The 125461-nt window shown below is 46.0% G+C and overlaps 1 long non-coding RNA gene across 1 annotated transcript; it reads left to right on the forward strand.

The window, feature by feature from the left end:
• The first annotated feature begins 62631 nt into the window (after positions 1–62631).
• LOC140427987 (uncharacterized) lies at positions 62632–121548 on the forward strand. The gene is made up of 3 exons (XR_011948677.1): positions 62632–62696; positions 118367–118456; positions 121481–121548. It is a non-coding gene; the product is annotated as an uncharacterized lncRNA (long non-coding RNA).
• Positions 121549–125461: the final 3913 nt, after the last annotated feature.

Below are 125461 nucleotides of genomic sequence, written 5' to 3' on the forward strand. Positions count from 1 at the left end.
GGAGCATTATGGGTTTTGTGTGGGCAAGTAAGACCCCGAGGGTAAGGAGGGGGTTCCTAGAGCGTAGTAGAGATAGAGAAGGGCTGGCATTGCCGAATCTGGGTGGCTACTACTGGGCAGCCAATGTGGCGATGATCCGTAAGTGGGTGATGGAGGGTGAGGGGGCGGCATGGAAGAGGTTGGAGATGGCGTCCTGCAAAGGAACGAGCCTGGGGGCGCTGGTGACGGCACCGCTGCCGCTCTCGCCGACAAGGTACACCACGGGTCCGGTGGTGGCGGCAACGCTAAAGATCTGGGGCCAGTGGAGATGACATAGGGGTGTGATGGGAGCCTCGGTGTGGTCCCTGATCAGGGATAACCATCGGTTTGTCCCAGGAAGGATGGACGAGGGGTTTCAGAGCTGGCATGGATTAGAAGAATGGGGGACCTGTTCATCGATGGGACGTTTGCGAGCTTAGGGGCACTGGAGGAGAAGTTTGGACTACCCCCGGGAAACGCCTTCCAGCGTCCCGGATGGCTTCATCTGCAGAAAGTGCACCCAACTGGAGCTCCTCACAGACCGCATGGTTCGGTTGGAGCAGCAATTGGATGCACTTAGGAGCATATACTTCCCCAATATTGACTGGGACTCACTTAGTGCCAGGGGCTTAGACGGGGCGGAGTTTGTAAGGAGCATCCAGGAGGGCTTCTTAAAACAATATGTAGACAGTCCAACTAGGGAAGGGGCGGTACTGAACCTGGTATTGGGGAATGAGCCCGGCCAGGTGGTAGAAGTTTCAGTAGGGGAGCATTTCGGGAACAGTGACCACAATTCAGTAAGTTTTAAAGTGCTGGTGGACAAGGATAAGAGTGGTCCTAGGATGAATGTGCTAAATTGTGGGAAGGCTAATTATAACAATATTAGGTGGGAACTGAAGAACCTAGATTGGGGGCGGATGTTTGAGGGCAAATCAACATCTGACATGTGGGAGGCTTTCAAGTGTCAGTTGAAAGGAATTCAGGACTGGCATATTCCTGTGAGGAAGAAGGATAAATACGGCAATTTTCGGGAACCTTGGATAACGAGAGATATTGTAGGCCTCGTCAAAAAGAAAAAGGAGGCATTTGTCAGGGCTAAAAGGCTGGGAACAGACGAAGCCTGCGTGGAATATAAGGAAAGTAGGAAGGAACTTAAGCAAGGAGTCAGGAGGACTAGAAGGGGTCATGAAAAGTCATTGGCAAATAGGGTTAAGGAAAATCCCAAGGCTTTTTACACGTACATAAAAAGCAAGAGGGTAGCCAGGGAAAGGGTTGGCCCACTGAAGGATAGGCAAGGGAATCTATGTGTGGAGCCAGAGGAAATGGGCGAGGTACTAAATGAATACTTTGCATCAGTATTCACCAAAGAGAAGAAATTGGTAGATGTTGAGTCTGGAGAAGGGTGTGTAGATAGCCTGGGTCACATTGAGATCCAAAAAGACGAGGTGTTGGGTGTCTTAAAAAATATTAAGGTAGATAAGTCCCCAGGGCCTGATGGGATCTACCCCAGAATACTGAAGGAGGCTGGAGAGGAAATTGCTGAGGCCGTGACAGAAATATTTGGATCCTCACTGTCTTCAGGGGATGTCCCGGAGGACTGGAGAATAGCCAATGTTGTTCCTCTGTTTAAGAAGGGTAGCAAGGATAATCCCGGGAACTACAGGCCGGTGAGCCTTACTTCAGTGGTAGGGAAATTACTGGAGAGAATTCTTCGAGACAGGATCTACTCCCATTTGGAAGCAAATGGACGTATTAGTGAGAGGCAGCACGGTTTTGTGAAGGGAAGGTCGTGTCTCACTAACTTGATAGAGTTTTTCGAGGAGGTCACTAAGATGATTGATGCAGGTAGGGCAGTAGATGTTGTCTATATGGACTTCAGTAAGGCCTTTGACAAGGTCCCTCATGGTAGACTAGTACAAAAGGTGAAGTCACACGGGATCAGGGGTGAGCTGGCAAGGTGGATACAGAACTGGCTAGGCCATAGAAGGCAGAGAGTAGCAATGGAAGGATGCTTTTCTAATTGGAGGGCTGTGACCAGTGGTGTTCCACAGGGATCAGTGCTGGGACCTTTGCTCTTTGTAGTATATATAAATGATTTGGAGGAAAATATAATTGGTCTGATTAGTAAGTTTGCAGACAACACAAAGGTTGGTGGAATTGCGGATAGCGATGAGGACTGTCGGAGGATACAGCAGGATTTAGATTGTTTGGAGCCTTGGGCGGAGAGATGGCAGATGGAGTTTAATCCGGACAAATGTGAGGTAATGCATTTTGGAAGGTCTAATGCAGGTAGGGAATATACAGTGAATGGTAGAACCCTCAAGAGTATTGAAAGTCAAAGAGATCTAGGAGTACAGGTCCACAGGTCATTGAAAGGGGTAACACAGGTGGAGAAGGTAGTCAAGAAGGCATACGGCATGCTTGCCTTCATTGGCCGGGGCATTGAGTATAAGAATTGGCAAGTCATGTTGCAGCTGTATAGAACCTTAGTTAGGCCACACTTGGAGTATAGTGTTCAATTCTGGTCGCCACACTACCAGAAGGATGTGGAGACTTTAGAGAGGGTGCAGAAGAGATTTACCAGAATGTTGCCTGGTATGGAGGGCATTAGCTATGAGGAGCGGTTGAATAAACTCGGTTGGTTCTCACTGGAACGAAGGAGGTTGAGGGGAGACGTGATAGAGGTATACAAAATTATGAGGGGCATAGACAGAGTGGATAGTCAGAGGCTTTTCCCCAGGGTAGAGGGGTCAATTACTAGGGGGCATAGGTTTAAGGTGAGAGGGGCAAGGTTTAGAGTAGATGTACGAGGCAAGCTTTTTACGCAGAGGGTAGTGGGTGCCTGGAACTCGCTACCGGAGGAGGTGGTGGAAGCAGGGACGATAGTGACATTTAAGGGGCATCTTGACAAATGCATGAATAGGATGGGAATAGAGGGATACGGACCCAGGAAGTGTAGAAGATTGTAGTTTAGTCGGGCAGCATGGTCGGCACGGGCCTGGAGGGCCGAAGGGCCTGTTCCTGTGCTGTACATTTCTTTGTTCTTTGTTCTTTGTACATGCAAGTGAGGGCGTTTGTGAGGCGGCAGCTGACGGAATTCCCGCTGCTCCCGGCACAAGGGATCCAAGACAGGGTGATCTCGGGCGTATGGGTCGGAGAGGGCAAGGTGTCGGCCATATACCAGGAGATGAAAGAAGAGGGGGAGGCTTTGGGAGAGGAGCTGAAGGGTAAATGTGAAGAAGAGCTGGAGGAGGAGATTGAGGAGGGTCTGTGGGCTGATGCCCTAAGTAGGGTTAATTCCTCGTCCTCGTGTGCCAGGCTTTGCCTGATACAATTCAAGGTGGTTCACAGAGCGCATATGACGGGGGCGAGACTGAGTAGGTTCTTTGGGGTGGAGGACAGATGCGGGAGGTGCTCAGGAAGCCCGGCGAACCATGTCCATATCTTTTGGTCATGCCCGGCACTGGATGGGTTCTGGAGGGGAGTTGCGAGAACAGTATCTAAGGTGGTGTAAGTCCAGGTCAAGCCAAGCTGGGGGCTAACACTGTTTGGAGTAGTGGACGAGCCGGGAGTGCAGGAGGCGAAAGAGGCCGGCATTCTGGCCTTTGCGTCCCTGGTAGCCCAGCGAAGGATCTTGTTAGTGTGGAAAGATGTGAAGCCCCCCAGTGTGGAAGCCTGGATAAATGATATGGCTGGGTTTCTCAAGCTGGAGAGGATAAAGTTCGCATTGAGAGGGTCTGTGCAGGGGTTCTCCAGGCGGTGGCAACCGTTCCTAGACTATCTCGCGGAGCGTTAGATGGAGTTCGGTCGACAGCAGCAGCAACCCGGGGTGGGGGGGGGGGCGCGGAGGGGGGGGACATATCATTCTGTGGGGGGGGGGAAGAGGGAGGGACGGGGAAGGGTTTTTTTTCGGGGGGGGCACTGAGCAAGAAAATACATAAATGATCCGGAAAACTGATATGTACGGGAGGAATCCAATGTACAAAGTTCTGTAGCATCTTGATTTGCCATGTTTATGTCTTGCTACGTGCGTTTTCTTTTCTTTTTGTTACGGGGAGGGAGGGGGGTCTGTTTGTATGGTTGAAAATTTTGTTAAAAAATTCTTAATAAACATTTTTTTTTTTTTAAAAGATCTTGCCGTTCTTGATCTTGCCCCGCTGTGTGTTATTGAACATGAAGGCAACCGACCGTTGGTCAGTGAGGAGAGTGAATCTCCTGCCGGCCAGGTAATGCCTCCAATGTCGCACAGCTTCCACAATGGCTCGAGCTTCCTTCTCGACAGAGGAGTGTCGAATCTTGAAGGCATGGAGGGTACGGGAAAAGAAAGCCACAGGCCTTCCTGCCTGGTTGAGGGTAGTGGCCAGGGCAAGGTCCGACGCATCGCTCTCCATCTGGAATGGAATGGACTCGTCCACAGCGTGCATTGTGGCCTTGGCAATGTCTGTCTTGATGTGGTCGAAGGCCAGACGGGCCTCAGCCATCAGGGAAAAAATGGTGAATTTGATAAGTGGGCGGGCCTTGTCCACATAATTGGGGACCCACTGGGCATAGTAGGAAAAGAACCCCAGGCATCTCTTCAGGGCCTTGGGGCAGTGGGGGAGGGGAAGTTGCAGGAGGGGGGCGATCGGGGTCGGGCCCTAGGACTCCGTTTTCCACGAAATAGTCAAAGATGGCTAGTCGGGTTGTGCGGAAAATGCATTTGTCCTTGTTATAGGTCAAATTAAGGAGTTGGGCGGTGTGGAGGAATTTCTTAAGGTTAACGTCGTGGTCCTGCTGACCATGGCCACAGGTGGTGACATTATCCAAATACGGGAACGTGGCCCGCAGCCCCTACTGGTCAACCATTAGGTCCATCGTTCGTTGGAAGACCGAGACCCCATTGGTGACGCCGAAGGGAACCCTGAAGAAGTGGTAGAGGCGGCCGTCTGCCTCGAAGGCAGTGTAGTGGCAGTCCTCCAGGCGGATAGGGAGCTGGTGGTATGTGGACTTCAAGTCTAACGTGGAGAAGACTCGGTAGTGCGCAATCTGATGGACCATGTCAGATATGCGGGGAAGAGGGTACTCATCGAGTTGCATGTACCGGTTGATCGTCTGACTGTAGTCGACGACCATTTGGTTCTTCTCCCCGGCCCTGACGACCACCACTTGGGCTCTCCAGGGGCTGTTACTGGCCTCAGTGATCCCTTCCCGCAAGAGTCGCTGGACCTCCGACCTGATAAAGGCCTTGTCCTGAGCACTGTATCGTCTGCTCTTGGTGGCGACGGGCTTACACTCGGGGGTGAGGTTCGCAAAGACCGAGGGAGGGGCGACCTTAAGGGTCTCGAGGCTACAGACGGTGAGAGGGGATGGGGTCCACTGAACTTCAAGGTCAGGCTTCGGAGGTTACACTGGAAATCCAGTCCGAATAAGAGGGGAGCGCAGAAATGGGGGAGGACATAAAGTTTAAAGTTGGCGTACTTGACGCCCTGTATCACAAGGTTTGCGACACAGTCCCCCGGATCTGCACGGAATGTGATCCGGAAGCAAGGTGTTTTGTTATGTTTCCTTTGTAACATAAGCGGCTTCCTTGTGTTGCATTTGTCAAAGGAAGGTCCAGACGTGTAGATAACTTCAACACATTTATTTACACTGTGTACACTTTTATAACTTGAGTTCGACATTACTGCTAATCCTATTATAGCTACCTAAACTGACTAACCAGCTGCTGTCTTCCACGTGGTACGTGTAATATTGAATCAACCCTGTGCCTCTCCTCACTGACTGTCTCCACTGGCCAAAGGGCAGATCATGTGTGTGGTGTCCTTTATATATGGGTTGGTGTAATGCCCCCCTGTGGTCGTGTCACCTCCTTGTGTATCGTGAATGTCCATTGGTCGCCTCCTATCTAACTTATCTATTGGTTGAGTGTGTGTATGTGATGTTTTTGGTGCTCCCTCTAGTGTCTGGCTAGCTTACATGTATTTACAGTGATGCACATCACAACACAAGGGAGATTGTGTGGGACACGGGGAAAATCCGGAGGGAGCAGCGTCTTACCGTATCCGGATGGATGAAGCTATCCGTGCTCCCAGAGTCGAAGAGGCAGGACGTCTCATGCCCATTGCCCGGACGGCCATCATAGAGTTCTTGAGATGATGGGGCCGGGCCTGGTCGAGTGTAACAGAGCCGAGCTGCGGATAACTGGTCCGGTCAGCGGTTGCGGGGTGGTCCCAAAATGGTGGTCTCCATGAGTCGCACGTGAAGGGCGATGTTAAAGATGGCGGACAAAATGGCGGCCCCCATGGACTGCACGAGGTGGGTGACGCATCAGAAGGGGGCGGTACCGGCAGGCACAGTGCCACACTGCGGGATCTGTGAGCTTCAGGTCGGGCCTGGCAGCCTTTCGATTTGGGAACTTTAGGTCGGGCCAGGCAGACTTTGCCGAAATGCCCCTTCTTACCGCACTCGATGCAGGTCATGTTCCGAGCTGGACAACGCTGCCTGGGCTGCTGGCCCTGGCCGCAGAAGTAGCAGAACGGACCCCCGGAGTTGGCGGGCAGCCGCGCGGCACAGGCATGGGACATGCCTGGGTCGGGTGATGGATACGCCCGGGTCGGATGATGGCCGCGCCTCCGACGTCCACGAGGATGCCGTGTGGTCAGGCGTGAAGGCATCCAAACTCTGAATGCTACCTTTAACGAGGTAGATTGCTGTACCCTGTCCTTGAGGTCGAGGGCATCCCTTTCGAGCAGTCTTTGCCGGATATAACTGGACCGGATTCCGGCCACATAGGTGTCCCGGATCATGAGTTCCGTGTGTTGCACTGCCGTAACTGCCTGGCAGTTACAATTCCTGGCGAGTACCCTCAGATCACGCAGGAATTCTGCCACCAATTCACCAGGGCGCTGACGCCACATGGTAAGAAGATGTCGAGCGAACACCTCATTCACCGGCCTCACGAACTGTCCTTTCAACAGTGCAACCGCCTCTTCATATGAGGCCGCGTCTCTGATTAATAGGAAAATTTTATGGCTCACCCCAGCGTTGAGGAGACGCAGCTTGTGCGCCCTGGAGACGTCATCAGTCGAGGAGTCGAGGTAGGCCTCGAAACAACTTAGCCAATCCTCAAAGATTGCAGTGGCCTTAGCTGCCTGCGGGTCGAGTTCAAGTCGGTCAGGCTTAAGAGCGGCATCCATTGTGATATCTTAGCTTATTAAATTGATGGACCATCAATTCACACGAGTCGAGTTGTAGAAGAGCACAGTGGTTTTAATAAGCTAAGAAGTATGCCAGCCTGCTGCTGCTCCCGCACTGAGAGCTGGCCACAGGTCTGCCAATTATATACCTCCCCCGAGGGGCGGAGCCAACAGAAGCATCAACACAACAACAGTAAGTAACAGTGAATAAGAACACCAGTGAACAAAAATACAGTGGTGGATAACAGTTGGACGAATAACGAATAACGGTAAATATATATTTAATAGCAATACGTGGTTCACCACAAAAGCAAATTTATAAATCAAGGAATGCCACATTGCATTCAAGAATAAACTATATAATAACCCTTGTCCATCCCTTTTCCTTTCTTGTCCTCGTGTTCCCATACAGTGCTACCCCTGTAGCTGCAGAATTGTCAGCTGATGACTGTAAGTGGAGGAAACTGCAGATAATTTTGAAGGTGACCTTGAGCAGTTCTGGCCTGGAAAGTCTAGCTTCAGGCTGCATGATCTCTGCATGAACAGTCTGGGCTGGCTGGCTGAGGTACAACAGTAAACTCACTGGTGGAATGACAGTGGTGAAAGACAAATACCGTCATTGTGAGAGAGGACAACAGACTCACATTCAATGGACTCACAGCCACTCCCTCAGAGTGCAGCCTCGGCAATCCTGGTAACCTGCTGGCCCATAGATTGTTAGACAGACTGCTGGGAGATCCTGTAAGTTCCTTTGAACACTGGTATTAACAGCTCTGATGGCAGCAGTTTCAGTTTGCACGACATCAGTCTGCTCTTCCACTGCAGCACACAATCTGGCTGGCTACTGCTTGTTCTGCAGTGCAAGCTGAGACTTCAAGTCATCAGAAGCTGCAGTGTGGTTGGGTCCACAAGTGTACTAATAGCGATGGTCTCAATCTAAGTGCCAAAAAGCTCTACGCAAAGCCAGGTCCAAAGTTGGTGTTGGACCTAGCCACCCTTCTTGACATTGCATCCAGGCGTTTTAACAGGCCAGATGATGCACCAAACATGCATGCCCATCAGCCCTTTTCTGTTGTCTGATCCATCAAGATGTTCACCAGCGTCCTCAGCAGCAAAGTTCCTGTGCAACCTCACCCTCACTCCACAGGTTGCAATTCTTGCTTATTGAAATGAGAAAGGCAGAAGGGCAGGATTGTGGTGAGAGTGGGAAGCTTGCACCTGCGCTAAATAATTAGGTGGATTGGCCATGCTAAATTGCCCTTAGTGTCCAAAAAGGTTAGGAGGGGTTATTGGGATAGGGTGGAAGGCTTAAATGGGTCGGTGCAGACTCAATGGGCCAAATGGCCTCTTTCTGCACTGTATGTTCTATGTTCTATGTTCTAAATATGTGAGGGCCCGAAATGTTAGGTATGAGTCAGGATTGATAGAGTTTGTTGGCAGGTGAGTGAAGGGCATGTGGTGCATGGAGCAGGGTGGCTAGTGGTACAGTTAGTGGGGTGTAGCATTTGAAGATACATTCACTGACCATGACCGTTCATGTGAGGCGACTAAATCTTTTGCAGTCCAGGTCCTCGGAGTTTGGCGTTGATCCAACCATGGCTAACTTGCTCTACAAACTTCTCTGATTTTTTTCTGAAATTCCTCCTGGCCCCCTGTGGATATTGCTTGTGTTCTACACCTGTTGAATCAAACCCACCAGTGCAGAATCCAATAAGTGCAGGCTAACTTTAACTCGTACTATCTTCTAATGATTTCAGACCCCCTGCTGAGACATGCCCACTCAACAGCACAATTCATACTTAGCCTAGGCTGCACAATGCAATTGTGTGAATTAGCAGGCAACACTAAATTGATGTGCTGCCTGGATCAGAAGCAATGCACACAGAAAAATTTCACATAGTGTTCACTGCACCTGTGTTTGGCAGGAAGTGAGGATGGTGATATCGAATTTAGCCCCCTTACCAATACCTCCTCCAAGTTCCCCTTTGATTCTGTAGCAATGGTGAGAAGGAGGGGAGGAACTTTTAAAATTTGAACAAGTCAAGTTAAAACATATCATTTAAACGTAGCTCATTTCCAAATGTTGCATGACCTGCTTTGTAATTCTGGCCTTCTACATTTTAATTTCAAATTACTAGCATATGCAGATTCGGCCTTTACCTCTGTAAAATTGTCAGTTTATGTTTTTTTAATGCTTTTGTTCAGCAACTCTACAAATGAATAATAAGGGAACCAGGATTTCTGCCTGTAATCATCAAGAGAATCTCAACATGGTTCAGATATTTTTTAAGTCTGTCAAAACTCATCTCTTGGGAGGGGCGGATCTGAAATAGAACAAAGTATTAGAACACCTTCTGTTCTTGTATTAATTTGGCAGATCCCTTTAAAATCACTTTTTAAATGAATTTGTCACAAATGAATAAAGTAGCATTCCAGACTTTGTTAATAACCTGCAATAACTTAGATTGTTTAAAGAACTGAAATAGTCTATGCAGAGGGTTACTCACTCGCTCCCAAATTACCTGTTATATTTCTACCAGTTGATGTTTTAGCTGCTCTCCTGACGTGATGTTATGCTCTGTCATACTCAACCTGTCACACTGCTGCTGCCCTCCCCAATTACAGCCCCCAGCACAGTCTGTGAGCAGTGCATGGTTGTTGAACCAGAGCAGCGATTGGCTTCTGAGCTGTAATGCTCTACCCATGTTGGTTTGGAAATGTGTAGGGTGTGAGGCAGCAATTGCAGCAAGGAAGCAAGGTAGGAGACTCAGTGGAAAGCACCACGTTAAGGCATGCTAGAAGCAGGAGCAGGTTAGTGGACGGAAAAATGATAACATCCAGGTATTACAGCAATGACTGTGCTGGTCTGAACAAAAGCAATGGGGAATTACATAGTACATCAGCCAGAAAAGCAAATATGATTTGTGGGCATGTGAGTTTCAATGTAGATAGTTAGAAATAAATCAAAACCATTCCCTGACATTGATACAGAAAATAGAGTATATTATGTAGAATAGAGTTTTGAAGTCTTCTTCCTAATAATACATACAAGGTATCATGACTTTTTACATAGGGTGGGGATAATGTTGAAGGAAAGGTATAGCCATGTGGACAAGTCTGAATTATGGATATTGTTTAGTAATACACTGATTCTAATGTCACTTCCAAGGTAAAGTGATAAATCACAAGTTATAAATTGATCATTTAAACACATTTTGTTGCAATCCACCCACTTTAAGTGAAACTGTTAAGAAAACAGGTGACAATATATGTATGACTGCCTGCAAGTCTGTTCAATTTAAATTGTTTGCATTTTTTATACTGTAATTCCATTTTTATAAAAGATTTATTTACATCTTGCAAAACTCGCAGATTCCAGAAATCGTTTTTCTTAAATTTCACAACATTACCATGATACAGAAATGTGTGTGTTATAGAAAGTGCTTCATTACACTGGCATGTTTAACACAGCAGCACAAGAAATATGTGTTAGTTTAGTCATTGAAGAAAGTTTCATCTTCATATGCAAATTAAGAGTAATTTGCTTAATTCATCAATGTTAAAACTACAGGATTGTGAATACACAATTAAACTTTCATAAAACGTTAAACAATGTTAATACCATAGTTTGTACATATAAATGCTAACTAACCCAGTTAATTATTTATTTTATAATACATGTATCCTTCCAGTTTGGAGATTATATTTTTCCGCAAAGAAACAATATTTCGTAATTAGCGTAATTTGCATGCATGATTTAAGATGAATTAGCTTGTGGTACCAATCAATTAACCCTAATACCATCATAAATGTATTCTCCAAATAGCACAAGGTTCAGATCGAGGGCGAGATTCTCTGTTTCATAGACTGTTGATGGTCTGCTAGGGTCCTGGAATGAGAGAACAGCCAGAGGCCTAAAGTCTCTACAGTTCACTGCATCGGAATGTGGGTGGAAGCTGGTGCTCGGATTGAAAAGACCAAGGGCGCGATTTCACAGGTCAAGTTCTAAGTACTTTTGCGAGCGAGGTTTCCCAGGAACTCCTCAATGACCATGTTGGTGAGCTCGTGACTGCTATCGCAGTTTGGTAATTTTTTGGGGCCCGTGCGAGTTCCTCTCCAGGCAAGCCCACATTTAGAATTATCAGACCAGCTCCTCAGAGATCAGGCCACCATTTTGAAATGGCGCACCTATCTCTAAGTGTGCTTGGGTTTTCCCCACAACCCACACCCATGGGCAGTGTTACCTCTCCACACACAGAGCATTACCCCCCCCCCCCCCAAGTGAAGACAACCTGCTATGAGGTGGCTGAGCCCCCCCCCCCCCCCCCCCACCCCGCCCTTGTCTTTTTCATGCCATCCCGCACTCCCTTTTGGGCCCTCCCCTTTCCAGGACACCCACCCTTCACCCTCCCACCTTCCATACCCTCCCATTCCTCCTTTCATGAGCATCGTTCCATGAGGCCCTGACCCATGGCACTGACACCCTGACACCTGGCAGTGCCACCTTGGTATTGCCAGGGTGGCAGTGCCAAAGTGCCAGCCGAGCAGTTCCAAGGTTCTAGGTGCCAGGGAGAGAGATAGAAAGACATCCTGCCCTGTTCCTGACTACACAGGGGCCTCCAAGGGCCTGGGAAACCCCCCCAGATGCTGTTCAGCCTGGTACTCATTTGTGGGGAGTATTAATCATCGCTCACGGGACCTCTCACTGGCGAGCCGGTTTGATCCCAGGAGGTCGTTCGATTGGGCGATCATCTCATTAATGAGATGCCGATTGGCCTTAATTGGTGATTATTGGCTTCTCGCCATGCCTAGGCGCGTTCCAGAATCTGCCAACGGGAGCAAGCTGGTTAGATCTCAGACCGCTTGGCACCTGGCGAGGTTCCCAATTTAGACTCCTCCCATGATCTAACCAGCTCACACGGATTCGTGCCAGGCGCAAAGAGGGCATTAAATCATGACAAATTTGTGAAAAGTTCAAACAAGGCTGAATGATTCACTTTGTTTTCACTAGAGGGAGGATCTCCAGTAATATTCTCACTGTAAAGGTCATTTCTTGATGTAAAATGTACTGGGCTGAGAAAGGAAATGAAAAGAAGTAAACCCTCAGGAGCTAAGGATCACTTTGGACTAATTTTGGGAGAATTAGATGTTTATTTAAAGGACAGTGTAACGAACACCTGTGAAGTAAAAAGAGGGATATTCTGTTCTGTGGTTTAAATTCCCTACAAAAGTAGTGTTCAGTCTTTTTGTTGCAGTAAACATCTTAAAATGTGAAATCGTGCTGTGCCATCCATTTAGCTATTAACTGAAATTTCAATTTAATTTTTTTAATCTATCCATCTTTACAGGGATCATAACAAGTGCTTAAACAGCTGCTTCTTGTTGCTACCCAGTGACTCCTACTGGCAAGTGCATGTATGTACACCGAATGAGCTCAGGGACAACTCGACTGTAGAACGCCCCACAGTGAAATAACATGTTGGCACTCAGTCCAGACCTGCGTATATCAGGAATAGCCATTTTGTCAGGGTTCAGGAGAGTGGTTAGTGCTAAGTAGACAATTATCATTAAGGAACCTACAGGAAAAAGATGAGTGGGGGGAAGAGGTTAATGTCACAAGTACTATTGAAGATTATGGGCCAAATTCTCTTATTTTGAGACTGTGAGGTGGCGGGTAGTTTCCTGGGCCAGATTCTGCACTTGGAATTCCATTAATTATGCACAGGCAAGTTCCCCTCCAACTTTACACGCGGGCCGGCAATTGTTTCGTCCACCTGCTGTCAGCTGGCAGGTTTGAACGTCCCGGCACCATATTTAAATAACGGTCCAACACATTCCTATCACTTTCTCCAGCCCATCTGTCTTCACCGGGCTATGGAGGATATCAGCAACCCAGAGGCAAAAGGCTAGCAGCCTTAAGACAAAATCTGTTCCTCAATTCAACCACCCTCCCCCTGAGCCTGTCACCTATGAGGTTCCCCTGCCCCACCGGATCTGCCACATTCATGCATACCCTTCCAGTGAACGATGTGATCTCCCTTTGACCCTCTTGATGGTGAGCTTTTGAGCTTTTCATGCAGCTTGTCAGGGTCCAGCATCCGTAGAGAACATCTAGTTCTTGACTAGTTGAAATAATTTATTATGAAACAACTACGTGGTAAAGATAACTGGAATAAATATATAACATACAACTAACATTAACTAACTATTCTAGAACTACTGCAAAATATGTCTGTCCATCAACACGACTTACTCCCAACTCCCCGAGGCACAGTCATATGGCAGGTTTACACTGCCACCTGGTGATCGGAGGTCATGTACAATATTATATACATGATTGCGTATGCATACCATCACATCCCTTTTCCTTTGGAAATGTAGCTATTTACATTCATCAGAAACATTTTTACAATTCAATATGATCTGCATAAATATTTCCATCTTTAAACTATTTACAATCTATCATAAATTCAGTCTCTCAGGTTTACGTGTTAGCCTTGTTGATCTTCTGAATGGCTGTTGAACTTTTCAAGCTACTTCATCTTCCTTTGTAGTTGTGGATGCTGCTTGGTGTTCTTCTTGTATTGTGTCTTTATCTTGTTGCTGTGGCAAGTACGCTTTCTGCCATGGAGTTGTGACGATCTCACCCATGTCCATCAGCTCTTTGCTTTATTTGCGTTGAAACTTTTGACAGGTTTCGCAGTTATCCACCATCACTTCAATGCCATGCTATAACCCTGGCCAATAAACTGCATCCCTGACTCTACGCTTGCACTTTTCATGGAAATGCCCTTCCTGGAGGTTCATTAGGATTATTGACCTTAATGATTGTGGAATCACAATTCTTTGTTTTCACAACGAAAATCCATTTGCATCACTAAACTCAGCCCTTACATTCTAGAAACCTGAGCAGGAATCTTTAGGCCATCTCTCGTGGAGATATGTTCTCACCTTTTGCAAGACTGTGTCTTTGGTGGTTTCTTCTTTTATTAATTTTGACTTGTTGTCAGATACCGGCAGAGACTCAGTGACAAGGTTTACATGGACTTGAACATCCTCATCCAACTGGTGGGTCTCTTTTTTTTTAATAAACAATTCTAATGAGGTATTTTTGGCATTACAAACAACAGTATAAAAACAATGTACAAAGAACAAGAAACATAGTGCAATCACCAGCTCCCATCCCACCAAGACCAGCCTAATTGACCCCTTATTCTACACTACCTTAACCCCCGCCCCCCTGCTGTCTGCTGATGATTAATTCTCTGCGAAGAAGTCGATGAATGGTTGCCACCTCCGGGCAAACCCTAACAGTGACCCTCTCAACGCGGACTTAATCTTCTCTCGGCCGAGAAAGCTTGCCATGTCAGTTAGCCAGGTCTCCGACTGAGGGGGCTTTGAGTCCCTCCAAGCTAGCAGTATCCGTCTCTGGGCTACCAGGGAAACAAAGGCCAGAACATCTGCCTCGTTCCCCTCCTGGATTCCCGGGTCTTCTGACACCCCAAAATTCACCACCTCTGGACTTAGAGTTTTCAAAACTCTGGACATGACGTCCGCAAACACCTGCCAATATCCCCTAAGTTTTGGACACGCCCAGAACATATGAACATGGTTCGCTGGTCATCCCGCACATTTTACACGCCTGTCCTCCACCACAAAGAATCTACTCATCCAGGCCACTGTCACTGTCGGTGGACCACCTTGCATTGGATCAAGATGAGCCTGGCGCATGTTGCAGTCGCATTGACTCTGCTCATCTGCTCAATGCGTTTGCCAATTAGCCATCCTCCAACACCACCAAGCTCCTCCTCCCATTTACGCTTCAGCTCCTTGGTCTGCGTCTCCTCCACCCCCATGAGATCTTTGTAGATGTCCGAGATGCTCCCCTCTCCCACCATCCCCTAGACACTACCCTATCCTGGATCCCTCTTAGTGACAGAAGTGGGAAGGATGATACCTGCCTGTGCAGAAAGTCCCGCACCTGTAAATATCTAAATTTGTTCCCCCTTGCCAACTTAAACTTCTCCTCCAGCACCCTCAAGCTAGGGAAGCTCCCCTCTCAAAACAGGTCCCCCATCCTCTCAATTCCCACCCTTCACCATACTCGGAACCCCCCATCCAAGCTCCCCGGGGCAAACCGGTGATTGTCACATATTGGGGACCAGATCGATGCTTCCACTGCTCCAACGTACCTCCTCCACTGACCCCAGATCCTCAAGGCCGCCACCACCACGGGGCTGGTGGAGTACCTCGCTGGCGGGAACGCCAGAGGCACAGTTATCAACGCCCCCAGACTGATGCCCCTACATGAAGCTGCCTCCATCCGCTCCAAAACCGACCCCGCCCCCACCACCCACTTCCTTATCATGGCTCTATTAGCCGCCCAATAATAATTGCTAAACTTCAGTAGCGCAAGCCCACCCTCCCCCCGATTCCGCTCGAGCATCACCTTCTTCACTCATGGGGACTTACCCGCCCACACAAAGCCCAGGATGATTTTATTAACCCTCTTAAAAAAGGACCGCGGGACGAAAATTGGGAGACACTGAAATACGAATACAAATCTCAGTAGGACCGTCATTTTGACCGTCTGCACTCTCCCAGCCAACGGCAGATGTAGCGCATCCCATCTCCGAAACTCGCCCATCAACTGTTCAACCAACCGGGACAAGTTCAACTTCTGTAACCGGCCCCAGTCGCGCGCCACTTGTATCTCTAAGTACCTGAAACTGTCCCCTACTAACCTAAATGGCAGCTCCCTCAGCTGACCCTCCTGACCCCTCACCTGGACCACAAACATCTCACTCTTCGTCATATTCAGTTTATACCCCGAAAACCGGCCAAATTCCCCCAAAATCGCCATAATTTTGCCCATCCCTGCCCCTGGATCTGATACGTATAAGAGCAGGTCGTCCGCGTACAACGAGACCCTATGTTTCACCCCCCCCCAACCCAGCCCCTTACAGCCCCCTGAAGCTCTCAGACCAATTGCCAGCGGCTCTTTGTTAACGCAAACAGCAGTGGGGCGAGGGGGCATCCCTGTCTTGTCCCCCGGTACAGTCTAAAATAATCCGAGGTCGTCCTATTCACCCTCACACTAGCCTCCGGGGCCTAGTACAACAGCCTGACCCAGTCGATAAAGCCCCTACCGAACCCAAATCGTCCCAGCGCCTCCCATAGATAGTCCCACTCCACCCGGTCGAATGCCTTCTCCGCATATATTGCCACAACTACCTCGACCTCCCTACTCTCCAGGGGCATCCCAATCACATTGAGCAGCCTTCTTATATTGGCCACCAGCTGCCTGCCCTTGACAAACCCGGTTTGATCCTCCATAATCACATTCGGCACACAATCTTCAATCCTGGAGGCCAAAATCTTGGCCAGCAACTTGACGTCCATATTAAGCAGTGAGATCAGCCTATATGACCTGCATAGCTCCGAGTTCTTGTCCCGCCTCAATATCAACGAAATAGTGGCCTGCGATATCGTCGGGGGCAGCACCACTCTATCCCTTGCCTCACTGAAAACCTTGACCAGCAAGGGCCCTAAAATCCCTGAGAACTTCTTGTAGAACTCCATCAGATACCCGTCTGGCCCCGGGGCTTTACCCGACTGCATTGCCTTCAAGCCCTCAACTATTTCTTCAGCTCTAATCGAGGCCCACAGCCCATTTACCAGCTCCCTACCCAACCTTGAGAAGGTCAGTCCGTCCAAAAAGTGTCTCAACCCCTCAGGCCCCGTGGGGGGTTCCGAACAATAGAACCTATTGTAAAAGTCACTGAACGCCCTGTTTAGCCCTGCCGAGTCCCCTACCAAATTCCCATCCCCATCAACCACACTCTCTATTTCCCTGGCCGCCTCCCTCTTCCTAAGCTACTGTGCCAGCAATCTGCTGGCCTTCTCCCCGTGTTCGTAAAATGCGCCCCTCGCCTTCCTAAGCTGCTCCACTGCCTTACCTGTGGACAGCACGCTGAACTCTGCCTGCAGCCTCCGACGTTCCCTTAAGAGCTCCAACCCCGGGGTCACCGCATACCTCCTGTCTATCTGTAAGATCTCCTTAACCAGTCGGTTCGCTTCTGCCCTATCCGTCCTGTCCCTATTGATGTGTTGGGTGTTCTGGATCACATACAGGTCACCAACACTTGAAATAGTGCAACACTATTTTATTGAATCATTAACTATTTAAACATATTCAGACTGTGGGTTAATATGATACTAGCTTTAACTAAAGACCTTTGCCTTGTCCTAACCAGTCGATGCACTTAGCACATGGTGAATGTCTGTGTTGCAGGCTGTGAGCTCTGTCCTTCTAGCTAGCTGCTACTCAAATGAGCGGGAACTCTGATGCACCCTGTCTTTATTAGTGCATGTGCTCTCACTGGTGATTGGCTGCGGTGTTGTGTATGTTGATTGGTCCCCCTGTGTGTCCATCAGTGTGTGTCTGCACCATGATATACTGGTGTATATTATGACATCCCCCCTTTTATATTAAAAAATGTACCTGCGTGACAATAAATGGTGTATGGCGAATGTTCCTGACTACGTGTGTGCAAAATATTTACAGGACTAGGTACATAAAAACTAAGCTATTTACATGGGAAGGTGCCTGGTGCAGAAAAACAGTATGTCACAAGAATAACAAGATGAATACTATATACAAACCACTTGAACGATTAAACGGAAGAACAGAACAGAACAGAAAGTCCATTAGTCCACAAAGTTCACAAATTAAGTCTCTGAGGTGGGTGATGAATTCTGGTTGACCGCCTCAAGGGTGTGTCGGGAGCCACCGGCTGAGGAGCGGGCTGGACTACGTCAGAGTGAGGAGGATGCAGAGTGACCGGAATCTCTGTATAGTCCAGGTCAGGGACAACAGGAGGGCGTGGCAATGGTGGAGGATCACGTAGCGAGCGTGGAACGAGACGAAGGGCACGTCGATTACGGCGCAGAATGGAGCCATCCGGTAGACGAACCAGGAACAAGCGGGGAGCCACCTGCTGAAGAACCACAGCAATTGCAGACCAGCCACCACCCGGAAGATGGATGCGGACGTTGTCATCTGGAGCCAGAGCAGGGAAATCAGCTGCACGGGAGTCCTTAGCCGCCTTGTGCTGTGCACAAGACAGTTGCATTCGTTGGGACGTGGTCGAGGTCTGGGACGTGAGTGGACGGCACCGTCGTCCTCAGGGTGCGACCCATGAGCAGCTGGGCTGGCGCCAGGCCAGTGGACAGTGGGGCCGAGCGATAGGCCAGCAGGGCAAGGTAGAAATCGGATCCAGCATTGGCAGCCTTGCAGAGGAGCCGTTTGACTATGTGGACGCCCTTCTCCGCTTTGCCATTGGATTGGGGGTACAGGGGACTGGATGTCACATACACAAAATTGTACCTCCTGGCAAAGTTGGACCATTCCTGGCTTGCGAATAAGGGGCCATTGTCCGACATCACAGTGAGTGGGATGCCGTGTCGAGCAAAAGTGTCCTTACAGGCACGGATGACTGCAGAGGATGTGATGACGGGTAAACGTACCACCTCCGGGTAGTTTGAAAAATAGTCTACAATCAGAACATAGTCCCTGCCCAGCGCGTGGAACAGGTCGATGCCGACCTTGGACCAAGGGGACGTGACCAACTCATGGGGCTGTAGGGTCTCACATGGTTGGGCCAGCTGGAAACGCTGACAAGTGGGGCAGTTGAGCATTGTGTTGGCGATGTCGTCATTGATGCCGGGCCAGTACACGGCCTCTCTGGCCCATCGGTGGCACTTCTCCATGCCAAGATGGCCCTCGTGCAGCTGTTCCAAGACGAGCTGGCGCATGCTGTGCGGGATGACAATGCGGTCCAGTTTCAGGAGAACACCATTGACTACCGCCAGATCGTCTCTGATGTTGTAGAACTGCGGGCATTGGCCCTTGAGCCACCCGTCTGTTAGGTGGCGCATGACACGTTGTAGCAGGGTGTCAACCGCTGTCTCGTGGCGAATTTGGACGAGGCGTTCATCCGTGGCAGGCAGATTGGAGGCCACGAAGGCCACATGGGCGTCAACCTGGCAGACGAATCCCGCTGGGTCACACGGAGTGTTGACTGCCCTGGAGAGAGCGTCGGCAATGATTAGGTCTTTAGCCGGGGTGTATACCAGCTGGAAGTCGTATCGCCAGAGTTTGAGCAGAATGCGCTGGAGGCGAGGCGTCATGTCGTTCAAGTTTTTCTGTATTATATTGACCAGCGGGCGATGGTCGTTCTCGACTGTGAATGGGGGAAGGCCGTACAAATAATCATGAAACTTGACTACACCGGTCAAAAGGCCCAGGCACTCCTTTTCTATCTGCGCGTAGCGCTGTTCCATGTGAATCATGGCGCGTGACGCATACACAATGGGGGCCCATGATGAGGCCTCATCGCGTTGCAGGAGCACTGCTCCAATGCCAGATTGGCTGTCATCAGTCAAAATTTCTGTCTCTTTCGCAGGATCAAAAAAGGCCAATACCAGGGCCGTGGTGAGTTTGGTTTTGAGTTCTCTCCATTCGCACTCATGGGCAGGGAGCCATTGGCAGTCTGTCGTCTTCCTGACCAGGTTCCTGAGAGCCGTGGTATGAGAGGCGAGGTTAGGGATGAACTTCCCTAGGAAGTTGACCATGCCCAGAAATCGGAGGACCGCATTCTTGTCCTCTGGTTTTTTAATGGCTGTGATGGCAGCCACCTTGTCCGGATTGGAAAGGTTCGTCCTTACCCTGCAAACGCTGCTGGAACACGTAGCGTTCAAAACTTTCATTCACCTCTACGCTGCAGTGAGTGTCAAACTTGAGGAGAACCGTCTTGAACTTCGTCTTATCTTCGTCATCTGCAAAGGTGAGAGAGTTGAAAATGTGGATGGCATGGTCCCCGGCCGTGGAGAGGAGAAGAGCAATCTTTCTGGTGTCCGAGGCGCCCTCCCTTTCCGTGGCTTTGAGGAAGAGATAGAAGCGCTGTTTGAAAATCCAGTTGGCCCCGAGGTTGCCGGCGATGCGGAGCGGCGGTGGCGGGCTGATGTTGTCCATGTTGCAGGATGACGGAATGCTGGCGGAAGGCAGATCACTTGCAGATAGGTCTAAGAAGTGCTAGTATCCCACCACTCCTGGTATCATGATGTGTTGGGTGTTCTGGATCACATACAGGTCACCAACACTTGAAATAGTGCAACGGGGCTTCCGGTTGCGGCGATGACCAGCTAAGCCGCACATTTCTGCGGCTCCAGCTCGAACACGACCTTCGGGCTCTTTTAAGAGCCCCAACGGGGAATTTTTTCGGGACGAAACCCGGTGTGGGGTGAGACAACAGGGAGTCCCCCCCAACGAAAAAGAAAAATATCAGCAGCGGCGGCCAGATCGCGAAGAATCCTCGAGGACAGGGGCAGAAGGAAAAAGGAGCAAGATGGCGGCGGAGAGAGCCCAGGCGACATGGGGGCCGGACCAAGACGAATTTCTGGGACGGTGTGTGGAGCTGCTTAGGAAGGAGGTGCTGGTCCCGATGCTACAAGCAATTCAGGGGCTTAAGGAGGCACAAAAGGCCCAGGAGATGGATCTCCGCGTGGTGAAGCAGAAGGTGACGGACAACGAGGACGAGATCCTGGGCCTGGCGGTCAAAACGCAGACGCACGAGGCGCTCCACAAAAAGTGCATTGAAAGGATTGAAGTCCTAGAAAACAGATCACGGAGAAAGAACCTTCGGATCCTGGGTCTCCCCGAGGGAGTGGAAGGAGCGGACGGCGGTGCTTACGTGAGCACGATGCTACGCTCGCTAATGGGAGCTGAGGCCCCCTCGGGCCCCTTGGAAGTGGAAGGGGCCCATCAGGTCCCTGCGAGGAGACCAAAGGCGGGAGAACCACCTAGGGCGACGATCATGCGATTTCATCGCTTCAATGACAGCGAGGTGGTTCTGAGATGGGCCAAAAAGGCACGAAGTAGTAGATGGGAGAATGCGGTGGTACGGGTGTACCAGGATTGGAGTGTGGAGGTGGCGAGAAGGAGGGCGAGTTTTAACCGAGCCAAGGAGGTGCTACACAAGAAGAAGGTGAAGTTCGGGATGTTGCAGCCGGCGCGACTGTGGGTCACGCACCAGGAGAGGCATCACTACTTCGAAACGGCGGAAGAAGCATGGACCTTCATTAAAAACGAGAAACTGGATCAGAACTGAGGGACTGATGTTGGAGGGGAAACGACAATGCTGATGTATATAGAGATGTAAATTGGGGAGGGGGGGAACACTAAGAAATGTGGGCGCCGGTGGGGGGAAGAAGAGACATAGGCGGGGGATGGGGAATGGGAGTGGGGCGGCAGAGGGAGCTGCGCCACGAGGGGCGGGACGGCTCTAGAGAACACGGGGCTTATTGTTCTTGTTCCCACGCCAGTAATCATGCTAGATGGGGATCTAGCGGGGGGGGACGGGTGGGGGAGGATAACTGGGTTGCTGCTGCAGAGATCGAAGAGGAACTGGTAAAAGAAAAGGTGGTCGGGGCGGGAATGCGCCGCCTGGGGAACGGGTGGGTGCGCGGAACCGGGACGTGGGACTGGCCTAGAGAGGGTGATGGCTAGTCGACAGGGGAGGGGGGCAGGCAGCCCCCCAGTTCGGCTGATCACGTGGAACATGAGAGGCCTAAATGGGCCGATTAAAAGGGCCCGAGTGTTCGCGCACTTGAAAGGACTGAGGGCAGACGTGGCCATGCTTCATGAGACGCACTTGAAGGTGGCGGACCAAGTTAGGTTAAGGAAAGGATGGGTGGGACAGGTGTTCCACTCAGGGCTGGATGCAAAGAACAGAGGGGTGGCCATACTGGTGGGGAAACAGGTGTCATTCGAAGCTAGGAACATTGTAGCAGACAGCGGAGGCAGATATGTCATGGTGAGTGGCAGACTGGAGGGAATGGAGGTCGTGTTGGTTAACGTATATGCCCCGAATTGGGATGATGCGGGATTTATGAAGCGGATGCTGGGACGTATCCCGGACCTGGAGGTAGGAAACCTGATAATGGGGGGTGACTTCAACACCGTGTTGGACCCAGGGTTAGATAGATCTAGATCTAGGACCGGAAGAAGGCCAGTAGTGGCCAAGGTGCTTAGGGGGTTTATGGACCAAATGGGGGGGGATGGATCCGTGGCGATTTGTTAGGCCGATTGCCAAAGAGTTCTCCTTTTTCTCCCATGTTCACAAGGTGTACTCCCGGATAGATTTCTTTGTTCTGGGAAGGTCACTGATCTCGAGGGTGGAAGGAACGGAGTACTCAGCCATAGCTGTTTCAGATCATGCCCCACACTGGGTGGACCTGGAACTAGGAGAGGAGAGGGAGCAGCGTTCACTCTGGCGACTGGATGTGGGATTACTGGCGGATGAGGGAGTCTGCGGAAGGGTGCGGGGATGTATCGAAAGGTACCTGGAGGCCAATGACAACGGGGAGGTCCGAGTGGGAGTAGTATGGGAAGCACTAAAGGCGGTGGTCAGAGGAGAGCTGATCTCCATCAGGGTCCACAAGGGGAAAATAGAGGCCAAGGAAAGGGAAAGACTACTGGGGGAGATTTTGAGGGTCGATAAAGAATACGCGGAGGCCCCGGATGAAGGACTATACGGGGAGAGGCGACGACTCCAGACGGAGTTCGACCTGTTGACCACAAGGAGGGCGGAGGCACAGTGGAGGAAGGCACAGGGGATGAGATATGAATATGGGGAAAAGGCGAGTCGCCTGTTGGCCCATCAGCTGCGAAAGAGGACAGCGGCGAGGGAGATAGGGGGAATTAGGGATGAAATGGGAGCTACGGTGTGGAGAGCAGGGAAGATAAACGAGGTGTTTAAGACCTTTTACGAGAGACTATATAGGTCCCAACCCCCCGGAGGGAAAAGAGGCGATGCGGCAGTTTTTGGACCAATTAAGGTTCCCGAGGGTGGAGGAGCAGGAGGTGGAAGGCCTGGGGGCGCCGATTGGGGTGGACGAGGTTACCAAGGGGCTGGGGAACATGCAGGCAGGGAAGGCCCCGGGACCAGATGGGTTCCCGGTGGAATTCTATAGAAAATATGTGGACTTGTTGGCCCTGCTGCTGATAAGGACCTTTAACGAGGCCAGAGAAGGGGGGACCCCGACAATGTCGGAGGCGACGATATCGCTAATCTTGAAGCGGGATAAGGATCCGCTGCAGTGCGGGTCCTATAGGCCTATCTCACTGCTAAATGTGGACGCCAAGTTGCTAGCAAAGGTGCTGGCAACGAGGATAGAGGATTGTGTCCCGGGGGTGGTGCACAAAGACCAGACAGGGTTCGTAAAGGGGAGACAACTAAATGTCAACGTGCGACGGCTATTAGGGGTGATAATGATGCCCCCAGCAGAGGGGGAGGCAGAGGTAGTGGCGGCAATGGATGCAGAGAAGGCATTTGATAGGGTGGAGTGGGAGTATCTATGGGAGGTGCTGAGGAGGTTCGGGTTCGGGGACGGGTTTGTCAGCTGGGTTAAACTCCTCTATGGGGCCCCAACGGCAAGTGTGGTCACAGGTCGGCAAAGGTCGGAGTATTTTCGACTACACAGGGGAACAAGACAGGGATGCCCGTTGTCCCCATTACTGTTCGCGTTGGCAATTGAACCATTGGCCATAGCGCTGAGAGACTCCAGAAAATGGAGAGGGGTGATTAGAGGTGGAGAGGAACACAGAGTGTCACTCTACGCGGATGACCTACTGCTGTATGTGACGGACCCAGTGGGGGGGATGACAGAGGTCATGCAGATATTGAGAGAGTTTAGAGATTTCTCGGGATATAGGCTTAACATGGGAAAGAGTGAGCTTTTTGTGATACACCCTGGGGACCAGAGTAAAGGGATAGATGGCCTACCGCTAAGGAGAGTGGAAAGAAACTTCCGATACCTGGGGATTCAGATAGCCAGGAGCTGGGGAACCTTACACAGACTCAACCTGACACGGCTGGTGGAACAAATGGAAGAGGATTTCAAAAGGTGGGATATGCAGCCGCTGTCACTGGCGGGCAGAGTGCAGGCAATTAAGATGATGGTCCTCCCGAGGTTCCTATTTGTGTCCCAATGTCTCCCTATACTGATCACTAAGGCCTTCTTTAAAAAAATAGATAGGAGCATCACGAGCTTCATGTGGGCAGGGAAGGCCCCGAGGGTAAGGAGGGGGTTCCTACAGCGTAGCAGAGACAGAGGGGGACTGGCGTTACCGAATTTGGGCGACTACTACTGGGCCGCCAACGTGGCGATGATTCGTAAATGGATGATAGAGGGAGAGGGAGCGGCGTGGAAAAGGTTGGAAATGAAGTCCTGCAAAGGGACGAGTTTAAAAGCGCTGGTGACGGTGCCATTACCGCTCTCCCCCAAAAAATTTACCACGAACCCAGTGGTGGCAGCAACATTAAGTATCTGGGGGCAATGGAGGCGACAGAGGGGTGTGCTGGGAGCCTCGGTGTGGTCCCCGATCAGGAACAACCATAGGTTTGCCCCAGGGAGGCTGGACGGAGGATTCCAGAGTTGGCACCGGGTAGGAATCAGGAGAGTGGGAGATTTATTTATAGACAGGATGTTTGCGAGCTTGGGAGCGCTTGAGGAAAAGTATGAGCTGCCCCGGGGAAATTTCTTTAGATATATGCAGGTGAGAGCGTTCAGGAAACAACTGGTGAGGGAATTTCCGCTGCTCCCGACACAAGGGATCCAGGACAGGGTGCTTTCGGGGTGTGGGTCAGGAGGGCAAAGTGTCAGAGATATACCGGGAGATGAGAGAAGAGGGGGAGGAGTTGGTGGGCGAACTGAAGGGAAAATGGGAAGAAGAGCTCTGGGAGGAGATTGAGGAGGGTTTGTGGGCTGATGCCCTAAGCAGGGTAAATTCCTCTTCCTCGTGTGCCAGGCTTAGCCTGATCCAATTTAAGGTGCTGCATAGAGCACACATAACGGGAGCAAGGTTGAGCAGGTTCTTCGGAGTGGAGGACAAGTGTGGGAGGTGCGGTGGAAGCCCAGCGAACCACACACATATGTTTTGGTTGTGTCCGACACTGGAGGGGTATTGGAGGGGAGTGACGGGAGTGATCTCGAAGGTGGTGAAGGTCCGGGTCAAGCCAGGCTGGGGGTTAGCTATATTTGGAGTCGCGGATGAGCCGGGAGTGCAGGAGGCGAAAGAGGCCGATGTCGTGGCCTTTGCGTCCCTAGTAGCCCGGCGTTGGATTTTACTCATGTGGAAGGAAGCGAAACCCCCCAGACTGGAGGCCTGGATAAACGATATGGTGGGGTTCATAACACTAGAGCAGATGAAGTTTGCGCTGAGAGGATCGGCTCAAGGGTTCACCAAAAGGTGGCAACCGTTCCTCGACTACCTAGCGGAACGTTAGAGGGAAGATAGATGGCCAGCAGCAGCAACACAGGGGGAGGGGGGGGGGGGAGGGAGGGGGGATAAATTGTTTGGGTTTTTGGAGGGGGAGAGGGGGCGGGGGGGAGTATGACTTTGTGTTATTTGGTTAGTTTACCATGTTAGTTAAACAATGTTATATTGCAGTTATTATGTTACCTTTTTTTTGATTTGTAAGGGAAAAAATTGTGTTTGAAAACTTTAATAAAAATATTTTTTTTTTAAAAGAAATAGTGCAACACTATTTTATTGAATCATTAACTGTTTAAACATACCCAGACTGTGGGTTAATACGATACTAGCTTTAACTAAAGACCTTTGCCTTGTCCTAACCAGTTGATGCACTCAGCACATGGTGAATGTCTGTGTTGCAGGCTGTGAGCTCTGTCCTCCTAGCTAGCTGCTACTCGAATGAGCGGGAACTCTGATGCCCCCTGTCTTTATAGTACGTGTGCTCTCACTGGTGATTGGCTGCGGTGTTGTGTATGTTGATTGGTCCTACTGTGTGTCCATCAATGTGTGTCTACACCATGATATACTGGTATATATTATGATACCTATGAGCCCGGATCGAAATCAGCTCCCCTCTCACCACTGCCTCAGCGCACCCCAGACCACCGCTGCTGAGACTTCCCCCGTATCATTAACCTGCAGGTACTTCTGCATACACTTCCTCAGCCTCTCGCACACCGCCTCGTTCACCAACAAGCCCACGTCCAACCTCCATTGCGGGCGCTGGAAGCTCTCCTCACTGACCTGCAGTTCCACCCAGTGTGGGGCATGATCCGAAATAGTGATGGCCGAGTACCCCGAGTCCACCACCACCGCCAGTAAATCCCTGCTCAAAATGAAAAAGTCAATCCGGGAATAGACCTTGTGAACATGTGAATAAAAAGAAAACTCCTCCCCATCGGCTGCCTAAACGTCCGTGGGTTGACCCCCCCCATTTGTTCCATGAACCCTATCAGTTCCTTTGCCATTGCTGGCACCATCCTCGTTTTCGAACAGGACCAGTCAAGGCCAGCGTCGATGACTGTATTAAAATCCTCTCCCATTACCAACTTGTGCGAGTCCAGGTCAGGTACCTTCCCCAGCACCCTTTTTATAAATTCCACATCGTCCCAGTTTGGTATGTACACATTAACCAAGACTATCTTCCGATCTGTGGGCGGGCCTGTGCCGTGGGGGCACTCTTTCCCTCCGCACCATCCTTTGTAAGGATCCACCATGGCCGGCACGGAGAAAAAAAACCCTGCGCATGCGCAGGAAACACGTCGGCGGTTCTGCGTATGTGGTAGAACACGCCGGCGGTTCTGCGCACGCGCCAACACGCGCCGGCCCACGGCGGCCCTTTGGCGCCGGTTGACGCTGCACCAACCCAGCCGGCGCCGGCCTAGCCCGCGGAAGTGTGGAGGATTCCACAAATTCCAGGCAGCCCGACGCCAGAGTGGTTCGTGCCTCTCTTGGCTCCGGCATCGGGCCGTCCCGCCAATTGCGGGATAATACCGGCCGTAGTTCTTGACTAGTTGAAATAATTTATTATGAAACAATTCAATGGCAAAGATAACTGGAATAAATATATAACAAATTACTAACACTAACTAATTATTCTAGAATTACTGCAAAATATGTCTATCCACCAACACGATTTACTCCCAACTCCCTGGGGCCCAGAGTCACATGGTAGGTTTACACTGCCACCTCGTGGTCAGAGAGCGTGCACAATACTATATACAGGATTGCTTATGCACTTCATCACAGACTGCTTTGTGCATGTCTCTCTTTATCAATCAGGCTTTAGACCGATGCAATACCATGTTGTCGTGACGCAAGTTTGGAAGGCCCGGTGGGATGTTGGCAAGCGGTTGTTTTAATAAGCATTCATGAGATGCAAATAGTGTTCATGCCATCAGCCAGTGGGAAAACTAATCCGCCATTAACCCAACAAAGAATTGCAAAGTTATTTTATGCTGGTGGGTTTCTGATTTTTTTGTTCCTGCTAGATCTCCGCTCCCGCCTGTTATGTTACTTGGGAGTAATATTTGTTACTCATTCGTTTATGCCGAGGTATACTGAACTTTGATGATAAATACTCAGTCTTGCAGTGGTAACAAATTATTTATTATGTAACTAATTAATTTACTTGTGAGTTCTTTTCTTCAATACTTTTACTGGTAATCTAATTAAACAAGATTGAATTAGATTAACAATGAATGTAATACTCTACACTCTGAGCTTACTATACTTCTGTTTTCTAGCTACAACACACACAAAGAGAGCAGGAAAACAGCTTGTGCTTGTTTATATACTCCTTGTTAGTGTTGCCCTCTAGTGAGCATCTGACTGTATTGACTGTACATTAACCCTTTGTGTATTTACATATACAGAGATCACAACGCCACCCACCACCAAACTTGCCTCAGACGGGATGATGACTTTTGCACTATTTTGTTCAGGCATTGCATTTATCTAATACTAAGCAAACATTTAAATTGACCAGAATTGCAGGAAACACAATCTGTGTTTTACAGTTTAGTATTCACAGCATCACCCATGCAAGTATTATATGCCCAGTTATGTTTGGCGCAGAAATGGCACTTATTGTCTCTTCTATTTAATAATAATAATCTTTATTGTCACAAGTACGCTCACATTAACACTGCAATGAAGTTACTGTGAAAAGCCCCTCGTCGCCACATTCCGGCACCTGTTCGGGCACACAGAGGGAGAATTCAGAATGTCCAAATTACCTAACAGCACGTCTTTCGGGACTTGTGGGAGGAAATCGGAGCACCCGGAGGAAACCCACGCAGACACGGGGAGAACATTATTGCTCTGTTTTGGTCCCAACAGCGTCGCCAATACTGTGGGTATTTCTATTTATCATAGTGAACCACAAACTTTCCCTTATATCGAACAAATGACCACGCAACCAGTTAGTTAGTTCAAAAGATGGTTTATTTACATACACAAGAGTTTTCTCAACATGGAAACACAATATCTACTGCGAGTTAAACTACACCTATCAGCTACAATAACCTACACTTAACTTCAGGGCGACCGGCACTGTGCAAATGGATAAGGCCTTTATCTGTATTTCACTTGGCTGGTTCGAAGAAAATGGCTCTGTCTCTGCTGGGCTCATCCGTCAGGTAGCGATCGTTGGTCTTGAACTTAGCTGGCTGTTCCTGCTGCAATTGGGCTGGCACAGGCCGGATGCAAAAGAGACAGAACACATGGCTGTGTCCTCTTTTATCCCTCTGGGATTTTGCGCTCTTTGGAGCGGTCCTTAACCTTGGACCCAATAGTGCAACAGGGCTCTGATCACTGTCTTCGATTTTGGCCAGTAAAGGGCGGGTGCCTTGGTGGCTGGGTGGGTCCTGCGCGGTCATTGACCTTGACAGTTGTGCTTTCTGAGAAAGGGGAGTGGCGCCAATCAGTCTGTGGCTGTACCGGTTGCTTCATTGGAGTTCTATTGTCCTGGGAAAATGAACCATTGAAATGCAAACGAGCGGGGGTTTCGATCAGGTCTGGTTACCTGTGTTTTAGATACACATAGGCTCTGTATCTGTCTGAGTCCTGGGTTGGCCATAATTCCCATGGTCCTTTGCAGGTGGCTATTTTAGATGGCTACATTCCGTCCTTTTGATCCTGAACGCGAAGCGTGGTGGATCACACTCTTGATCCCTGTTCATCCTTGGTGGACTGGTCACCCGTGGTCAAGGTAAGGTTCTACTCTACTCTAACTTATGGTTTGGGACATTTACCTAATATTCCATTAATACATTCATAAATTAATTCATCTCTAACGGTTACTATAATTTAGGTCATTATAACATTTAATTTATCTGTACAGTTGATCTCTAGCTAACACTATCTAAGCTACTCTCATGCTGCTGGTGGATATCAAAGAACTTATCCGCAGTACAAAATTTAAAACAGCAGCATTAAATTTCTATTTAATCCTAATAAAGTTAAAGAGTAGCAGAAGTCCAGCGATGATCCAAACGCATGTCAGCAGTCCTTGCTTCTTTCATCCTGTGTTTTCTGCTTTCTGTGTAATCCTGAGCATGCAAGCACAGTATCTGTTATTATCTTTGGTTTATATCTCGTTTTATTAGTCTATCTCTCCTTACTCCAATTACCCATTATGATTGTCACCATGTGTGACTCCTCATTTTTTCTTTTGAAATACCATTTTGGAGAGACAAGAAATGCAAATTTTTGAAGTACAGAGATTCTCGCAGCTTGTGGTCGATGCTTGGAGTGGGCGGACAATTTCTTCGACCAGTCTTTTCTTTACTTGCAACCAGTGGTGGTTGAGGCTTATCTTAACCAGCCGAATTTCAGGGCGGCCAGTTTTATAAAGATTTGTCCCAGGGCTCAGAGGTAGCTCGCGTGTAATAGTGTGTATAGCAGCAGTGATCAGCAACCAATTGTGTCATACGTGTAAATAGCATGTGGGGAGCGACCAGGGGGTCGCGGGAGGTAAAGGTAAGAAGGGATGAGTGTACGGAACGTGGCAAAATGCATTCTTTATACCACAACCAAAGGGAGAGTAGAGAAGGTGAAATAAGGCCTGCCAAAGGCAACACAGAGTGTAGAGAACCATTCCAGAGCATATGAAGTGACGGGAACATGAGGTGCGTGTGGGCCGCTGTGGGAGAAGAATGGGTGGAATCCCCGGGTAGGGCAGGGATCAGTGCCGTTGCTCCCTACCTGGGTGACCTGGGTGGGCGGTAAGAGTTTGTCGCGTGTGGAAACTTGTCATAAAGACTGGGAGAACAGTGATCTGTTTCTCAACAAACGTGCACCTTTAACTGACATTGGGTATCGTACCCTCGAATCAGAAGAGTAATTTTGTGTCGGGCGACATGAATTAAAACCATGTAGTAGAAAAAAGATGGAAAAAGGCGGGCGGGGCTCTATCAGAACTTTAGACACCTTAATACTTAGGCGGTGTCTCTTTCTCATCATCTGGACACCTCAGGGCTCTGTACCAAACAGTGTTGTAAAAGCATTACCGAAACGAGAGTCAGTATCTGAATCATCACCATATCCCGGCTGCCAGACTCGTGTCTGCCGTTTTTGTGCCTTGGCCGCGTTGGCTGTTGGATAATCCGAATCGTCGTGCCTTACTATTCTGCAAGAGTTGTCGCGGTGCCAAAGAGGGGCTTGTTTGTTGTGCGTCGTAGGGGCAGTGGCAGTGGAGGGCAAGTTACTGTGGTCGGGCGGTGGATGTGGCGGTGGCTGGGGGAGGGCATACAGGGGGTCAAAGATATCTAAGTCGTGGTTCCGGGGGCTGGGGTGACTGGGGGCAGAGAGATCGCGCCAGGGTTCAGGGATAGTAATCAAATTCGGGAGGCTCTCGCTGTCGTCGGAGTCAAGTTCAAGGTGAAAGTCCATACCTGTGGGCGGAGACAAGTTCGGGTCTGTGGGTGTAGACAAGGGATAAATGCCGGCATGGCTGGGAGAGGGTTGGCGTAGGGGTTCAACTAGGTTGTCGATGGGCGAGGCATAATCGTCTCCTATTGCCAGAGAGATGTGGTGGGAGTGGTTACATTGTGATCCGTAGACTTTGAGTTGGTTGATGTGGAACCAACCAGTTTTACCATTTGGGTACGTTATCTTGTCCACGAAGGGGCTCACTTTGTCGGAAATGGAGTAGGGTCCTGCAAATTTGGGGGAGATGAAAGAACTGGGGTTGTAAAGAGAAATCATTACTTGCTGACCGACTGTGTACTCTACGGCGTGGACAGTTTTGTCAAAGCAGGCTTTACTCTGCTTCCTTCCAGCGCCTAGTCGGACAGCTGCAGCTAGTTGTGCCGCTTTAATGGTATCTAACCTGTTGGACAGCTTTTTCATGGTTGAGAACGATTACTGTAGGGCCTGCCAGGTCGAGGCCTAATAAATATTCAATACCCTTCATGGGCCGTCCGGTCATGAGAGTGTGGGGGGTGAAACCTGTGGAACTGGAAATGGTGTTCCGAATAAACATGACAGCAAATGGGAGAACTGTATCCCATGTGGTATTGTTCTGTTGCACCATCTTCCGAATGGTCGCTTATAAAGTTCGATTCATTCTCTCGACAATGCCGCTGGATTGGGGCTGATATGCTATATGGAATTTCTGCCTGATCCCAAAAATTGTTGAAACATTTTGCATGACTCTGCCGGTGAAGTGGGAACCTTGATCTGACTCAATGCTGCGGGGAGACCCCAGCGTGTGAATATCTGTTGGGTCAAAATCTTAGTGGTGGCCTTTGCTGTGTTTGTCCGTGAGGGAAATGCTTCTAGTCATTTAGTAAAGGTGTCAATTACAACCAGCACATACTTGAAACCGTTTCTGCAAGGGGGGAGGGGGCCAATGTAATCGAGTTGCAAATTTGTCCAAGGGCCATTCACAGGTCGGGTGTGACGTTATTGTCCTTTCTTTGAGTAACATTCTGGATTGTTCTGAGCACAGATGAGGCAATTCTCGACATAATGGGTTACATCGCTTTATAAATCGGGCCACCAACACAAAGGTCTTAATTGGGCAATGGTATTGTCTATCCCCTGACGTCCGTGTCCGTCATGAAATTGGTAAATGAGCTGGTTTCTGTCCTGGGTGGGGACCACATAAATTCAGTTTTTTAAAACTATGCCGTCCTGTACAGTCAGTGAGTCCTTCCATTTATCATAGGGGGCTGGTAAGTTGCCGTCTAAAACCTGTTTGAGGGTGCCGTCTGCTTTTTGGGCTTGAGATAGATCCTGAATATTGGTCTGGGAAACTTGGATTGAGTGTATCGGTTCGCTTTCGGGTGGCTGCCAGAAGTGACCATGGCGTGATCCTGCTTTGGCTAAGGCGTCTGCCTTTATATTACCGGATGGGGAGTAGCGATGATGGCTTCTTACTTTAACGATACCGTATGTGCGATCTGAGGCTGTCTTAAGAATGTGCTTTAACAACGGGGCAGAGGGTAGGGGTTTTCCATTGGCTGAAACAAAACATCGAGATTGCCACAGGGGCAGGAATTCTGTTAAGCTGTTGCACACATACAGGCTGTCGGAGTGTATGTCTGCGGGGATTGGAAAAGAGTCGACGTGTTGAATTCCATAGGCTACGGCTGCGGGTTCTGCTGTTTGTGAACCTAGGTGGCCAGGCAATTTAAAAGAGATCTCTTCTAATAGGTATCCCTTCGCATCTTCCACGTAAATTCCACAACCAGTAATTCTAACTCCATTTTCGATTGTGGACGAACCGTCTACATACATTTTTTAAGTATCCCCTGTGGTTTGGGAATTCTGTGTCTTACTGCCTGCTCGTGGGTGTAGTGACTTTGGGATAAACGGTACTTTGTGGTGTTGGTCTGCTATGATCTGGTACTCATGTGGGGTCCCTGCATATTGGAGATTATCGGTCAGAAATGTGTGGGTCTTAGTGCGTTTTACCGTAATATCCCTGCCTTGTAATAGTAGTGTCCAGTGAGCTGCTCTGATTTGGCTGACTGAACTGTCCTTTAATCTACTGTCTAGTAATAGTTGCGTGGGGGGGGGGGGGCTCGGTCAAGATTGTGACTGGGTTAAGGCCTGTGACGTACGCAAAATACTGTACTGCCCAAAAGACTGCAAGCAAGTGCCATTCACAGGCTGAGAATCCTTGCTCTACGGATCGAATACTCTTGAGGCATAGAACATAGAACATAGAACATAGAAAATACAGCACAGAACAGGCCCTTTGCCCCACGATGTTGTGCCAAACCTTTGTCCTAGATTAATCATAGATTATCATTGAATTTACAGTGCAGAAGGAGGCCATTCGGCCCCCTGAGTCTGCACCGGCTCTTGGAAAGAGCACCCCACCCAAACTCAACACCTCCACCCAACACCAAGGGCAATTTTGGACACTAAGGGCAATTTATCATGGCCAATCCACCTACCCTGCACATCTTTGGACTGTGGGAGGAAACCGGAGCACCCGGAGGAAACCCACGCAGACACGGGGAGGACGTGCAGACTCCGCACAGACAGTGACCCAAGCCGGAATCGAACCTGGGACCCTGGAGCTGTGAAGCAATTGTGCTATCCACAATGCTACCGTGCTGCCCTTAAGAACAAATAAATCTACACTATATCATTTTACCGTAATCCATGTACCTATCCAATAGCTGCTTGAAGGTCCCTAATGTTTCCGACTCAACTACTTCCACAGGCAGTGCATTCCATGCCCCCACTACTCTCTGGGTAAAGAACCTACCTCTGATATCCCTCCGATATCTTCCACCTTTCACCTTAAATTTATGTCCCCTTGTAATGGTTTGTTCCACCCGGGGAAAAAGTCTCTAACTGTCTACTCTATCTATTCCCCTGATCATCTTATAAACCTCTATCAAGTCGCCCCTCATCCTTCTCCGTTCTAATGAGAAAAGGCCTAGCACCCTCAACCTTTCCTCGTAAGGCCTACTCTCCATTCCAGGTAACATCCTGGTAAATCTTCTTTGCACCTTTTCCAAAGCTTCCACATCCTTCCTAAAATGAGGCGACCAGAACTGTACACAGTACTCCAAATGTGGCCTTACCAAAGTTTTGTACAGCTGCATCATCACCTCACGGCTCTTAAATTCAATCCCTCTGTTAATGAACGCAAGCACACCATAGGCCTTCTTCACAGCTCTATCCACTTGAGTGGCAACTTTCAAAGATGTATGAACATAGACCCCAAGATCTCTCTGCTCCTCCACATTGCCAAGAACTCTACCGTTAACCCTGTATTACGCATTCATATTTGTCCTTCCAAAATGGACAACCTCACACTTTTCAGGGTTAAACTCCATCTGCCACTTCTCAGCCCAGCTCTGCATTCTATCTATGTCTCTTTGCAGCCAACAACAAATTTGTCTGCAAATTTACTGACCCACCCTTCAACTCCCTCATCCAAGTCATTAATGAAAATCACAAACAGCAGAGGACCCAGAACTGATCCCTGCGGTACGCCACTGGTAACTGGGATCCAGGCTGAATATTTGCCATCCACCACCACTCTCTGACTTCTATCGGTTAGCCAGTTTGTTATCCAACTGGCCAAATTTCCCACTATCTCATGCCTCCTTACTTTCTGCAGAAACCTACCATGGGGAACCTTATCAAATGCCTTACTAAAATCCATGTACACTACATCCACTGCTTTACCTTCATCCACATGCTTGGTCACCTCCTCAAAGAATTCAATAAGATTTGTAAGGCAAGACCTACCCCTCACAAATCCGTGCTGACTATCCCTAATCAAGCAGTGTCTTTCCAGATGCTCAGAAATCCTATCCTTCAGTACCCTTTCCATTACTTTGCCTACCACCGAAGTAAGACTAACTGGCCTGTAATTCCCAGGGTTATCCCTAGTCCCTTTTTTGAACAGGGGCACGACATTCGCCACTCTCCAATCCCCTGGTACCACCCCTGTTGACAGTGAGTACCTGTACATAGGCTACGGGTCCTAAGTGATCGTGTTGTTCTTGCAGGAGTACTGCTGATAGGGTTCGGTCGGTGATTGCTACTTCGGCATAGGGCATAGGGCAAGTCTGGGTTTGGAACTTGTAAAGCGGGGGCTGTGCCTAGGGTGCGTTTTAAATCATCAATGGCGTCTGTGTGCTGCGGAAGCCATTCCCATGGGGTGTTCCTTTTAAGGAGCTCTGAGAGTGGGGCTGCTTTGGTGGCAAAACCATCTATATAATTTCTGCAATATCCTACCAAACCGAGGAATGACCAGAGTGCAGTGTCATTTTGGGGCAGGGGCAATTTAACAATGGACTTGATCCGTTTTTACTCAATTTTTCTCTTCCCGTGAGTGATGATGGTGCCTAAATAAAGAACCTTTTCCTTTAAAATCTGGGTGTTTTGGGGGGCTACCTTACATCTGATTGATTGCAGTAGGTCTAGTAATTCAGATAAGAGCTCTACGTGTTCCTCTTTTGTGTCCGCTTGCAAGCGCAGATCGTCTAAATATTGTATTCGGCATTCGGGTCGGGAAGATTTAGAAAGTCCGTTGGCCAATTGTCGGTGGAAAATGGAGGGGGAGTTATGGAATCCTTGTGGGAGGCATGTCCACTTGTACTGCTACTCTTGAAATGTAAATTCAAATTTATACTGGCAAGCCCTGTCTAACGGGATGGACCAAAAGCCATTGGTGATGTCCAGCACTGTGAAATATTTTGCCTGTACTCCCTGTTTGAGCATGGTCACGGGACTCGTGGCAACAGTGGGGGCTGCTAAAGGGGTTACCTTATTAAGCTCTCGGTAGTCGATCGTTAGTCGCCATGAACCATCGGGCTTTCTTACGGGCCAAATTGGGGCATTATTTGTGGAAGCTACGGGTTGAATAACTCCTTGGTCTAACAAACTGTTAATAACCTTCGAAATCTCACCCTCGGCTTGCTGTGGGAAACCGTATTGCTTTTGCGGCTTTGGATCGGGACCCAAAATCTTTATTGTACCTGGGTTCTTCCCACAATCGTGTTTGTGTCTTGCGAACAAAGCTTTCTGTTTCCTGAGGACCTCTCTAATCATCTGGTCTGCACTAATTGTTTGCGGATTAAACCAATAGTCCCCTACTGAGCAAATCCTGTTTTCATAATCCCCTACTGTGAGCGTAGCGGGAGCCCTAGCTGTTTTAGCCATTCTGCATACACATTTGTTTACTGGGTTAAACAAAAGGTTATGGGAGCTCATAAAATCAATGCCTAAAATGTGCTCTGCGGTTTGGAGTAAGTCAACTAAAACAACGGGGTGTTTGGTGCTGATGTTCCCTATCTGAATGGGTACAGGAGCTGTGATATATCCTTGTTGTATGTGGCCTGTGAATCCACTCAGGCTGATGGTGGGTGTGGTGGGCCATTTGTCCTGTTGAAACATGGTGGAGGAGTTCAAGGTTGTGCGGGATCCTCCTGTGTCCCAAAGAAACTCGACTGTATGTCCCCGCACTGTGCATGTAACTACTGGTCTGCCTGATTTGTCCCAGCATGTGTCACAGACCCAAGTTGGGGAGTCCGAACGCCGTTAATCTGTGGAGTTAAACGCTAAGTCGTCTGAACGGCCGCTAACATTATGCATGGGCTTAACATTGTTCCTGGGTGGGGGGTTTGGTGGTTGGTATCATTGATGTTTCGGGGGGTTTTGTCGGCAATCGCGGGCATAATGTCCTATGTGGCCACAATTGTAACAACCTCGAGGTGCCTGTGCTCTGGGGTGCTGTTCCTCGTGTCTACCCTTGTTTATCCATGCTGGGTCCTGGCTAGTCCTAACTGGGTGCATGTTTGCTTCTATATCATCCTGATGTGTCTGTCGGTGTAGGGTTTGCTCCAACGCTCTAGAAAGTTGTTTCAATACCCAAACCTCATTATGCGGGATCGTAGTTTACACAAGCCTTTTGACCTGCGTCTGTGGCATGCGAGACTAAGGTGCGGGACCATTTAGTGGTGTCCTCCTCATTTAGGTGTGCGCAGTTCAATTGTCGGTAGACTGCCATGAAATGAATCCGTAGGCGACCAGCAAACGCGGTCGGATGTTCTGCCTTCTTTTGCCTGCAGTGATTTAAACCCTCGACTGGATCTCCTTTGTTATACCCGATGGCATCCAATATGGCTGTTTTCATTTCCTGTAGGGTTCCTCCTGCTACATTTTGGGGTTCTGGCTAAGCTGACCTTACGGACTGGCTAAGGCTCATGACTATTAGCTTTACTTCCTCCCTCTCATCTAGGCCGTACATAACCTTTTGTTGGCGCACCTCCTCAAAGAAGCTGTGCAGGTCTGCGGTGGGCTGGAATAGACTAATTTTCGTGCAAGCTTCTCTTAATTGGGTTATGAATAGTCGGGTTGTGTAAACGATATCAGGCTCCTCCTGATCTGATGACCTGCGTTGTGTGGTAACCGGATTCTTGGGGGTTGAATTGTGAGTGGGGGTGTGTGCTGCCTGTGCAGTCGGTGCTGCGGGTGCTTTTCTTTTTGGGGCGTGGGGGGTTCGATTTTGATTTCCCATGTCCTCTACGTATCTTTGGGCGCTTTCATTTAACTCTTGCCAATCGAGAGCATCTTCCCCATCTAAATCCTGCCCGAAAGTGTACCTGAAGCCATTCTGTACTGAGAGTAGTGACTGTAACTTTTCTATCTTCTGTCAGTATTTAGCATGGTCAACGGTCCTCTGCCTCTGTTCCTTGGTGGAGTTGTGGAGCGCTCTCAAAGCTGCTTTTAAATCTTCAGATTTGCTAGTTAGCTGGCCAACCTGTTGTTCTGTTTCCTCTCTTACCAGGACTGCGCGCTGTCTATCTTGGTAAGCTTTATCGTACTGGGTCTGGAAGCTACGAAGGTGAACTAGACAAGATTGATGTGCGCGTTTTACATCGGCCGTTTCCTTGTGCTTAGCTGCTAACTGTTCCCGGAGTTGCTCAATTATGTGCTCGCTTTTGTTACTGTTTCCCTCGTTCTTTTCTTCCTTCTCAATTAACTGCCTATGGAGCGTCTTCACGACCTCCCCTGGGACTCGCTACTGTGCCAAACAGGACACTATTGCCAACTGCTTTCTGACTTTCCCTACATTTTTCTTGTGAACCTTGCTTAGGTTCTCCCACCAAGTCAGTCCTATCTTTCCTGGACCTGACTCATCATTAGCGCGAAAATTCAACCAAAGGGCCATCCTTTCCCCTTTAAGTATTTCCTTAACTCTTCCTCCTAGAGCATTGCTCTGCTCTGTTGGTCGCTGCAACCTCGGGATCCTGTGGATTCATTAATCTTTCCATTGCTTTAGTGGCCATTACTTCTCTTATCTCTTTCTCTACTTTTAATTTGGGACAGGGGAATAAGGCGGCGATTTGAACAGCGGGTATGGCTTAAACTATTTTCCGGCTCACAATCCCTCGATAGTTGTACACAATTTTAACAAATTAATCTTACTCTTCCTGTTAGGTACGCATGCGGGTTAGTACATACTTCCGAAATTCGGTTATTTGGTCAATATGGGACTTGCACTTGTGGTTCTTTCTCTTTCTCGCAATTGGATTCAAAGTTTGTGGGTTCTCTCGGAGTGAAAAAGTCACTTCTAATCGAGTCCTGTCAGAGTTCACCAATAATGTTGGTGTTTTTCCCACCCAGTGACGCCAATAATGTTGCTCTGCTTCGGTCCCAACAGCGTCGCCAATACGGTGGGTATTTCTATTTATCTTAGTGAACCACAAGCCTTCCCTAATATCGATCAAATGACCACACAACCAGTTAGTCAGTTCAAAAAATGGTTTATTTACATATTCAAGGGTTATCTATACATGCAAAGACAATATCTACTACAAGTTAAACTACACCTATCAGCTACAATAACATATACTTAACTTCAGGGCGACCAGCACTGTGCAAATGGATGAGGCCTTTATCTGTATTTCACTTGGCTGGTTCGAAGAAAGTGGCTCTGTCTCTGCTGGGCTCATCCGTCAGGTAGCGATCATTGGTCTTGAACTTAGCTGGCTGTTCCTGCTGCAATTGGGCTGGCACAGGTCGGATGCAAAAGAGACAGAACACATGGCTGTGTCCTCTTTTATCCCTCTGGGAATTTGCGCTCTTTGGGGCGGCCCTTAACCTTGGACCCAATAGTTCGACAGGGCTCTGATCACTGACTTCGATTTTGGCCAATAAAGGGGCGGGTGCCTTGGTGGCTGGGCGGGTCCTTAGCGGTCATTGACCTTGGCAGTTGTGCTTTCTGAGAAAGGGGAGTGGTGCCGATCAGTCTGTGGCTGTACCGGTTGCTTGATTGGAGTTCTACTGCCCTGGGAAAATGGGCCATTGAAATGCAAACGAGCGGGGTTTCGATCAGGTCTGGTTACCTGTGTTTTAGATACACATAGGCTGTGTATCTGTCTGAGTCCTGGGTTGGCCATAATTCACATGCTCCTTTGCAGGTGGCGATCTTAGATGGCTACAATGTGCAGACTCCGCACAGACAGTGACCCAAGCCAGAATCGAACCTGGGACCCTGGCGCTCTGAAGTATTAGTGCTAACCACTGTGCCGCTATTTCTAAATACTGATGAGCCTAATGTGTATTTCAAGCCCTTTGATTTTACTTCTGCTTAGAAATTGTCTAGTTCGAAGCTGGATACTTTACCAGATGGTTAATTAATCCAGGTCTGTTGCAAGTTAGTGCCCATTAAAGGCAGACATCCACTTAATCTAGATTTCACTCTGTATTGGTCTATAAAAGCATTGCAATAATAATATCAATAAATATGTATTGATGCAGCATCTCCATTGTAAATTAAACAACAAACCTTGCCAAAGTAATGGCATTGATCATGATTTTAAACAGAACTGTGCATATTGGGCTCTAAGCAAAACACAGACTGCATGTAATTATCCGCAATGTGAATATGATGGTAGTATGTTACAGATCATTCAGGGAATCCGAGTTGCTGTTTTCACATACATGTTTCTTTGCATGTTGTAGTCTGGAATAATGGTGGAGCATCCGCCTTCCTTTCCATCACATGGCTGGCCAGGAATCTCTCCACTCTTACCACATGTGATAGGAGGTCTTGTGGTGCAGTTCCTTACCTTTGGACCAGAACTCCAGGTTCAAGACTAATGTCAGGACTTGTTGGCCATGAAAGGACCATTCAGGATGTGGTTCAACGAGCTGATAATCAGCCTGAAAATCTTTCCACCTCCTGCATTATTCCCCAAATGAAGAAAAAAATGTTGCGTGAAGAGACACTGAAACAAGTAATTGACGTGTTTTGGAAGGATTGCGAGGTTCATAGCCATGCTATGAATGCACTTGGCTATCAAATCCTGGAGTGGGACACAAATCTGGAGTTTCTGTTTCAGCGGTGGGGATATTACCCACTGCATCACAAGACGTCCTCATGTATACTGTACCCAAAGATTATTACTCAGCTGAATAAACGCAGCTGATCTGGAAATAAAATCAATTTCTATGTGTCAGGGTTTCATTCACTAAACACAAATACACATTTTCATGGCTCAACCTCTTATTAAATGGCAGCTTGATATATCTTGGATTTATGGCTTCTGTTTTGACTTCCAGCTGAAACCACTTGCAGGCACTTGAGATAATTTGCGGATCCACTATGTTGCAGAGTACAGTTTGGACACAGACCCCTATGATGAGCGATTACTATAATGAATGAATGCACTCAGCAATCTCAATTAAAGGTAATTAAACTGTTCTGAAATGTTCTTTGTACAGCTACTTCATTTGGAACAGATGTGGATCCGGAGATGCCACATAAGCCAAGAACCACAATCATCTGTAATAGGAAATGATCTGACAGCCTCTACGATCCATCTGGATCCATCATAGTGCAACAGAAAACTACTTCATTACTTCTGATTAAGACAAATGAGTGAGTACATAAAAATCTGCATTGATTGCATCTAGTCAATGAATATTTATTACATCGTCAAGCCTTTTCATTTTTGGGGGGAGTTACAAGCTTGTTTAGTTGAATTCAACATTTTAGAACAAATGTTGGATTCAACATTATTTGGTTTACTTGTATTGAATTTTATTGCAAGCTTCAAAACTGATCACATATTCAACTGCTTATATTTAAGTCTACAATGTACTTTGAATTGTTTATCAAGATAACAGATGCCAATGTTGGATTGAAGGCCACATGATCACAGCACTGAGAAAAACATCTCGCACTACACAATTATATTTCCAATTTCCACAATGTCATTCCTGAACTTTATGCACTCAGGTTGCTGAATCATAACACCAGTGACAATTATTTGCTTTGAACTCGTGTCCACTGGGAGCCAAACTAAGGTAAACAAATCTTTACTCACCTGTGGACATGAAGTCATTAGTTGGAGAAGAACCCGGTCTCCTGGATGCATTTTAACTTCACTCCCCCGAGATGAAAATGAGAAAATAAATGGAACATTGCCTGTCCTCAAACATAACGCCAATTAACATATCTTTGTACAATATCAAGCATGCACACACCTTGTATAACTAGGAGATGAGAATTAGTTTCCAGCGTTGATTAAAAGAAGCACAATTAATAACAGCTTTAATCTATGATGTTGTTTAGATTGGAAATATGGACCTCAACATGCGATTGCCATTTAATATATCAACATGATTCAGCATTGATTTTTACGTAGGCCCAATAAGCACCATTTCAGAATTATTTGAACATTACTTAACAAAATTAATCAATTAATTTAAGTGACTGGACCTCTCACACTGGCAGGCAGACATACTCATTTCACTCTGCTGTGCATTCATTTCTGTGCCCCATTAGCATCACACTGCACAGTGCAATTTTCGGATTACTACATATGATCCGTTATATAAATGAGTTCATCATTCAAAATTGCGCCCTGTGCTGTTTAACTAGTCCCCTCTGTATTTATTCCAAAATTTTAACAAAACTTTCCCAACAAATTGCCTGCATGCATTTATCAATTGAAAGCAACAACAATAATAACTTGCAGTTATGGGCTAATAAATATCATTTTTAAAAAGTGAGTGTTGGTTGTACAGAGTTGCCAGGTCTGTATTTGGAAAAGAGAACAGGTATACATTTCAGGCATTGACCCTACTTCTGGAATTAAAATATTCAGCTTTTTTCTCTTTCAGTTGTTGATGGGCCTCTTGTGTATTTCCAACATCTTCTTGTTTTTTTATCCACCCTAACTTTTAAAAGAAAATTGCTTCAGAGTTCAGTTCATTTTAATAATGAACTTAAACCAATGTTTTGAATTTAAGAAAGTTATTGCTCATTGATACAAGAAGTTCAGTTAGCTGCATTTGGTGACACCACAACTGCAGAGATCTAACTTTACATCCATGCACAGTTGCAATGCCTGTATTAATGATACACTATTTCCTGCTGCCAACTTGAAGTCAAATGTGCACATGCACACCTGCTTCATATTGCATTAACCAATCTTTGCACAGTAATATCACAGTATCACAGTAATATGATATTACTGGGGCCCTCTTGCCACCTCCCAAAGGCCTGGCTACTGCCACTGGATTTCTCGATGTCAATGGCTGTGGTTCTCCTCCAAGCAGGACATGGCCAGCGCTGAGATTGGGCTATTGGTTCCAGTGGAGATTGTCATCGCCAGGGAGTTAAAGGATGGGGGCCTGAGGTGAGGGGAACTGGATTCAGTGTGGGTGGCCCCAGGGTCAGGAAGGCTGAGTTCCCATTCATTGTCTCCCATGCCGGGAATCCCTGTGGTCAGGATATGAACTGTTGCTTTTCAATCTATCTGCAGAAGTTCCAAACATTCCCATAGATCACAACATATAAGTTGACATGACTTTTAAGTTAACCACTTTTTTTCAGCTCTAAACATCATGGGCTGGATCTTCCGATTTGGAGACTACGTTCTGATGCCTGCATGGGAACGGTGGCGTTTTATGACCGAACAAATGGCGCAAAGTGCCCACCGCTCCTCTGTCTGGTGGGGGCTAGCAGGCACTCAGCATAGAGCACCGGGGTCTAGCTGCCGATACGGATGGAGAATTGCCGGGTCCGTGGCCACGCATGCGTACGGTGGTGCCCTGCAGCGGCTGCGCCGTACAACATGGCGCCAGCCGCGCGCGAACCCGGCCTGCCAAATAGTGCACCCCTTTGGCCAGGCTCGCCATCCCGGATCACACCCCACCTGTGCCCCCAGCCTCTGCCAAATGTAGCGGGATCCCCTTTTACCTCCACCCCCGTGGGCTTCTACCAGGCTTGGCACCCCGTCGTCCAAGCCCCACCACTGCCCGGGTGATCCTCTCTCTCACCGGTGGATTCGCTACCACCTGCGCCTGCTTCACCTTAGCAGCGCCCCCAAGAGAGCGAGGAAAGGAAAACCTCTGCCCACCTGTACCTGGCAGCCTTTCCTGAGTGAGCGGGTTTGAATCACCCAGGGATTTCCCTCAGTTCTCGACACCGGATTTATGGTAAGGAGTATTTTAATAGAGTGACTTGGCTAGAGTTCATTGGTGAGGGATTGAAGGAATTGAGACAGACTCCAATTCCAAAATCCAAACACATATATTTATTAATTGCCAAGATCAACCACCACCAAATACAGAAAACACACAATTATCTTATACTTTAATGACTAATACTATGGAAGGAATACTATCGCAGCACAACGTAAAACATACATACACAATTTTAGCAATCTTTTAAAAAGACAAAATAGGAGCATGCACCCCCTTTCCCCAAAGCCTCAACCACTATGCTAGTCCCGGGAGCTTCGCAAGCTGCTGCGGGATACTTACAATCCAAGGCTGATGTTGTAGGAGCAGAGAGTTCAGCACGAGCAGAAGATCCTAAGAGATCGAATGGCCGTTTGACCACCCTTTTTATAGTCCAAAATCCAAGTTTTTTTTCTCCAGTCCAGCTTCTTTTGTGTGAGCATGTCAGTTAGCATTTCAAAGTTCCCACAGGTCCCGCCCCTTCTCCTGATAGGTCCAGGTAGCCAGCTCCAGTCTCCGGGCAGTTTCCCTCCAGGGTAAACTGCTTCCTGCCCGCTCCATTGTCCTGGGAGATCACAGTCTTCCACACCTCGTTAAGAAGATGGGATTTTCGAGTCTGCCATTCGCTCGAGATTGCTGCCATTATGACCTGATTATGCTGATGGGTTTTTCGGCTCCAATGGAGACAAGGTCATTATCATATGTAAGGAGTTCTTACCAACACATTGTTCCTTGGCTGGGGGAGTTTCGGGGCTATTAGCATTCCCATTGTGCTCTTTGCTGATCCAATTAGTGATGTCTGTCTACTGATGGGTTCTAAGTCCAGGGGGGGTTGCTGCAAACTTTCCTTTCACACTCGCAGACAGCCCTGCAAGCCAAGCTTGCTGGGAAAAACTTGGCCAAGAAAGGTGTCCATTTTACAGTTTCTGAGGTTAAAGTCCAGTTTCGCAGTTCAAGAGGACCAGGGGTTGCCCGAGATTCTTACACAAAGCACCCCTGCCCGCGGATCGGCTCTCCCCGACTGTGGTGGCGCTGGACTCAGTCCACAGCCGCTATGCCGAGTTCCCGAAGTAAAATAGCATGAGTGACCCATGCCATCGGGAACACGCCCCGTCAGGGGCGGAGGATCGGGATGAAGAGCATCACGTAACGTCCTGAGGCCGTCCATATGCCATTTTGGAGGCGGCGGAGCATCGCAAAAGCAGCGTCGCCCCCAATTTCGGCACCAAGGTGGCTTCTCTGGCCGATCACTAAGCGCGATTTCACCGTCGGAGACTGGAGAATCCCGCCCCATATTATAGCACATGCTTTGTATATAAGTTGACTTCATTCCTCTTTTTTCAGCCATGACCTGCTTTACTCTTATTAGTAGTCAGCCTCAATTTTTCATTCACATATGCATGTTTTGCTTACCTTTTCACTAGGTGCAAAAGAGCAAGCAGGCAATACAGCTGAGAATGGAAGAAGGCATCTGTCCTTAAGAGGATGCCCTAGGCCGATGGGCCATGAGAACTGGGACCAGCCATCGACCTGGTCTTGGAAAGCATGAACCAGAACAGGTCCTCAAATCTTCAGAATGAACATGGTTTCACCAGAAATGCAAGGCATATATATGCACTGAAGTGGGAAAAATCAAACCCTGAGTCCAGCAAAGGTTTCAGAGCAACAGTTAGTTGGGTGTAGCTGCTTTACAGAATGAAAATGTGTAGTGTTGCAGCAGAAGAACCAGATCGCTCAGAGACTACCAAAAGACATCAATTCCAAAATGCATCATCATCTGACAGCAGCAAACACATGAGTGCCCACTATGTCACCAAACAGTGGGGTGGTAAGGTTTGGAAACAGTTCTATTGAAAATCATAGGACATGGGGGGAGATAGAGGCAGATCTTTGGGCGGATTCATTAAGCAGAGTCAACATGTCCTCATTATGTGCCAGGCTTAGCCTGATTCAGTTTAAGGTCATTCACCGGGTACACATGACGGTGGCCCAGATGAGCACATTTTGGGGGATAGAGGATAGGTATATGAAATGTGCGGGAGGGCCAGCAAACCATGTCCATATGTTTTGGGCATGTCCGAAGCTTAGGGGACTTTGGCAGGTTTTTACAGTTATCATGTCCACGGTGTTAAAAACAAGGGTGGTGCCGAGTCCAGAGGTGGCGATTTTTGGAGTGTCAGAAGCTCCATGATTCCAGGGGATGAGAGAGGCTGACGTCTTGGCCTTTGCCTCCTTGGTAGCCCGGAGACGGATATTGTTAGCGTGAAAGGACTCAAAGCCCCCGAATTCAGAGATCTGGCTTAGTGATATGGCCTGGTTTCTCAGACTTGAGAAAATAAAGTTCGCCCTAAGAGGGTCAATGCTAGGGTTCGTGCGGAGACAGCCGTTTGTCGACTTCTTTGGAGAAAACTGTCAGCAGAGGTGGGGTGAAGGGGGGCGGGGGGGGGGGAAAAGTTAGATTATTGTTAAGAGGAGGTGGAACTTGTGATGGAGGGAGGCGGTCTTTGCACTAAGTTTATATTTGTATTTGTACTGTTTATTGTTACTATTATAAAATTGTAAATGCCTTAATAAAATGTTTTTTTTTTTAAAGAATATCATAGGACATGAGAAGACAAGATTCACTGTGGTACTAACGTGCATGGCCAATGGAACAACATTTAAGCCTATAATAATTTTCAAATGTAAAACCATACTGAAAATCAAGTTCCCTGCGGGGGTTTTTGTGCATCTCCATTACAATGATTGAATGGATGAGGATTGAGTGAAGCTGTAGGTTGATAATATGCCGAAAAGCTGGCCTAAATAAAGTGTGCAGCTTATTAGTGGGCGACATGTTCAGATCCTTTATGACATCGAATACAGATTTGAAGAAATGAAGAAATAACACCCAAATTGCAGTGATATCAGGGGTTCTAATGTCCTTAGTTCAAACTTTGGGTATGTGCTTCAACAAACCATTCAAGGATCATGTTCCCGTCAATGGAATAAGTGGCTGGTTGACAGAGAAAAGACCTCCACAAAGAGTTGAGATGTATGTGCTGCCCTACTTGATGTTTTGTGTGGTTTCATCAACAAATTGTACACAAATTATAAGTGCACAAACTGTCATCAAATCAAAAAGCTTGCAGAATATTCAATTGAATGGATGGGGAGGAAGATGCTTTGTTGTTGAGGGGTAATTCTGAAACCAAAAATATCATATCATGTCCAGAGTGAGATTCTTACATTGGTGCCGTAGCCCAAGTGGCTCAGAATGAATTTGATTAACTCTTTGCATTGGATGCCAAAAACAATGAATTTGACTTTAATACTTTAATTGTGTTTAAAGGTATCTTTAAAGGTATCTAACTAATGTACTGAATAAATCATGGCAAATTAGTTTAATATGAATTACCACTTATGTTTTTTTCTCACCTATACTGGTGGTTAATATTTTATACTCAGTGATTTTTGGAGGCTTCAAAGTATGACTTATACAGTATTTAAAAACTGTATTTGGTAAATATAACGGGGATGGAGAAAGAATATTATTGGAGATTCAGCATATTATAGAGTGTATGTTATATTAAATAAAATCATTAACATAAGCACTGCAACGTACACTTTCTGCAGTTGCGATGTCACCCAAGTAATTTTAAAATGTTGATATGTTTATTAAGTCAATAGATGCCAGTACTGATATAATGGAATATTTTCCTACTTTACTTCATATTTCTAATTTCCACAGCACCTTCTGCCCATCTTTAAAAACTGTTGAAATAGGTCACTTGTCTCACCTATTTGCTTTGAGCTCATGTCCATTGGGAAATGGATTGAGACAAATAAAGCTTAACTCCCATGTAATCATTATTGGTCATCAACGAGATGAGTCTCACCTCTCTGATGGATTTAAATTTATGTCCTCAGAGATGAAAATAAGAAAACAAACAGGCATGTCTGGTTTTATACTAACTAATGACAAAACCCTATTGTACCTCAGCATTCATTATAATAAAAGTTCGAGCTTATTGCAACTTGCAAGTCTTTAACTCTTGTTTCAATCACCTATATCACTATGCTTTATTCTTTACCTTTGATTAAAGTGTATATCTCTATATTTCTCCCTCTGCTTGGTTACTTATTTGTTTCTAAACATATTACATCAAACTCTTTTTCTGAATTACAAAATTCTTTCCAGCCACAATGTGGAGATACAGTTGCAAATATAATTTTTCAATCACTGCATTATGAAGCCTCATATAATAAAATTCAACAGATAATGAATTATTTTAAAAATCCACAAAAATATCAGAAATGTGCCATTAAATGTGTGTCCCGCTTCCCCCTCTTCCCTTCTCCCAGCCATCCTGGTAGCTGCTTAGTTCTGGAGCACAAGTCTTCAGTACAATTGCTGTGATATTGTCAGGGCCCATAACCTTTGTTGTGCCTTCAGCTGTTTCTTGCTATCATGTAGAGTGAATCAAATTAACTGAAGACTGACATCTGCTATGCTGGGGACCACCAAAGGAGACAGAGATAGATCATGCACTCAGCACTTCTGGCTGAAGATGATTGCAAATGCTTCAGCTTTGGCTTTTGCACTGGTGTGCTGGGCTCCACTATCTTTGAGGATGCGGATGATTATGGAGCCTCCTTCTCTGGTGGCATAGGGGCATTGTTACTGGACTAGTAATCCAGAGACCCAGATGATGCTCTGGGGACCAGTTTCGAATCCCACTATGGTGATGGTGAAATTTGAATCCAATAAAAATCTGGAATTAAGTCTAAAGATGACCGTGAAACCATTGTCGATCGTTGTTAAAAACCCATCTGGTTCACTCATGTCCTTCAGGGAAGGAATTCTGTTGGTCGTCCTTACCTGATCTGGTCATAGGTGCTGCTGATAGTCATCACCTCATGGATGCCCAGTTTGAGCTGCTGTATCTGTTCTTCACCTATCCATTTAAAATGGTGGTAGTGCCATCGAACACAATGGAGGGTATCCTCAGGTTGAAGACAGGACTTCACCTGCACAAGGACTGCATGATGATTACTTTACTACTGTCAATACTGTTGTGGACAGATGCTTCTGTAAAATGGGGGTTGATGAGGATCAGATGAAGTGGGCTTTTATCTCTTGTTAGTTCTCTGATCAATTGCCCAGTTTAGCAATCATGTATTTCAGTCAAGAGTAATGATACCAAGTCACTCTTGGTGATGGACATTCAAATCTCCCCCCCCCCACCCAGAGTGTATTTGTGTCTTTCCTACTCCCAGCATTTCTTCGAAATGGTGCTCAACATGGAAGAATATTAGTTCACCAGTTGAGGAAGGCCAGTCGGTGGTAATCATCAGGAAATTTCCTTGCTCATGCTTGACCAGTGTAATGACCAATGTACTGGGAAAAACCTGTATTTTCTTTTGTGTAATGCCCCTTTAATAATGACGTGTGCTGGGGAGTATTTAGAAAGAGAGTTAATTGGTTTCCTAATAATGACATTATTAGGTTTCAAGAAATGCCCATGTGACCTGGGATTGCCATGAGGATGAACAGCTAAGATGCAAAGGGTAAGAAGAAAGCAAACTGCATTGGGGTGGTGTCAGCCTGTTTTATCGGTTTGACATTTCAGACGCTGGGATTTTGTCCAATAAGAAAACAAGCTCAGCTCTCTTAAAATGTAACAGTTTTCTGTTTGGCAGCTTTCAAACAGATCTGTGAGAATCGAGTAGAAACTGATTCACTGGCTGGAATTTTCTGTCCCTTCCCACCGGTGGGATCTCCTGATCCCGCTGACAGAGAGATCCTGCTATGGGTTTCCTGGTGCTGTGGGGGGTACATAAATGTGAAACCCCATTGACGGTGGAAGGACCAGAAGATCCTACTGCAGGCAAATGGTGGGCTGTCTTCGCCACCACAAAACATGTCGAAATATTGCTTTAGCAAGCCTATTTTTGTAATGAATCCGTCCAATTCTTTCAATATAATCCTAAATATAGGAAACTAATCCCTCTTTGTGACAACATTGTCTATCCTGTAGTCCACACAAATTCTTTGTGTTCCATCTGACTTTGGCACCATTATAATAAGTGAACTCCAATCACGAGAACTCCGTTCAATAATGTCACTTTGGAGCATATATTCAATTTCCTTCTGGACTTGTGCCAACTTTGCTGGATTTAACTTATATGGATGTTGCTTTATTGGAACTGTTGCCGCCGCATAGCTACCTCTATTCTACCCAATTTATTCCCACAAATACATTGTTAAGCCTGCAGTAACTCTTCCAATTTGCCTTGGCTCTTATCGTAGAATCATAGAATTTGCAGTGCACAAGGAGGCCATTCGGCCCATCGAGTCTACACTGGCCCCTGAAAGAGCACCCCATCTAAGCCCACGCCTCCACCCTATCCCTGTAACTCAATAATCCCAAATATCCTTTGAACACTACAGGGCAATTTAGCGTGGCCAAGCCACCTAATCTGCACATCTTTGGACTGTGGGAGGAAACCGGAGCACCCGGAGGAAACGCACGGAGAGGACGTGCAGACTCCACACAGGCAGTGACCTAAGCCGGGAATCGAACCTGGGTCCCTGGCACTGCAAAGTAACAGTGCTAACCACTGTGCTACCGTGCCGCCCAAAAGATTACGTAAACAGTTGTTTAAATTTCCCAGAACCGCTCATTGCCCAAATGAATTGGAGGAAAGTTACTCGCAGAATTTCACTCTTCCTTTTATCTTAGCTTCAGAACTACCGAGACCTCATGTTTGTCCTCATGGTAATATGACATACTTTGTGAGATTTATGTCAATCTGGTGTGCGTACCAGGTAAATTACTTCACTCTGTTTTCTTTCAAAATCTAGCTTTCAATGGTTTACCCGACATACATAATAACACTAACGCTTTTTTCCTTGCTACAAAACTATGAGTCTATGGTCTCTTATCAGCGATTCTTTCCCTGTGATTTTTCTTTAAATGCTTCCTTGCCGGCTCACAAGCCCCATTCAGTCTTTCTTTGAAATTCAACATGTAGTTGTTGTACATGTACTACATTTACATGTGGTAAATATATGAATAGGGTGGGAATGGAAGGATACGGACTCCGTAAGTGCAAGTGGTCGGCGCAGGCCTCCAACTTCATGTCTATAAACCAATTCAAAAGGATTAAATCTTGTAGAATCATTTGGTGCATCCCCAATGACAAATAAGAAAAAATGAATCCCTTGTCCCAATCATGAGTGTAATTTTGACTATACACTCTCATCATTGTTTTCAAAGTTTGATGCAATCTCTCTAATGCTCCCTGTGACTCTGGATGATACACTGATGATTTATACTGTTTTACTTATGACATCTCTAAATAATTCTGACATGAAATTTGACCCTTGATCTGATTGTATCTCTTTCGGTAAGCCACATCTAGTAAAGAACTTGGTTAATTCCTCCAACACTCTCTTGGCTGTAATGTTTCTTTAAAAAATAGCTTCAGGAAATCTAATCGATATATCCATAATAGTTAACAATTATTGATTCCAATTCACATTTTCTAATGTGGTCCAACACAATCAACTTGAATTCTTGTAAAAAGTTCACCAATTCCATTAATTTAGCTTTAGGCACACTTTTCAGACTTTCCAAGGTTATATTGTCTATTCTCAAACAAGTCTGAGCCATGGCAAGATCACATACCTTATTTTGGATCACACACCTCCTCACTTAGTTCCACATTTTCCTCACTCTCGTTATGTTTAAAAGTCACAAATCCCCCGACACTCAAGGAATTGTGCTTTTCAAAATTCCGTCAATGAGCCCCCAGTTTTGTTAAGAACCCCGTTGGTGTTAAATACGAAGGAATCCCACAACCCAGAAGGGTAACTTGGAACATCGGTTCTCAATGGAGTACATTTTCAATTTGGTGTACTGTGAGAAAAGATATGCAAACTAGGCAGGAATAGTCCTGTCATTTAGTGATCAATTAATAAAGAATATTCATTAACTTAAAAGAAAAACAGACAAGAGGGACTATAATTACAGTACACTTAACTACACTGATGGCTCTCCATACACAATATTACATAAAGTTACCCCTTTGTTCCCATCTCAGGGAAGACTGGACCCAGGGGCATGTCATCAGATTGGGGCTGTGTAGAGTCCTGGGCTCTAGCATCCCTCCGAGTGCCGGATCCCTGGGATTCCCCTGCCTCCTCTGTTAGACCTTTTAGTTGCTGTGATATGAAGAGTCTAAAGTGCTGTTCCTTTTTCACAAACACACATTTATTTCATTCCAACAGCCTTTGAACAAAACTCTAACTATACATCGCCTGACAGAGGCTACCTGAAGCCCCTTTACACATCAGTGTCAATTAATGGATACTTAACATAAATGAGACAACTAATTGCAATGTCTCTTAACCCATTACTTAACAGTCTCCGCTTCCTATGAGAAAAAAAATAATTAGGCGAAAACAAAATTTCAAGAAACTCAGAAAGAACACACATGATTTCCCTCCCTTTTGTTTTGTGGACGAGAAAGAAAAAAAACAGTCACAGAAACAAGCGCCCTTCATTAACAATATCCAAAAGTTTCTGTGAACTCGCCCCTCTTTTCGTAAAACAGTCTGACAGTTGATAGCTCCTGTCGACCCATTTAATTTTTGTTATTTCCCCTCTGTCCAACATCTGCTTCAAACTTGCGATGTCTATCCGTAACCTCTTTTCATTGACACTTTTTGTAGAGTGTACATTTTCCCACAGGGATTTATTGTCAATGTGACAGTCAATAGGTATATTACCCAAATCCCCTAATCCCCAAATTTCTGTCATTATCATACTTATATAAAAGGCCATATCCACCGCCTCTACAAGGTTTAAAGTCTCAGCAGCCAAAGTGCTTTTTACCACTCTACTTATTTTCTTTGTTTCCCACACAAGCGGGCAACATTTACCATTGTTCCCCAAAAGGAAAATTATAAAACCTCCTGCGCTTGAAACCCCATCACATAAATTTGCATAGGACGCATCACTATAAACTGAGTTTCAAGTGCCTAAGGTCACCTAAAATCGGGAACTTCAAAACACACTCCTGCATTTTTAGTTTGGCCAACACTTTATTTGCTCTTATTATGTCTTCTACTTTGAGATAATTCATTTTTGTACTCAACTCTAAGGCATCAAAACTCACGTCAGGTCTAGTCTGTCTACCTAACCAGTTCAGTTGCCCAATTAAACTTCGCAGTTGCTCTTTTTCTATCTTTGAAACCATTGTGTCTTTTTGTGAAACTCGGCCACGACTAATTGCTATTGGGCTGATGCTTTCCAAATACGATTACTGACATAAAGTTGCCCCTAACTTAGTCTGTCCAATTTCCATTCCAATATATTTAAATGCACCGGAAGCCTGACTTCCAACCCTGAATTCTTTCCTCAAACCAGAGATTACAATAGCTTCAAAATCACTAGTCCCACCCCACAAAAAATCATCGACATGCATCATAAAAATGCCAGAAAGATTTCCTTTATAGTGCCAGTAAAACATTGCAGGATCTGCTTTCAACTGGCAACAGCCTAACTTTAACAAAACTGACCTTACTGAAAAATACCAGATGCATCATTTAATCCATATACACATTTGTTCAACTTCCAGAATACCCCTTCTGTGTTAGCTGCTTCTTTAGGGGGACGGAGAAAAATGTCTCTCTGGAGCTGATGCCCCTGCAAAACGGCAGCTTTTCTATCTATAGATTTGCATTCCCATGCCTTTGAGGCTAATAGAGCCAAGAAGATCTTTAAAATAACCTTTCCTGCTGTAGGTGAATCTACCCTTAAATCCTGATCTTCTAAGTTTTCTTCAAATCCCCTTGCCACAAACCTGGCCTTTGCCTTATAAGTTCCATACGGAAGAACCTTTTCCGTGCAAATCCATCTGTGGGATAGAGCTCTTTGTCCCCTATCCGGTACTTCCGTGTATACCCCAAATTCACTCCAACTATGCAATTCTTGCTGTTTAGCTTCTTTGATAACTTTTTCATCTAATTTATTTGAAGCCACCAAAATCTCACGTGCATGTGGGCTTCTACTCCTATTAGTATTCGTAGTCTTACTCATGTTCCGAGATCTTGATAAACTACGTCCCCTCTCCCGCCTGGTATCTCAGTCTGTACTGCTACTGCTTGATCTTTCCCTTCTGCTGTGGGATGTCCTTTCAATAGTTCGCGACCTTTTCCTGCGAACCTGTTCACTAACCGATGTACTATCTGAACTGCCACTGTGTTTCTGTGCCCTCCATTTTTGAACTTCGTTTTCCCAATCCATTGTCTTGACTCCTTCCCCTGAATGCTGTACATTCAACCAATGTTTATACTTTCCAGTGGCCGTCCCTGCTCTACTAATAACAGTTGCATCCTTCCATTGACTAGACTCTTCAGGCAAGTATGTCACTTTTGTACCAAATTTTGGCAGTTGCCCTTTCGGAAAAATGGCCTGTTCTAATTCATCAGAAGTGTTGTGTTCCTCCACAGAAACCCTGTCTATATCAGTTAATTGGTCCTCATAGTTCTGTAACACATGTGTTCCTCGTCATGTCTGTCTGCTCTGTCTAAATTTGAAAATTTGTAATCTGTAGCCATTATCCTTGATGAATGTACCCTAACAGTTTGATTACCATGTTGCAAAATAATTGTTTTGCCATCTATGCCTATGATCTTCCCTGGGCCTTTCCATTCATTAGAATTGTCTCTCTTATGGTATACCATGCCTCCTTGCTGAAAAACGGCATCTGATGGCCATACGTTATGCCTTAAAGCTCTGCAAATTCTTTCAAAGACTTCTGCTTCCAAAAAAGCTTTTCTACTGCAATGTAATGCATTTAAATGTTCAGCAAAACCAGAGCTAATTGTAGTCCCCTCCCAAGCTGGAGGCTGGTCATCCAAAATGGACGGAATTTTAGGATTTCTACCAAACACTAATTTATTTATTTTTTAAATATATTTTATTCAAAATTTTTGGCCAACCATAACAGTATATTGTGTATCTTTTACACAGTAATATAACAATATAAATAACAATGGCCAGTTTTTTAAACAAGAAATAAATAATATATAAACAACATCAAAATTAAAAAACAAAACTAAATGGCAACTGCCTTGTCCCAAATAAATACTCTCCAAAAATACAATTCAGCAGTCCAGTATACAATTACCTATAACAACAACCTATACATATTATACTAATACACTAACATCCCTGAGAGTCCTTCTGGTTCCTCCCCCCCCCCCCCCCCCCGGGTTGCTGCTGCTGTCTTCTTCTTTTCCATTCCCTCTATCTTTCTGTGAGGTATTCGACGAACGGTTGCCACCGCCTGGTGAACCCTTGAGCCGATCCCCTTAGGACGAACTTAATCCGTTCCAGCTTTATAAACCCTGCCATGTAATTTATCCAGGTCTCCACACCCGGGGGCTTGGCTTCCTTCCACATCAACAGTATCCTGCGCCGGGCTACTAGGGACGCAAAGGCCAAAACATCAGCCTCTTTCACCTCCTGCACTCCCGGCTCTTCTGCAACCCCGAATATAGCCAACCCCCAGCTTGGTTCGACCTGGACCCCCACCACCTTCGAAAGCACCTTTGTCACCCCCACCCAAAACCCCTGTAGTGCCGGACATGACCAGAACATGTGGGTGTGATTCGCTGGGCTTCTCGAGCATTGCGCACACCTATCCTCTACTCCAAAAAATTTACTGAGCCGTGCTCCAGTCATATGCGCCCTGTGTAACACCTTAAATTGTATCAGGCTTAGCCTGGCACACGAGGACGATGACTTTACCCTACTTAGGGCATCAGCCCACAGCCCCTCCTCAATCTCCTCCCCCAGCTCTTCTTCCCATTTCCCTTTCAGCTCATCTACCATAATCTCCCCCTCGTCCCTCATTTCCCTATATATGTCTGATACCTTACCGTCCCCCACCCATGTCTTTGAGATCACTCTGTCCTGCACCTCCTGCGTCGGGAGCTGCGGGAATTCCCTCACCTGTTGCCTCGCAAAAGCCCTCAGTTGCATATACAGGAATGCATTCCCTTGGGGCAACCCATATTTTTCGGTCAGCGCTCCCAGACTTGCAAACGTCCCATCTACAAACAGATCTCTCAATTGTGTTACTCCTGCTCTTTGCCATGTTCCAAATCCCCCATCCATTCTCCCCGGAGCAAACCTATGGTTATTTCTTATCGGGGACCACACCGAGGCTCCCGTCTTTCCCCTATGCCGTCTCCACTGCCCCCAAATTTTCAGAGTAGCCACCACCACCGGGCTTGTGGTGTATTTCTTCGGTGAGAACGGCAACGGCGCCGTCACCATAGCTTGTAGGCTAGTCCCCCTGCAGGACGCCCTCTCCAATCTCTTCCACGCCGCTCCCTCCTCTTCTCCCATCCACTTACATACCATTGAGATATTGGCGGCCCAGTAGTACTCACTTTGGCTCGGTAGTGCCAGCCCCCACCTATTCCTACTACGCTGCAAAAATCCCTTCCTCACTCTCGGGGTCTTCCCGGCCCACACAAAACTCATGATACTCTTCTCAATCCTTTTGAAAAAAGCCTTCGTGATCACCACCGGGAGGCACTGAAACACAAAGAGGAATCTCGGGAGGACCACCATTTTAACCGCCTGCACCCTCCCTGCCAGTGACAGGATGCCATGTCCCATCTCTTGAAGTCCTCCTCCATCTGTTCCACCAACCGCGTTAAATTTAACCTATGCAATGTACCCCAATTCTTGGCTATCTGGATCCCCAAGTAGCGAAAGTCCCTTGTTACCTTCCTCAGCGGTAAGTCCTCTATTTCTCTGCTCTGCTCCCCTGGATGCACCACAAACAACTCACTTTTCCCCATGTTCAGTTTATATCCTGAAAATTCTCCAAACTCCCCAAGTATCCGCATTATCTCTGGCATCCCCTCCGCCGGGTCCGCCACATACAACAACAAATCGTCCGCATACAGAGATACCCGGTGTTCTTCTCCTCCCCTGAGTACTCCCCTCCACTTCCTGGAACCCCTCAATGCTATTGCCAGGGGCTCAATCGCCAGTGCAAACAATAATGGGGACAGAGGACATCCCTGCCTCGTCCCTCTATGGAGCCGAAAATATGCAGACCCCCGTCCATTCGTGACCACGCTCGCCATCGGGGCCCTATACAGCAGCTGTACCCATCTAATATACTCATCTCCAAAGCCAAATCTCCTCAACACCTCCCACAAATAATCCCACTCCACTCTATCAAATGCTTTCTCGGCATCCATCGCCACCACTATCTCCGCTTCCCCCTCTGGTGGGGGCATCATCATTACCCCTAGCAGCCTCCGTATATTTGTATTCAGCTGTCTCCCCTTCACAAACCCAGTTTTGTCCTCATGGACCACCCCCGGGACACAATCCTCTATCCTCATTGCCATTACCTTGGCCAGAATCTTAGCGTCTACGTTCAGGAGGGAAATAGGCCTATAGGACCCGCATTGCAGCGGGTCTTTTTCCTTCTTTAGGAGAAGCGATATCGTTGCCTCTGACATAGTCGGGGACAGCTGTCCCCTTTCCCTCACCTCATTAAAGGTTATCATCAGTAGCGGGGCGAGCAAGTCCACATATTTCCTGTAAAATTCAACTGGGAATCCATCCGGTCCCGGGGCCTTCCCCGCCTGCATGCTCCTAATTCCTTTCACTACTTCCTCCATTTCGATCTGTGCTCCCAGTCCCACCCTCTCCTGCTCCTCCACCTTAGGAAATTCCAGGTGGTCCAGAAAACACATCATTCTCTCCTTCCCATCCGGGGGCTGAGCTTCATATAATCTTTCAGTGGTAGGGAAATTACTAGAGAGAATTCTTCGAGACAGGATCTACTCCCATTTGGAAGCAAATGGACGTATTAGTGAGAAGCAGCACGGTTTTGTGAAGGGGAGGTCGTGTCTCACTAACTTGATAGAGCTTTTCGAGGAGGTCACTAAGATGATTGATGCAGGTAGGGCAGTAGATGTTGTCTATATGGACTTCAGTAAGGCCTTTGACAAGGTCCCTCATGGTAGACTAGTACAAAAGGTGAAGTCACACGGGATCAGGGGTGAGCTGGCAAGGTGGATACAGAACTGGCTAGGCCATAGAAGGCAGAGAATAGCAATGGAGGGATGCTTTTCTAATTGGAGGGCTGTGACCAGTGGTGTTCCACAGGGATCAGTGCTGGGACCTTTGCTCTTTGTAGTATATATAAATGATTTGGAGGAAAATGTAACTGGTCTGATTAGTAAGTTTGCAGACGACACAAAGGTTGGTGGAATTGCGGATAGCGATGAGGACTGTCGGAGGATACAGCAGGATTTAGATTGTCTGGAGACTTGGGCGGAGAGATGGCAGATGGAGTTTAATCCGGACAAATGTGAGGTAATGCATTTTGGAAGGTCTAATGCAGGTAGGGAATATACAGTGAATGGTAGAACCCTCAAGAGTATTGAAAGTCAAAGAGATCTAGGAGTACAGGTCCACAGGTCATTGAAAGGGGCAACACAGGTGGAGAAGGTAGTCAAGAAGGCATACGGCATGCTTGCCTTCATTGGCCGGGGCATTGAGTATAAGAATTGGCAAGTCATGTTGCAGCTGTATAGAACCTTAGTTAGGCCACACTTGGAGTATAGTGTTCAATTCTGGTCGCCACACTACCAGAAGGATGTGGAGGCTTTAGAGAGGGTGCAGAAGAGATTTACCAGAATGTTGCCTGGTATGGAGGGCATTAGCTATGAGGAGCGATTGAATAAACTCGGTTTGTTCTCACTGGAACAAAGGAGGTTGAGGGGAGACCTGATAGAGGTATACAAAATTATGAGGGGCATGGACAGAGTGGATAGTCAGAGGCTTTTCCCCAGGGTAGAGGGGTCAATTACTAGGGGGTATAGGTTTAAGGTGAGAGGGGCAAGGTTTAGAGTAGATGTACGAGGCAAGTTTTTTACGCAGAGGGTAGTGGGTGCCTGGAACTCGCTATCGGAGGAGGTAGTGGAAGCAGGGACGATCGGGACATTTAAGGGGCATCTTGACAAATATATGAATAGGATGGGAATAGAAGGATACGGACCCAGGAAGTGTAGAAGATTGTAGTTTAGTCGGGCAGCATGGTCGGCACGGGCTTGGAGGGCCGAAGGGCCTGTTCCTGTGCTGTACAGTTCTTTGTTCTTTGTTCTTTGTTCATAGAATGCCTTGAACACTCCATTCACTCTCTCCGCTCCCCGCTCCACCTCTCCCTCCTCATCCCTTCTCCCCAACCAAACACTAATTGATAAGGACTATAGCCCCCAACCATCTGCAATGAATTCTTTGCATGTACTGCCCATGATAAAGCTGAATTTAGCCTGCAGTTTGGTCGATCTGCCAAAATATTTCAAAGCATGTCATCGATGACAGCACGATTTCTTTCCCAGATACCATTACTAAATAGGCTTTCTGCAGCCGTATTCATAACTCTGATATTCATGTTTTCACACATATCCCTAAACTCATCATTAGCAAATTCTTCTCCATTGTCCGTAAGGAATTTTGCCGGTGGACCCATTCCTGTCCCTATCCATTTTTCCACGATTTGATCCAGAATTACTCTCTTTTCTTTACTTCGTACAATCGTTGATTGACTAAATCTGGTTTCTAAATCTACAAAATGCAAAATAAATAATTATTTGCTTTATCCCAGATCTTAAAGTCCATGGCCACAATGTCGTTAAAATCCCTGGCCAAATGTAGGGTTACTATCGGTCGTGCTGGTGACCTTCTGTACTTCCTACAAACTTCACAGTGGTCACTACCCTGTTCTATCAGTTTAGTATAGTCGTCATCCCTTACCCCTGCATCCTTTAATACATTTTTCAGCCTCCAAGGAGATGGATGTGCAAATTGCCTATGCAGCTTTAATACCACAAGCTTTTTATCAACTAAAGTCCCATTTTCAACTGCCATTAACACATCCTTAACCACTCTACTTGAAATATTATTTGTCAGTAATGGAATACAATAGTATCCCGACTGTGTAAATTGTAAGTCCACCGTCTTTCCAAAAACTGTTGCCTTATCCTGTTCCATATCCAGTTTCATGTGTGCTTTCTTCATCGACGGTCTGCTCAGAAGCAAAGGTATCTCACTTGATACAACATCCGTGCTAATGAAATGATTCACACCGGCAATATTGCAAGGGATCACCACTCTTTTCAGCGGCTTCAACGAATTATCATCCCCAAACCTGAAACTTGTGGAACTTTCAAATTCCTTAACCTTGTTACGATTTTCAGCATTCAAAGAGTCCAGGTAACATTTTAACCAGTCAATTCCACACACAGTAGATGTGCAGCCACTGTCCAATACAGCACAGTTGAAGGATTCTGCAACCAACACCCTCATTACCGGTGTAAAACTGCTTGTTAATAGGACAATGCCTTCTTTCTGGTCACTATCTTTTTCCTCTTCTGACCCTTCCGTGTCATGTATCGCTTCAAACACGCTATCATAACGAGTTGGACAGTTGAAAGCATAATGGTATTGAGAGTCACATCGAAAACATCGATTTATCATGCCCCGTGCATTTCTGGGGTTCATCTTCCTATTGTAGGTTCTATCTGGGTTTCTGTCTTCATAATTTCCTTGTCTCGGTCTCCTTCTATAGTCTTGAGCCCTGTTCGTAGCCATATGATTTTGCCATCCTGTTAGTAGTGTATCTTCCATATTCTGCCTTATTGCAGGCTGACCTATGTCATCAGAGCCATCGGAATCGAATGTTTCCCAGAAACTTTTGTAAAGCTTTTGCTATCTGTTCGAATAAGGTATCTTTATCAGTAAAATGAACTCCTGTCAAAATCAGGAGCCTATCCATGTTGCTCACTCTAGCACAGTCAAGTAATTTAAAGGCCAACACAGACTGTGGAAATTCCAGATTGTGTTTCTGCAGCCTTTTATATAGTCTGCCAAATTCCATTAGTCTTCCATGGAGATATCCTCCATTTTCCGGAACTTATCAAAATCCGACCATGCTTCATACGCACTTAACATGTCATCTTTCTTATAAATCTTGTCCATATAATGTAATAAAGTCTCCAGACCTTCTTCTGAGTCTAACTCTTCCAATTCCAGCTCAGAAAGCACTTTGTTTCGGATTTTACTGTCATAAGGTAGAGAAAGAGCCAATGCCATACCTTGTTTTCTCTTTCCCAAAGCAGTTACCATTGGTCGTACGATTCCTTTTCAGAAAATAAGGGAGGATAGTCATATCCAGCCATCTTTATCCTCGGTTCAGCCATATATCCTTTTTTTTTTCTTACTCACTCCTTGGTTTGATCTAGAAAAGTTGTATCTTTCAACCCTTCACATTCACACAGCAACCATTCTCTGCTACCAATTGTTAGACATTTTAGTTGCTGTGATATGAAGAGTCTAAAGTTCTGTTCCTTTTTCACAAACACACATTTATTTCATTCCAACAGCCTTTGCACAAAACTCTAACTATACATCACCTGACAGAGGCCACCTGAAGCCCCTTTACACATCAGTGTCAATTAATGGATACTTAACATAAATGAGACAACTAATTGCAATGTCTCTTAACCCATTACTTAACATCCTCCTGCTGTGGATCATCAATTGTGAGGTGGTCATCAGTGAGTGACCCAGCAGCCTGCCTACTGGTGTTATGACACCCTGAGCTAAGGTACGGTCAATTTCAGCCCCCTTGACCTGGACTCGAAACACAATTGAATTAACAAATAATTCTTAGCCCTTGGCTGCCCAATAATTACAGTCACTAGGTTTGTAAATTTAAACACAACTACAAGGAGGGCCCCACTGAGGTGCGAGTATCTGCGCAGTTGGAGGGTGTGGCTGACAGCTGCGATGCCTCTTCTTTGCTCGTCTCTGAAATGTCTCCCTCGGAGCTGCAATGGAAGGGAGATGGAATTAATGCAGGACAGGGGAACACTGATAGGAGAAAGGTAATTCGCGTGAGGCTTGTGCGTGGCTGAATGTGTTGAGGGTTCCCACTTGTGTCTTTGCCCCCCCCCCTTGCCCTCTGCACATGTGTGGGCTTGCTCCTCACCAGCAAGCTCAAGGGCTTGCTCCTCAAAGGGAGTAAGGGTCTTGAGCCCTGGCATCAATTTAGCAGGCAGTGCCCGCTTACGTCGGTTGTGCTCGAGTTGGCCCTACAAGGAGACAGATGGGGAGCGTGTCGGCAGGAGTCCTGCCAAGTCAGATGGTAATATAGTCTGGCATGTGGGTGGAGTGAATAGGAGCACTGGTGTGAGGAACTGAGAAGATACTGGGGGAATTATGGGGAGTAAGGGAGGCATGGCAAGTGTTGGGGCCCTGTGAGGTGGGTGGGAGTAATATCACCATGGAGGTGTGGTGGGTGTGTTGAGGGGTGCAACGGTAGACATGAGAAGGCAGACTTACCCTGGCTGCATGAAGAAAGCCATTCATCTTATGGCACAGCAGCCCTGTCCTCTTATGGAGTGAGCTGGCACTCACAATCACGGGCAAGGCTTCCCAGGCATGGTTGGTCACTTTTCTGGCAGGATGTTTGCCCAATTGAGAGTAGAGGGTCTCCCGCCTCTGCTGGACCCCATCTAGAAGCTTGCTGAGGGCTCCCTCGGTGAGGCATGGGGCAGTCTTTCTGGCAGCCATCCTCCCTATTGAACTTGGAATAAGTACTGGGTGTGGTGAGATGCCTGTGCATAGTTCTGTATATAGTTAGCAATGCTACCTCCAACCAGTTGGTGGTGTCAGGCATCGATCATGTGACTTGAGAAACCCGCCAGTTGGTAGTAAGATGTACGAGAGGATAGTCACACTTAGAGTAGCTCCAGGAGAATTCCATGAATTCATTTAGTAGCCATTGTCTGTATCAATAGTCTGTTAGTTATCTTTCCACGTGTTTTTTAATAAATCATATTTATAGTTAAATAACTAGATGTTCTGTGTACATCATTACAACGGTTACATCACAGAACACAGCACTGGGGAGGGGTTTAATTGTTGAACCCCACTAATTGCAACCATTATGTTGTGGCAGGGCTGGCGCATCAGAGGCAGGTTGCCACGGGAACAGTGTGAAACTTGTGGATAAAGCTTTTATGCTTAAAGAGGCTGAATATGTGGTGATCTTTCTCGCCAACAGTGCCGGTAGGAATCTCTCTAAATTTCTTGCTGGGCCACCATTTTGGGCAAACATTTCTGATATTCTTTCGTACAGTTGGAAAGAGCAGAACATTGAAGTTAGGAAGAGCACGAGATTATTGATTGCTGCCGTTGATGTGGCCCCAGAGCCCACTACACCATTTAAAGGGATGGTGATGGGAGTCTCTGTGGATTCTGTGCATCAGGAGTTTCATGACCCAAGTGTCAGTTTACAGGCATGTGCCTTGTCTGTGGTAACCATGGTTGGAATTTTCTGGACCTTCCCGCTGGTGGGATCTTACACTCCCTCCAATGGCGATCTGTGGGTTCCCTGGCGGCGGAGGGTGTGAACCTTGGGAAAATCCGTTGACAGCAGCAGGGCAACAAGATCCCGCTGCCGGCCAATGGTGGGTTGCCTCCGCAAAACATGCCCTGGGGGGTGGAATTTTGGTGGGGGCTGGCGGAAAATTCCACCCCATGTCTGGGGACCTTGGGTGGGATACCACTGTAGATCAATGTGACTCAAGGTCCAAAACAATTAAATAGGAAGTGAATGATCCTTTCAATATGAAGGTTGAGTTGGAAAGACTGAGATTTCACATGATGCCACATTTATGAGGGAAGTAATGTTAGTGCTTTTTTTTTTTAATTGGTTTTATTCAAGTTTTTCTGAAACCAAATTTAACATAACCAATAACAAAAAGGAGAAAATTTAACAAACAGGTGGTTATAGTCCATTTACAAAAGAAGAGTATACATTCCATACACAGTTCCCCACCTATTCACCCCCCCCCCCCCCCCCTCGGATTGCTGCTGCTGACATTTCAATGTTCTGCCAGAAAGTCAAGGAACAGCTGCCACCGCCTGGAGAACCCCAGCAAGGACCCTCTCAAGGCAAACATAATCCTCTCAAGACTGAGAAACCCAGCCATGTCACTTACCCAGGTCTCTACACTCGGGGGCTTCGAGTCCCTCCACATTAACAAGATCCGTCTCCGGGCTACCAGGAAGGCAAAGGCCAGGACGTCGGCATGTAGCCATCTGGGATGGCCACATCCCGATTACAAAATGGACACTTGCAAAGAATGCAGGGAAAATGGGACAAATCCGAAAAAGCAAGCAGGTGCAAGGTCTGTCTGTTGATTAGAGCTGTAGCTCTCAGACAGGATCGGTACTGCAGAACCATCTACATACTAATAAGCCATCCCCGGGAACAAAAGGGAACAATGCTAAGACAGACATCCCGGCGCCAGAGGAGACTAAAACAAAGCAAACCAACGGCCACCTGGGACACACCCATCAACCAGGGAACCCACCCCTCTATTGGAGGAAAATCGATAAGGACGATTGGGAAACGGCATAATTAATTGGGGCCAAGTTCAAGGCCCGCCCAAAAGCGCGCGAAGCCCCTTTTGGGGTGTAAAAAGGATTCCCCAAGAGAGAATCGCTCTCTCGGCCTTGGCTCTCAGTGAGGAGAGACCTGCCAAAGCTACGCCAGACCAAGTAAGTTCCAAGTCAACGCACGCTACGAGATAGACGCACCTAGTTGCTATCTTGTAAACAGCTCAACCCAGCAGCCTCAGAACCGAGCAATGGCCATTGTTCCTCTGACTGAGTGGGCACCCGAAGCTAAGTATAGGCTTTTAGTAATAGTGATAGTTTAGGTTGTAGAGTTTTATGCATGAGTAGATTTGACTGTGTGTAAATAAATGAGCATTGCTTTTGAACTTACTAACTGGTGTATCGAGTCTTTGATCAGTATTCGGTTTTGAACCTTGTGGCGGTGGCGAAAGATACCTGCCGACTCTTGAGCAAACTGAATTAAACAGAGTCAAATTAAGAGACAACAGCAAGTTAGCAACAGCCTCCTTCGCTTCCTGCACTCCCGGATCTTCCGAAACCCCAAACATTGCTATCTCCGGACTCGGCTTTACCCGTGCGTCCAAGACCTTGGACATGGCCTTTGCAAAGCCCTGCTAGAATTGTTTAAGTGCCGGGCATGCCCAGAACATATGGACATGGTTTGCTGGGCTCCCTGAGCATCTCACACACCTGTCCTCCACCCCAAAGAACTCATTCTCGCTATCGTCATGTGTGCCCGGTGGATCACCTTAAACTGAATTAGGCTAAGCCTGGCACAAGATGAGGAGGAATCAACCCTGCCTAGGGCATCAGCCCACAGGCCCTCATCCAGCTCTGCGCCCAGCTCCTCCTCCCACTTGCCCTTCAGCTCCTCCACCGAGACTTCCTCTGCCTCCTGCAGTTCTTGGTATATGTCCGACACCTTCCCCTCCCCTACCCAGATGCCAGAGACCACCCTGTCCTGTATCCTGCCGGGGGGTGGGGGGTGTGTGGGGGGGGGGGCGCGGTAGTAGTGGGAATGCCACCACCTGTTTCTTCAGAAAAGCGCGGACTTAGAGGTATCTAAAGGCATTCCCCGGGGGCAGACTAAATTTCTCCTCTAGCGCCTTCAGGCTAGTAAAAATCCCATCTATAAACAGGTCCCCCATCCTTTTGATACCCGCCCTATGTCAACTTTGAAACCCTCCGTCTATCTTACCCAGCACAAATCTATGATTATGTCGTATCGGGGTCCAGACTGAGGCCCCTTCTTCCCTCCTGTGCCTTCTCCACTGACCCCAGATCCTCAGTACCACCGTTACCACCGGGCATGTGGTGTACCATGCCGGCGAGAACGGCAGCGTTGCTGTTATCAGTGCCCCTAAGCTGGTGTCCTCGCATGACGCCGCCTCCACGCCATCCCCTCATCCATTACCCATTTCCTAATCCTTGCAATATTAGCCGCCCAGTAATAACTGCAGAGGTTCGGCAGTGCCAGCCACCACTGCCCCCCCCCCACCCCCAACCCCACCCCCCCCCCCCCTCCAGCTGCGCTCTAAGAACAACCTTTTAACTCGCGGGGTCTTGTTTGCCCACACAAATCCCGTGATAATCCTGTTCACCCGCTTGAAGAAGGATTTGGGGATGAAGATGGGAAGGCACTGGAAGATGAATAGAAACCTGGGAAGGACCGTCATTTTCACGGATTGCACCCTACCCGCCAGGGAAAGCGGGAGCATGTCCCACATTTTGAAGTCTCCCTCCATCTGCTCTACCAGCCGAGATAGATTGAACTTGTGTAGGGCATCCCAATTCCTGGCCACCTGTATACCCAGGTACCGAAAGCTCCTCTCCACCCTCTTGAGCGGGAGCTCCCCCAGTCTCTCCTCCTGGCCCTTCGCATAGATCACAAATAGCTCACTTTTCCCCATGTTCCACTTGTATGCCGAGAAACTCCCGAAGTCCTTTAGGATCCGCATGACCTCCCCCATCCCCGCTAGCTGGTCCGAAATATACAGGAGCATGTTGTCTGCGTAGAGTGAAACACGATGCTCCTCCCTCCCCCGACCCAGCCCCCTCCAGTTTCTTGACGTCCTCAACGCCATGGCCAACGGCTCAATTGCCAGGGCAAATAACAGCGGGGACAGGGGGCACCCCTGCCTCGTCCCTCGGTGCAGCCGGAAATACTCCGACCTCAGTCGGTTCGTGGACACACTTGCTACGGGGGCCTGGTACAGTAGTTTGACCCACCCTATGTATTCCTCACCAAATCCAAATCTACTTAGCGCTTCCCACAGGTACTCCCACTCCACCCGATCAAAGGCTTTCTCCGCATCCATTTCAGCCACTACTTCTGCGTCCCCTCCTTCTGAGGGCATCATAATAATTTTCAGGAGCCTCAGCACGTTCGTGTTCAATTGCCTGCCCTTGACGAACCCTGTCTGATCCTCGTCAATCACCATCGGGACACAGTCCTCTATTCTGGTGGTCAAGATCTTAGCCAGCAGTTTGGCATCTACATTTAGGAGCGATATCGGCCTGTAGGACCCACACTGCAACGGATCCTTGTCCCGCTTAAGGATGAGCGAGATTGAAGCCCTCGACATTGACGGGGGGAGGGTTCCCCTCTTCTTGGCCTCGTTAAAGGTTCTTAGCAGGAGTGGGCTCAGCTGCTCCGAGAATTTCTTGTAGAATTCTACAGGGTAACCGTCCGGTCCCGGGGCCTTGTCTTTACTCTCCAAGCCCTTAACTATCTCCTCCAACTCAATCGGGGCCCCCAATCCCTCCACCAGCTCCTCGTCAAACGGTCCATAAATTGCTTCATCCCTTTCCTCCCCTCCGGGGGCTCTGACTCATACAGCTTAGCAGTAGAACTCCTTGAAGACTTTGTTGATCTCTTTCGGGCTCAGGACCATGTTACCCCCCTTATCCCTAACTCTCCCAATTTCCCTGGCCACCTCCCTCCTTCGAAGTTGGTGCACCAATATCCTACTCGCTTTCTCCCCGTACTCATATACTGCCCCTTTCACCTTCCTCAGCTGTGCCTCTGCTTTCCCTGTGGTCAGCAGGTCAAACTCCGCCTGCAAACTCCGGCGCTCCTTTAGCAGCTCCTCCTCGGGGGTATCCGCGTACCTCCTGTCTACCTTGAGTATCTCTTCCACTAACTTCCCCCTCTCCGCCCTAACCTTCTTCTCTCTGTGGGACTGTGGTGATACACCACTGTACTTCCCTACCATTGTACATAGTATATAATAGTTGTGTGTAACGTGGCCCTGTAATACTGTGTATTGTACTGGAGCTCTGTAGAGGTTCGGTCACTGGTAGGTAACCCGACCTGGCCACGGAGAGCTCCGCCTTAGCCACTCCCCCGGGAGTTACGTATAAGAACCGTCTTCTGGGACCGGCCCCATTTTGTCTGGGGTTGTCTGTGTCGGGTAAGCCTCCCATGTAGTATATTAAAGCCTTAGTTAAAGTCTCACATGTCTTTGTGGTTCTTGACGCTTAGTGCATCAGGGACCGGATAGAGATTAACTCCCCTCTAATAACTGCCTTCAAGGCCTCCCAGACCGTAGTCACTGTTACCTCTCCCGTATCGTTTGTTGTCACATAGTTTTGAATGCTCCTCCTAATCCGCCCACAGACCTCCTCATCCGCCAACAGTCCCACGTCCAATCTCCCGAGAGGGCGCTGCCCTCTCTCCGCCCCCAGTCTCAGGTCCGCCCAGCGCGGAGCATGGTCCGAGACCGCAATGGCTGAATACTCTACCCCCTCCACCCCTGGGATTAGCGCCCTGCTCAACACAAAATAATCAATCCGCGAGTACACTTTATACACGTGGGAGAAGAAAGAGAACTCCTTCGCACTTGGCCGAGCGAATCTCCATGGATCCACTCCCCTCATCTGGTCCATGAAACCCCTCAGGTCCTTGGCCGCTGCCGGCCTCCCCCCTGACCTGGACTTAGACCGGTCCAGAGCCGGGTCCAGGACTGTGGTGAAGTCTCCCCCCCCCCCCCTCCCATTATCAAATTGTTTGACTCCACGTCCGGTATGTTACTCAGCGCTTCATGAATTCTGCGTCTTCCCAATTCGGGGCATAAACGTTCACTAGCACCACCCGGGCCCCCTGTAGCTTACCACTCACCATAATGTACCTGCCCCCTTTGTCCGCCACAATACTTCCTGCCTCAAATGCCACCCGTTTGATTACCAGGATTGCGACCCCCCTGGTCTTTGCGTCCAATCCCGAGTGGAACAGCTGGCCCACCCATCCCTTCCTCAGTCTAGTTTGGTGTACGAGTTTTAAGTGCGTCTCCTGTAGTATGGCTACGTCTGCCTTTAATCCATTTAAGTGTGAGAACACGCGGGCCCTTTCGACCAGCCGGTTTAGGCCCCTTACATGCCACGTGATCAGCTGGTCGGGGGTTGATCACCAACCCCCCCACCTCGCCGCCGACTAGCCATCTCCTTTTTTCGCCCAGCCACGTGCCCGCGCCCCCCGCTCACTCAAGCCCTCCCGCTGGAGGATCTCCGTCCGGACCCCTCGTCTGTTCCCGAAAGTTGGCTCCCCTTCAGCCAGCAAAGCAGCATCCCGTCCCACCCCACCCCAACAACTCAATCCCAATCCCCCACGTCAAGCCCCTGCTTAACACTAACTCTCCCCCCATTGCACTTCCATAAGTCAGCTGACCCATGCTGACCCCGGCCGCTCCCACCTCTACTTCCAATCCTACTGTTGTCTCCTTCTTCGGGCCCCCAAACTCCCCTCCCCCACAGGGTAAGAGAGAGAAAGCCAGCCCATTCTTCCCGTGTAACAAGAAAAAAAAACGAAAGGAAAAAAAAACAATGAACAAACTCCGGCCATTGCCCCGAACAACATACGAACCCTCCCACCTGGCGAGCTGCCCTGACTGACAGGCCTATCGCCCCATTCTGCGCGTGGCTCCGCAAAAGCAGAGAGCTGGCAAAGGACCCTGAGGGCAAAAACAAAGGGAGGACGGGGCACACCAACATAACATAGCCCCCTCCAACCGCCTCCTCAGCCCCCATAAAACTTACACTCTGCTTCCAATCTTACATTAGGACAGCACCCGGTTACACCTCTTCACCCGGGTGTTCCAACAACGTGCAGCTGCCCATTAGTTCAAGTCCAACTTCTCATTCTTAATGTATGTCCACGCCTCTCCCGGCGTATCAAAGTAGTGGTGCCGGCCTTGATACGTGACCCACAGCCTCGCCGGATGTAGCAGCCCGAACTTCACCCCTTTGTTGTGGAGGGCCGTCTTGGCCCGGTTGAATCCCACATGCCTCTTAGTCAGATGTGCTCCCCAGTCCTGGTAAATTTGAATCTCACAGTTCTCCCATTTACTGCTTTGCTCCTTCTTTGCCCACCGCAGGACACGTTCCTTGTCTGTGAAGCGGTGGAATCTTATCACCATAGCCCTCGGCGGTTCGTTCGCCCGAGGCTTCCTTGCCAGGACTCTGTGCGCCCCGTCCAGTTCCAGGGGCCGCGGGAATGCTCCCGCGCCCATCAGTGACTCCGGCATCGTGATCACAAATGCGCTCGCATCCGACCCTTCCGCACCTTCGGGGAGGCCCAGGATTCACAGGTTCTGCCTCCTCGACTTATTTTCAAGGTCTTCCAGTTTCTCCTGCCATGTTTTGTGCAGGGCCTCGTGCGCCTCCACCCTGACCGACAGGCCCAAGATCTCACCCTCATTTTCAGAGACCTTTTTTTATCACCTCTTTGATCGCCTTCTCCTGCACCTTCTGAGTCTCTACCATCCTTTCCATGGAAGCCTTCATAAGGGCCAGCATCTCCGTCTTGAGCTCTGTGAAGCAGCTTCTCAGGAACTCCTGCTGCTCCCGCGACCGCTGTGCCCACGCCCCCTGGTCCACGCCGGCCGCCATTTTGTCATTTCGCGCCCGTTCCCCTCGTTTCACCGATCCAGCCTTCTTTACTGCCCCACTCCTGGTCCACTCCATACAGCGCTGGCGGGAGCGTTTACTGCCCCACCGGGGATGGGCGCCAATGTGCCACTAAAGGTCCATTAATGGGCCCAAATGTCCGATCTCGGCGGGCGCTGCCGAACGTGCGACCTACCCGGGCATGGCCGCAACCGGAAGTCGTAATGTTAGTGCTTGTCACCAAGTGAGGTGTAACTTTGCTATTTAAAGTGAAATTTACCTTTTTATTTGAAATATCCTTCACGTGTTACTTAAAAGTTCTATTGATTTGAGTTGGCTTGTTACAGTAAAGGTTTTAAAAGTGAAATATTGTCTAGCAGTTTTCTCTCCATTGGTGTGGCGGTGATTCCTTCTTAAACGGTTCTCGATCTCCACGGGGATAATAACACCTGCCATGAGACTTCAAGGGGTCTGAAGGCAATGTTGAGGACTCCCAGGGCCACTCTCTTCAGCCTGTATACCACTGTGCTGCCACCCCTTATGGGTCTATCCTGACTGTGGAACAGGACAATGCAATGTGAGTTCCAATTTAAACCAAAGCCAAGATTATAATGGAAACTCAGAGATAGGCCTTTACGGGGACTGAAAATCCAGAATGATTTTAAACTCGGTTTATAAAGTGCTCAGGGAATCCAGTGGATTCCAGGCACCTTTAAAACTGCCTGAGTGAAATGTAACTGTTTAAAGCACAAGGATTCTGTCCAATCTACTCCCTCTAAACATTTGCATTTATAACTTTGGGGAGGAAACTCTACGCCTGTGCCTATCCCGGCATGTGCACGGCTTTCTCCGGGCTGAACAATTACAGGGGTCAAAATTGGTATGTTGTCCTTCTCGTCTCCTCTTACTTATCTAAGTGCAGGCAGCCCAAAGCTGAATTCTTTTGTCAGGTGAATGCTTAGGGAGATATGACAGGTTGGCTGAATATCCCTAATATATGATGAGGTTGAGGATCAAGTTCTCACAACATCTTAGGCCTCCAGCCTCCTATTCGGGGATTATACTCTTTGATCAATCACCAAATTGAAAATAGTCTAAAGGGATTTCTGGGCCGGAGTTCCAAGCTAGCAGCAACTATAATGAGTGATCTGCAGGGCTGTAAAGGCATGTACGTTCACTGCAGGAAAGCCTGAATTCGTAAAACTTGCTGTGTGAACAGCTGGAAAGAATGATTTTCCTTTAAAAGAAAAATAAAAGAAAATTGGTTATGATTTCTCCAGCTGCGACTCTCCACAGGTCAGAGTTCTGTGGGCTTTGATAACTCAAAACTACATTCAGCTTGGTACTGAAAACTTTCTTTCTTCTTTCATGAAGGTCATAGCATTTGGGGCACTTAATATCAAAAAATCTATAAGCTTCTATCTCCTTTGAAATGAATTTATAGACTGTCTTCCATTAAAGTGTCTGCTCTTCTTCCTGCTATCATGCTTTTGTGGAAAATAAATTAACCTGAGACAAATTCACAAGCAATGCAGAAAATGTTGCCCTTGGAGCTTGTGTTATTTTGGTCTTGGACCTTGCTACTGAAGTATTGCACCCTCTCTTTAGGGTGGCCTGATAAGCATGGGAAGCTCACCATTGAGAGGAGAATGAACTTTAATCCAGCAGCTGGTTTATTTTATATGAAATACGTTCTTCTTCTGCTCCCTGCCTGAAGGCAGCCTGACCCACAGCGGCATGACCTCCACCATGAGCAGGGCAAGGAGGCAGGTCTTGCATTCACCCCAGCCGGAACATAAATTGAAACTCATGCTGTTGGCACCAATCAGCTCCACACTGGCCATTCAGCCAACTGACCCAATTGGGCCTCAGGAATCCAGAGTTGCTGTGGGAGCATACACTTTTACATGCACTTACAGGCTAACATTTCCTTCCATCATTTGGCTGACAAGGAACTCTTACCACCTGTCATTGGCACAGATTGGAAGGATTAGCAGGTTTATGCTCAACCTGTTTGACCACGTTATGAATTCCTTGGCCATCAAGTCCTGGAGGGGGATGTGAACCCAAAGCTTCTGGCTCAGAGGCAGGGATGCTACCCATGAGCCACAAGACGTCCTCCATGAAATACATTAATGAAGAGTATACAATTTTCACAGTGAGAGAAGTCAATTTCCTACACCAATCCATTAGACAAAATAACACAACTGCATCCTTCTAACTCCATAAATATAGACTTCTTTTATAGCTAAGCTATTAAAGATAACTGATTCAAATCTTTCTTTAAACTTAAAGCACTTTTCTGCCGCTGCCTGCTGCATCACAGTTCATTGTATATCTGGCAGAACAAGCCCCATCACCTGCATCGTGGTTGAAGTGAGCAGTTCAGCCCACAAAGCTGAAAAACTCAGTTACAACCATAACCATGATGTGCGAGTAAGAAGATTTCAATTGTCTATCTTAGCTAAATCCTCAGTTGTGTGAATGAAATGAAATGAGGTTCAGCTCCATCAAATGTTGCAAAGAATGTTCCATAGAACATAGAACGATACAGCGCAGTACAGGCCCTTCGGCCCACGATGTTGCACCGATGTTCCATTAACAATGGCATTAAATGCTGGAGATTGCACATAATCATCTGACCTTCGTTATCTAATTGATACTCCAAATCATTCTGGTAACCATGGCTGCTGGTGTCTGCTGAGCAAAATAAAAATTCTAAATCAAACCTTACAGGGTCAAAAAAGACACACAGTTCGAGTAAAGCAGGCAGAATTAAATTAGTTACAATCTCATTTCAGTCTTTAACGAAGTTCTTGCATTCAACGCCAATGCTTCAGGCTAGCTAAAATAGTTAACTAATATATTACACATTGCACATATCGGGCAGCTTTCAACAGAGAATCTCCGCCTGATTTTTATGGCTCTTTTATGCACATTGTACCGTTGGGACGGATTTCACCAATCTCTCCCGCTGAAGGACCAAAATAAGGAGACACATTTGTTTGTACAAAATCAGCTGTTAGCATTGTCACATGCAATTAAACATGAAAACACTTGAAACGTTTCCTTGTACCAATACTTTGAACATTTTCTGTTTTCTCATTTATTTCAGTAGCCAGACTACACACAACAAAACTGATCATCTGACAGCACATCCTTCCACCTGGCATTGCTGTTATTGACAGCACTTGAATTTATCCATTTCAATCGTATTAACAAAATGGAAACTCTCCTCAACGCTGGCATTCACACAATCCATATTTTCCTTGATCTTGATTGACAGTGGGAAATGAGTACTCTGTCAATCACAATAAGGTCCTCTAGCCATAACAAATTGGAGTGGCTACTGATTCATAGAGCAATATTGTAGTTTATTACACAGAAGCACAGGTATCAATGTCTGTTAGACTTGTAAACTGCACAAAGGCACTGTTGTATTGTTAATGGAGTTGTAGATGTGGATCTGACACTGATGATTGTTTCAAGGTAACAGTTTCTTAGGACACCTGAGATAGCATTTTTTACTCAAACAACGTGTGACACTCAGAACACATCAGCACCAAACTGTACACTTCGGCACCATATCCTACAGGTGCTACACAAATAGATTTCAGAGTAAAACCAGTGTTCATGATAGGACAATAGGATTTAGAAAAACATATCATGCATCATGTGGTGATTTATATCCAGTGGTTGAATGAGTCAAAAGTTTTTCTTGTTACATGATACAATGTGGGTTTTACTGGTGTTTTGAGGAACATATTCTATAATCTTTCCTGTGGAAATGGTGAATCAGTGACTTTGATTGCTGTATGTTATAGTGCATCAGCTAAGCTGGAGAGGAGTTAATCAGACTTTTCTCCCATTGTTTCCTATTTTATTTTTCTGTGTCACCTTCTGTTTTCCAATCTTCCTTTTTCACAGTGGTTCTCTGGCACATTTCTCATTGTGGTGTCTGTTTACCTGTTTTTTCCCCTTACTATTTCTGTCACCATTGTCCATTGCACTTCAGGTATTACACCCTTATGTCAAACTTCCATGTTGCACTTAAAATTACACTTCCTGTTGTACATTTATTATGTACAAACCGCTGGGACATAACTGTCTGAAAATTTTATTCATGAAACAAAAATGAATCAGAATAAAGGTAGTGAAAATAAAATTATTTTGAATTTCTAAAGCAACTGACTGTTATATTACTTTTTGGTAATATATCTTTACTCTGTGCTTCGTAATCCAGAATGGTCTGATAGTGTGATTATAAAGAAACCAACAATCTCTAACTTAAAGCAAAACTGATTTATTGAATAACGATTGATTAATATTGAGTTTGCACACTCCACAGAACTATAACTAGTAATCAAATAATCTATATTTCAGTAATAACTAATTTAAACTACACGTGCTGCTTCTATCTGTTCGTAGCTATGCCATGATCTATCACTCTCTCTTACACTTTACTGTCTAGAAGAATACCCAGGATCCCCTGAGTTCTTATATTTATAGTGGGAACTAGTGGTTCTGGTGGTTGTGATATACTGAGATGTAATAATTAACCATTTACTTGACTACATATGTACATATCATTACAGAGACTATGGGCTAGATTCTCTGTTCCTGAGACTAAGTTTTGCTGCCGTCGCAGGATTCGTGGACTTCCACATCAGCAGAACTGGCCCCGAACCTGGAACGATTCATAAGAACATAAGAACTAGGAGCAGGAGTAGGACATCTGGCCCCTCGAGCCTACTCCACCATTCAATGAGATCATGGCTGATCTTTTGTGGACTCAGCTCCACTTTCCGGCCTGAACACCATAACTTAATCCCTTTATTCTTCAAAAAACTATCTATCTTTATCTTAAAAACATTAAATGAAGGAGCCTCTACTGCTTCACTGGGCAAGGAATTCCATAGACTCACAACCCTTTGGGTGAAGAAGTTCCTCCTAAACTCAGTCCTAAATCTACTTCCCGTTATTTTGAGGCTATGCCCCTAGTTCTGCTTTCACCCGCCAGTGGAAACAACCTGCCCGCATCTATCCTATCTATTCCCTTCATAATGTTATATGTTTCTATAAGATCCCCCCTCATCCTTCTAAATTCCAATGAGTACAGTCCCAGTCTACTCAACCTCTCCTCGTAATCCAACCCCTTCAACTCTGGGATTAACCTAGTGAATCTCCTCTGCACACCCTCCAGCGCCAGTATGTCCTTTCTCAAGTAAGGAGACCAAAACTGAACACAATACTCCAGGTGTGGCCTCACTAACACCTTATACAATTGCAGCATAACCTCCCTAGTCTTAAACTCCATCCCTCTAGCAATGAAGGACAAAATTCCATTTGCCTTCTTAGTCACCTGTTGCACCTGTAAACCAACTTTTTGCGACTGATGCACTAGCACACCCAGGTCTCTCTGCACAGCAGCATGTTTTAATATTTTATCATTTAAATAATAATCCCTTTTGCTGTTATTCCTACCAAAATGGATAACCTCACATTTGATTCAATGACTGTGGAGGGGCTAGCACGGGCGCCACGTGGAACACAATCGATTTCAATGAAAAACGTGTGGGATTTGCCGGGTCCATGATTGACGCTCGGGAGGCTGACAAGCTGCAGCCGCATATACACATTACAATCCCACACACACTCATCCCAGCCAACAATATGACGCTGGATGTGCTGGAGTGCGCCCATACAGCTGGTGGGTCGGTTGGGGCCAGAGGGCACCACGGCGGGGTGGCCTACGCGACACCTATATAACCCGAATGCCCATAGTTCACAGTGGACCGTCAGCAGTGTGCACAGCTGCATGGCTGCCTTTCCAGCTGCGGTAATGGCGTTCCGTGCACGTCCACCCTGGCTCTGGCAGAAGCCCCTGAGCCAGCGGCACGATTGTCAGCAAACTATGTAAAAGATGTGGTCAAAGGCACAAATTAAGGCAGTGTCTAGCGTTTGGCATGTTTTGTTCCAGATGTAAAGTAAAAAATCACTTTGTTCAGAATTGTTACTCGAGCTCAACCCCAGATCAGTCAGCACAGTGGAAGAATAATTTTTTGGAGATATCAAAAAATTCTCCAGCACTTAAAAAAATGCAAACTGATACTCCATTTAAAATAAATGCGGTTGATGGGGACAAAGTGGTCCAATTGATGTTGGACACTGGTGCCAAAGCCAATTTAATCAGCATGGCTGATTTAAAAAGTCTGAAATTTAAGCCGATTCGAAGAAATCACAAAATATCTCTGAGAGATTATAATGGTTAAAGCATTAAATGTTACGGTGCTTGTGATCTGAGTACGGTGGTGAAGGATGCAGTTTATTCTGTCCCGTTCTGTATTGTATCCGAGGACTTGGATTCATTATTATGTGATCTGTCCTGTGAGGAATTAGGTCTAGTGCAGTTGGTATATAGCATTCATGAAGGATTGCATCTGAGAACATTATCAGAAAATTCAGCGATGTGTTCATTGATTTTAGTGCACTACAATTTAAAGAAGATGCATTATCTAAAGCACCAATACAAACTATTAGTAACAACATTTCTGAGGATGTAGATCTGCATGTCAATCTCAGTTTTACCCTACCATCTATATCAGATACCAAACCACAAGTTATCAAGTAGATAGAAGAACCTACCAATGGGGTGAATTCCATGGCATGTCTGATCTGAAACGAAAAATGGTGATGCTCGTAAAGGCATGGATCCCAAAGATCTTAATGAAAAAAGTGTATGCATTGTAAAACAATCATTACAGAAAGCAATGGACAGCCAATCTGATCCATATTTCACAAAATCACGTTACAAAGGGATACCATTGTCACATGGTAGATCGCAAGCAGAGTTACTCATGAATACCACACTTCCATCCTTGGCAAAGAAGGAGGAGAATGTAGTGGTACTACAGGAACGAAACAAAAGCAGTGTCTAGAACTTTACCACCTCTCGGTAGTAATTTTGAGAATAGAAGATTCAGGCAATTGGCCAAGAAAAGCCATTGTACTTGAATAAGTAGCACCTTGTTCCTACACTGTACAGACAGAGGATGGGTTGGTTTTAAGAAGAAAGCATTGCGTACTCTTGAAAACCAGAGAAGACTTTCACAACAACGTGATGGATGATGATTCTACGTCAGAATCAATGTCAGCTGCAATGTCGGATAGTTGAGCATGAGAATGTCATGGGGAACACTGAATCTACAAGTTCTGAGTAGCAAGGTCAAACTTTGAGAAGATCAATCAGAGTCAGAAGAAAACCTGATTGATTCAATTTGTAGATTTGAACTATTTGTATATGCTTGCTGTTCTTATATATATATATATATATGTATATATATATATATATATGTTAAACCAGTACTAAAAATTTTAAAGAAAAAAATTAATACTGTTAGACTCACAGGCTAATGATATCACGTGTAAATATACTGATGACAATGAATTAATTTATTCCTTCAACGGAAAGTGGATGTAGTGATGCCATGGTTGTGTTGTAATTCACTGACTGACCACAGGAGTCGCATTCGTATATAAGTGAATGTTAGAGTCAGGTGAACTCAGACTGACTAGGGAGCTGAGAGAGAGAGAGGTTGCTTGTGCATGTTCATACTATTATTCATCTGTTGTTTTGTATATATTTGACCCACAGTTAATGTTAACAAATCATTTATAGCTTTAGCTACAAGTGTTGTTGTAATACAAATCAGGCCATCTGACAAGAACATCATAGGCAGTGTGGACCTTCAAAAGAACATGGACAAGTTGGTGGAGTGGCAAATAGGTGGCAGATGAAGCCAGGGAAGAGAAACTTCAGTTATGAGGATAGATTGGAGAAGTTGGGACTGTTCTCCTTGGAGAGGAGAAGGCAAAGAGGAGATTTGATAATGAGGTGTTCACAATCATGAGGGGGCTGAACAGAGCATATTGGGAGAAACTGTTTCCATTCATAAAATGAGCAAGAACAAGATGGCACAGATTTAAACTGATTTCCATAAGAAGCAAATGTGATGGCGATTTTCACATGGCGAGTGGTTCGGGTCTGGAACGCATGACTGGAAGTGTGGTAGAGGCGGATTCAATTGAGGCATTTAAGAGGACATCAGATGATTGTTTGAATAGAAACAATGTGCAGGGGTATGGGGAAAAGATCATAAGATATAGGAGCAGAATTTGGCCATTCGGTCCATCGAGTCTGCTCCGCCATTCCATCTTGGCTGATATGGTTCTCATCCTCATTCCCTTGCCTTCTCCCCGTAACCCCTGATCCCCTTGTTAATTAAGAACCTATTTATCTCTGGCTTAAAGACACTCAGTGATTTAGCCTCTACAGCCTCCTGTGGCAATGAGTTCCACAGATTCACCACCCTCTGGCTGAAGTAATTCCTCCTCATCTCAGTTTTAAAGGATCGTCCCTTCAGTCTAAGGCTGTGCCCTTGGGTCCTAGTTTCTCCTACTAGTGGAACGGCACATATTCATATTGCTCATTTGGAGAGGTGATGCAGACATGATGAGCCGAATGGCCTCCTTCTGAGATTTGCACTGCCTGGCTCACAATCAAATTCTCAACATCCAAAGGGAGCTCAGTGCATTAATGCATTTACAGGTGAACACACAGCTTCAGTCCTTTTCAAAAGTTCAATTGAAGTTTAAACATATTTAAAATATCTGTGTAAATTGATAAAGCAATTATTGCACTGGCAATGTCACACTTAAGGTCACCCATTACAAATAGACCTGAGAAAGTTGTGGGTTCTCATTGAGGTAATGGAACTGATGCACGATCAATGACCACTAAAGCGAGGTTGTAGTCCAACTGAAGGCTTTAATAAGCGAGATGTTTCCCCCAGCAGCTCAGGTACAGAATGACGGTTGCTGGGATGGCACGGGTTCTTATACCCTGCCTATCAGGGCGGAGCTATTATACACTCTAGCCAATAGCAAGCATATAGGTTCTACCAATGGTACTTCAGCCTCTCAGGTACTGTAATACCTCTAATACCACATTCACCCCCTGTTAAAAAAAAGTCCGGCGGGGGTGGTGGCCAGCAACTACAAAACATAACAACATGGTATAATTAGTTATGGAGGTACCGTAATACCTCCGTACAGTGTTCAGTAACTATTTACAAGCCTGGTAGCTATGTACATTCGGTGTTTTATATTTACAGATTACGGTTAAAATTAAGCACTCAGTCGATCGGGGGCCCTGGTCATCCTCTGTGATCGTCAGAGCCTCGGTGTTGACTCCAGTGGAGTCTGTGACTCCGGGAGTGTGGCTTCGATCTCCATGGCAGTTTCGACACCCCTAGATGGCGCTGGTGGGGAAAACGGCTGACCTGGGGAGGGAGCGCCTGCGGGGGCCGTCAGTGGGTGGGGGAGCCTAGGCAGAGGCGGCGGAAGGACCGATCCTCCTGTAAGGCGCTGCGGTGGAGGGGAGGGTGGGACTGGTGGTTGGAATGTGCGTGGAGTACCGGCGGGCGCAGGTCCCGTAGGGAGACCGTATCTTGTCGGCCGTCGGGGTACGCCACGTAGGCGTACTGGGGGTTAGCATGGAGTAGATGGACCCTCTCGACCAACGGGTCCGACTTGTGCACCCGCACATGTTTTCGGAGCAGGATGGGTCCAGGTGCTGCCAGCCAGGTCGGGAGCGAGGTCCCGGAGTAGGACTTCCTAGGGAAGACAAGGAGACGTTCGCGAGGCGTCTGATTGGTGGTTGTACAAAATAGTGACCGGATGGAGTGAAAGGCATCCATGAGGACTTCTTGCCAGCGGGAGACTCCTGGACCGTAGGGTGTGCTCTCTCTGGCCGGTAGAAGTGCGGTTTGCACTCCGCACAGATTTGGCAGTCCCTGGTGGCTGTCCTGACCTCCTCGATGGAATAGGGCAGGTTGCGGGTCTTGACGAAATGGAAACAGCGAGTGACCCCCGGGTGGCAGAGTTTCCTCGTGGAGGGCTCGGAGGCGGTCCACTTGTGCGGTGGCAGAGTTTCCTTGTGGAGGGCTCGGAGGCGGTCCACTTGTGCGGTGGCACATGTGCCACGGGACAGGGCGTCAGGAGGCTCATTTAGCTTCCTGGGACAATACAAGATCTCATAGTTGTAGGTGGAGAGTTCGACCCTCCACCGCAAGATCTTGTCGTTTTTTATCTTGCCCCACTGTGCATTATCGAACATGAAAGCCACCGACTGTTGATCCGTGAGGAGAGTGAATCTCCTACCGGCCAGGTAATGCCTCCAATGTCGCACAGCTTCTACTATGGCCTGGGCTTCCTTTCCGACTGAGGAGTGGCGGATTTCGGAAGCATGGAGGGTATGGGAGAAGAAGGCCATGGGTCTGCCCGCTTTGTTGAGGGTTGTCGCCAGAGCTACGTCGGACGCATTGCTCTCAACCTGGAAGGGGAGGGACTCGTCGATGGCATGCATCATGGCCTTTGCACTGTCTGCTTTGATGCAGCTGAAGGCCTGGCGGGCCTTTGTCGACAGGGGAAAAACTGTGGATTGGATCAGGGGACTGGCCTTGTCCCCGTAGTTGTGGACCCACTGGGCGTAGTAGCTAAAAAACCCTAGGCAGCGTTTTAGAGCCTTAGAGCAGTGAGGGAGGGGGAACTCCATAAGGGGGCGCATGCATTCAGGGTCGGGGCCTATAACTCCATTTCGCACTACGTAGCCGAGAATGGCTAGACGGTCGCTGCTAAACACGCATTTATCCTTATTGTATGTTAGGTTAAGGATTTTCACGGTCTGGAGAAAGTTTTGGAGGTTGGTGTTGTGGTCCTGCTGGTCGTAGCCGCAGATGGTGACATTATCGAGATACGGGAATGTTGCTCGTAAACCGTACTGGTCAACCATTCAGTCCATCTTGCGCTGGAAAACCGAGACCCCGTTAGTGACACCTAAGGGAACCCTTAAGAAGTGATAGAGCCGCCCGTCTGCCTCGAAGGTAGTGTATTTGCGGTCACTAGTGCAGATGGGGTGCTGGTGGTAGGCGGACCTGAGATCCACCGTGGAGAAGACCTTATGATGCGTGATCCTGTTTACCAGGTCGGATATGCGGGGGAGAGGGTACGCGTCCAGCTGCGTAAACCTGTTGATGGTCTGACTGTAGTCGATGACCATCCTATGTTTCTCCCCGGTCTTTACCACCACTAGGTGAGCTCTCCAGGGGCTGTTACTGGCTTCAATGACCCCTTCCCTCAGTAGCCTTTGGACCTCTGACCTAATAAAAATCCGGTCCTGGGCATTGTAGCGTCTGCTCCTGTGGCGACGGGTTTGCAATCCGGGGTGAGGTTCGCAAACAGGGAAGGCAGGTCGACCTTAAGGGTCATGAGGCTGCAGACAGTAAGGGGGGGTATAGGGCCGCCGAATTGGAAGGTCAGACTTTGAAGGTTACACTGGAAGTCTAAACCCAGGAGTGTAGCCGCGCAGAGGTGGGGAAGGACGTAGAGACGGAAATTTTTGAACTCCCTTCCCTGGACTGTGATGTTTGCTGAACAAAACCCCTTTATCTCCAGTGAGTAAGAACCGGAGGCCAGTGAGATTTTTTGATTAACAGGGTGGATGAGGAGGGAACAGCGCCTTACAGTGTTGGGGTGTATGAAGCTCTCCATGCTCCCAGAGTCAATTAAGCAGGACGTCTCGTGCCCGTTAATGAAAACGGTCGTCGTAGCGGTTGAGAGTGTTTGAGGTTGAGATTGATCCAGAGTCACCGAGGCCAATCGCAGTAGTTGGGAATTCTGTTCAGGCAGTGTGTGGTCGGCCGAGCTGGGGTCCTGGGGGTTCATCCAAGATGGCGTCTCCCATTGGTCGCACATGGCCGGGGGTGCACAAAATGGTGGCGCCCATCCCTCAAGCGTGGCGTCCGTGGAACAAGATGGCGGCGCCCGGGGTCCGCACGTGGCTCTGGGATATGGGGGTGGTGGCGACCGCTGGCCACATGGGGCCCGTGGAGAAGTTTGTGGTGGCAGTCCGGATTCGCCGCTGGAGAGCACGGCCACCGCTCAGGCCTGACACCCCCACAAAATGGCCCTTTTTGCCACATCCCCTGTAGGTGGATGCGCGGGCCAGGCAGCGCTGGCGGGGGTGCTTGGCCTACCCGCAAAAGTAGCAGCGGGGCCCCTCGGGGTTGGCAGGCCGCCTTGCAGCGCAGGCCTGCGGGGGAACGGGGGAAGTTTCTGAGTCGGCCACTGCAGGGTTCCACGCTGCCCAAGGGGCTGCCACCCGGTCGGGAACGTCGGCGCGGGGTGTTCCTGGAGGCCATGTCCAGGGAGCCTGCAGGGGCCCGTGCCTCCCTAAGACCCAGGGTGTCATTCTTGAACAGGCGCTGGCGGATTTGTGATGAAAGCACACCTGTCGCAAAAGCGTCCCGGACTAAGAGTTCCGTGTGTTCGCTCGCCGAAACTTGCGGGCAGCCGCAGCTTCTGCCGAGCACCAGGAGTGCACGGTAGAATTCCTCCAACGATTCCCCAGCGGTTTGCCGTCTTGTTGCAAGCAGATGCTGGGCATAGGCCTGGTTTACCGGGCGAATATAGTGTCCTTTTAGCAGCTCTATTGCTGCATCGAAGTCTTCCGCTTCCTCGATGAGGGTGTAGATCTCCGGGCTCACCCTTGAGTGCAGGACATGCAGTTTCTGCTCTCCCGTGGGTGTGTTTCCTGCCGTCTCAAGATACCCTTTAAAACACGCCAGCCAGTGCTTTAAGATCGCCGCTGAGTTCGCCGCGTGGGGACTAAGTTGCCGACACTTCGGCTTGATTCGGAGCTCCATCCCTTCTTCTTAAAATCTAGCTTATTAAATTGATGCCCGATCAATGACCACTAAAACGAGGTTGTAGTCCAACTGAAGGCTTTAATAAGCTAGATGTTTCCCCAGCAGATCAGGCACAGAATGAGGGCTGCTGGGATGGCACGGGTTCTTATACCCCGCCTATCAGGGCGGAGCTATTATACACTCTAGCCAATAGCAAGCATATAGGTTCTACCAATGGTACTTCAGCCTCTCAGGTACCGTAATACCTATAATACCACAGGAACTTCAAAGCAGCATTTGTTCTGGGGATCCAGAATATTGACCCAGCCACAAAGAAGGAACAGGTCGCGCAGGACTTGAGGAAACTTGAAGATGATTTTGGTTCCATGACATTGCTACTCCTGTACTTATATGTAGTGTAGATGGCAGGGAAAGGAGATGCTGTTGTATCTTGCTGAAATACTACGATGAACCATATAAATTGTATGCACTGCATCTACAATGTTCCAAGGCTAGAGCAAGTGGATATTTGTGAGGCAATGGTCAAGTGAATGTTACTGATTTGTTGTTTTTCTGAGTGCTATTGAAGCTGAATCCATGCAGGTGAGTGATGAGTATTTCCTCACACTCTTGGCTTTGAGGAGTCAGAAAGTGAGCCATTTCATTTTAGGAAATTCAAGTTGGTAGCATAAATGTTGATATGAGTGGTTCAGTTTAGCTTCTAATTGATGGAGGCCCTCAGATGTTTATAGGAGGAAAGTCAGTTATGTTGGTGCCATTGAAGATCATGGCTGAGCTTTTGCTTCTTTGTTACCTGGCAGTTAAGTGGAATGACTATTGACACTCCAAGCCTGGATGCTTTCCATATCCTCTGGAGTTGTCTTAGCACAATAACATAATTGCAGCACAGAAGGAGGCCATTTGGTCCATCAGGTCCATGGCAGCTCTCTGTAGAGCAATCCCATCAGTCCAAGTGCCGCTCTATCTTCGTAGTCGCGCAAGTTTATTTCCCTCAAGTGCCCAAACAATTTCCAAAATATCAGAATTACAGATCTTTAATGCACCTAATTATCATAAAAGGCAAAGAATTTATGAGCAGATAGGAACACTGAAGTTTTCTCTTAGCATCCCCAAGCTGCCCATTATTTGTCAAGTTTAGCAAATGGTTCTAATCTAATCACAGAAAAGTGGTAATAATCAGTAATTAGTATCTTGACAAGCAGGAAGTGAGCCTCATGACACTGATAAGAAATTTGCTTTCTTGCCAGTTTGAAAGGGCTGAGAGGAAATTTTGGAGGCAGAATGGGAAAATTGACCAAAAGGTATATTGTACCAATAGCAGTGAGTTTGGTTGTACTAAACAGGGTTCGGCTCTGGTACTCATATTGCTTCTGCTCATTGATATGTGTCTGATGTGAGCTCTACTATCCAAAAAGGACTGAAATTAGAGGTAAACTATTGTGAATTAAGCATGAAGTAAGGAAGGACTCTTTTGCTCAGATGAAATAAAGTTTATCTTTCATCAAAGGCCACAAATGTCTAAGAAGCCTATCACTGCTACCTTAGTCATATTCTTTCTGCCGCCCAACTGGAAAGCAGGATGCCGTTTAAATATGGCTGACGAAAGGGCATCCACATTAAATGTTAATTTTCTTTCTCTCTCCACAGATACTGTCAGCCCTCCTGAGTATTTCCAGCATTTTTCTGTTTTTATCCTTATTGTGGCTACATCTCACAGTGGGGGACGCAATTGTATTGCGGTATTGCCACTCAACTAGTAATCCAGAGACCCAGTGTAATGTTCTGGGATGCTGGGTTTGAATCCCACAGCAGTTAGTGGAATTTGAATTCAATAAAAACCTGGAATTAAAAATCTAGTAATGACCATGAAACCCTTGTCGATATCTGGTCATGTCCTTGAGTGAAAGAAACCTGCCATCCTTACCTGGTCCGGCCTACATGTGACTCCAGACACACAGCAATGTGGCTGACTCTTAAATGCGCTCAGAAAATTAGGCTCCTGACCTCATTGCAGCCTTAGTACAAATGGGCGAAAGAGCTGAACTAGAGGCATCAAATGGGAATCGGGGCTAACAATTTTCCATTGGTTGGCATACTCAGCACAATACTCCACATACTTGAAGTTCAATCATTTCAGTCCCACAGCATCACAGCAGGGGTTCCTTAGGAAAATACCCTAGATCCAACCATCTTCAGTTGCTTCCTCAATAACCTTCCCTCCATCATAAGGTAAAAAATGGGGATGTTTGTTGATGATTGCAAAATATTCCGCACCATTTCTGACTCCTCAAGTTCTGAAGCAATCTGTGCCCATATGCAACAAGACCTGGATAACATTCAGGCTTGGGCAGATAGGCAGTGAGTAACATTTGTGCCACACAAGTGCCAGGCTTTTCCAATAAGAGTAAATCCAGCCATCTTCCTTTGGTATTCAATGGCATTGCCATTGCTGGATTCCCCACTATCAACATCCTGGGGGTTACCATTGAACCGAAACTGAACTTGATCAACGATATAAATACTATCGCTCCAAGAAAAAATCAGAGGCTGGGATTTCTACAGAGAGTAATTCATCTCCCGACTCCAAAATCTGTCAATTACCTGAAAGGCACAAATCAGGAGTGTGAATGATCAGCATTATCTGAAAACAAAGCATAAGAACATGATACAGGCAAGCACTTGGGGGTGGGGGAGGGGAGGAGGTTGGGGGAAGAAAATCAAAATGGAAGATAGAGATCATAGTCTGAAGTTGTTGAATTCAATGTTAAGTCCAGAAGGCTGTAAATGGAGAATATTCCATCTGCAAGTTCCCCTCTATGTCACATACTGTCCTCACTTGAAAATATATTGCCGCTCCTTCACTGTCCCTGGGTCAAAATCCTGGAACTCCCTCCCTGACAGCACAATGGGTGTACCTATGACGAATGTGATATAAAATAGTTACTTTAGAGATATTAGTTAATGTAATGTAGAAATAAGCCACTTTGATTCTGGCAGTTAGGGACAAAGGGGTTTGAGACCGCATGGAAAAAGCAGGAAGAGGTGTGTCTATGAGAGTGATGCTGCATTGATAGGGGCCAGAGAAAGGGATTGGAAGTGAGCCAATCAGAATAGATCGAACAGGTCAGGAGGGACATAGGCTGACCTATGTCCGTCGAGTATGTGAAACTTGATACCATTTGAATGTATGAGTACTGATCTCTTTGTCTGGGACCTTCACTTAGTTCCCGGGGCTGCAGACAGCAACATGTTATCTGTATCACTGTGGACTAGGTAGCTTGCAAGCTGAATAAAATAACTTCTTTTTACTTGCAAATCCATCTCGACTTTTATTGAGGCCAGACTGACAGAGGAAATAAATTTGGGATTCAACACCTACACCTCATGGACTACAGTGGTTCAAGACGTCAGCTCACCACCACCTTCTCAAGGGAAATTAGGGATGTGCAATAAAAATGTTGGCCTAGCTAGCGGTGCCTACATACTGTGAAAAACAAAAAAAAGACAGAGCGGGATTTTCCATGCAACCGCCGCATATTTCATGGCACGTAGCTGGCCCATCGTCTCCTGACAGTGGGATCTTTTGGTCCCGCTTTTGTCAATGATTTTCCCCATTAAATTAAGCCCTCACTGCTGGGAAACCCATGGTGGGGGTGCGCCATCGGTGGGATAACAGCCGGGAAGTTCCGGCCATTGACGTGGGCCTGGAGGCACATGAAGGCCAGACCATTAAGGACAGAAGATTTCCTTCCCTAAAGGACATTGTGAACTAGATGGATTTTTACAACAATTGATGAGACTAGTCATAGTCACCATTACACAGCCTAGATTTACACTCCAGGCTTTTTATTAACTGAAGTTAATTTCCACCAGCTATCATGGTGGGATTTGAACCAATGTACCCAGAACCTGAGCCTCTAGATTACTAGTCCAGTGACATGACCACAATGCCATCATCTCCATTTCCTCATGTGTTTTTTTATGATAACAGTATATTTAGATTTCTCTGAACCTCCCATCACTCAACAAGGTGAAGACACCTTGATAAGACGATAGCAGTCACAGAATCACAGATTGTTGTAGCGCAGGAGACAACTATTTGGCCCATCATGTCTGCAACGGCTCTCCAAACGAGCATCATGAGTTAGTGCCACCCCCTGGCTTTCCCCATACCCCTGTACATTGTTTATATTCAAGAAATCATCCAATACTCTCTTGAATGCCTCGATTTAGCCAACATTACCACACTTCCAGGCAGTGCATTCCAGACCTGAACCACTTCATTGTGTGGAAAAGATTTTTCTCACGTCACATTTCCTTCTTTTGCAAATCACTTTAAATATGTGCCTCTCGTTCTTCATCCTTTTACAAGCAGGAACAGTTCCGCTTATCTCCTCTGACAAGCCCCCACATGATTTGGAACATCTGTACCAAATCTCCTCTTAGCCTTCTTCTCTCCAAGGAGAACAGTCCTAACCTCTCCAATCTATCCTCATAACTGAAATTCCTAATTTCTTGTAATCCTCTTCTGCACTCTTTCCAATGCATTCATATCCTTCCTATAGTGTGTGCCCAGAACTATACACATGATTCCAGCTGAGATCTAACTAGTGTCTTGTATATTTTTAGCATAACCTCCTTGCTCTTGTACTCCATGCCCCTATTAATAATACCTAGAATACTATATGCTTCTTAACTGCTCTCTCCAACTGTTCTGCCACCTTCAATGATCTATGCACCTATACACCCAGTCCCTCTACTGCACCTCTTTAAGAAATTTATCCCTTGCTTTATATTGTTTCGCTATGTTCTTCCGAACAAAATGCATCACCTCACACTTATTGACATTGAAATTCATCTGCCACCTCTGGCCCATACATTCACCATAGGTTAGACTTTAATGTTGTTGAGTGTGATGAATGCCTCATCCATTCATTATCAAGTCTTAGATGGGCTTTTGAATTGTTGGACCGCAGGCTCTACAAGTACACAAAACTGGTTAGTTGGATCAAACCCCACTGAGGTAATTAACATTTCTGATAGTTCCAGCAACCAATTTCCAGCTTTATAAAACAAACCACTGTAACATTTCAATCTCAATGTCCAGCAAAGCTTGGCTACTGCCGCACAGCAGTTTATGGGCCTTGTAATGCCAAAGACTGTGCCAATACAAAATTTCATCTCTTTTTTAAAAATTCCCCAACAGTATAATGTTTGGTAGGACCTAAAAATGGAGCTCTGTGCACTTGAGTTACAAACTCACATTTGAATGCATTGTACAAGTGTCAACAGTACTTTTTGAAAGTAGAGAACACTGAGCAAAACCGCTAGCTTTTACTCTGAGAGACTGCTCATAATCACAATTATTAGCAAGATATTTTCTCCACGCATTGGTTGCACAATTATGCATATGAACCATGTGTACCTAGTCTTAATGCTGATCATAATCCTGTTATGGGTCAGAGTTTAGAGAACCCCAAAGTGTATCATGGAGTGCACCTGGCCCACAACTTTTAATAGATTGTGTTATGGGGAGCACATGGCCCACTCTCCAGGTGTGGTACAGCAGAAATGGAAAAGTATTTTTAAAAGCAAAACAATGTTTATTCTATGAACTCAAGTTAACCTTTTTAAAACATACAGTGCACACCTTAGCAATCATTAATTCAAATACAACCCCCAAAGTCTACAACACTAAGTAATCCTTTAAGCTTTCCTTTTAACATCCATAAGACTTAAAAACAAAACCTTTATCAGAAGTACCTCAGGTTTAACTTCACGACTGAGAACAGTTACCATGTTGAAATCAGCAAATGGACATTCATAAGCTTGCAGAGATTCACTCACATCCTGCTGTGATTGCAGCTTTTCCAAAACTAAAATGAAACCAAATCCACCCTGCAGAAAAAAGCCTAAAGTGAAAGTAAAAAGCTGACAGACACCCCAGCTCCACCCACTCTCTGACATCACTGCAGTAATAAACACCCATTTCTTAAAGATTCTCTCACTACAGATATTTATATACACACCCATTTATAAACACCCATTTCTTAAGGGTACTCTCACATGACACCTCCCCCAAGGAAAAAAAGCCATCAACTTCAAGATAGTTTCATTTTTCACCTTTCCACTATCCTTTAAGAAATGCACACAATAAATATACTTTTTCGTTTCAAAAAACAACACATGCAAACAGGTATAATAATATAGTCCATTTTTGTTCTTCTTCCTCCAACCGGAATCCTTCTCGATTGACAGTCTCTTTGAACAAGAAGGTGTTTGCACGATCCATCCATTTCTCTATGCCCCGGCATTTCTCTTTAAAGTCAGATACTTTAGTTCAATCTGATCACAGAGTCCCTAGTAATTCTCCAACACAGGAGCACTGGTTATCACAGCTTTCAGGCAGTCAATTGCCTGTTGAAAGTCCGCTGTCCACAGAGGTTTTCAACGCTTCTTCAGAAAGTCCACCAGTGGAGCAACCACACTGCTAAACTTCGGTACAAATTTCCGGTAAAATCCACTCATACCAGAAAATCACATTATTTCCCGTCGTGTCGAGGGTTTCGGAAACTCCCCAATAACTTTTGTTTTCACATCCCGTGGGACCATTCAACCCTGTCCAATTGTATGACCAAGGAAAGTGACTTGGGCTTTTCCAAATTCACTTTTGGCTAGGTTTATCACCAAACCCGCCTCTAGAAGTCGATCGAATAACTCCATAAGATGTTTTAAATGTTCTCTCCGTGTCTGGCTGAAAATTACCAGATCGTCGATGTATACCGCACAATTGGGTAATCCTGAAATGACTTTGTTAGTTAACCGTTGAAATGTGGCTGGGGCGTTTTTCATGCCAAATGACGTAACTTTGAATTGGTATATACCATCTGGAGTCACAAAAGCTGAAATCTCCTCCGCCCTTTCGGATAAAGGTACCTGCCAGTAACCTTTAAGTAAATTCAGTTTAGAAATAAATACTGATTGTCCCACTTTCTCAATGCAATCCTCCAAATGTGGGATAGGATAAGAGTCCGTTCTTGTAACTGCATTAACCTTTCTATAGTCCACACACAACCGTTAGGTACCATCTGGTTTAGGTACCATCACTATGGATGAGCTCCATTTGCTGCAACCCACTTCAACTATGCCATTTTTAAGCATACTCTCAATCTCTTTGTTAACCTGTGCCAATTTTAAAGGGTTACGTCTATATGGATGTTGTTTGATTGGAACAGCATTTCCCACATCTACATCATGTAAAGCCATTTTAGTACTTCCCAATTTATCTCCACAAACTTGGTAGTAGGAGTAATAGAGAACCTATCTTGTCCAGGAATACAGTTTATCTTGGGTAATGATATAGCTGAATGGCATGTGGGAGTGATGCCTACTGTGGTAGATAAACCAGTGGAAAATCAGACAACTGAAGTGTTGAAGGATGAATATCCTGGGATTTTTCCGGATTGTGTAATAACAAGGTCACAAAGTCACAGCTTAAGACAAGAGGAGGAATGAAAGAGTGAAGATGAAGTTGAAGCGCAATTATCAGAAACGATTTTTGATCAGATGGTTGAAAAAGAACAAGAACAGGTGGAGGATGAGGCGGAATATTTTTAGTTCAAGAAAATTGGCGGAGTTACATCAGAAAGATGTAGAAATAAAGCAGATATATCAGAAAGCATATACGGAAGAGGATTCTGAGAGTATATCAGAGTGTTATTCCCGTAAAAGTGATGTCTTGATGAAAAAATGGAAACCTGTACATATGCAGGCGGATGGAAAGTGTGCAGAAGTTCATCAAGTAGTATTGCCGGTAGGGTATAGAAAGGAGGCGTTGCGAGTGGCACATGAGGTACCAGTGGGAGGTCATTTGGGGACAAGGAAAACTCAAGCTAAAATCCAGAAACATTTTTATTGGCCTGGACAACATAAAGATGCAGTTAAATTTTGTCAATCATGTCACACATGTCAAGTGATAGGGAAACCTCAAGCAGTGATAAAACCAGCACCCTTAATACCCATTCCAGCATTTGAGAAACATTTTACAAGGGTCCTAATTGATTGTGTAGGACCGCTTCCTAAAACAAAAAGTGGGAATCAATAAATTTTGACTATAATGGATGTGTCTACTAGGTTTCCAGAGGCCATTCCAGTACGTAATATTACAGCTAAAAAGATTGTGGAGGAGTTACTTAAATTCTTTACTAGATATGGACTAGCCACAGAAATACAATTGGATCAAGGATCAAATTTTACCTCAAAATTATTCAAAGAAGTTATGGATAGTTTACGAATAAAACAATTTAAATCAACTGCGTACCATCCAGAATCGCAGGGAGCGTTAGAAAGGTGGCGTCAGACATTAAAGACAATGTTGAGGGCTTATTATCAAGATTGTCAAGATTATCCAGAGGATTGGGATAAAGGAATTCCATTCGTACTGTTTGCAATTAGAGATGCACCTAATGAGTCAACCAAATTTAGTCCTTTTGAACTAAATTTTGGTCATGAGGTAAGAGGACCACTTAAATTGATTAAGGAAAAATTGGTGGGTGAGAAATCGGAACTTACACTATTGGATTACGTGTCGAATTTTAGGGAATGATTAAATAGAGCAGGTGAATTGGCTAGACAATATTTGAAAGTTGCACAAAACGGGTAGCGGACAAGAACTCCAAAGTTCGTCGTTTTGCCAGTGGAGATAAATTTTTAGTGTTGTTACCAGTGGTAGGTGAACCTTTAAAAGCTAGGTTTTGTGGACCTTATCAGATTGAAAGGAAATTAAGTGAGGTGAATTGTGTGGTAAAAACACCAGATAGAAGGAAGGCTCACCGAGTGTGTCATGTGAATATGCTTAAAAGGTACTTTGAACAGGAAGGAGAGAAAAAGGAGGAGATTTTAATGATTCTAACTCAAAGTGATGAACCAAATCCAGATGACTGTGAACTTGACATACCTCAAATTAAATTGGAAAATGAGGATGTTCTTAAAAATTGGGATAAATTGTTGAGTTATCTTCCAGGGGAAAAACAAACTGACCTGAAAGAGTTATTGATATCACATGGGCAAGTTCGTGGAGATAAATTGGGAAGTACTAAAATGGCTATACATGATGTAGATGTGGGAAATGCTGTTCCAATGAAACAACATCCATACAGACTTAACCTTTAAAATTGGCACAGGTTAACAAAGAGATTGAGAGTATGCTTAAAAATGGCATAATTGAAGTGGGTTGCAGCCAATGGAGCTCACCCATAGTGATGGTGCCTAAACCAGACGGTACCCAACGGTTGTGTGTGGACTATAGAAAAGTTATTGCATTTACAAGAACGGACTGTTATCCTATCCCACGTTTGGAGGATTGCAGTGAGAAAATGGGATAATCCGCTTTTATTTTAAAACTGGATTTACTTAAAGGTTACTGGCAGGTACCTTTATCCGAAAGGGCGAAGGAGATTTCAGCTTTTGTGACTCCAGGTGGTATATATCAATTCAAAGTTACGCCATTTGGCATGAAAAACGCCCCAGCCACATTTCAATGGTTAACTAATACAGTTGTTTCAGGATTACCCAATTGTGCGGTATACATCGACGATCTGGTAATTTTCAGCCAGACATGGAAAGAACATTTAAAACATCTTATGGAGTTAATCAATCGACTTCAGGAAGCGGGTTTGGTGATAAACCTAAGTGAATTTGGAAAAGCCCAAGTCACTTTCCTTGGCCATACAATCGGACAGGGTCGATTGGTCCCACGGGATGTGAAAACGAAAGTTATTGGGGAGTTTCCGATACCCTCGACACGACGGGAAATAATTCGATTTCGTGGCATGGGTGGATTTGATCAAACATTTGTGCAAGAGTTTTGTAGCATGATTGCTCCACTGACGGACTTGCTAAAGAAACGTATTAAAAAATTTCAATGAAGAGCGGAGTTTCAACAGGCATTTGACTGCCTGAAAGCTGTGGTAACCGATACTCCTGTATTGGAGAATTGCAAGGGACTCTGTCATCAGATTAAACTGAAGTATCCAACTTTAAAGAGAAATGCCGAGGCGTAGAGGAATGGATGGATCGTGCAGAGACTTTCTTGTTCAAAGAGACTGTCAATCGGGAAGGATTTCGGTTGGAGGAGCGAAGAAAAAAACAATGGACTATATTATTATACCTGTTTGCGTGTGTTGTTTTTTTTGAACCAGTAAAGTGTTTTTACTGTGTGCATTTCTTAATTGATGGTGCATAGGTGAAAAATGAAACCACCTTGAATTTGATGGTTGTTGAGGGAAAAAAAACAGCACTTTGGGTTTTCGCAAAGGTCCTTTATTTAACACGAAGTTCGTGGAGGGAGTTTAATTAAAGCTTGCTAAACCAGGTACAAGTGAAGCCGCGGTCACGTTAATCTTCACAGCGGGCCTGCCTGCAATCCCACTCCTTCTTGCCCTTCGCTTCCTCCAACCCCTGGGCACAGTAGTCCAAGATCAAATGCCCCCATGCAGACCCTTTTCAGAGGATGCAGTCAGCAGAAAGATAAGAGTTAGACTTTGGCATAAACTGAGATGCACTAGAGTTTAACTCACAGCGAGTCATCATCACTCTCTTGGCTTGCATATTGACCTGCTGAAAGTGCCAACACAAGGCCATCACCCTGAGGTGATGTTATACAGACCCTTGGAGGGTGGAACATGGTAGTCAGTGGGGGCGGTGGGGGTATGGGAGGGTCAGGGAATGGAGGGGAAGGAGGGAAATCGGTGGGAAGGGGGAGAATGGAGCGAGAGGTGATTGGTGGTTAAGCAGGGATTTTAGGGGAGGGGTGGTTTGTGAGAAGGAGGGATTGGGCTGAGAGACTGGAGGGTTTGTTGGGGGGAGAGGGGATGGGGGGGAGGGGGGATAGAGGGTGAGCTGACAGACATGCCTTGTCCTATGATAATCGGGCGAGGATGAGGGCCTCCCTGGTCCTCCAGGCATGCCGGAGCTGTGCTGCTGCCTGTCCTCCATCCTGCAGCTCCTCCCCAGGCTCGTCCTCCAGTTACTCCTGGTCCGGCTCCTCCTCCTCAGAAGAGGCCACACGTCCCTCCTCTTCCTCCTCCAGAATGAAGCCCCGCAGCTGTGCCAGATTGTGGAGGGCTCAACAGACCACCACAAAGCCTCTGGGGGGTGTACTGAAGTGCACCCGAGAGCAGTCCAGGCTTTGGAACTGCATTTTGACCTGTCCAATTCACCACTCAATGACAGTACGGGTGGCAATATGGTCCACGTTATATTGGGTCTCCGCCTCAGCCTCCGCACTGGCGTCATCAGCCAGAACCTCAGTGAGTACCCCTTATCCCCCGAGAGCCAACACGTCATCCTGGGGTTGTCCTCAAAGATGCCGGTGATCTCCAAGTGTCCCAAGATGAAGCAGTCGTGCAGACACCCTGGGTAGCGGACACACGCGTGCACAGGTTGAACATTCAGCAAGTGGAACCGTTTCCTGTTAATGAAGGGCACTCCCTGATGCCTTGGTGTGCGCAAGGCTACATGCATGTCATCTATTGTCCCCTGGACCTGGAGCATCCAGCGATGGCGGAGAATTCTGCAGCCCGGGCATCTTGGTTGGCCTGGTCCAGATCAAAGTGCATATAGTCTGATGCCCAAACATACAGGACATCCATTACCTTTCGGTGGACTTGCGGGCTGTAGCTTGGGAAATGCTGCAAAATCTCTACTCAAGCTCTGAAACGAACCGGTCGCATAGAATTTCAGGGCTGCGGTGGCCTTCGCGGCCACCAAGAGCAGTTATCCTCTTCCTCCATGGGGTTCCAAGTCTGAGGACATGGCACAGGTGCCGCACTGTATTTTGTTGAGACACAGTCCCCTGCAGCACAAGCTATCCGTCATCTCCTCAAAAGGCCAACAACGCCTGTACACCTTGCACCCTTGTTGGCGTTCCCCTCTGGGTTCCTCCTCGGCCTGATGGGCTGCTGGGTCTTCAGGGTGGGGAGGTGGCCCCCTGCACATGAGATGCCACCTCCAGCCTGCATCGACGCTGCTGCCACCTGCACCGCAAGAGCAACCTCTGTGGGACCGAGATAACCATCCATATTTTGTATATTTGTGAGGAACTGGAGAAGGAGAGAAACCGACAATCAGTTAGGGCATCCATCCTGGGACCCTCAAATCCTCCAAGCCTCCCCCACCCTTACGTGTCCCGCCTTCTCTCAGAGTGCCACACACCGAGCCAGTTATGCTGGAAAACCTTGCTCTGCACAATCACCCCTGGCCACAGCAGGAGCTCCTGGACACCAGACCCTTGGCCGGAACATTGGGGAGACCATGATCAGGTGCCCTCCCCTGATCCACATACTTACACTGTGGCTGTGAGGATATCCCCAGTACTGAAGCCCAGCTCTTGAGTGTTTGATTGTTGGCTGCTGTCTCTATGGTGCTGACACTTCTAGAATACAAGTTAACTGTTCAGGCTTCAAGGTTTGATTGAAATGCGATAATCATTGTCTGAGATGCATGTGCACCCACAAGAATCCACTTGAGAATGTTTTGTTTATTAAACGGTCAACAGTAACAAAGATTTGAAAATCAACTACGTAGCATTCCACATATCACACTAACGATTAAATAATAAGAAAACGTCACTGTTCCATAGTGGTACAAATACAAAGCTATATCAGCTTACTTTCACACAAAGTACAAAGGCACGGTATCGCCCCTCGCAGGTTTCTCAGCAGAAATGGAGGATAAGCCTGAGAAGGTGTTATCATGTCCAGAACCTTATCGTAGAAATGATCTGTCCATCAATGCATTACTTGTTCCACATGTCAGTGCCATTCTCTGTCCAGGGGTTGACGAATGTGATATAAAATAGTTACTTTAGAGTTACTAGTTAATGTATGTAGAAATAAGCCACTTTGATTCTGGCAGTTAGGGCCAAAGGGGTTTGAGACCGCATGGAAAAAGCAGGAAGAGGTGTGTCTATGAGAGTGATGCTGCATTGATAGGGGCCAGAGAAAGGGATTGGAAGTGAGCCAATCAGAATAGATCGAACAGGTCAGGAGGGACATAGGCTGACCTATGTCCGTCGAGTATGTGAAACTTGATACCATTTGAATTGATTTTGCAGAGATCCCTTTGTCTTTTAGTTCAGTCGTTTTCTGGGGTGTAAGAGGCTGGATGTCTCTTACGTTTCTGTAAGATGATTCAAGCTTGCAAGCTAAATAAATAACTTCTTTTTACGTGCGAATCCATCTCAACTTTTATTGAGGCCAGACTGACAGAGAAAGAAATTTGGGGATCAACAGGGTCACAGCGGTGCAGGCCCTCCCACACAGACCAATCTCACCGGAACAAAATCCTGGCATCCACATATTCCACTAGCGCTCAAGGTGCAGTTGAAGATCCTTGACTTCCAGCGTGTGTAACCCACGGTGATGTGCTAGTTACATGCAGCACTCACCACACCAGCAATCTGCAAAAGCATTTCTTCCTTGATGTCATCAGGTGGTCCATTTGGATCAATGTCGCGCACCTGGTCCCGCAGCGTCTTCTTGCTTCAAACCAAATTGCCTTCTGGACTCATATGTCCCCATGGGCCCGGGGTTCCAGATTTCACGTATCTTAGGAAAAATTGTCCTTCTTTCCAGCTACAGAAAAGAAAGGAAACAGCAACAGCATCTTCCAGACATTTGCAGCCACCAGCAAGAGCAAGCAGCAAACACAACCTGCAGCTGTGACGTGTTCTCACAACTCATAAGGCCAACACCTCATTAGCAATAGCCTTCAGCTATGAAACTAAAGGTTGTCTCAGTCAAAGGGGGTTAAAGTGACCTTCAGCACAGAAGCAAGAGCATGGTGACTCTGTCCTGGAAGTGTTTGGGAGGACAGACAGGCATCAGCTGTCGTTGCCCCAGTTATGGGTATCCAAATTTTAAAGATCGTTTGATGGCCTCACAGACAAAAAGCCCCTCACATTCCCCCTCCCAGGGGCAACCCCTGACCTGGAAAACGTTAGCCCCTTGACCAAGCCCCCTGAGTGGTATTCCCCCTGAGCACTGGGGTAGTAGCTCCAGTGCCCTTGAGCTGCATGCCGGAAAATGGAAATGGCTACTCATCTTTTCAGTTCCCCCCAGCAGCCATTGCGCCAGCTTCACCATTTTAAAAAGGAGTACTAAACGAAGCCTGCATGATTTCATGCTGGAGAGCCAGTTAATTCCCAGGAGGCCGTTGCGTTCAACTTCAATCTAACTAATGAGATGGAAATTAATGCAAATGAGGGTTAATGATACGATTGTCATATTTAGGCGTGATCTGGAGCTCTCCATCAGGAGCCAGCCGGTTGTATAGCAAACTGACACGTACCCAGCGCAAATCTCAATTTTGGTCCTTCCTGCTATTTAACAAGAGCACCCAGATCAGTGCCGGGCGCAACGCGATGGTTAAATTATGCCTAAGAGGTCATGAGGGGAAAAGAGGCTGGAAATTTTCCCTAATTGGAGCTACTTAAAAATAGTTAAGCTTGGGACAGGATTGGGAGAATGAAGATTATGGCTTTCCAAAGCCAGGATAAAGAGAACATAACTATTAGAAACCAGGGAAGTTTCTAAATATCTGTTTAAGTCACTGTGCAGGAATTAAATGAGGCTCAAGCATGAGTTTAAAAATCCTAGACCTTACAACACAGCTGGGGAAAGGTTTGCAGATGGTCCCAGTAAGTGAATAATCTTAAAGCACCTGTTAAGTTGCCAGTGACTTCCTAAGGAAAGTGATAGTAGAAAAGGGAAGGTTCATTTGAGGGCTTTAGTCTAAAGTATACTCGGTTGTGTTTTATTGAGCTGTTCAGTGTTAGGTATAAGTAGTCAATAGGACGGTGTTTATTAATACTGCTTGCTTTATTTGGTTCTTGTAGAGTAAAATCATTTGTTTTAAACTGTGGGATCATGTGGCTTCAGGCGGTTCTGCGGACGCAATCGAGACTCCAGGATGGTATGTTGCCTCCCTGGTGCAAGGGTCAAGGGTGTCTTGGAGCGGCTGCAGGACATTCTGGGGGAGGGGGGGGGTGAACAGCCAGCTGTCGTGGTGCACATAGGCACCAACGATGTAGGCAAAAAACGAGATGAGATCCTACTAGCTAGATTCAGGGAGTTAGGAGTTAAACTAAAAAGTAGGACCTCAAAGGTAGTAATCTCAGGATTGCTACCACTGCCACGAGCTAGTCAGAGTAGGAATGTCAGGATAGATAGGATGAATGCGTGGCTCGAGAGATGGTGCAAGAGGGAGAGATTCAAATTCCTGGGACATTGGAACCGGTTCTGGGGGAGGTGGGACCAGTACAAACCGGACGGTCTGCACCTGGGCAGGACTGGAACTGATGTCCTGGGGGGGGGGGGGGGGGGGTGTTTGCTAGAGCTGTTGGGGAGGGTTTAAACGAATGTGGCAGGGGGATGGGAACCGATGCAGGAAGTTGGAAGGTAGTAAAACAGGGACAGAAACAAAAGGCAGTAAGGGGGAAAGTGTAAGGCAGAGAAGCCATAGTCAAAAATCAAAAAGGGTGACAGTACAAGGTACAGTGACTGAGGGGAGATCAGTGAATAGGACCAGTAATACTAAAAGGAATAAAATGGGAAGTAAAAAACATTAATGGTAAGCAACGCTGAAGGTTGTTACATGAAGATATGGGTTCAACGACAAGGAAAATTAGGAGAAAAGTTAAGAGGAAATATAACTTAGGAGAGGTTATTGATCGAGGTGTTAAGATTCAGAACAGAGGTAAAAAAGCCAACATAAGTGTACTTTACCTGAAAGCTCGTAGTACTCGGAATAAGGTAAATGAGTTGATGGCGCAAATCATCGTGAATGACTATGAATTAGTGGCCATTACTGAAACATGGTTAAAGGATGGTCATGACTGGGAGTTAAATATCCAAGGGTATTAAACTATTCGGAAGGACAGAGTGGATGGTAAGGGAGGTGGTGTAGCTCTGTCATTTAAGGATGACATCCAGGCAATAGTAAGGGATGACATCGGTGCTATGGAGGATAAGGTTGAATCCATTTGGGTGGAAATCAGTAATAGTAAGGCGTAAAAGTCACTGATAGGAGTAGTCTATAGGCCACCAAATAGTAACATTATGGTGGAGCAGGCAATAAACAAAGAAATAACGGATGCATGTAGAAATGGTACAGCAGGTATCATGGGGGATTTTAATCGACATGTCGATTGGTTTAACCAGGTCGGTCAAGGCGCCTTGAGGAGGAGTTTATAGAATGTATCCATGATAGTTTCCTAGAACAGTATGTAATGGAACCTACGAGGGAACAAGTGGTCCTAGATCTGGTCCTGTGTAATGAGACAGGATTGATTCATGATCTCATAGTTAGGGATCCTCTTGGAAGGAGCGATCACAATATGGTGGAATTTAAAATACAGATGGAGAGTGAGAAGGTAAAATTAAACACTAGTGTTTTGTGCTTAAACAAAGGAGATTACAATGGGATGAGAGAAGAACTAGCTAAGGTAGACTGAAGCAAAAACTTAATGGTGAAACAGTTGAGGAACAGTGGAGAACCTTCCAAGCGATTTTTCACAGTGCTCAGCAAAGGTTTATACCAACAAAAAAGAAGGACGGTAGAAAGAGGGAAAATCGACCGTGGGTATCTGAGGAAATAAGGGAGAGTATCAAATTGAAGGAAAAAGCATACAAAGTGGCAAAGGTTAGTGGGAGACTAGAGGACTGGGAAATCTTTAGGGGGCAATAGAAAGCTACTAAAAAAGCTATAAAGAAGAGTAAGATAGATTATGAGAGTAAACGTGCTCAGAATATAAAAACAGATAGTAAAAGTTTCTACAAATTTATAAAACAAAAAAGAGTGGCTCAGGTAAATGTTGGTCCTTTCGAGGATGAGAAGGGAGATTTAATAATGGGAGATGATGAAAGTGCTGAGGAACTGAACAGGTTTTCTGGGTCGGTCTTCACAGTGGAAGACACAAATAACATGCCAGTGACTGATGGAAATGAGGCTATGACAGGTGAGGACCTTGAGAGGATTGTTATCACTAAGGAGGTAGTAATGGGCAAGCTAATAGGGCAAAAGGTAGACAAGTCTCCTGGCCCTGATGGAATGCATCCCAAAGTGCTAAAAGAGATGGCTAGGGAATTCAAATGTACTAGTGTTAATTTACCAAAATTCACTAGACTCTGGGGTGGTCCCGGCGGATTGGAAATTAGCAAACGTGACACCACTGTTTAAAAAAGGAGGTAGGCAGAAAGAGGGTAATTATAGGCCAGTGAGCTTAACTTCGGTAGTAGGGAAGATGCTGGAATCTATCATCAAGGAAGAAATAGTGAGGCATCTGGATGGAAACTGTCCCATTGGGCAGATGGAGCATGGGTTCATAAAGGGCAGGTCGTGCCTAACTAATTTAGTGGAATTTTTTGAGGACATTACCAGTGCGGTAGATAACGGGGAGCTAATGGATGTGGTATATCTGGATTTCCTGAAAGTCTTTGACAAGGTGCCACACAAAAGGTTGCTGCATAAGATAAAGATGCATGGCATTAAGGGGAAAGTAGCAGCATGGATAGAGGATTGGTTAATTAATAGAAAGCAAAGAGTGGGGATTAATGGGTGTTTCTCTGGTTGGCAACCAGTAGCTAGTGGTGTCCCTCAGGGATCAGTGTTAGGCCCACAATTGTTCACAATTTACATAGATGATTTGGAGTTGGGGACCAAGGGCAATGTGTCCAAGTTTGCAGACGACACTAAGATGAGTGGTAAAGCAAAAAGTGCAGAGGATACTGGAAGTCTGCAGAGGGATTTGGATAGGCTAAGTGAATGGGCTAGGGTCTGGCAGATGGAATACAATGTTGACAAATGTGAGGTTATCCATTTTGGTAGGAATAACAGCAAAAGGGATTATTATTTAAGTGATAAAATATTAAAACATGCTGCTGTGCAGAGAGACCTGGGTGTGCTGGTGCATGAGTCGCAAAAAGTTGGTTTACAGGTGCAAATGGTGATTAAGAAGGCGAATGGAATTTTGTCCTTCATTGCTAGAGGGATGGAGTTTAAGACTAGGGAGGTTATGCTACAATTGTATAAGGTGTTAATGAGGCCACACCTGGAGTATTGTGTTCAGTTTTGGTCTCCTTACTTGAGAAAGGACGTACTGGCACTGGAGGGTGTGCAGAGGAGATTCACTAGGTTAATCCCAGAGCTGAAGGGCTTGGATTACGAGGAGAGGTTGAGTAGACTGGGACTGTACTCGTTGGAATTTAGAAGGATGAGGGGGGATCTTATTGAAACATATAAAATTATGAAGGGAATAGATCGGATAGATGCGGGCAGGTTGTTCCCACTGGCGGGTGAAAGCAGAACTAGGGGGCGGAGCCTCAAAATAAGGGGAAGTAGATTTAGGACTGAGTTTAGGAGGAACTTCTTCACCCAAAGGGTTGTGAATCTATGGAATTCCTTTTCCAATGAAGCAGTAGAGGCTCCTTCATTCAATGTTTTTAAGATAAAGATAGATAGTTTTTTGAAGAATAAAGGAATTAAGGTTTATGGTGTTGGTGCCGGAAAGTGGAGCTGAGTCCACAAAAGATCAGCCATGATCTCATTGAATGGCGGAGCAGGCTCGAGGGACCAGATGGCCTACTCTTGCTCCTAGTTCTTATGTTCTTATGTTCATTCTTTCAGTAAATAACGGGGATTTCCCAATTCTCTTTAAACATTAAAGCCACTATTGAAATTATGACATAATATTTCGTGGGTCCATTAATGCTAGCGGTTCCATTTCGATCCATCTTACTGGTAATGCGTCATATAGGTGGAAAGAGGCCCTTTAATTTATGTGGGTAAAAAACGATTATAATATACTTTCTCACAGTGTCGTTCCATCTGGTCCTCGTTTGTGGAGATCAGTACTGAACGGCGTTCACCTGAGATATCCGAGGCGAAGGAGATTGATCCCATTCCTCGGGTAACTCAGGAATCTGCACTTTAAAGTGACACTAGCTGCCTCACTTTTATATGCAGATTGGCTAAAAGGCGAGGTGGGATTTACATCACAATGTCTCGTGCGATCGCGTTAGAGCAGAGTCTCCTGGCTTCTATCGGCCATGCTGCGTTGCAGCAAGCTGCTGTTCAGGCGCATGGTCGCCATTTGATCACGCCCCAAGAATCCAGGATAGGGTAGGGTCAGGAATTTGTTAAAAACATTACTAGACCTATCCTGTGATCTTCACCCCAACGCCTTACTCGATATTCTGCACTCAAAACCTAGCCAACTCTCTTCTCACCACTCTTGAGCTGGTCTGTATTAGACAGCGCTAACGGCCGCCAGCCAGCGTGAAAACTTGTAAAGAATCAAAGGCGAGTTCCTTATGTGTCTTCACTGACCTGATCATTGCTATGGGTGAACTAGCTAGCCCACCCTTCCTCCGTTCTCCTCCCTCCCCACACCACCCACCCACCCTCAGAAAAGTAATCTGGACTGGGAATGGAGGTGGCAGACTGGCATGCAGGCTTCTGTTCTGACCCAATTTGGCCCATGACAGTTCTGCCCCAATTGTTGACAGAGTAAGACTTGGGATCGAGATGAGAAGACATTTCTTTACGCAGGGGGTTATGAATGTTTGGAATTCTTTACCCCAGTGGGATACAGAAGCTCAGTCAATGATTATGATTCAAGTTGTGATTGATAGATTTCTGCTAAACAATAACATTAAGGGTTACGCCGATAGTTTGTGTTAAAGGCATTGAAGTGTTCTATTAGCCACGATCATATTGAATGATGGAACAGACTTGATGAGCTGAATGGCCTGCACCTGTTCCTCTCCAAAATGCAATCCGCCCCAAAGGTTCTAGATAAAGGACACATGACCCATCACGTCCTTACATGGATGTGGAACTTTGTCCCATTATTTTGGAAACAATTACGGTTTCATAGAGACAGGCACAAAACTAAATCAGGAAATGCTGAAAATACTGGGCAGATGTAGTAGCATCTGAAAAGAGAAAGAGAACGAATGTTTCAGGTGTGCGACCTATGATCAGAACTGAACTCTAGAAATAGATTGGTTCAATGATTTACTCAGCCCAAAGTGTTCTGTACACCACGGTAAATCAGTTCTATTTGAATATTTGTTGTACGTGTATTTATTTTATTAAAGGCAACTGTAAAAGATGTTATAGGTGATGCATTTAATTTAAATAAATTTAATCTGACTTCTTAATTGCTTGTTGCATATTTTGAGACATCTCGGGAATGCCTTGGAGAATAGTTTTGTCACAGTTTAAATGACTTCTGGTGAGAGAGTGACATGAGAGTCATAAAAGGTGCTGTAAAAGGACTGGGGTGTCATTAATTATTACAGCTGCCAGGCAGCAAATGTAATAGGGGACATAATGAAGTCATTTAAAGAGTTTTAAAATATAGCTTGAATATAAATAGGTGGTTAAAACCGATGAATAGGTGGCAATTTTATCTTGGAGCAGACTGTTGATGAAAAGCCTGACAGAAGATAAAGGACAGCTGAAACACCTTCCGACATTTCACTTATTTAAATTATATATCTTCCACATTTATTAGAATAACAACTGTCTGGAAGAATCACCTGAAAATGGAGATGCTCTTAGTAAAGAGGGAAGCTCGGCTTAGAAAAACTGTTATAGCTGTCATTAATTTTAAACTATTGGAAAAATAATCACTATGGCAGTCTAACATTTTTTGAGAGAAAGTGACGGTAAGCCTTGTAACTGGCAACAGAAAAAAAAATGCCCCCACTACTTAAAGCAAAATACCGCCAATGCCAGACACCGCTGTCACCTTTCTGGTTCCATCCAGTTCCATCTGTAGGACAGAACCACCACTGGTATCCAGTTGGGAGGGAGTAGCCCTGGGAGTTCTCTGGGAGGTATGAAATCACATGGCATCCCTACAGTCCAATACATTCGGCCCTTCAAGCCTGCACCAACCCTGCGAAAGAGCACCCTCTACCCAGGCCCACTCCCCACCCTATCCCCACAATCCCACCTAACCTGCAGATCCCTGAACACTAAGGGGCAATTTTAGCAAGGCCAATCCACCTAACCAGCACATCTTTGGATGTGGGAGGAATCCGGAGCACCCGGAGGAAACACACACAGACACGGGGAGAACGTGAAAACTTCATGTAGTCACTCAAGGCTGGAAACGAACCTGTGTCCCTGGCATTGTGAGGCAGCAATGCTAACCACTGTGCCACCGTGTCACTCACTGTGCCACCGTGTCACCCACAATCAGATCAAACATGGGCCAGGTAACCTCTTCCTGATTACCAACCACCACCACCACCTCCTCAATTGCTGAATTAGTTCTCCTCCATCTTGAACGCCAATTGGAAGAAGATCTGTGCAAGGGCACAGAATGTACTCTTGAGGGGGACTTCAATGTCCATCACCAAGAGTGACTTAGTAACAGCACTGCGAACTGAGCTGGCTGAGTTCTAAAAGACATAGCCGGTAGACTGGGTCTGAGGCATGTCGGGAGGGAACCAAGAAGAACCTACTTGGTTTTGTCCTCACCAATCTACCTGTCACAGATGCATCTGTCCATAACAGTATTGGTAGGAGTGACCACAGTACAGTTCTTGCAGAGATGAAGTCTTGTCTTCACAATGATGAAAACCTCCATTGTGATGTGTGGCACTACCACCATGCTAAATGGGTTAAATTTGGAACAGATCTAGCAACTCACAACTGGGCATTCATGAAGCACCGTGGGCCAGTAGCAGCAGCAGAATTGTATACAACCACAATCTGCAGCCTCACAACCATGGTAGCACTAGTTAGCACTGTTACTTCACAGCTCCAGGGCCCCAGGTTCGATTCCCAGCTTGGGTCACTGTCTGTGCAGAGTCTGCACATTCTCCCCGTGTCTGCGTGGGATTCCTCTGGGTGCTCCGGTTTCCTCCCACAGTCCAAAGATGGTTGGGCTCGATTTCTCCTGCTTTTTCTGCCATACCTGGGCAATTTTTCACATTGCCGAGTAGATGCCAGTGTTGTAGCTGTACTAGAACAGTTTAACTAAGGATATGGCAAGTTCTGCAGCACAAATCTTCAATACAATTGCTGGAGTATTGTCCGGGTCCATAGCCTTTCATTACCCTGTTCCTTCAGCCGTTTCTTGATATCATGTGGATACCCAGTTAAAGCATAATTACCAATTCCAGGGGACTCGATTCAGTGTGTGAACCCACCTGGCTGGCACAACTCCCCAAGTCAGTGTCACAGCAACTGTCTCTGAAGCTAATTTCTTTCCTTTTTTTAAATTAATTGGGCCTAGGAAGACCACCAGCTTCTGCTGGTTCCTCGACTAATCAGCTGCACCTGCCACTTCACTCACTTCCACTACACCACAGGAACATATTTTCTATAAAATGTCCTCTGACATAGCCCAAACACACGTCTTTCTCTAGTTTCTTTCATTTCTTCTCTCAGGCCATCTCCACCTTGTCCATCAGACCCACCTCCCACTCCCTCAACCGTATTCCCATTCAACTGCTAATCACTCAACTTCCCCTCCTGATCCCCATGGTAGCCGATATTGTAAATGCCTTTCTCACTTTAGTGTTGTCCCTTGTTCTTTTAAATCTGCCATCAGTACCCCCTTCCTCAAAACAAAATTCAATCCTTGCCCCAACAATCTTTGCATCTCCAACCTCGCTTTCCTCTCGAAAGTCCTTGAATGTGCTTCCACCATCAAAGATGGTGATCATCTTTGTTAGAACTCCATTTTTGAGTGCCTCGAATCAGGTTTCAGCTCCTGCCACAGGACCAAAACTGCTTTTTTATAGTCACAAATGACATCCGATGTGATTGTGTCAAAGGTAAACATTCCCTCCATGTTCCACTCAACCTGTCTGCACCTTTTGACATTGTCGTCCAGCTAGAGGGGATTGCTTTGGATACCATTCTTATCTATCTAATTGTAACCAGATAATCATTACAATAGTTTCTCTTCCTGCTCCTGTACCTTTACCTTTTGTGATGCCAGGTTCTATCCTTGCCTTCCTTCTTCATGCTACCCCTCAATAACATCATATGAATGATATGTTTTTACATATGTGCTGACAAAACCCAGATCTCCCTCACTGGGAATTTAAAACAAAAACAGAAAGTACTGAAAAAACTCAGCAGGTCAGGCAACATCTGGAAGAGGAACAACAGTCAGGTCTGCGTTTGCCATGGGCGCAAATGGCAACACAGACGTAATATCCTACGAGATTTAGCAGAATATTTCCAGGGATTCCATTAGGTGGAGAAACTGGAGAAGCTGGGCTGGATCTTTTTAGAGTAGTGAGGTGAGGAGGAAATTTATTAGAGGTGTTTAAAATAATGAAGGTTTTAGACACTGAACAAAGCATGGCTGAGGATGGCACGGTGGCGTAGTGGTTAGCACTGCTGCCTCACAGCGCCGAGGTCCCTGGTTCGATCCCAGACCCGGGTCACTGTCCGTGTGGAGTTTGCACATTCTCCCCATGTCTGCATGGGTCTCACCCCCACAACCCAAAAAGATGCACAGGGTAGGTGAATTGGCCACGCTAAATTGCCCCTTAATTGGAAAACAAAAATGGATGCTCCAAATTTCTTTTTAAAAAATAAAATAAAGCTGAATGGCTGATAATTAAAGAGCACCGAAGAAGCAGAGTTTACAAGATGGTGAGCTGTTTCTCACACAAATACAGGATTTGGAATACACGGTCAGATGGTGCGGTATTGAATAGTAAGTTCAGGCAAATACTTTAAGGAGTAATAAGTTGCAGGGATATGGAGAAAGTGCCAGGGAGAATAACTAACTGGATTTCTCATTCGAAAGGACTAGTGCAGACTTGATGGACCAAATGCCTCCCTCTGTGCTGTACTATTCTGGATTCAAAGAGCCCGAAGGCTGATCCTTCACATCACAGGACTGCTGATTAGCTTTTTCAGCATTGTCACATTCACCCGTTGGTGAATAGTCTGAAGTAGTGGAAGGATTTATAGACTGATTGACAGCCTGGGGAGCCTCAACGTTAATGCTCTTTCCTTGGTTGCAACCAGCTTTATGCTGGTGGTTAGTTTTATGTGGCACCCTATATATGATATGGGGTAGGGGGGCCACCCACACTCAGTCCACTGCGTGGTAAACCCAAACTAAAAACTCCAGTCTCCAAACACCAGCAAAGGAATTTTCAGTCGGCAGGATCCTCCAGTCTGTCGGCAGCGCACCCACGCGCATGGGTTTCCCGACGGTGTGGGGTGGCCACAATGGAAAACCCCATTGGCCGGCTGTAGGAACGGAGAATCCCACTGCTAGCGGGGGCGCGCCGTGCCGGAAAACGCAGCTGGCGAACCAGAGAATCCCGCCCTCTCGACCTTCTGGAAGGTAATTTTAACCCTAAACCGTGTGACTTAGGGAAGGGGTTTTCGGTCCCAGAAGAAAATCAGAGCACCGACACCCAGTAGAACAGATAGCTACAATTGCTTTTATCTTTTTGAACAGTGAAGCTCAAAAGCAGGATATATTAATTTAATGCAGTTAAATACTTATTTTGAAATGAATACATAAGAATGCTAGAACTGGAGGAGAAAATTCAGCAAAGATTAATATTTCAAGTGAGGTTCTTGTCATTCTCATCCAAAATACTAATCAGATTCACCCTTTACAAATGCTGAAGAACCTATTGCTTATATATACTTTTAATCCAGCTACCACGGTTTTTCTTTGTATCTATCATTACAATTAAAACACTTAACTAAAAGGAGATACTTACTGTCTGAGGTCATAGATGAGAAGGTCAGTCTGAGTCACTGGATTATTATCCTGTTCCATCATGCACACAAGCACATTTAATCATCCAAGATTGAGGCACTCAATACAAAGTATGAAGTAAAATGTAATCTCTTATCTGATCTCAACAGCCAAAAGAGATCCTTTCAGATAATACAATTTTCAACTTAGTGTTACATCACATTTTGAAAGAGGCTATTGGGACATCTTTCAAATAAATTAGAGTTATTGCTGAGGACCAAAAGGAAGCAGACAGTCGAATTGGCGATGTTACTAATGGAGTGCCACAGGGATCACTATTGGGGCCTCAACTATTTACTATCTATATCAATGACTTTGATGAAGTGTCTGAATGCATCAATGCTAAATTTGCTGATGACACACAGATAGTTAGGATAAGGTAAAGGTAAAGTTGCCATAGTCCTAGATGACCATAGGCTGCTTTTCCCTTTGAGGGGGAGAGCTGACTGGTGGTGATTTAACCTGAGGATCACCACACCTCAGGCGAGAGGAACATCTTAGGTCGGATAGTAAGTTGTCAAGAGGACAAAGAGGCTACAAAAGGACACCGATGGACTAAGCGGGTGGGCAAACATTTAGCAGATGGAGCATAGAGTGCAAAAACATGAACTTGTCCACTTTGGCAGGAAGAATAGAAAAGCAGTATACTATTTATAGCAAGAGAAATTTTAGAACTCGCTGGTACTGAGAGATCTGGGTGTTCTGGTACATGAATCTCAAAAGGTTGATATGCAGGATCAGCAAGTGATTAGGAGGGCAAATGGGATGTTGGTGTTTATTGCAAGGGGAATTGCATATAAAAGTAGATACATTTTACTGCAGCTGTACTGGGCCTTAATTAGTGCAGGCCATACTGTGTACAGTTTTGGTCACCTTGCCTTAAAGAAGAATATAATTGCATTAGTAGGTCAGGGAAGATTCATTCAAATGGTTCCTGGAATGAAAGGGTGATTTTATGAGGAAAGGTCAGGCAACTGGGTACCCATTGGAGTTTAGAATAATGAGAGGTGATCTTATTGAAACATATAAGATCCTGAGGGAGCAGGGTCAGTGCTGAGAGAACGATAGGCCTCCCTTGTGTGAATGCCTATATCTGGGGGTCTAACTTTGAAAGTATAAACTGAATTTAAAAGTTAGGGGTCTCGTAAAACTGAGAAAAGTTGAAATGTTTGTTCTCAAGAGAGTCATTAGCCTGTGGAATTCTGCTCCCCAGAGAGCAGTGGAGGCCGGGTCATTGAACGTGTTCCAGGCTGAGATAGATAGATTTTTGATCAGCAAGGGAATCAGGTATTATGAGGAACAGATATGAAAATTGAATTGAGGTTGCAATTAGATCAACCATGATCTTATTGAATGGCGAAGCAGACTCACGGGACTGAAAAGCCTACTCATATCCCTAAAGCTTGTGCATTAAGGCAGAAAATAACAGTTGCCAGGAGCTGTGCTGTTTAGAATCATAGAATCATTGAATTTACAGTGCAGATGGAGGCTATTCGGCCCTTGGAAAGAGCACCCACGCTTCCATCCTATCCTCGTAACCCAGTAACCCCACCTAACCTTTTTGACGCTAAGGGGCAACTTAGAATGGCCAATACACCTAACCTGCACATCTTTGGACTGTGGGAGGAAACCGGAGCACCCAGAGGAAACCCACCTAGACACGGGGAGAAAGTGCAAACTCCACACAGTCACCTGAGGCCGGAATTGAACCCAGGACCCCTGGAGCTGTGAGGCAGCAGTGCTGACCACTATGCCACCATGCCACCCAATGGTTAAATTTGGAATTGTAGCATTGCATTAGGATACTGCCAATTCACCAGGTTAAAGTGCCTGCAGGGGAACAGCTCTGAGCACCCTTATCAATGATGCTGCACAGATCATACAGATAGCAGCCTGTTGGGCAGCGTGCCCCTGAGGAAGCCAGCTAGCCTTTATCATGCTGCTAGATGCTGGTTTGAACATCCCTAAGAACTTAGCAACCAATGAAGTATTTCTGTATTTTTATTTAAGTGTAGTAATGTGGAAAATGAGGCAGCCAATTTGCTCACAGCAAGCTCTCACAAAGAGCAATGTGAATATGACCAAATAATCTGTGATGAGGGATAAATATTGGCCAGGGCACTGGAGTTAGTTCCTGTGATAGTTCAAAACAATAGTAGGGATACTTCCAGTATATCGGAACAAGGGTTTATTGATAATAAATAAAGGCAAACTATACACAGGCACAGAGTCATTAAACATGTCTTCATTCTCCAGCTCCAGGCTCCAGTCGGTCTGGACCCTGCTCCCAGGGGTCCTGCGCCTTTTCCCCATTGGTAGAGGTTCACACGTTCCCGTACGACAAGCCCCAAGCTGGTCATGTGGACAATGAGGACGCGCCCCTTAAAGGAACCATGCTACCACATCCCTCCTCCTTACGTCTCTCAATAACATATTTACAAATGAGGTTATGTACAGTTACTATATACAATGAAACGGTTGAAAAACACAAGGGGAGAGAGTCCATATCAGTTCATCACAATGTCAATCTGTTGGGGGATTTTCTGGGTCTCGTAGACAGCCTTAGTCTTCTCCAACTCTGAGGTAGCAACGTTGTCGATGGAAGAAGATTGTCTCTGAGATTCAACACCACAGCAGGAGTATTCCCTTCTCCAGCTCTCTCCTGGGATGTTGAAGGGGGCCTCCTCGAAACTCGTAGATTCCCTCTGTTCTGGCTCCACCAAGGTAGCACTGGTGCTGCCTGCTGGCTCCAATTGTCCCGAAATTGGGTTTGTTGTCCCCTGGCTCCTTACATAGTCAACGGGATTCCAAATTGTCATGCCTTTCAAATTCACCACATTGGAGACTGAGCCTGACTTTGGTACAATTCTGCTAGATAGTGAAAGTGGGACTGAGGCAAAGTTCCTGATGAGGTCCAGGTCACCACTTGAAAGAACCTGTCTCTTTTGTGTGAAATGTATTGTTTCCTCTGGGAGGCCTGTTGTGCTTCCATCCTCCCTGACACATCCTCCCCCTGCCAAATTCAGGAAAACTAAGTCCAATCGGATCCGGAGGCAACAGCGCATGTGTAATTCTGCTGGTGTGACACCCCTGGTGGCATGAGGGTGTGGTGTTATAAGATAGAATAAAGTTGGCCAACCTAAGGCCTAATGTCTGCTGGACTGCTTCTTCATGGCTGTTTTGAATGTCTGCACAGCTCTCTCCACTGACGCGTTTAAGGTGGCTGATAGATGGCAGTTCTAGTATTGCGAATGCCATTTGTTCGGACAAAATACTGGAACTCTTTTCCAGTGAACACAGTGGCATTGTCAGACATTATTACATTGGGGAGGTCATGGGTAGCAAAAAATCCACCGCAGGGCCTCCATTGAGGCCGCCGCCCCATCTCGTGGACATCCAAACACTTCAAATGGGCATCAACCAAGCCAAGGACCATTTTTCTCAAGAAAGGGCCTGCAAAGTCCACATGAACTTTTGTCCATAAATGCCTAGGCCATCCCCAGGAGTAGCGGTTGGTTGTGGGTGGCAATGTCTGCTGTCTCAGGCAGGGGTCACACTATCGCACTCTGTGTTCAATATCCTTATCTATGCTGGGCCACCCAATATAGCTCTTTGTTTGGCATTGTGCAAGTCCCGTAACAGTGGGTTGTACTACCACTTCGGAACCCCAGAGTATGACTCCATGCTTGCAATTATGTTTGTCCTAGTGAGTAAGGAAGTCTTAACTGGCTAGATTTATTATGCGCCACCCAGGTAAGATCATTCGCTTCACTTTGGACAGTCCTGTGTCATGTTGCACCCAGTTCTTTATATGACCTGACAATACTGAAAAGTGTTAAGAAAGTTTAGTGTGACAATTTCCTGAGGCACCATTGGCGTTGCCAGGTTCTTTATAAGTGGGAGCCGACACAACGTATCAATGCTTGAAATTTGTGTACCTGTCCTATGTTGAAAGATGTAATTGCAGGCCACCAGCAACAAGGCCCTCTGCTGTACCCTGGCGAAAGTGATTGGAGGTATCGTCCTGTCTTCAAGGTGGAGTCCCAACAGTGGCTTATGGTCAGTTATTATTGTGAAGCGTCGCCCATAGACGTACTGATGACATTTCTTAATGCCTTAGATCACGTCTAGGCCTTCTTTCTCTATCTGTGCGTATTTCTGTTCGGCATCAGAGTGAGTTCTGGAGGCAAAGGCAATTGATCTCTCTGAGCCATCTTCCATTTTTTGGGATACGATGATGCACCATATGTGATTGGCTTACCTGGGTCAGAGTGAACCAATAAACTCGATGTTTGTAAGACCTGCTTGATGTGCTGGAAGATGTGCTCATGTGGGTCCTTCCAAAGCCTATGCTGATGTTTTCTTAAGAGCAAGTGAAGTGGCACCAATGTCATTGCCATTCCAAGGAAGGACTTTATTCTGTCACAGTCTTAGGTGCCGGACTTCTCTTATGGCTTTCACCTTGTCCTTGAGTGGGTGCAGCCTTTTGAGCCCACTTTGAACCTTAGGTAAGTGACATCATTATCTTGAAACATGCACATCCCCCTTTCAGTGGGATTCCACATGCCTACATCTTCTCAGCACCTCTTCTCGGTTTGCTAGGTGCTCTTCATGTGATGTTGCTGTCACTAGAATGTCATCCAGGTAGACCACCACCTACGTGGTGCACTGGAGCAAATTCTCCATTGTAAGGTGGAATATCGCACAGGACGAGGAGATGCCAAAGGGTAATCCTGTGTAATGAAACCAGCCTTTGTATGTGTTAATTGTCGCAAACCTTCGGGAATCTTCATCCAGTTCCAAATGCAAATAGGCATGACTAAGGTTGAGTTTGGTATACGTGAAGCCCCTGCCAACTTCAGTTAAAGGTATTCAATTCATGGAATAGTCTTTGCCTACATGGGCTGTCTGGTTTATTGTAAGCTTATAATCACGGCATATTTTAAGTGAGCAGTCTGGTTTTAATCCAGGAATGATGGGGGCTGCCCATTCAGAAAGCTGCATTGGTTTTATATCGTCAATTCTTTCAGGCGTTCCACTTTTTGATGTAAGGCGTAAGGGAGCGGTCTTGCCCTGAAAAATGTTGGTTGGAATCAGGGTTGATGTAAATCTTGGCCTTTACTCCCTTTATTTGACTCAACTCATTCTGGAATAGGTCTTTATATTTGCATAAACTTCCTGGAACACTATCCAAAATTTTGAAGATATCCTACCAGTTCAACTTGATTTGGTACAACCAATCTCATCCTATGAGACTTGACCAATATCCCTGTACAATGAATGTATGTAACTGGGCATCCTGGTGCTGATACAGCTCTGGCATCATGGTTGTCCCCAAAATCTTCAGGGTTTCCCCCGAATATGTCACCAACTTGGCTGTTGTGCTACTTAGGTTCAAAGACTGAACTCCTTCTCGGAGATATTTGAACGTTTATTCGCCCACAACCAAAGCCGACGCGTGGATGTCAACCCATCTTAAGTAGTCTTCCATTTACTGTGAGGACTATCTCAAGTGGGGTTGTTTTGTCCACTTCCACCATGTTCAATATGTCCATTTCAGGTTCTTTATCTGAATTCTTATCCACTTTGTTCACCGGGGTCATGACTTGTTGTTTTTCTTGATTTGGCATGCTCTGCCTGGTAAAGCAATGTGCCTGGATATGGCCCTTTACATTGCATTAAAAACAAATAAACTCTCTGCAGTGGCAGGCTTCTTTGGGATGGTCTCCCCCATATCAGTAACAATCATCTTGACTTCTGGGCTGACGACTCATTTTCCGTCCTGACCACTCACTGTTCCTGGGACTGTGGCAGAAAATCCTCTGTACCTGTCGATCTGGCTATGCACCTGCCATACCACCCTACAGCTGGTTCACCTCGCCATCTTGCATGCTTTGCAGATCTGAATGCTCCTCTTGGCAAACTTGTTTGCTTGAGCAAATTGGATCGCCTGTCTAGGGTTTCTTCATTTCAGCCGGAGCTTCTTTTGCACATTTTTGTTAATATTGCATTCTAGAGGTCCTGCAGCATGTCACCGAACACTGTGCCAAACTCACAATGCTCGACCATTTGGCAGAGCCTGGCAACAAAGGCAGAGATTATCTCCCCTAGGTCCCTGACAGCTGAATTAAACTTGTATCGCTATAGTATGGATTGAGGATCTGGGGTTGAAATGCTCCTTGATCAACATCACCAACTGGTCGAATGACCATGTGTCGGGGGCCTCCAGGGATGTCAAATTTCTTGTAAGATTGTAGATTGTGGGCCCAAAAACCATTAATAGGATAACCTTCTGTTCATCCTCCCCCATTATTTTGTTTGCTCTAAACAGAGCCACTCAATAAACTGGCTTCAGTTTTTGGCCCCCTGGTCAAATGGGTCTAAAGTCCCAATCATGGACATTTTCACTCACTGTTTTCTGATGCCCTTGACGCTTGTCGATTTCTGTTTCAGAGGCTTCTCCCTTGCCCCTCAAATTATTAATTACTGCGTACTTGCGATCGATTTGGTTTACACTCGTCGCCAATGTGGTTACTCGAGGCAATACTAGGGAAATTTCCAGTATAACAGACCAAGGGTTTTTGACAACATACACAGGGTCACTAAACAACTCTTCACTCTCCAGTTCCAGGGTCCACTCTGCCTAGGACTCGGCTCCCAGGGCCCCACACCTTTTCCCCATTGGTTGGGGTTCACACACTCCCACGTAATAGGCTCTGAGCCGATCACGTGGACCATGAGGGCACACCCACAGTGTTCCTACTCTTCTTCAAAATAGTGTCATGGAATCTTTTCTCTCCACCCGAGAGAGAACACAGGTAATCGGTTTAACATCACAGCCAAAAAAGCCCATTAACACTCATTCTGGAATGGCCAATAATGCAGCACTCCCTCAGCACTCTACTACACTATCAGCCGAGATTTTTGTGTTCAAATCCTGCAGTGGAACTTGTACAGAAAACCTTCCGATTCAGCAGCAAGACCGCGAGCAACTGAAACACGGGAGACCTTTTCCCACCCAGTGTGTCATTGACAGAGAACCTCAGAGTCTGTCTCGTGCCATTTGGAGGAAGGTGGAAATGGATCTGGGTGCCACGTCTATCATCTCTTGAATTATAGACCAGTGCTGGAGGAATTTCAACAACTTGAAGAGGGCAGCAATACAACACACAAACCATTCAGTTTATTCTTGAGCACCGTATGCAATATCTCACTGTTCACCATATCATTTAAAAGCTACCGAGGGTGTCGAGGTGGCAGAACCTGCTGCCACATAAATGAACCAATTCCATCTGCTTTAGGGCAAGCTTAAGGTGCACCAGAAAGAGAAGGGAATATTAGGATGTGGGGACAGTCAAGGAGGAAACCCACGTGAAATAGACTGGCATAGAAATGTGGGCCAAATGACTGGATTCTGTGCTGTAAATTCTATGTCTCAGCTTTACAGATAGGAGTTTGAATAAAGTCTGTCTAATTCTTGAATGCCATCTGCATCCAATCTGTGCTCGAGCTGTGTGATAGGATATTCCATGTAAGTGATGAGACTTATCTTTAGGGAGGATGAGAAAAGTTTTCATTATGAATCCTAATCTGTGATTAGCACACTTTATATTGGCTGAACAAATACAATTATCAATGGCAGTGGTAGGTAAATCCAGAAGACGTGTAGAAACAAAATGACACATTTTAAGTTTAATTCACATTCCAATTGTGTCGGGGAAGGAAATAGAGTAAGAATCAATGTAGGGAGTACATTTTCTTATAAAGATGTATAAAATAGTATATTAATGAACACACAGTAAGAGATCTTCTCACACTGATTACCTGTTCAACTCTACTTTTGACAGCATTTCTATTCATTTTCACCCCAGTGGTGCTAATAAGATTGCCAGTATTTGTGTAAAAGTATTCTGATAAGCTTAATTGAACATCACACCAAAGCTTTTGTATTGTTTTAAAGAAAGATGTAGGATGCAGGGAAACAGACATATTAGCTAAATAAATCAGTGAAACACTACAGCATTCACAGACAACGCTATCGAGGCCAAAACTATTCCTGTCTCACTTTGAAGGCTATTCTTTCTCACATCCATCAAAAACATTGTGTTGAGGCAGCTTGTCATTGTTTTTTGTAGCTTGCCCATTACTTGTGCTCCCTGGTTGGCCTGTGCCGTCCCAGAAATGAATTGAAGCGCTAATGTCAGCTGAAGGTGACAAGTTGCTGAGGTCCATCATATGCTGTGGAAAACTATGCCATAGGAATGCTATTAGAAGAAATGTTTTTATAGTTATTTTATTCTTCCTATCATTATTCAGAATGAATCATATTGCAAACTAGAATTGCCAAATTTAATCTTATGATGGTTTGAAACAAAGGCCTGTGGTTGCAAAAAATTACCACGGTGAAAATTGTCCAATATAGCATTGTTAGTGGTTCCGTATGTTTATCCAGTGAGTAACTGAGATATGCAGAGCAAGGATGTCTAAGGTTTAATCCCAGGCTGTGCTCAGTGGCACAGTGGCCACCACTGCAGTGTGGAAGTGGCACCACTACAATATACACTGTTGTCAAGAACAGCCAGAATGCTGTCCTTTGGCAGCGCGGTGGCGCAGTGGATAGTGCTGCCTCATGGCGCCAAAGTCCCAGGTTCGATCCCGGCTCTGGGTCACTGTCCGTGTGGAGTTTACACATTCTCCCCATGTTTGCGTGGGTTACGTCCCCACAACCTGGGAGTAAAAACTGGGCGGCATGGACTGGTTGGGCCGAAGGGCCTGTTTCCATGCTGTAAACTTCTATGATTCTATGATTCTAACCCAAAGATGTGCAGAATAGGTGGATTGGCCACTCTAAATTGCCCCTTAATTGGATAAAAATAATTGGATACTCTAACTTTATTTTTTTTAAAAGAATGCTGTTCTTTGTAATATTCAGTGCCACATTTGCAAAGTGAGCAAGGCCAATTAGATTTGGTTGTGATGACTCCTGAAGCTTAATTGCCGGACACTGAATCCACTACCACAAAATTTGAGAATCACTTGGATGAAATACTGCAGACCCATCATCCACCAAACATTCAATTCCTGCTGATAATGACAGCAGGGGGGAAATAACAATGTTGTCAGTCAGAGTAACACTTCAGAATGTGAGGGAAAAGGGAAGCTTAGTCAAATGAATGCAAGTGAAAAGATTTAATTGAAAGAAGTGGCTTGAAGGTTTGGACTCACAAGAAAGATTTTGCTGAAACCTTTATAATTAAAAGTATAATTTTGAGCATTAGGGAGGCTTACCACCTGACCTATTGGATGGTACATCTTTACCTCCATTAAGGAAGAAAACATTTTTCATACAGGTATCCCATATCATTCTCTATGAGTACATTATTGTAGAAATTAATGATTTGATTCTTCATGGTAAACAAAAAAAAAAACTCGGAGTAGAATTGGAAAAGATTAAACAACTGAACGCAGGTCAAATAGAAACAAAAAACATTCTCTTCGCAAGAAAATCCTCAAAAGTAAAACCAACATAGTCAGGATAATAGCGCCATAGAGGTTATACTTCATCAAACCAGAGGTTATTGAATTAGCCAAACTCGCTACCCATTTTCTTTAATAAACAAAGCATTAGTCACTATTTATTTTTCTATATCTGAGTTCGATATAGGGCGTCAGTCATTAGTATTGCAAGGCTGCCAGTGCAAAGCACAATAACAGTACCTCCCACAGCAGACCTTTTAGAATGTATTAATGCTTCATTCCATATATTTGTGGCCCTGACGTTCTCGTAGCAAAGTCTGTTTGTTTTCCTTCACAAATCCCTGACTACGGCTGACATCAGGGTTAACAGCTTTCTTTCCTGTGACACCCGTGAACCCCCATAAGTGCATTTTTTTTGCCATGTCAACTGAAGTTTACAGCAAAGCTGAAAACTGAAAGCTTTCGGGGCAGTACTATCAGAAGATTGTTCAGAAAAAATTATTCCATTGAAAAATAGTGTGGTATACTGTCCAAATGATTGCATACATAAATAACCTTTTCAAAAATGATTGTGGTTTCAAATCTGATCTCAAACATTTAGGTGAATGGAAATTATAAGCACATGAAAAAAGGCAGCAACAGAAAAGTGCATTTTTCCACAGCAAGATTGACGAGCAATGTTATATTGCAATTAGCAAATTGCTGGGTCCAATGAATTCTTACTTTTTAAAAGCAACTCTCAGAATAAAAACAAGTTCAGTTTATTCTAAGGATTGCATTACTTGAACAGGGATTTTCAGATCATAGCATCACGACTACACCGCATCACGACTACACCTCTCTTCTGCGGAGCAGTACATTGCTGAAATGTAACCAGTGGGATGATGGGAATGGTAGATGTTGTTTCTCCCAGAATGACAGGAAAACTGCCAACATCACCCCCCCCCCCACCCCCCACAAAACACACACACCCTTCCCTTAGCCATCCCATACACGAAAGTCAGCTGGTCAAGACTGTCTTGGTCAAAACAGGGATGCTGTAGTCTGCAATCAGGCTCTATCAGGTCTAACTTCCTCAAGGTCCCCCACAGCTACTCTCCAAAGTGCCCTCCCTGTATTAAAAGTAGCCTTCCACTGCCCACGTTGTGGCACACTGTGGCAGGTAGAATAGTATCGAAAGTAGGCACTAGAGGGTTCATTTTTCTATGTGGTTACTGGCATTTTGAAATAGTTTTTTGAATGAATCATTGTGGGTTTATTTGCATTAGTCTTTCTTCATCACACCTTGTAATGTGATATAAATACTCGGCTAGTTTTTGAGTTGAGGACACGGCAAATTGACTAATTGTGCTTGTCACCTGCTGCAGCCTAGAACAATCCTGAGGCACAGAAATGCAAGGTTACAAACATTCTCAGAACCACAGGCGAGAGTAAAGTGGACCATATAGCTGCTAAAAGTAAGCTAAAACACAAATTACTTGGCATTCTATTTTTAGGACAATGTTGAAACATTCTTTGGGTACTCCTGAAATTTAAAGGCATTTCTAATAGATTTAACTTTACATACTGGGAGTGGGGAAGACATTAAAGCATATTTAATTCCTTAGCCTTAGTCCAGACATCCCACTTAAAATCATTATAAAATAATTTTCATGATCCTTGGGATATCTCAAGGTCTTTTACATCCAACAAAATACTTGTGTAGCCATTGTTGTCAAAAGTATGGAACCCAATATATGCACAGCAAGGTCTCTCAAACAATAATAGCACAATTTTTCAAAATGGGCCTCTGACTCACTTTACAGCTGATGACCCTTCCGCAGCCCCCTTTCCTGACTCGGTTTGAACACTGTTGGGGTGAATGTCAATGAGGGGTTTAACATTGTCAGCGAGAAGAGGTTGTGCAGTCTTGGAGTTGACAGCTCCATTAAACAGTACGAGTCAATGAACTGATCAGCTCTTAAGGGGCATGTCTTCAGTTAATGATAAAAATGGGCATGGCTGCGCTGGAATTACACTCGACACTTGGCTGCCTCATTTGTGCTCATTCATCCCTGCTGGAGCCAGCACCGGAAGGTGCAAACTAAATTGCAGTCAGCATCAGGCACTCCCTCTCAGGCACTGACTGCAAGATCTATACCAATTGTGATAATGACTAGACAATCTGTTTTTAGGGTGTTGGGTTAGATGAAGGATAAATATTGGACAGGACACCTAGAACATTCTTTGAGTGCCATGGGAATTTAATATCTGTCTGACACACCCAGATGGACCCTTGGTTAATACCTTAACTGAAAGATGGCACTTCCTCACTCAGGTACCAGCAGAAATTTAGAGCTCACTTCCCGAGAGTAGGGATTGTGCCCCCAAACCTCTGACTCAGAAGCAAAGTGTCACCGACAAAGCCATAGCAAACAAACTTGAAATCAAGAACTTTTTGTTTTCGCTCTTAAAATTTAATTCTGTTCCCAATCTCCAGCAAATGCCTCATCTATAGGATGAGTTGCACATTTATATACTGTTACTTCAAATAAAATTTTGGTCTATTTGGTTCAGAAAAAAAATACCCGTTAAGGATGTACTAGTTCATAATATATAAAAGTTACAGGACTGAAAGAGACACAATGGGCTGAATGGCCTGTGCCATCTGAAAAATAATTTTAAAAACTGGCCACCCATTCTAATTGCACCATTCAGCAGCTGGTCTACAGCCTTGCTGGTTACAGCACTTCAGGTGCAGATCCAGGTACCTTTGAAATGAGGGGAGAGTTTCTGCTTCCACTCACCAGACCAGGCAGTAAATTCCAGACACCACCCCTCCCCGAATGAAGATTTTGCTCATGACCCCATTAAATCTTCCATGAATCACCTGAAATCTGTGCCCTCTGGTATTTGCTACGGCAAACAGGTCTTTCCTGTCTCAGGCCTCCTCATAATCTTGCACACCTCAATTGTCAGCCCTCCCTTTCCTTTGCTCCAATCGGTAATTATGCTACAAAATGGCCACCTACTTTGAGGAAGGCATGCTCCCGATCCAGAAGGTCTGTACCTGTTCAAGCCCAAGCAGTCCCATCAAGAGTGGTGGGTGGTGCTGAGGCAGGTCAGTAACTTTGGCCACCTCCGACAGCTATTTGAAAATTAAAATTTAGGGAGGTGGCAAGTCCACAGGATGAACCATCCTTGATGCCCCGGCAGCTGCTTTTCATGCCCACAGACCCCTCTCTTTGCCATGAAACATTCAGCTTTAATGGCCCCAAGGGCTGTCTCAGGTAGGCTGCCTTCGGGAGGCAGGTAGCCTGGCCTCAAAGCTGGCAGCCAGCAGCCTCATAAATTGTCTCATAATTAGGTCCTTGATTATACAAAGTGTCTACCAATCTCCATGGAGCAGGCAGCTGATCCCCTAAAAGTCTGCCACCTTCCCACTGCTGGGAAAAATCCCTGGCATTGGGACAATGGGGAGTATCCTGACAAGGCTCCCTGCTTTTTAACTCAGGACTCTGTTCCCATATTGCTGTCCAGGGGTCAGTAAAATTGAACCCAAAATAACTAGTGGATTAAGCCTGAATGAACACATGTACTGAACATTAAGACTACAAAGAAATGTGGTATCACAGCTTTTAGATTGTGAAATTCTTGAAAAGGTATTTTGAGGTTTTTAGGTAGTGAAGAGAGTTGGCACTTGTGTGCTATTTGGAAAACTAGAAAGTGACAATTTATTTTGTGCAGAAGTAGCTTTCACTTCTGGATTGGCAATATAATTATCTATTTGAAAATGAAAAATGCTACAAAAAGAATAAAAGCTAGTGAAATAAAAATAAATTTTTCCACCTTATGCTTATTACTTCTTTTCATTTGTCATAACTTCCCTATTGTCACGGGTCTGTGGCAAAAAGGAACGGTGCTATGGCGATTGTGATAGTTCTATTAAAGAAAGAAAGAAGCAAACATAAAGTCACTGGTACTGTATTTCATGATGATTTGGCACACAAACAAAACAAAACATTAAACTTGAAGCATCGGGTGCCATGCACTGAGGAAAATCATGTCTTATTCACAATGACTTAACATGTAAATACTCCTAATTATGATATATTGAAATAAAGTATTTCTTTGGTTATTTGATTTAAGAGATTACATTACAATTGAAAAGAATGTTTCACAGCAGTAGTTGAAAATGGAAAAGTACTGCACAAAACAAACATGCTGACTGAAGTTGCTTTATTGCAATCATGTACGATAGAATATTTAACAGATAATTGTTAAAATATATTTACTACTTCTAATCCAGTATATTCCTTTCTAAAATATCCTGATACAGGAAGACATCAAAATTAAAAACTTTCATTAGTCTTAAAGAATCCTTATTTATAAAAGTACATTTTTAAAACAATTTTGTTTACCGCTGTACAAAAATTAACAGATTGATTCCATACATCACACACAATGAAAGAATATCAATGTTTTCTAAATGTCATTTACAGATTGTGATTTCCTGACCATGACACTGCAACTTATAGTGGGCATACTATGTACAGCCCCTTCACCTCTGATGGCCTGGAGTCAAACAGTCAGCGAAAATAAACAAAAAATATCACCTCTCTTCAGCAACTGCCAGAAGTTGAAATGGAATGAACGGTGGCAGCTTCCAATTAGTCCTCTGTGAATAAAACTTCACAGCACAAACTACCTTAGTTCTGGAATGTCAGCTCTCAAAAGCAAGAAAACTGAAATGTCACAAGGAACATTGCAGAATGCTCTTCAGACTTCAAGACTGGGACTACATTGTCAGAGATATATTGTGAGGTGGATAGGGCAAGTGCCACTGTTGCCAGTGCAGGTTTTCCTTGTATGACTACTAAAGACAGCAGTGTTCGAAAGAAAACGCCAGTGTTTTATAAAACAAAGCACCATTATTAATTCTGTTGTTGTCATCTAACTACACAATACCCATCTAAAGCTTTCTTTCTTATACCAAATGCTGTGTACCTGCCATTTCATTGGATTTTACCAAAAGGATCATTTATGAGGTGCAAGATGTTACAGAGCCCAATCACCAATTAAATGTTATCGCAACTGGAATGAACAAGTGATTACCATAAATTTTGCTTTTTCAAGTTTTTCCTAGTTAAATACCAGTGTGCTAATTTTCAGCAGCTTTTTAGTCTGTATTTCTCTTCCCCTCCCTGCCACCATGCATCTCCTTGTAGGTTCTACCTGTGTTCAGCAACTAACTTGGCAGTGTTCTTTTTGAGGGGTGCAAAAGAGGAGATGTAAATAGATAAAGTTTTGGGCCAGAATGGAGATGGGGAAATGGGGGTTGGGGCAGGGATGAGCTAGGGACAGGGTATGAAAAATGTAGAGATAGTGACACAGTGCTACCTTCGAAGATGGATTGGCTATGCTAGATTGTCTCTTTATGTCCAAAAGGTTAGGTGGGGTTACTGGGATAGGTTGGAGGCATGGGCTTAAGTTGGGTGCTCTTTTCAAGGGCCAATGCAACTTGATGGGCAGAATAGCCTCCTTCTGCATTGTAAATTCTGTGATTCTAAGAGGGGACAATATTCAGGCTGCACAATGGAAGCAGCTTAATGATGGCATGTTATATTCTCTAAAGGCAGTTGCGCACAGGTCAGTTTATATCAGCACACAGATTATATCCAACAAAACATTAAACTTTCATTCTTTTTGTCGAGTTGCAAGGGGTAAAAGACGCTGAAACAAATTTTGGTGCTAGTTAAGAGCTGTCATGACAGCCTGTATACAGTAGGAGTTATCAACAGCTTCACCCGCCAACATCTATTATTAGAATATTTGCTGTTTGTTTCAGAAAAGTACAAAAACATTCTTGTACAAATTTTGAGCATCATTTAATGTTTACAGCGATTTAGCATTTCCATTTACTATCTGGCAAGGAAGAGATTAGCTAATTTTTGATATTACCAGAATGACTCCCCGATTCCCCCCAAATATCTCTGCCCCATAGCTCCAGCTAGTTCAGAGCTGTTATAAAGAGAAGGGATGCATGTCTAAATCAAAAAGACTTGAAAGAATTTTACACCTCGCCAGAGGCAAGTTTGTATTTTTGATTGGTTTCTGGAAAATATTTTTACTCATTACAGGTAGCTGAATAAATATGCTGCTGGCAGAGAAGATTTATTTTTAAAATTTTGATTGCCCACCAGGTTAGTAGTTTGCTTTGGCACAGGTCACCCCACGTGATATCAAGAAACGGCTGAAGGCACTGGATACTGCAACGGCTACGGGCCTTGACAATATCCCGACAATAGTACTGAAGACTTGTGCTCCATAACTTGCCGCACCCCGAGCCAAGCTGTTCCAATACAGCTATGACACTGGCATCTACCAGGCAATGTGGAAAATTGCCCGGGTGTGTCCTGTACACAAGGAACAGGACAAATCCAACACAGCCAATTACTGTCCCATCAGTCTACTCTCCATCATCAGCAAAGTGATGGAAGGAGTCATCAACAGTGCTTTCAAGCAGCACTTACTCAGCAATAATCTGCTCACGGATGCTAAGTTTGGGTTCCACCTGGGTCACTCAGCTCCTGACCTCATTACAGCCTTGGTTCAAACATGGACAAAAGAGCTGAATGCCAGAGGTGAGGTGAGAGAGACTGCCCTTGGCATCAAAGCAGCATTTGACTGAGTATGGCATCAAGGAGCCCTAGCTAAACTGGAGTCAATGGGAATCAGGAGGAAAACTCTTCGCTGGTTGGAGTCATACCAGGCAGTAAGGAAGATGGCTGTGGTGGTTGGAGGTCAATCATCTCAACTCCAGGACATCACTGCAGGAGTTCCTCAGGGTAGCGTCCTTGGCCCAACCATTTGCAGTTTCATCAATGACCTCCCTTCCATCACAAGGTCAGAAGTGGGGATGTTTACGGATGACTGCACAGTGTTCAGCACCATTAAGGACTCCTCAGATAATGAAGCAATCCATGCCCAAATGCAGCAAGACCTGGACAATATCCAGGCTTGGACTGACAAGTGGCAAGTTACATTTGTGCTACACAAGTGCCAGGCAATGACCATCTCCTACAAGAGAGGATCTAACCACCGCCCTGACATTCAATCGCACTACCATCACTGAGTACCCCACAATCGACATCCTGGGGGTTACCATTGATCAGAAACTAATATGGACTCGCCATATTAATATTGTGGCTACCAGGCCAGGTCAAAGGCTAGGAATCCCAAGGCGAGTAACTCACCACCTGACCCCCCCCAAAGCCTGATCACCATCTACAAGGCACAAGTCAGGAGTGTAATGGAATACTCTCCATTTCCCTGGATGAGTGCAGCTCCAACAATGCTCAAGAAGCTCAACACTATCCAGGACAAAGCAGCCCGCTAGATTGCTCCCCCTTACACAAACATTCAAGCCCTCCACCACCGACAAACAATGGCACCCGTGAGTAACATATGCAATATGCACTGCAGAAACCCATCAAGGTTCCTCAGACAGCACTTCCAAACCCACAACCACTACCATCCAGAGAACAAGAGCAGCAGATACCTGGGAACCCCACAACCTGGAGGTTCTATAGATATGTCAGGAATAAAAGAATGACTAGGGTAAGAGTAGGGCCAGTCAAGGACAGTAGTGGGAAGTTGTGCTTGGAGTCAGAGGAGATAGGAGAGGTGCTAAATGAATATTTTTCGTCAGTATTCACACAGGAAAAAGACAATGTTGTCGAAGAGAATACTGAGATTCAGGCTACTAGACTAGAAGGGCTTGAGGTTCATAAGGAGGAGGTGTTAGCAATTCTGGGAAGTGTGAAAATAGATAAGTCACCTGGGCCGAATGGGATTTATCCTAGGATTCTCTGGGAAGCTAGGGAGGAGATTGCTGAGCCTTTGATCTTTAAGTCATCTTTGTCTACAGGAATAGTGCCAGAAGACTGGAGGACAGCAAATGTTGTCCCCTTGTTCAAGAAGGGGAGTAGAGACAACCCCGGTAACTATAGACCAGTGAGCCTTACTTCTGTTGTGGGCAAAGTCTTGGAAAGGTTCATAAGAGATGGGGTGTATAATCATCTGGAAAGGAATAATTTGATTAGAGATAGTCAACACGGTTTTGTGAAGGGTAGGTCGTGCCTCACAAACCTTATTGAGTTCTTTGAGAAGGTGACCAAACAGGTGGATGAGGGTAAAGCAGTTGATGTGGTACATATGGATTTCAGTAAAGCGTTTGATAAGGTTCCCCATGCTAGGCTACTGTAGAAAATACGGAAGCATGGAATTCAGGGAGATTTAGCAGTTTGGATCAGAAATTGGCTAGCTGGAAGAAGACAAAGGGTGGTGGTTGATGGGAAGTGTTCAGACTGGAGTCCAGTTACTAGTGGCGTGCCACAAGGATCTGTTTTGGGGCCACTGCTGTTTGTCATTTTTATAAATGACCTGGAGGAGGGCGTAGAAGGATGGGTGGGTAAAGTTGC

The sequence above is a fragment of the Scyliorhinus torazame genome, chromosome 8 (genome assembly GCF_047496885.1).
Source record: "Scyliorhinus torazame isolate Kashiwa2021f chromosome 8, sScyTor2.1, whole genome shotgun sequence".
NCBI classification, from domain to species: domain Eukaryota; kingdom Metazoa; phylum Chordata; class Chondrichthyes; order Carcharhiniformes; family Scyliorhinidae; genus Scyliorhinus; species Scyliorhinus torazame.